The 104,666-nt window shown below is 41.2% G+C and overlaps 4 protein-coding genes across 12 annotated transcripts; 1 reads left to right on the top strand and 3 right to left on the bottom strand.

The window, feature by feature from the left end:
• Positions 1–11,255: 11,255 nt before the first annotated feature.
• Positions 11,256–29,625, bottom strand: LOC132984068 (IgGFc-binding protein). Its single transcript, XM_061050704.1, has 19 exons — positions 29,471–29,625; positions 22,118–22,410; positions 21,355–21,931; positions 20,570–21,153; positions 19,853–20,420; positions 18,844–19,415; positions 18,162–18,723; positions 17,863–18,062; positions 17,551–17,686; positions 17,142–17,473; positions 16,481–17,054; positions 15,808–16,400; positions 15,162–15,729; positions 13,790–14,334; positions 13,149–13,701; positions 12,871–13,070; positions 11,780–12,154; positions 11,409–11,680; positions 11,256–11,330 (listed from the first exon to the last, which is right to left on the bottom strand). The coding sequence occupies exons 1-19, from the start codon at positions 29,511–29,513 to the stop codon at positions 11,315–11,317; spliced, it is 7,563 nt and encodes a 2,520-aa protein (XP_060906687.1). The 5' UTR covers positions 29,514–29,625; the 3' UTR covers positions 11,256–11,314.
• On the top strand, positions 28,681–41,518 carry si:dkey-262k9.2 (uncharacterized). 4 transcript variants are annotated; one of them, XM_061050712.1, is made up of 9 exons: positions 28,730–28,824; positions 30,156–30,201; positions 34,202–34,262; positions 34,655–34,690; positions 35,492–35,524; positions 36,952–37,032; positions 37,147–37,215; positions 37,434–37,476; positions 38,730–41,518. In XM_061050712.1, exons 3-9 carry the CDS (start codon positions 34,211–34,213, stop codon positions 38,788–38,790), a joined length of 375 nt encoding a protein of 124 aa, XP_060906695.1. In that variant the 5' UTR covers positions 28,730–28,824; positions 30,156–30,201; positions 34,202–34,210; the 3' UTR covers positions 38,791–41,518. The 4 variants fall into 4 exon arrangements, with proteins under 4 accessions (XP_060906696.1, XP_060906693.1, XP_060906694.1 ...); XM_061050713.1 differs by lacking the exon at positions 30,156–30,201 and having other exon boundaries at positions 28,681–28,824; positions 36,961–37,032; XM_061050710.1 differs by lacking the exon at positions 30,156–30,201 and having other exon boundaries at positions 28,681–28,824.
• A 538-nt stretch (positions 41,519–42,056) lies between these two features.
• fxyd5 (FXYD domain containing ion transport regulator 5) lies at positions 42,057–50,038 on the bottom strand. 4 transcript variants are annotated; one of them, XM_061050707.1, is made up of 11 exons: positions 49,806–50,038; positions 49,636–49,713; positions 47,999–48,041; positions 46,806–46,895; positions 45,415–45,561; positions 45,279–45,329; positions 44,612–44,659; positions 44,178–44,207; positions 44,021–44,095; positions 42,922–42,967; positions 42,057–42,461 (listed from the first exon to the last, which is right to left on the bottom strand). In XM_061050707.1, the coding sequence occupies exons 1-11, from the start codon at positions 49,881–49,883 to the stop codon at positions 42,437–42,439; spliced, it is 711 nt and encodes a 236-aa protein (XP_060906690.1). In that variant the 5' UTR covers positions 49,884–50,038; the 3' UTR covers positions 42,057–42,436. The 4 variants fall into 4 exon arrangements, with proteins under 4 accessions (XP_060906690.1, XP_060906689.1, XP_060906688.1 ...); XM_061050706.1 differs by having other exon boundaries at positions 45,415–45,558; positions 47,999–48,044; positions 49,806–50,037; XM_061050705.1 differs by having other exon boundaries at positions 47,999–48,044; positions 49,806–50,035.
• Positions 50,039–54,708: 4,670 nt separating this feature from the next.
• nphs1 (NPHS1 adhesion molecule, nephrin) lies at positions 54,709–94,650 on the bottom strand. Of its 3 annotated transcripts, XM_061050703.1 has the most exons (31): positions 94,564–94,650; positions 93,167–93,200; positions 91,064–91,157; positions 87,716–87,910; positions 84,321–84,443; positions 78,828–78,950; positions 78,005–78,086; positions 75,366–75,469; positions 73,491–73,612; positions 73,101–73,272; positions 71,684–71,841; positions 70,585–70,726; positions 70,095–70,219; positions 69,800–69,968; positions 69,480–69,609; positions 69,103–69,275; positions 68,228–68,368; positions 67,533–67,673; positions 65,678–65,799; positions 64,896–65,055; positions 63,582–63,738; positions 63,035–63,186; positions 60,146–60,257; positions 59,875–60,056; positions 59,705–59,755; positions 59,258–59,380; positions 58,680–58,728; positions 57,999–58,131; positions 56,395–56,476; positions 55,828–55,988; positions 54,709–55,063 (listed from the first exon to the last, which is right to left on the bottom strand). In XM_061050703.1, the coding sequence occupies exons 3-31, from the start codon at positions 91,125–91,127 to the stop codon at positions 54,971–54,973; spliced, it is 3,741 nt and encodes a 1,246-aa protein (XP_060906686.1). In that variant the 5' UTR covers positions 91,128–91,157; positions 93,167–93,200; positions 94,564–94,650; the 3' UTR covers positions 54,709–54,970. The 3 variants fall into 3 exon arrangements, with proteins under 3 accessions (XP_060906686.1, XP_060906684.1, XP_060906685.1); XM_061050701.1 differs by lacking the exon at positions 94,564–94,650 and having other exon boundaries at positions 93,167–93,280; XM_061050702.1 differs by lacking the exon at positions 94,564–94,650 and having other exon boundaries at positions 54,709–55,060; positions 93,167–93,280.
• Between the last annotated feature and the right edge of the window lie 10,016 nt (positions 94,651–104,666).

Here is a 104,666-nt window from a genome sequence, read left to right as displayed (position 1 = left end):
GATGCTTTCAGTCAAAGGAGACGGACATTTCTACAGGCCAACGAAATGAAAAAGAAAACTTGCAGTCAAGGGGCACTGGAGCAAAGTGAAGTCAGGTTCCCTCAGGCACCACATAGATTAGAAGCAACAGTGGTGAAAATAGTACTTTAAAGGCGTATGCAAACACTCAGGAACCGCTCTGATTCTTAGGGGTATTTTCTTTTGGGTTCTTGTGATGAGAAAATGGACACAGAAAGAAAAGTGCATTGAATGAACAAAGGAAGTGGGGGATGCACAAAACTCAATTCCCCCGAAGATTGACTTAAGGCTACAACACCGAACTAAAGATGAGGGCTCAAATTAATATGGCACCCAGATGTGTCTTAAGTGTCCTTGGATGACAAGCAGTGATTGGATTGCAAGCTTGGTAGCTTTTGATGGCCATGCCTGTCAGCCTCACCTGCTTTTTAATCAGTAATTACCATAGGGGATTCTCTGGCATTTCTTAATTAAATTGGACCAAATGCAATTAAAAATCACACTCTCATTCCTTTAAAAGGGCTCTGTGGAGTCCTTGTTTAGTTCTTGCTGTTAAGAGAATAAGCGGTTGAATGGTCATAACACTGTCCCATCTCTCGCTGATCTGTACTTGATTATTTTGGTGGTCAAATTAAGTTTGCAGTTTGCATAATAAAGGGCAAGATAGAGTTCAAGATTAACGCCTCAACTCTAACAATAATCAACGGTTACGTTATTGAAACTATTAGAGTTTACATCAGGAGCTGGGGAATAATTGGATGACAACATGTTGTGAACAAGAGTGCTACTATCATAGCACTAAATGTATCTAGACTCATTAATGCTCTACAGACAAGATGTTATAGCACACATTTCAAATTCTCACCATTAAGCAGAGTGACCAACCCTCCGGGAGCCAACAACCCCAAACACATCCATGATTATTTTTCAATCTGTCCTCATATCATCTTTGGAGTTGTCAATTGTATCGCTACAGCCTCAAGCACTTGGTGAGATTTTCACAAATGGTTTCCTCGTCACTTTCCCTGTAAGAGTCACTTTTATGCCCTTAACTTGGCTTACATTAAAATAGGGAAAAAAAGGTACATATAAAAAGGTGAAATATATGAAAGGTTGAACCATAACAGAAATACACAATCTGGTGAGCAACAGGCACAAACCAATGGTAATCCAACCCAGGTCATTAGGTCATGTTCTGATACATGTACACACACATACCCATAATAGACCAGTTATCCAGCCAAGAAACTTCTAGGAAATTTTATATGGCACACACACACACACACACACACACACTTACTGGACACTGGCCTTAGCAGCCCACACACACATCCTCAGGTAGGTACAACACCAATACATTTGCTTGTTTGTCTGCAGCAAGGTAGTCCAATGTAAACACAATCCCTCTTGTTTTGTTTGCCAAGAAGACCATCTTACGTAAAAAGCACAGCCACCTTAACGTTAAAAAAAAGAACCTTGTCCATCAAACTTCTGTCCATGGAAGGAGTTGTAGATTCATACCTGCGTTGTCCCTCATGGGTGGTCCGTTTACCGTGTCAAAACAGCGCAACTCTCTCTGCATAGATGCAAAACTCCACACAAAGAGAATGTGAGTAGTAGAAGAGGTCATCTCTTCTGTAGTAGTGCCCAACATCAGCTCCTCACAGGCACAGAGGTGCATCATACACAATGTCCTTTAGGTAAGGGGCAAGGTCCATACTCCTGTGAAATTCTCTGAAAGGCCCTGCCTTGTCAGCCATAATACCAGACTGGTGTGGTTCCCTTTCCTCTGGAACTCCCCCACAGGCTGGACACCAAGACCCTGGCAGACTGATGAACAGCCTGGTATAAGGGCCACTTGCCAGCCTTTTCCAGCTTGGCTCTGGTCTTGGCGTTCAGTCTGTTCAGCATGGTCACGTCGTCCTCAGCTTTTTCATTGTAGTTACCACTGCACACTCTGGTAGTTGCTGGGCAGAGTAACGCTAACTGTGCTCTGACACCCAAAGGTCAGGGTGATACTAACAACAGTTTCCACCACAGCTGTCCGGCTGCTGAGAAACACCATCAGCTCATTATTGTAATCCACTGGTAACGAAACAAGCTGCCCATTGAGCTGAAGAGCAGAAAACGTGGGAGGAGATTATAGATTTAATAATTCTGCCATCCCTGCTAATCCAATCTAATGTGGAGTTAAATCTTAGTTTAATTAAGTCTGCCTGGATCAAAATTTTAATATGCAATTAAATATATATTCAGAAGAGCATGAGGGATGTCAGAATTAGCACAATGACAGAAGGAGTTATCATCCCCTCATTTGAATGAGGCTCAGAGTATCCATCCTGTTTTTATTTTTAATACTGTGGCTACATACTGTGTCCCATTTCTTTTCTCTTCAAAAATCCATGTGAAAACAAGTGGTGGATTACTTATTTAATCTTCATCACATTCACATCCCCCTCATTCACATCCTCTTTCCGACATACGTACTTACCAGTACCTTGTGGAGGTATTCTCTTCTCATGGTGCAGGAAATGCCACAAATGGAAACGTGTATGTAGGACACGTTCATGCTTCCCCGATTGTCCTCAGTACTCCAGCAGATATAAACTTGTAACCTGGGAGTCATACCTGCAGCCATTTAAGTGCTATGGATTTGGCATGACTGATGTGTTGGCCAGCACACTATCTATCAACTAAACTGCACCTCTACTTGGGAGAGCAGGATGCCTCATGGCTTGCCACTTTGTCCAGACTTGGATGACATCCAGATACAGGTGACCCAAAGCTATATAAGCCAAATGTACAAGTCTGGCTTGTTAGAGGGGCCCTGGTAGGAGGATCCACATGTTGTAGTAGATACACAGACACCAGTGGGGAGGATGCATCCTTGTTCACCAAAAAGGTGTCCACACAGGCACCATTGCAGTTCTGCTTTTGAGCAGGAAATCTGTAGTGACGGGGTTTGTTCCAGGAATGTTCCTATAGGCGGCTAATTTCTTCTTAAGATTTTAAAACTCAGACAAACTGACTAGTTCTTAGCTTCACTCATCACTGTCCTCTTCCTCTTGGTCTCAGCCATCATATCAAACAGTAGATGTGCTAACTGGCTTCTTTTTTATAACTTAAGACTTGCGTGTGAACTAGTTATGTAAAGCTGTATGAACTTCTTGACCTGCTGCCAAAGTTACATACTGCAGTAAACAGGAGATTGGCCCATGCTATCGACATGGGAAAGAAACCATTTTCCCTGTTGAAAGTTATTGTACTGCTTAATTGACCGCTGAAACTACTATTCTAAGGTGGAAAAGTTACATATTGTTGCTTTAACAATGTCCATTTGTTTGCATAGTGCGGCTAACTCTAGCAGTGCCAGCACTACCAGTCTTCTCTCCTCCGTGGAGGTTAACGTCCACATTCCTGTGCTAAATGTGGTTACGCATTGCTCCAGTCGATATGCCAGATTATCTTGACACAGCCTAAAAACATTTTTATCTCAACAGCAATGCTCCTATGAGATGCTATCTGTTCACTGTTCTTGTTTACACCCGGGTTTAGAGCTGGGAAAGTAGGCCCATTAACCAGAGCTACAGCCAGTCTGGCTACAGCCCTGACTAGTAGGTTGCTGCGTTGAACTTCGAGGGCCAACATATACAAATATTAATAATTTGTTTAACCGTCTAGTAATTCTGGTGCTGGCAAGCGAGGTTGAGGACATTTAACCGTTGAGTCGACTACACATTCACATCCCTAGTTTGTATAATGGCCGGGACATTGACAGTTAACTGCTAGAAAGAAATTAAAATCTAAAGAGATTCAGCAAACCTAAAAAAAAAAAGAAATCTGATTGAAATCTTTCATTAAAATGAGCAAATTAGCTCATTGAACAACTCAAGGCAGCAAAACTTCCCCTCCCAGTCATTAATCTTTTTTCCTTCACCACACATCTTACTGTAGGCCATTGTCTGGAACAGAATTTTTGTTTCTGTCATTTAGACACGTATCCTAGTTCTATTGCTTTTAGAGAGTAGCAGACCAAGTATTTTCTCTACAACTGCTGACTTTAACAGCAGAAATACTACAGGTCAAACACATGAGCTTAGAAACTTAAATACCATCACTCAACATATCATGACGCACTTCTCCATGACACTTGGGAATCTTTGAAGGGATCTACATACGGCAAATGGAACAAAAAATAAAACACAGTGTTTACTCTTTAAAAAATGAAGAGTATTTAAAACTGCTTAACACAAATACACAATTTTCTTCCCTACCTAAATAAGTACATGACTTGAGTCTTTTTTTGACCATATATTTACTTCTTAGAAGACAGAAATACTTTTCATGTACGACGCCTGTCTCAGGATTACAGAGGCTCCTTCTGTTAGTCTTCTTCATGCACATCCTCACCAGGCTGTGGACATAAACCAGGCTTATTAATTATTAATAAAAAGGGGGAGAAAGAAAATATTTAGACAATCTACTAATTAAGTCTCAGGAGAAATCCTCAGTGCATATTTTGAAAAAACAAAGGCAACTTTAATGCCATGACATCATAAATACTACTACTAAGGATTTTGAATAGTATCACACTTGTATTTATATGGACATAGCCGCCGCACTCATTCTATTGCTTCTAATATACATCTGCTCATTGAATAATAATCAATCATCACATCCATAATCTTGGGTTTAGCTTGTAAATTCTTCACACAGGTCATAGTGACAGTCAGCTGGGCATTTTTAAAGCTAAAATTAATTGTTAGAGAACTACAAGTAATGAACAACATTTACTTTTAAAGAATGATATAAAAGGAAAAGGTCAATTTCTCTTTATCATTTAGAACAGAATGATGCTGCTCCTCTTTTTTTCCTGCCGTGCAACATTTGAATGCATAGGGGCCTAGCTGTTACACAGCAACTTTCAATCATTGCTGGGAGCCCCCCACATCAAACACACAGTCATCAAAGTACAGCTGTGGGTCCAGTTTAGTATGAAACACTGCAAAAGGACCTTTGGGTGCTTTAAGCATACAGCAGTGAGTGGACAGTCTAGTGAGCTGCATAACATTTACGGCAGTTATACCCTTCACAGCCATTTTCAAATAGCACATTAGAGATGGTGTCCTTCCCTGATTTTTCTAAACATATTCACAATGATGGTGAGCTGAAAGCTGCCCATTAGGATACCTTTAAATTTGGTGCACAGGCAAGGGAAATTACCATGTCGACCACTGGTGCTGTGATTGTCACTTTATAGACTAGTTCATGAGCTACAGCAGAGTTGTTGCAGTAACCTAGAATGCATGCCTCCTCGACAGACCTAAACTGTTCCTTTATAAAGATTCACATGAGGATATTTCAAGATTATTAAAAAGAAAAAGATGCCTGGTGTTTAGGATGTTAAAAACGTTTAACTAAGGTTTTAACCATCAACTGTTGCAGGCTTCAAACTGTAATATTCACTGCATCCAATAATGGATACAAATGGTTCAAATTAACATTATTCACTTACTCTGCAGGACTCTGGTAGGTCTTTATGATGAGAGCCTGCTTTGTGAGAGACATCCCTTTCTTGTTAATAATTGTGTTCAATGGCATGTTCTCAACATGAACAGAAAAGGCTGTCAGGTGGATGCCTTCTAGTCATAATACTGTGGAAAGTGTGCACATGTACGTACCTCAGAATTTGCCCATAAATTGGAGGGATAATGGAAGTAATCAGAGTTGACACATTCCCTTGCCAACAGGCGGATCAGGAAAAAGTACATAATAGACATAAAAGAGGATGTCTTTCTTATTCACTGAAGACCCTTTTATTTCACAGACTTTAAATGCAGGCAATGTAAAATCCCAGAAATTAAAAAAGAAACACACATTGAAACAGAGGATGGACGTACCAGACAGAACAGTTACTTACTGTAAATAATTGCCACTTTTTTATGAAAGATTTAATAAAAAATAAATGCAGCTCTTACCACAGAATTGACTTCTTCTTCACCTGTACAACTTGCCCCAAATAGCCTGGAAGGCAGTAGTGTATGACGCAATAGTTTGCCACAGCAAATCTACTCTAGCCCTATACAGGTAAACATGATTAACAACACAGATTTAAAAAGGCCAGCTTGTTCCTCCTTGCTAAGGCAATCAGAACGGCAGTCTTGGGTTTTTAAATATACTGCAGTTATCTACTTTCTCATTTTCAACCTTCTCGGCATTGTCACAGTCAAGACACACCCTTTACTGCCTTAAAACCAGCCTGGGATCTAAGCCACTTGCCAGCTGGCATCACAATCTGACACTGGTTTGCTACCATTCTTTGGAATCAGGTCACCTGGGGTTTGCTGTCCGGGTTGCCACAGAGGACACAAACAGCTTCCATGTAATTGCTTGAAGGACTTACAAACTCAGTGCTTTTGAAGTTAAGAGACTTTGTGGTTGAAGGTTGTGTCGACCAGCTGCATAACCAGGGTATGTGGGTCTCATTGATGACAATGCTTAAGGTGAACATTTATTTCTCCAACTCAGAATCAGCTGTCTCTGGAATTTCCCCAAAATATTTTTTGAAACCTTTGTCCACTTTGTGAGTTTTTCTGGAAACGTTTTGAAGCTTTGATTTGGAATCTTCTGATTCTTTGTGGAAACTTTTGTTAAAAATTTTTGAGAATTTTCCATGGAATTATCAGGAATTTATCCTAGAAGTTTGGGGGAACTTTCTGTGGAATTCTGGGAGAAGTTTTTTGTGAATTTTAGAAAATGTTCTGGAAAATATTATTTTCCTGTTAGTTTGGGGAATTTTCCAAAAATAGTATATGGGAATCTTCTTCTGGAATATTTGTGCTGAAATTTTCCAACCTTTCACAAGAGAGATTAAAAAAATAATAAGTGGGACATTTCCCAGGAGTTTTCTTTGTCTAGTATTCCCAAAAAAATGCACCTCCTGTAAATTCTCCCACAATCTTTGGAAATCTGTGAAATTGTTAAATTTTAGTTCAGAAAGTTTGAGGAATTTCCATGGGATTTTTTCAAAAACTCTATTTGAATTAAAACAACTTCCCTGAAACTTGAAATGTTTCTTAAGGTTTCCCGCAAATTCTCCAAGAAAATTATTAGGGGAATTTTCAAATTCTGTGTCTGGAATTTCAAAAATTATCCTTGAAGTATTTTACCTGACATTTTACAGAGAACTTTCAAATTATTTGTGATAAATCACTCTTGCTTCCTGAATATGTTTTGGGAATTTTCTCTCATTTCATCAGGATATTTGGGGGAATATTCTAGGGAATCTTCCCAGACATTTGGGTAAATTTCACATGAATGTTTTGGGAACTGTCTAAAAACTGTTGTTACAAATGAATTTTCCCATGAATTTTGGGGAATATTACCAGAATTTTTCATGAATATTCTGGGAACTATAATTGGAATTAGTTTCTTTTGGGAATTGTGGCAGCAATCAAATGTTTTGGGAAATTCCCAAACTTGAGTTTCCCTATGATTGATTTTTTTTTGTATTTCTAGGGAATTCTTCCAGCTAATTCTGTCGGAATTTCCACAGGAATTTTAAGGAATTTCCCTGAATTTTGGGGAAATGTTTCCAGAACATTTTTGAAACAGTTGTACATTTTCGGATGAATTCCTGAAAATTTCAGAATCCATCATTGAAAATATTTGGCAATTTTCCCCAGGATTTTTAAGAAATGTTGCCAGACCACTTTATGTATGCTGATCGGTTCAGGCTGTTCAAGCCTGGGCTGCACCTCACACGTGAAATACTACAGTTCAAAGTTACAGTCATGCTGTGATTTTTTTCTCATTAACATTATAGTCTCCTACCTTAAAACGTTAGGACATTGAATTTTTGTTTTACCCCTTCTCATCTCTTCTTCTTCCTCCACTCCTACCTCTACAGTGGAGCAAACTCTTACAATAAACTGTTGGAACTTGACTACACTTTAAATCAAAAGAATCTGTCTTTCAGTAACAAAAGTAATGTTTGAAGCCAAGACAAAAATATGGCTTGAAATAAAAATTTTAATGGCATATTTAGATTTTGAAAGAGTTATGTTAAATTAAACACTGAAAGCTAAAGAAAATAAGTAATTGTTCAAAATAGTATCCAATAATTAATCAATCATTTCAATAATCATTGACAAGTTGACAATCAAAATAGTAAGTTGCCGTCTTAACTAGTACTAGGTGAACCTGCTAGACGGTGGAAGGGCTTGAATTTAAAAAGACAAGAGCATATCAAAAGGATCTTCTTTTAAAGTTATTTAAAGTGAAGTAGACAGGTACAAAACTGTGCTTCACAAATCAAATGTATGAAAAGAAACTGTCAAAAACTGTGGAAAACAGATTAGACTATTTGTGCCAAGGCAATCAAAGGAATCAAACTATGAAAAAAACTAGGCCTCGACTGAAACAGTTCGAAGAAAGAATATGACGCCACAGATAAATTGCCTGCAAACACCTTTATTTTGAATTTAAAAAGCAGGGATGAATGCTAGCCTTTAATGGATGGATTGCTTTCCCCTTTGATAACCATTGTGAGGGATTTAGACTGAGAAATAGTCACTTGACTGCTTCTCAGCAGCACTCAATAAGTCACTTGCACAGACAATATAATTGCATAATGGAAATATTATCAATATCTGCGCCTTTGCTGTGAAAAGAACATTTTCTGGGCTCAGTCAGGGCCTGCAGGATTTAGATTACTCTCCTGTTTCACCAATTCAGTTTAATGGTTCCAACTCAATAGCAGCTGAAGGTAAATGGTATTCCCAACAAAAGAAAATTTCAATTTAGATGGCTATCCTTTATTTGCTGCACACTCAAATTCTTTCCCCGTTTAACATTCTGCATCATTCACACAAGCAGAAAGGTTTGACCGCACAACAATTCTCTCAACTGATGGGGTTGACACAGAAGGGAATTGCTTCAAATTGAGCGTTCACTTGGCTGCATGTCCTGCTGGGGAAATCTGAGGCAAAATTTGTAAGAATACAGCAGTGATTGACTAATAGAGCTAGGTCACATTTAGTAAGATTCATAATTTGGTCAGCAGGATTAAAAAAAAAAAAAAAAAAAAAAAAGAGTTATAGAAATACTCATCTAAATTTAACAATTTCCATCACTACTACTCCTGATTTTGTTCAGTTTAACACACTGTTTAACACTTAACTTAAAGTATTCTACAAAGAATAGATTGTACTTTAAATAGTAGAATATAAGGGTGTTGTGCTTCAGAGATAAAAATAACGAGTATGCTTAAGCTGAGCAAATCACCCAAATTATTTAAATAAGAGTCCCAATTGCTTAAAGGCACAGATTGTTTTTTAGTGACATTTTCCTGTTTAAGTATTTAACATGTATATCATTGCAATAATATGAATGCACATTTGTTACTAGCCAACATAAAGCATTTCAGGATGACAGGGCTTTACTACTAAGTGCAGTATAAATGTGTGTGTGTTTGTTACACTTCTGTTTGGAACAACTGAAGAAAAAAAAAAACGTCCTCCTAAACAAATGAAGGCAGAAATTTGTAATGGCTTGAAGGTTCACCTCTATTTTTATGTGTACTTTATTTCCAAACCAAAATGTATCACTAACCAACTACGCTTTATGCCGCTTCATTTCCTTATAAAGTGAATCCCTTAAAAAAAAAAATCTACCTGATGACAGATTAATAGTTTGTAAGTAGTTACATATGTATCTATTTGATCCCCTGTCACATATTTTTCAAATAAAAATAAATCCATATTTTAAACTATGAAAAACAATTACATATTCTTTGACTTTCTGAAATTTAGAATGAAACCCTTCATTGCTAAGTCAATTCCACTCAAGTTTAGTCCAAAAATATCATGGTCAGCCCACTTCTTGTAAAGTAGTTACATTTAATAGAGAATATTCTCGTTGTTCCAAATGTCAAATCAGAAATTAGTTGGTTAAAAGTTATGTCTGCAATTCGGCTTTCAAGAAATCAGAGCTTTCATATTAAATTTTGACAGTCAGGGAGCTTTTCAGCTTTAATTACATGCGAGTAAGAATTGAATTCCCCCTATCAAATTAAATACATGTTTAGGAAATGACTCCATATGTTGTCCTTCTCTTAAATTAATCAGTTTACAGTGAAAGTATTATTTGATGTTATTCAAAACGTTACACCTCCATACCTCTGGATTACATAGGATGTTTTCTTACATAATGACATTTCTCGAGATAAAAATAAAATCTTAGTTTTTTTGTAAATATCCCACCAGATCATGAAATAACTCATTTTAAGCTTTAACCCCCTGCTTTCTAAACATTTGTTTTATTGAACTTTCTCTCATGACTTGTTCTACTGCAATAAATATAACAGTGATTCTTATTCATGATGTAATGACATGTTTATTTTTTAATTAATATAGTTTTGTCTTAAGTTAACTAACGTAAGCAGAAATGTGGTGAGCGAAGTCTCAACATATCTTCAAAGATACCAAAGAGACAGACACTTCAGATAAATTTAATGATAGTGGTCGAGATGGGGATGTCTGGAAAATACTGGCATTGAAACATTTGAAAGTATATCAATTTATTTCCCTACTTTTTTGGTCTTTGCTGGCAAAATGCTCTTCTCCTCCTTCGTGTTTGTCATCTACATTTTAAGTTATCAAAAACAAATGTGGCACATAAGCCCTGCTAAACAAACAAACATGATCCGCCCAGGTTTATCTTTCGTCCTTTATGCCAGCTTATGCTTGTAAACAAATGATGTCCATTCTTGCAAAATGTTTGGAACATGGCATGAAACCGAACGATCCCTTACAACCTAATCTTTTCAATTGCTGTATTAGGGCTGCAAAAGAAACGGCTGGTTTTGGGTGACATCCAAGAATCTAGCAGAGGTTGCATCAAAAATTATAAAAAGTAAATATGATCTAGCCCTGAAAAGTTTACATTGGATTTTAATTAAACAAAGCTTTAATAACCCTCAAATGTTTAATTGGGGTTCATCTGGTCAGAACCCTCTGGGCATAGCAATACTACTCCTGTTAGTTCCTGTACACATATGGTGGATTAAGATAACATTTGCCCTCATTATTTTATTAGTTTAAACCTAAACAACAGGGGCTGGAGAGGACCTGATTACAAAAGGTATATGGGCTCACTGATAAGAGCTTCCAGTGTAATGTATAAATGTACAAGAAAGTCAAGATATCCAGAGTTTCAATGAAGCCACTGCAGAGTTGTTTAAATTGTTTTGTATTTAAAATAATATGCATTAATCGAAAATCAAAACAGACAGCTATCATCCGGTGAAGCCACTGTGAGGAGAGGAAACACTCATTATAAAATGTTTAACAGACAGACACAGTTCTGTTGTTGCGGAGAACATTACTCACCAGCCTGCAAAGTCAGAGCGGGCCCATGACCTGACCGAACTGAGAGAGTGGAGGTCGTTCAGGTTTCCACATAGACCACACAATTTTTCAGAGTACCAGAGAGGAGCCTTTATTGTCACCATGGTAACACCAATCTCTACGTCCAGCTCTTTCTCCATCCCAGCATCTCTGCTCAGAATCACAGTGACCTCTGACTTGTCCTGGCTCATTCCTGATTTCAGGGAGAACCCGAATGGCAAAATGTGAGGGAGGGACACCAACTGTCCATTCACCTGTGGGGCACGACAGCAGGATAGTAAATTCACACAAACATACAAGGTTTCAAAATGACTTTCAGTTTGTTACCATCAAAACCTTTAACCGAGTTATACCTTTACTGTACAGTCCTGAATGGTGATTGACGATCCCTGCAGGAGGATTTGAAACACACTGACTGATCTGGAGCTGCCATTACAAGGTCCATAGTAGGACATCACACTGAACCACTGCGCACTGGCTTCATCGCACAGAGACATCAGACTGTAAGCTACGCTGGGCTCCAGGATTAGCTGCTGACTACTGAGGGTGGACACCTGGAGGCTGTTCCTGAGCTCACACACTTCAGGTCTATCCCGACAGCTCCAAGAGCCATTCCTCAGAGTACATTCCTGCTCTGAATCACAGCCTGCATCCTTACAAAGCACCCCACTGAGAGGGTGACACCAACATCTCTGGGTGCAGTCCTCTGTGTAGAGGAGCTCGTCAGCCTGAGGGGTGAAGAGAGAGAGAGAAGATTAGAAAGTTGCTTTGAAAACCATGTGTGAGCTTTGACAGACATTAAGTGCTGCAATAAAAAAATACATGTGCTTGAGTCTCTCCTCTTTTTGTACCTCACTTCATTTATGAGGCTAAGTATTTTACTCTATTACATTAATCTGACAGCTTAAGTTATTTCACAATTTGAGATTTCACAAACACTGTACAAAACTATAGTTTGTAAAAAAATAAACCACCTAACAGCATATTCAAGAAAAACCTTAAATCCTTTCCTGTCAACTTAAACTTATTTTAACCATCTTCACAAATTATGACTTGATGCTCGGAGCAACTGTTTGACATAAGAAACTTGATAAACACAAAATCTTAACCCTGGACTTCTGATTTATGAGCATAGCGTCACTTAAGTGTATGATCAATTGATGTGGATAATTAGCACATGAATTCATAGCAACACAATAGATGCACTCAAATATTGTTAAGATAAGTTAAAGAAACTTCAGAAGTAAATTCAATCTATAACATGAATGCAAAAGTAATATTAAATGACAAAGTGTACTTTTTTGAGCTCCTGCAATAACTTAAAAAAGGTATGTAAAATATTTTAAGTAAAGGATCTAGAAGATCCCCCTCACTGTAGATAATAAATTCCAGGTTTGTCCTCAAGGGAACAGTTTCTTTGTCAGTGGTGAGGTTTAATATTTACCTCTATATATCTATCACCAAGAAGACACCCGCACCGACTGTAAGGCACACACTCTCCCCCATCAAACACTTTATGGTGATGGCACTGGCAGCCTTCTGAACAGCTGGTTGCTGGAAAATCAGCCTGGAGTGAAGCAGGGCATGAACTGGAACTGGCCTCAACACAGACACTTGGGCTACTGCGGTCAGGACACTCAAGAGCTGTGGGCAGAAAACATAAATACTTCAGATTGCATCTCATACTCCTGATTAAACCTGTGATAAAAATGATTCACTTACTACATGGAGTATTCTCTCTCCATGGTCCTACTGGTATTCCTTTAGCTTGACAGGCTGAAAAAAGTGCTTCCAGTGCGAGACATAGGGCCCTGTCTCCTGCCCCAGCACAAACTGCCCTTATGCACATTTGCGTGTAAATCTCCCACTCAACACTGCTGTTCCAGCATTGGCTGAATTCAACACTAATGATCAACAGGACATCGCATACGCTGCTGTCGTGTGGGGACAGGCTGCACTGATTACACTCTCTCCCACAGGTGTCGGCGCAGTGTCCTTCAGGAGCCAACTCTGCCCAACTGTGCAGGAGCTCCGCAAAGCTGCTGGTGAGACTACCATTTCTCAGTTCCATGTCATCATACTCGTCCCCATTGAAGTTCCCACAGAGGCCTGAAGCTGTGCCATCATATACCTGGGGTACAGTTAACCTGAGGTATTGTGTAGCGGACAAGGACATTTCCAACCCGGATCGTGTTTTGATAATCAGTCTGTTGCCATCTTGGTATGTTTGAAGTTCTCCATTGTCAAAAGGGACGCTGCGCTCTTCTTTATTAACCTAAACAGTAAAAGTTAATAGTTAAAGCTGAAAAGATCTGATCAAACTTTTCTCCAACACTTGAATGTGTACAACATGCAGCACTTACCTGTATTTTCCATAGAGTTTCAGGGTCAATAGAGACCTCAAGAGAAAGCATATCAAATACTAGTCTGCTGATTGTGAAGTTTCCACTGCTTTCATTTTTGAAGCTTATTAGAAGAGTGTAGTCTGGAGTAACCTTAGAGGAGACAGCCGACAATAGATATGTGCAAGCTCCATGGTGAGGCAGAATAACACCATCGAATGTAATGTAGCCAAAACCAGCAAACACTTGGCACACACCATACTGCAAGGCAGGGCCCTTCTCTACTAAACAGTCCTCGATGGCAACGCAGGTGACCAGTCCTCTGTCACAGTTACACTTTTGGCAGTTTTCCACGAAGGGACCAGCGGGGTGATGGTGTCCCTCATGCATGCATTCGCAGTCCGAAACCGGCACACACTGACCATCGCTCAAGACGTAGCCGTGGTCACACTGGCATCCTTCCTCACAACCTCCGCTACAGTTTGCTGGAGAGGACAGTCCTTGGCACACATCAGGACATCGAGGTCCACACAGCTCATAGTGGCTGTTTTTGGGGCATGACATACCTAGAGGGAGAGCAAGTAAATAAGTCAACAATTTCACTGAATAACAAGACTTTTTTTTTGAGGATCTAAAATATTAAGCATTCAATTCATACTCAAGCTTCAATAGGAATACTTTCATCCAAAACCCATTCAACATTCTCAACATATTGACCTTCATGGTTAAAATACTGAGTTAATCATCTTGTACTCGAGATTTTTTAAAATAATTAAAAAAAAAAAACTTGGGCAACCTGATTAATTTTTGTAGCTGTGGCCATTTAAGGAGGTTGCAATGTTTGTTCATTTGATACATTTATTCTAAAAAATACATGTGAACAACTGCACAGTACTTCTCTCCTCTTCTAAGCCTCTTTTCATTTACGGTGTGTTGCCATGTTTCAAGTAGGTGGTTTCTTTCTCTGCGTGGCAGGCTACATGAAGCAGACAGTGAGCACCAATCTAGGGAAAGGGTTTAAAATCTAACCAGTGACACTGCAGCTATTATCTTACACCCTGTACTTGCTTCAATTGCCCCTTCCAACTAAACTAGCAGGGTGCCTTCCCATCCTTCTTAAAATGATGAACTATGGTCCATTTGTCGGGATTTTCCCCTTACACAAAGTTTGCATGATTACTGCCTAGTATAAGATGTTCATTAAAGCCTCAGTAAACAAGTGAGCTTTCAAGTAATTGCCAATTTCACAGTGGAACAGTCCTGAACACGGACAGACATTTTAAGTATCACACATCAAATGTCTTAAGTCTGAGGCTGGACACTAATCAGCTGTGAGCAGTTAAAGCTAAATACAATGTCACAGATGAAGACACAGATTAAACCATGTACTCACGACAGAAAGTGTCACTTCTCCAATGCCTCACTGGTAGCCGAGCTGCTTGGCAGGCAGCTGCGTAAGATGCAATGGAGCTGCAGAGTGCAGAGTAGTGTGCACTATAAGAGCAGACATCTACTACACAACTGTGAAAGTAATGCTTGGGACTTAAAACTGAGGAACAGTCTGCAAAGGGCCCAAGCTCATTCAACAACACCCCACAGAAATCGCTGCCTTCAAACAGCTTCAGCGTCTCAGCCGGACAATGCTTCAGTCTGGAGAAACAGTCGTCCTTGCAGGCCTCGGCTCCCCGAGACCTCCAGCTGTGGACAAACTCCAGTATATTTTGGGCTTGCTTTTCATCAGGCATCATCAGGTCATCTTCAGGGTCAGAGTTTGCATTCGCACAAAGACCAGAGACGGATGAGGCATAGCTCCTGGAAAGAATAACCATAATAGTGCCGGCGTTGTAGACGACCACCTGTAGGCCCACATCGGTGTGAATGACAAGGGATGAAGGTGTGCGGTAGGCATTAACATGGCCTGTGGGGTGGGAGTATGGCAAGGGCTCATGAAGTCCATCAACCTGCCAATGAAAAGAACAGAACACATTAAAATGCTTTTATAGTTGTTGACTGAAGTTAAGAGATTAAACAGTACTCACAAAAATCTTTCCTGGGTCATGCTTTCCCACCACAACCTCCAAATCATAGATAGAGAGACTTAAGTTGAGGCTATGAAAAAGCCTTTTGTGACAAATTGCATCAGAGATAGTGATGGTGAACGGTGTAAGTTCTGTTACATTAGACTTGGTTTGAACCAGAGAGTATGAACAACTGTCTCTGTAGTCAAAATGATGCCCATCAAAGCTTGTAAAATGCATCCCTGTAACCATTGTACAGTTCATGGGTTTCTCAGGCTGACACATTTTCTTGCGATGTAGCTGCTTGCAGACCATTCCTCTCGGGCAGTGGGCCGGTTGGCAGTGGACCTCTCCAGTAGCTGGTCCACATGTACAGAGCTGACCACAGTTGTCTGGGGTCCAGTAAGTTGAGTTGAGGCTGTGGTATTTGCCTGTGGAGTCAGTACAACCACACTGATGTGGACGCACGCAGCCAGTCAGACTTGTGATAAATCCAGGGTCACAGAAGCAGCCCATAACACAGGCCATTGTACAGGCGATGGTATTATACTCGCAGGATGGAGGACAGGCTGTGCCACAGGTCTTGTAATGACTGTTTAGTGGACAGTGCACATCTGAAATGACATTGTTTTTGTAATTTAGAGATCTCATAATAATCATAATTTAAAAAAAATCCTTCAACACAACTACTTACCAACTGCATCACTGTGGTAGCCATCACTGGATGCTTCACAAATGATAGAATATGAAGATATTGCCTGGTCAAGAGCAGCTTGCAATGTTCCATTTTGCATGAGGTTGCTTAAGCAGCTTTCATAGAAGGAATCAGGAGCAATCAGACTATGATAGTAGGCCATTGGACCCCTCTTTTCCTTAAGCACTTCACACAGTCTGCTGTTACTAGCAGCAACTTCAGAAACAGGATCTGCAGGGAAGGTGACTCTAGGTTCCCGCTTACAGCCAGTGGAACAGGTGTCGTCTCCATCAGAGAGCCGGTAAGCCTGAGCAAACTCAAACCTCGAGTTAGAAGGAGGGGAACCAGGCATGGTTACAGCCATGTCATCTTGATGATCACCGTTGAAGTTGCCACACAGACCATAGACTTGGCCCTTGTAGCGTGGGCTCAGTGTAACCACAACAGTGGAGTTCCCACCAAAGACAACATGCAAGCCAAAGTCAGTCTTCAGCTGAGCTTTACCTTCTTTGTCAGAGACTTGGATCTTACCCTTCAGCAGGTTAACAGGAACATATTTCACTTGGCCATTTATCTGAGAAAAAAAAATTAATTAGGACAATTGTAAGCGATAAGACCAATACTGAGCAACTTGGTCATTCAGACACCAGCCTTCACTTACATTTACGCTGCCATTTTTGCCACCAAGCTTGATGTTGAACCCATAAGCTTGTACAGTGACCACCTCTGTAGAAGGTGCAGCACTACTGCTGTTGAAGAGATTCTTCTTGGACACACTAAAGGGTGTCTGCCCACTTGGTTCCCCTTTGCTAGCTGCAAGCAGATACGTGCAAGTACCCTCAAAGTTGTAGTCTAGCCGATCAAAGGTATGGTAGTTCTGGCCTCCCCAGGTCCAACACAGACCCCCAAGGCGCTCACAAACAGGAACACCATTGCTCAGGTAACATTTCTCCTTTTCATCACATTTTCCCTTGCATGGATCTGAGGTTTGTTCTGTAAGAGGAAAATACATTCACTTTAGTATGAGCAACACGTCAAGTAATTCATTATTAATACATTTAAATGCTCACCATCTTTGTGGCAACCCATGACTCCATTTGAAACAACACATTTGTGCAGTGGAGGACATAAGTACTGCTCACATACTAGAGGAGGCCCACAGGTGCAGTTAACAGCACAGTTATGTAGCAGTTTGCTCTCAGCAGCCTGGAATTAGAAACAATGACATGAAAGAAGCCAATTAAAAATATTGGATTGCAACTGAAGAGGTAAAACTTCAAGCTCGCCACCAGAAAAAAAGTCATAAGTAAAAGTGCAAAACTTGCTAAATGAACATTTTCTAACTGGCCTGGACACAGAACAGTGTTTGATCATGACCTTACCTTAAACCTCCTCCCGTCCTGTATGCATCCACACTGCTCTGCTGGTACACAGGCATTGCCATCAAAAAGGTGTCCAATATTACACTGGCAACCTTTCTCACAGTCTCCAGGGCACTGAACTCCCTGGCTTATCTCAGGACACAGTGAGGAGCAGACATTGGCACACTGGCTGTAGTGGCTGAATTGAGGACATTGATGAGCTGCAAAATAAAAACACACAAATCTGTCTTACTCACTCTTACAAATAATTTAAAGCACTTCATTGTTTTAAACATTTAACTGAGCGGTTAGAGACTCACCACAGCTTGTTGTGTTTGTCCAGAGGTCAACCATCGCTCCAGCCTCTTTGCAGGCCGCCTCATAGTCCCACAGTGCATCACACAGGGCCCAGTGTTGCCCCTGTGAAATGCAGAGATTTTTCATGCAGAGCGAGTAGAATTTCTGTGGGCCCACTAGATGTTGACAAGAAGAGAAGGGTCCCTTGGGATGAGTCAGAAGACCGCAGTACAGGTCAGAGGTGTACTCTGGCATAGGTGACTGACAGCGCTGACAGGTGCCGTCACATACGTCGCTGCAGGATGTCTTATTATCAAGTAGCTTCCAAGAGGGCCCAAACACCTCAGGTTCAGAGATCACAGAGCCATCGGGCAGCTGCAGGTCATCTGAGGGATTGTCATTATAGTTTCCACAAAGGCCACAGGTTGTCTGGTGGTAAATGTTTGGGATCTTGACCAGAATGTGGTTTTTAAGGTCTGAAATCAGTTCAACTGACTGTGGTGTCTTCATGATTATCCATCCATTTTTTTGGTGCATGGTGAAATTGCTTTGGGAGAACGGCAGGTTCTCATTGACTCCATTTACCTAGATGAAATAAATCATTTTTAAACACAATATACAGTACAGTTTGTGTATACTGTGAAAAATGACTAAACAATGAACAATAAATCATGTTGAAGGTTGTGAAATCATTACATAAATTACCAGAATATTTCCAGGAAAAGCTGCTGATATCTCAAAATACATTTTATTGACTTGCAAGGAGATTTGCCTTCCCTTGTTATGGTTTTGCTTTGCAGCTATGAAAACAGGCTCCACATCCAGCTTCTTGAGAGCACACGTCTGCACCAGGGTGTAGTTACATGAACCATGAAATTCAAATGCCCGTCCATCAAACGTGGTGTATTGGGACCCATCAACAGAGCAGTGTGCCAGTTTGGGTTTGGGGTAGCAACCTTGAACGCCCCTAAGAAGCTTACACTCCTCATTCTTCCCACAAAAAGTATTACGACAAGTCATGCGTCCCCCAGCATTGCATCGACAGAGTTTTTCGCATGTTGACACCTCCTGTCCTGCCTGAAGGTATTCTCCCTGGTGAAAGCAGCCACAGTTTTCTGCAGAGACGCACTGGCTGCCACTGTGAACTAAACCTGCTTCACAGAGGCAATTCTCCCCTGTGTTCAGAGGCATCTCTACCGTGTTATTCTGCAAGCCGAGGCAGAGGTGAACAGAGGCAGAACTCATGTTGTAACTGCTGCTGGAGAGACAGGGAGAGTCTGTAGAGAAACAGAGAGACATCAGTTATTTAGGAAAGGAAGACAGGACAATACTGTAAAGGTTAAGGTTGACCAGTGATGCATTAGTACCATCTAGTGGTCCAATAGCACCTGAAAGGTTGTGGCCTCAATACCAATGAGTCAAAGCATACTGTAGCATTTATACTTAAAATCTTAGCTTGTTGATAAACACAGAAAATAAACTTTACATCAAGCACCTACAGGCATTCATCTGATATATATGCAAATAAACTCTAGCCTCTTTTCCGAATGTAACATGATCGATATCAACAATCTAAACATGAAATAGCATCTGCAAACTCCATATTTCATTTGGTGTGCAATGATGCTGAACTCCAAACAGCACAGTTACAATTGTAGAGGATATTAATTTAATTCACTAGCACAACAGTGGCTGGGAGCACATTAACACTCACCGCAGAACCCAGGACTCCTCCAGGCATAAACTGTAGCTCTGTGCGAGAGGCAGACAGAAGTATACACTGCCAAGGAGTGACACAGTGCAGGCTGGAGACCTCCGTGAAGACACAGGTCACTGACGCAGCGCTTGTGAAAGATGGAGGGGTTCACTTTGCCATGACAATGTCTAAATGGTCCATTAACTTCCAGAATCTTCCCGCAAGCCTCTGGGTCAGAGAAGTGGGCCAGACGCTCAGTTGAACATTTTGGACAACTTCCTCCGAGGCAGTCGTCCACACACCAGGGATTCTGCCCACTCCTCCAAGCTTTTCCAAAATGCTCATGACTGAGATGCTCTTCTGCACCAGTTGCTGTGAGATCATCAACAGGATCAGAGTTGAAGTTACCACACAGGCCACACACAGCATTAGCATATCTACTGGACAGTCGAATGTTAACTACGCCCTCTGTGCTGAGGCTGAATTCGAAGCCCACGTCTGTGTAGATGTAAGTGTGCATCCCCAGAGAGAACGCCAGTGCAGTAGGGCCCAGGTGATAGGGCATGTTCTTTATGACACCATCAACCTGTAGGGGGTGCCAACATTACATTTGAAACACAGCATACAGTAACACATTTTGCATAGTAAACTTTTTGAAGTGTGGTTTAATTATTACAGCATTTATGACCTATAACAGGGTAAAAATGCACTCTTGAAACATTCATAAGCACTTACCTCTAAGCTCTCCATGTTTTTGCTGTTTAGCTCTACAAGTACACCGCTCACATTGACCAGAACATGAAGTGCTGACTCCAGGTGTCCATCTGTCTGCACATGAACCTGAACGGCATGTAGGCCCTGCTTGTTTCCACACATGCCAAGTACCTGGTACTGACAGGTGCCATGCAAATCATAGTCATGCTGGTCAAAGGTCACTATGTGATGACCACTGTAAATGCATGTCTGCTGCGGGTGAGATATGCAGCTTCTGACTCCATTTTCAAGAGTGCAGGATTCATCAGGGCCACAAGAATCCACATGGCATTGTGTCTGGTGGGTGTGGGGGTCACAGACACATTTTTCAGTGCATCTCTCATCAGCCCAAAAGGTCTGGTTTCTGTGGTAATGGTAGCCGTTGTGATTGCAGCCACACTGGGACAACGGGACACAGATGTCACCATCCAGAACGAATCCTGGGTCACACTGGCAGGTCTCCACACAGGCCAGGGTGCAGAGGTTTGAATTTAGACGGGCTTCACAGGTGGCGGGGCAGGCGGTGCCACAGGACTCAAAATGACTATTCAAAGGGCATGATATCGCTGATAGGAGAGAAAAATCAGTAACCATGTTAAGGAAACTTCAAAGATTCTTAACGCAGCAGATATAATCTAGAGGGATTTGGTGTAGTTAGTAACTTTTCATTAAGATTAAGGGAAGTTCTGTTAAAGCATTGTTGTTCTACACATCATGTAAAAATCAAACAAGAAAGCAAGTTATCAGTAAAAGAAAACAAAGCTTACAGCAGTTGGTGCCTTTCCTCCACTCCCCGACCTCGATCCGGGCATTTTGGCAGGCTGCAGCGTATGCCTCCAAGATGTGGCACAGGGTCTTCTGAGGGTCATCACTAGAGCACAGGTCAAATATGCTCACGGCAGTGGAGATCTTGGTGTAGTTAACAATGTCTCTGCACAGGTAGAATGGATTTTGTGGGGACCAAATGTATTCATGCAAAGAGATCCACTGCCTTGCTACATTTTTCTCCTGCAGCTGTTCAGCAGAGCACCGTGGACAAGCATCTCCACAGTCTGCTGTACACCAGGCTTCCTGATCAGGAACTCTCCAGTGCCAGCCAAAGGTGGTAGCATCCACAGCCTTACCCTGAGGGCTCCTGAGATCATCCTCTTCAATGCCATTATTATTCCCACATAAACCATTGACTGCGGTTGTATTAGGGAGGAGGATAGTGGCAAAATGAGAGCAGTCATACTTAACTTGAATGCCCAGACTTGTATCCACAACAACAAAGAAACCACTCTGGGCAACGTTTATGGATCCAAACTGTAGATTCAAGGGTAATAGTTTTTTCTCTCCATTGATCTGTAGAGAGGATGAACACATTATTCTGTGCTTAATTCTTGTTGTTTCACTGTATCTACTGTAGATGGCAAAGCAAAAAAAAAAAAAAAAAAGTATTATCAACTGGCTTCTTTTTTTTCTTTATAAACAATGTTATAGCATAAGTCTGACAGCAAGGTAAGGATAATAAGGATGTGGCACACTTACCCAAACATGGCCTCTTTCCCCTCTGTAGATTGTAACAGTGTGTTTAGCAACTTTGACATGAATAGCTTTAATAGAGGAGGCGTCATTCGGGGTTCTGTCTTTTTGTATCCCGACCCAAAATGTATCATTCATAACTTGCATCAGAGTGTAGGTACAGTTTCCTTGAAATTCAAACATCTTTCCATCAAAAGTGTAATAGTGAGCACCTCCCAGTACCAAACACTGAGTTTGCACAGGTTGTCTCTGGCCTCCACAAGTATCTTCATTTGTACATATTTTATCATCACTTTTAGCTGGAAAAAGAAAAGCACAAGATTAATGGCAATGGAGCTCAAAGCCACAAAAAACATGCAGACACAACACCCTTTATGAAAAGACAGCTGCAAATAAAGTTAGGAACAAAATGAAATAAATCAATATACTGCATAATGAAGTCTGATATGCGTATTTAAGAGGTACATTTCTGTAGTAGTGAATTTGAATTGCATCAAATCTTAAAACAGGTTCAATTATTTGTGACATGTCACATTATATCACAGGCTTATTACTTATGACTGACAAGCAGCTAAAGCCTACTAAACCCCCTAGGCAGAGAGGAGATTTTAAAGTACATAATCAACTATCCAAAACAGGATAAGGATTTAACTGCATTTAAGGTAAAATGACAGGACACTAAAAAAATAAAACCTATGTTTTGCAACCCCATAAATACAAAGTGACACAGACAGTTTGACATGAATTTTCATTTGACATCAACAGATAACCTGTGAAAAAGTGTCACCTAAAGCAGCAGAACCAGCTTAGCCTACCTTTCCCTGCACAGCCCCAAGTATTGTTAAGGGTGCAGCTCTCTCCCTCAGGGCATGAGGCAGGCTCACAGAACATGGTGGCTGTGGCAGAGCAGTGACAGTGCTCAGAGCATCCCTCAGCCCACGATCTCTCGCCAATCTACAGACAAGAGTGAGTCAGTGTTTGTTTGGGAACAGTTGGGCAATGCACACAAACAACCCACAGACACAAAAGGCACAGGATTTTCTTATTAGTCATGCCACAAGTACAGGTGAGGCATATTCAATTTGCCAACACATTAATGACTCATGTTTTGACCAGTGAATGGATTAACTTGGGCATGTCACTCATTTAGCTCGACTGTTGCAACTTGTTTATAACTGAATGTGCAATGGGATCACATGCAGATTTGTCATTAAAAAACACACCCTAACAAACAAAAGTTCACAAAAAGGCAAACAAAGCTGTTTTTTTCTGGTGTGATCACTTACTGAAAGGATAGTTTCACTAGATTGAAAAACAAAAACACATTTGTTGCCATTTTAAAGGAAAAGGTATGAGCAAAACATCTGTTGCAACTCGCCTTATAATATTGCCCATGGAAGAAGCAGCCACATTCCTCAGCTTTAATGCAGCCATTTCCACTCTGCATGTACCCAGAGTCACATTGACATCCTTCATAACAGGCCCAGGGGCAGGGGATATCGGATAAAATAACACAGGACTCAGGGCACGCACTGACACATATATTGTAGTAAGAGTTTTCAGGGCATAAGAGCGCTGCGGGGAGAGACAAAAAAAAAAAAAGATTCATATACTGTACAAGGCCAAAAAAACATTACATCAATCTGGAAACTTCCCCATATAGAGCTTGCCAGAGTTCCAAAAGTTCAACAGTAGCTTCTGTGCAGACTTGCATGTCTATTGTGATGTGCCAGTGCATGAAATCCAAATAAAAACGACACATGTAAATGTTTGAGTGTCAAGATGATTTATACTCACAGCACCTCTCACCCCTCCATGGTTTAACCTCAGCTCCAGCCTCCTGGCATGCAAATGTGTACTCACTCAAACTACGGCAAAAGGTTCCTTCATTCCCATTTGACATACATAAGTCGCTCACACAGTTCTTAAAGAATGGCTTTGGGTCCACAGTGGAGTGACATCCACTAAATGATCCTGCAGAAGCCAGCAGCATGCCGCAGAAGTTATCAGAGGCAAATTCGGTTGCCATGCTAGAGTTGCACACAGAACACAGCTCACACTCTTGAGAGCAGTTTGTTCCAGATGGTGAGAGCATCCAGGATGATGCAAATATGGAAACATCACTGGCTGGGCTTCCATTAGGGCTGTGTTTGTCATGTGTATCAACAGCAGAGATGTTTCCACACAAGCCACACATTTTTCTATTGGAGGCAGGAATCACTACATGTATCAGGTTAGGCCCTCCGTAAGTGATGACAACCCCAGTGTCTACAACAACATGAGTCAGAAGGCCAAACTGCAGTACCGCTATGTGATCAAGCTGGACAGGAAGACCTTTCAAAACACCTCCAACCTGGAAAATAAAAATTACAATGACCCGCAGTGACAAATTGTGTTTTTGTTGTTGTGTGAGTAACTGCTTACCTTAACTTTTCCCAAGTGCTCCATCTCCAAGGAAATGGTCACATTATAGAGCATTAGGTACAGATTTCCACGCTGTAAAATAACATGAAGATCAGACTTTTCCTCATCACAAGCCTGAGACAGAACATAAGCGCAGCGCCCAGGGTTAAAGTAAAAGTCATGGCCATCATAACTCCTGAAGTGTCTGCCACCCATGACCGTACACTGAGGAGGCTGCGATGTATAACATGCCCTTTGGCCATCCCTGACTGTACATTCCGTTCCCTTTGGACATCTGTTGGTGCACTGCACGATGTCGTGGCCGACACAGACACAGTGACTCTGACAGGACTCATCAGGGTAGAAGTCTTCATGGACTTCATAGTAAACACCATCATGAACGCAGCCAGGCCTGTCCATGTGACAGTCCAGGACTCCATTCAGAACTTTGCACATTGTGGCGTCCCGGCACTGAGACTGTGCACACGTCACGGTTTTGGAGTTCGTCTGGCAGACACATTTCTCCTGGCACTGTTCATCTACCCAGAATTTCTCTTTGGGGAGATAGTATGAGCCTTGGTGAAGACAACCACACTTGCCATGTGGTACACACTTTCCACCACTCAGTAGAAACCCTCTGTTGCATTGGCATGATTCCACACAGTGCAGGGTACAGTTACGATGTGTTTCTGGGTCAGCACAGGTAGCAGGACATGCAGAACCACAGACCTCGTAGTGACTGTTCAGGGGACATGCCATGACTATAAAAAAAAAAAAAAAAAACAGTTGTGTCATTCATATCTGCACATATTAAACTAAATGTTTCGCATTTCATTATTTATAGATTTGATTTATTTTGGTCAACAAGATGACCGTTTTTATTTATACACATGTTTAAAAACACTACCACAGATACTCTCATGTAAGTTTAGATACTATGCAATACTACTTTCCAATATTTTAATGTAGTTAATTGCTATAACCATGCATCAATAAATATTTTTGACCTTTTCTTTAAATCCAGCTTAATTTATATCAGAACAGAATTGGTACATTATCATATCATTAAGTGTTTTTTATGACATTTTTCCTCACTCTAACTTGTGAGGTGCTGAAAAAAGTAATTTTTTTCCCCAATGGGAGCTCAATAATACATTCATTTAAAAATAAAAAAAGTCTTGATAAAACTCACAGCACTCTGCGATGATCCTCCAGTTATGGACCCTTGCACCGAGTCTCTGGCACATGGTGGCATAGGCTGTCAAGATCTTGCACACTGAAGTGGCAGCATTAGTGATACACAGGTTGTTCTCACAACTACGAACAAATGGCTCAGGATCAATATAAGAGTGACAATTGGCAAAAGGTCCGTCCATCCACTGCAGCAGTGTGCACCCTGTCATGAACGAGTTGCCTTTAGTGCCAGGAAAAGATTTGGTTCGGCTTTGAGTGCACACTGGACATGAGGCACCTTCACCACCACAATCCTCAATGCACGAGCCAGTGTCACCGTTCACCACCCATGGGAGGGTTAAATCCACAGTTTGGTCCCCATCAGTGTGATTAGCATTTCCACACAAACCACACAGTTTCCCATACAGCTCTGTGCCAACTTCAACCTGGACATGGTGCCTCCAGTCATAATATAAAGTCAGGCCAAAGGTGGTTTCTAACACAACACTGGAACCACTTGGATGAAAATAAAGGGATCCATCTCCCAGGAGAAGGGGCAGGTTCCTCTTCTGTCCGTTAATCTGAGAGTTTAAAAACAAGAACAGCCAATGAAATTCTCCGTCTGCAAAGAGCAATTTGATAGCGACATAACGTGCAAATTTAATCTAAATATTCTCAAAAGAACTGACCCTGACATGATTTTTGTCTCCTTTAACCATGGAGATATTGAAGCCCTGGATTCTTATCTGCACTGAGTGGATGGTGGAATCAGTGGCACTGTTCAAATATGCTCGAGCTATATTAATCTGAAGTGGAATAGAAGCATTTAAGCCTGGACAGGTGGTCTGAACTAAAGTGTAGTTACAGTTTCCCTGTAGGACAAAATCTCTTCCATTAAAGGTGCGATAATAAGAGTCCTCCCATGCTGAGCATATTTTAGTTAGCAAAGAACAGACTGGTTTTCCATCTTCCATTAAGCACTCCTGTTTGGAACCACAGTGCACCTCTGCACAAGGAGCTGCAGCTGAGAGAGAGAGAGAATTAGTACACATTTACATGCAAATGTTTCACAATTTACAGACAATGCTGAAAGATGAATGCACACCCAAACATTCTCTCATGCAGGTTTAGTATGCATACAGATGGAATAAATATGCCTCTCTTCAGGGCTCATTGTACACCTTTGGGCACTGTACAAATATGGTCAAACTACAAGATGATGATAGACTGCAATTCGTTTATAATGATGCTACACAAATATTACTTAAAAGACTTCTATGATGTAGTGAAGGAAAAATCTGTGGTCGAAGGAGTCAATTTGTGAGACATTTAAAGAAAATCTATAAATGACACTCATGGCTTGATGCCTGAGAAGACAGTACCAGGTCTTGAGTTATGGGTACAGTATCTCTAAGACTTTATATGCATTTGTGTTTTTGCAAGTTATTCTAAATGTCAACTTGTCTTTTATCTGGACATTGATTCTCATAAAGTTTGAATTCCACAAATACAAAGACCAAATTATAAATCTCAACATGTAATGTAATCATAAAGCCTGAAAACATACCAGTCTCACACGCAGCTGGGTAAAGTTGTCTGTCCATGATACTTAGATAATGTCCCACATCTGTGTCCGTGTGAAGAGAACTGGACTCTGTATTTTCAGGAAGCTGAGCAAAGTTTGGCCTGTGGGAGACTTTAAAACCAGACTTTAAATCTCCTGTGCGGGAACTGTTATCTTGCTGTTCACTGATATCACCAGAATCAAACATATGCTCAGTCCAGCAGATATCATCAACAGATGGCAGGACTGTTAGAGTTGAAGGACGCTGCTCGATGTAATGTCTGAAGTAAACAAGCTGAAGAGGGCTGTCACTCGTAATCTGGATTTTATCTGATGTATCAACTGGAATGACCGTCATCTCACCACCAACAAGATACATGTTGGTTTGCCTGGTGTTGGTGGTGACGTCAAGTGGTGAGTTGAAAGCTGCCATTGCCAACAGGAGACTGTAGTTCATTCCTGTGTTTACCAAAGGTGGCACAATGTAATCAAAACTCCAGTGAGACACAGGTTTCAGTTCAGCAAAGCCATACAGGCAATGCCCCAATGTGTCTTTAAAGCAGGTAAAACCAACCACAACACCTACAGCTTTCTGGGAGTTTAACTCTGAGCCAGAGAGGCTGGAGTTACTCTGGATGTAAACACTCTGCAGTGCACCTAAATGCAACTTTAGGACACTTCCTCTGGGGTGCACATTGCTTTTAAAGAGCACTTCCCCCGAGAGGAAGATATCAACTGATGTCGCATGGTCTGAGCTTGTGATCACCATTTGGCTAACAGCGTTCTCAGTGGGGAAGTGAGGAGTGATGGGGTAGTAGTGTGTCCCCCAGGAACACACATCATGAAGAAGACTGTGGTCACATCCAGAGGGGGTACAGAATGAGGCAATGACTGTTACAGGCCATACAGACGTCACACTGAGGAGGTGGGAGGAGTGATCGCTGATCATTCCCACAGACGGCAGGAGGTGAATAGTCTTTGATTGTCTTGCAGAGAGCAAAATATGTTGCATGAAGCTGCTTTCCAGAACCTGTACAGTGACTGAGGTCCGAAATCCAGTGGCTGTGATGGTCACTTGATGGGTGAGATTTAATGTTGGGCCATAATGAGGAGGAAACATCATCAGGAACTTCGTACCCGGCGTGGCCCAAGCCAGGCCTACAGAGGAGAATGTAAAGTTGAGTTAAATATTTTATGAGGCTCCCACATGATAACTGCAGAAAAACACATTGGGAGTGAACAATAGCTTGATTTACAAAATACATATCAACTTCTCTGCCAACATGAAAAACAACACACCTGCACTGTTGTGATTACATCTATCTACTGCGAGTACTGGGATAATGCCCCAGTGTGCTCAAGAAGTCCTCTTGTGTAACAGATATGATTGGTGGTGTCATATTTCAACAAGCTCAGCAGCCAATGAAGAACAGAGTTCCTGGTTCCAGTCTGAGTTCACCTGTGTTAACTGTGCACCCTTACACAGTTTCCAAGATAACAAGGATCTCTGGCGTGGGAGCAACGACTTAGCAGCAGTGTACAGAAACAACTCTCAACAACAGCTCTTTGAAATGTAAGTGCAGCTTTCAGACAATTTTCTAAGTGAGTAATGAGCATTTTTTTTCTCATGTAGATCAACTCTGTGGTTGCACCATATGCAGCCTATTTATTTTTGACAGCATAGCAAAAGTTAATATGAAAGAGACCATCTATTTTATTTGATAAACCAAACATGTAGGCCTAACATGGCTGGTGTGTCTGGAGAGGCAAGTCATTTTTTTTTGTTAACTCATGGATAAAGCATTGATGGTTTAAGTAGCATGAACTGCTTATTTTTAAAATACAACAATACCTTCTAAACACACCCTAATGTGGAAAAAAAAACAAAACAGAAAACGTGATTTCTTAACCCCATAATTCTCTTGCACAGATAAGTATCTCATGTTGTTCTAGGGTCTGACACACAGCCACCACACCCCATTCATCACTCAAAAGTAGACAAATAGAACTTCTTAAAGTAGAAAGCAGAACTGTTGAGACTTGAGTGCTGCAGGTGGAGAAGTAATAACCTCATGCTAATCCAAATGTGTTCCAGATTTGAGACTGGCTGTGGTGCTGACACACCAGTAAGGTTTGTGCAAATAATGACCTTTGAATCTAATTTGAACTCGTAAAAAAAAAAAAAAAAAAAAAAGATGTCAAAAGACAATGCCACTTACCAAGAATCAAGAGGCACACCTGGAGCAGCAGTACATACTGCATGACTATACGTTGCAAAAACAAAAGCCTATTTTGAGTCTATTCACCCAACAATTAAAACTTTTTGTATTTGCATGCCTGGGAAAACAGAAACCGTCAAATAGTAACAAATGAACAGCAACGACTGGTAAAGGTGGTCTTTTATTACACCTGTGTCTGATTAAGCGCTAACGACCATGTCAAGCAGCCGGCTACCTTTTGACGTCATCACTTCTCGACTCATTATCTGAAACTGCCTGATGATAGGTATCAGTAATTAATAGGCTATATAACTTCTAGCGGGGCATTTAACTTGTAAAATGTATTATTGAAATACTACACATTAATTGGCAACTTCTGGTCCTTTTCAAATTGAATATTCTCCAATAATTAGGCTCCTATTTTTCTTACGGTAAAGCATTGCCTAGGCTACTGCTTTACATTATTGTTTTTCATTTTCATAGTTGTTCTAAGATGCGCTTGAACCTACTTTTCAGGAAACTGCTGTCACTTCACTTCTTAGCAGACGCACACGGGTATTTTCCGTTGTGTGAGGAAAATACCTGACTGTGAATCCCCTAAGTAGTATTGGTAAGAATAAAATTGCCCTAAATTCAGCCCACACAGCAACAAACTTATTTTCCTGTTAACTTGTCGGCACTGCAGAAGGCTCAACTCGTCGGCTGACATTCACGAAGAAAGACTCTGAAGGGTAGGAAATGGTTCAATTTTCACTCACAGAGTAGCCTAAATGTTGTGACAGTAGTAATGGTCAGTTCAGTGCTACCAATACTTTGCTTTTGTATATTTAGAGACTCAAACTATACCATATGGGCATCAGCATGAAGTGCTTTTTCCTCCATATTTCATTTTCTCAGCCTCTCTGGCTTCCTCACCAAGTTCGAGTTGTTTTTTTTTATTTTTTATCCCTCTTCTAGTGTAACTCATGGAGGAAGTTTTCACCCTTAAACAACCGCAGTGGGGTTTTTTTATACAGTGAGTCAATGTGACAATCACTTGATTTCATCCATTCAAATGTGCAGACTCCTTCCTTCAGGAAGCAGGTTACAGAACGTGTGGGTGTTTAAAAAAAAATATATCATGACTTGGCTTACTGCGGCAGACCTTATCTCACTTCCTGTGTGTGTGTGTGTGTATAAGATTACCATGCTACTCAGTGTGCCTTTTCGACCTACATATTAGGCTGCAAATGAATAACAAAGTGCTGTTTTTAATTCAAACTGCTTGCCCAGGCTATGTCAGAGGTGAAGCGGGGGCACCTTATCTCATCTTAGCTTTTTATTTCATTTTACTTTCTTACTTTCTGCACTTCAGTGTCTCTAGGAGTAATGAGGTTGCATGTCGTACAGATTAAACTGCAAACCCCCTCTGTGTGACTGGGATAGGTCTTGTGATAATGTTGTTAACAAAACAGAGAAGAACAGCTTTGTCTCCATCTGATAAAAAAAAAAAAGGAAACCGCAAGGTGTACGTGCCTGAGTCCTGTTTGTCCTGAGTCTGTTTGTTGCTGTTTAAGTCACCCTTAAACAGCATATTTGGTCATTCTTGTGTGTGTTCACAGACTTTATAACTTTATAACACACACATAGAGAGAGAGAGAGAGAGAGAGAGAGAGAGAGAGGCCGGCAAATACAGGATATGAGTCTCTGAGGCGTCTGTCATATGCAGCCACACTCTCATATCCTCCTTTTATTTATTTTTTACAGTCAGCCTTATTGGCCTGATGATCAACAAGTCATCCACACTACATTTTCATTGGAAATAACTGATCCTCCTCTCAGAATCACTGTATCTTGATGCTGGATCATCACCCTGTTTTGCTTGTCACCAACTAAGGTAGTGTGGGTTTTGTTTTAATTTTCATTTTAACTGTAGTTTCCTTGTTATGTTTATATGCTCGAGTGGCAGAGCAGTGTTATGTTAATGTTAAAGGGAGAGAAACAAATTAAAGACTGCTCCTGGAGAGATAACAGAGTTAAGTAAACATTTCAATAAGAATGTTTTCTCTCCTCACTGAAGCTACCACTTTTGTAAAATTGAATGGCAATGACTAAGAAATGATCTGGGGGAATTTTTGCTCTCTTGCTCAGTATTTTCCCTTGTTGTCGGGCTCATTCTTTATGCAGCAGGTTGGTTTTAACTGTGACACATCTTCACAATAATCAAAGTTTTTACTTGCTGTCATCTCTTCTCTTTCTCTCATTTTTCTTACTCATAAATGTTTTACTCTGAACTCTTCGGGCCAGAGTAATTCTAATATCTTTGCACGTTAGTTGTTGTTATCGCTGGTGTCAAAGTTGTGAACATTGGTTGAGCAGGGGATTGTTATCAGTGCGGGCAGATAAGAAAGAGATATTCTGCATCTCTGCATGTAGTTCTGTTCATGCACATGAAAGGAATATCTCGTGTGTGTGTGTGTGTGTGTGTGTGTGTGTGTGTGTGTGTGTGTGTGTGTGTGTGTGTGTGTGTGTGTGTGTGTGTGTGTGTGTGTGTGTGTGTGTGTGTGTGTGTAGTGTGTGTAGTGTGTTTTTGGTCTAGATTGCATTGGGTGAGTTGCAAGCAGTGGAAATTGTTCATCAATCAAAATTAAGCCTGGTGAACAAGATTTAAGTGTATCTTGGGCTGGCCTGGACAGACAGGTATGAGGTTCAGAGTTAATCCTGTTAGTGGAAAACTACATTTGGGATGATGGAACAAAAACAAGACACGTTCACCCTGCAGCTACAGCACATTGTATGCCTTTATTGCAGCACCACACTCCAGTGTTATGTGATGATTTGTAGATTTTCTACTTATACCCTCCTCTGTGATCTTTGCATCTCATGCCAGAAGGCAGCTAGCACGTCTGCTTTATAAGCAAGCCACTGGTTATTTTTATATGTTGCAAATTGGGTCTGATATTAAAGAGTAAATTCAATTGGCATTCAAATGTACAAGAATATATTACCCAATTTGAAAAATAATACAGGCGTCAGGACTGGTTTTGATATAGAGGCAGCAGACTGGGTTGATAAATATTTCCAAATTGGATCGGCTTATTATTTCACCCAAAGCGACTTTGAAAAGCAAATTGGATACAGAAGGGGATTTTATTTGCAGCTTCTAAGGTTGTTTGTGTTTGGAGATTTACTGCAACTATTCAAGAGGCCAACAGCCCACACTACACTCCCTCTCCAATCAGCCTCAGTTGTGTGATTAACATCTTTTTCCAATATAATCAACAGAAATGGTTCTTAATGCTGTGCTACTAATTTAGCATGAAGATAATCTTGTTGTGGACTGGATTGCACACATTTCAGTGTGGCCCAACAGGGTGGACATTTGTCTTGCAGGAAAGAGTTTTGGGATATTATAGCAGCATTTATGGATGAGATCTTTTGGAGTCATTCTTGATACCAAAGGTCGTTTCTTAAAATGTCAAAAACTTTTTTTTAAAAGAAGAGCTGATGCTTATGATCTTCTGTCTCCTCTCTTTATGCCTATACCTCCCGTTCACCTCTGTTTACCATACTGTAATGGAGCCTACTTGACATTTAGAGAATATTATCCACTTCCTAAAAGTACTTATGAGCAGTAAACCTTCATTTTTTACCTCTGTTTGAGGGTGTACTGTGGGTGTTAAGCACCTTGCTGCTGTTCCTTAGTTTATAATCTGCATCTTAACAATGCAGGTCACCTAGGTTCTTTCTACGTAGTCATTTGTTACAGAGGAAACATGAACACAATAGGCATGGCGAACAATGAAGACGCACTTACGGTATAACTTTTGGCACATGGGGCAATACAGCAACTGGTTCCTGATCCCATGCCTGCCTCAGTAGCTAAATCTGACCAAAGAGGTTTCATCCGGGACCTGGACCGGAGAAGAGGTCATTCCCATGCTTTCCCACTTAAAAATACCACCATTCATACTTTATTGTGTTGGATACAGCTGGCGCTTTGTTTGGCAGGCAAGGGACATCTGTGTTTCACATTAGTTTGGTGGTGATGTGAAGTGCAGAGGTTGGGTTTGTTTGGGCCTTTTGCCACGAGGAAGTAGAATGAGATTACTCCTTTACAACAAGGGCTCACAAAGAATATCAATAAGTTCTTGTGATAAGATCAAAATGAAATATATGTCAGTGTTTAAACGCACCTTTTCTTAAACAGTTCAAGAATAGTTATTTTCTTTAATAGAACAAGAAAAATATGGTTAGGCAGGAAACAATGGACAAAACCAATTGATATGATTAATTTGATCCCTTTTTGTTTTGCCAGTGGAAATCATCAGACACTTTTTGATGCTTCACACCTGGCATAGCAGCAGGGCTTTTGCAAAGGGTAGGGAAACTGTCGAATAGACACTTGCTGCAAGCTGACTGTGACAGACTTCTCAGAACACTAGTTTCTGCTGAGCACTATGGGAAATAAGGTTGTCTTCCACTGACCCTCTTACCAACACCCACCTCAGATTACAATCTACCTTTGCATGCACAGTTTTAAACTTTGTTGGCTTGGAATTCTTAGTTTTCCACTGACTAGCAATATGTGATCCTGAAACTCAAAAAGCGCCAGACAAGCCCCAATAATAGACAGCACCCCTACTTATCATCACACCCTATCTCTGAACCAAAACACCAAGATTTTTCACACATCAATGGCAGAATATTAATAGCAGATATTTTTAACTTGGTTTCCTTCTCCCCCCGCAGCATTTGAAGATGATGCGATTGCTGTTCCTGTGTCTGCTGCTGCTGCTGCCAGCTGCTACTGGTACGTTCACATCATCTGTGACGCTTTCAGGTGATAAACATCTAATCAGGGTCTATGCGTCCCGGAGCCAGCATCTCTTCCCTCACCTACCTACATATCTGCAGATTAATATATGCACCCCCCTTTGAATTATACAGCTACCTAAAAGAGAAGGGGCTTCAGTGAAACAGGAAGTCTCTGCTCATATAAGAATAACATGAAAGGAAAACAGTGAAATTAGCAGCAGTTTTTTTGTTTCCATTCTTTCTTGGTAGAGGATACCAGAAAAAGCAGCAGTAGACTCTACTTGAGCAATACTGAAACCGTTTTTGCACTGCAACTGTGTTGAATATTGACCTTTAAAATCTATGTTGAGTGGTGTGATTGTATTTCAATTCTGTTTTTCCTTGCAGCTGTTTCAGAAGTGACAGAGGGATCAGGCGATTTTGGTATGTAATACAGATACAAGCCTTTTTTAAGCCCTTTAACCATGTTAAGATTCCATTAGTAATTTGTTTTTAAAGGAGTTATCACTCTGATTTATTTCTACAGAGCTTGCTTGTTTAGACTTGTTTCTTGTACTGTTATCAGTTCTAATATTTCCTCCTCGTTTTAACTTTGGGTGAGCTCAGCCTCAGTGGGTTTCTTAAGGCAGTGTATGAAGAAATCATCAGCTGTCAACAGTCATATTTGTGACATGAACAAATGTTTCTCTCCAAACTAAATTCAAAGTCAAATTGAATAACTTCAAAACAAGATGTAGATTAATAATGCAGCCTGCTGGACAAGAAACCAAAATGTTTTTTTGTGTTTTATCTGCTCAATTCGGCTCGTGTTACACAACAACGCTGTTTGGTTTGATATAACCACCCACTCAAAATCTCCTATTTCTCACTTTGTAGGTTTCACATCCTTAGATTTGGTTCAATACGTACTCACAGGTTAGGACACATGTTGAAACCGGTTTTGGTTTCTTGCTTGTTTAATGCCTACAACTTTTGTTTTGTTTTGTGTGTGCAATATTTATTCCTTTTTATAGCTTTATTTTTTAACCCAGACCTTGTGGTCCTAAACCGACTTCACAAACCCCTCAATCAATAGTGCTGCTGAAAGATTAAAGGTGTTTGCTGTAACAAGACTATTGTACACAAGATGAACTCTCTCCCTGTTATCATTTGAAGATGCTCACTCTGAGAAGCATGCATTTCTATATGGTCTTTACAATCATCTTCTTTCTGCTTCTCTCTCAGATGTGGATGATGAGGATCTCGTTGGGAGAAATGGTGAGTTTATTGCCTCTGTTCCCAAGAGTAGATTGGAGGGCAGAAAGGTTTTCTACTTTCTTCAGCCTCACACCCACAAACACTGTAAAGGCAGCCGTGTAGAGGAGAGTATGTGAAGGTTATGGCCTCTTAATTGTTGTCAGTAAGTCAGCATTGTATACAGGGTGCTCTGGTCCTCTGAGATATGTGAAGGCATGTGGCCCCAGTTGGCTCTCCCTCTTTCAACCATTAAGCCCTGAATGGAATCAATTAGCTCCCTGGAGGGGTCCTTTAGAACCTGCTGAAAGGCCAGCGAACATGTCGACATCTCTGCCATCCTGCCGGTCAGCTAATCGACATTGGCATTCTCATTCTCTCTCCTCCCCTCCCCAGTCACTCCTCATCTCCACTTTGATGGACATTTGATAGAATTACAGATCTGTTTAAAACAAAGCTGCAGCTATAGTCAGCGTTTCTCTGCAAATACATACAATTCTTCTGAAGCCTTAACCATCTCCATTTCTTTAGAAACATGCGCCTATTACCTCATTTCATTTTGGAATCATTTTTAATTTAAAGTAAATTCTGAATAATTCAAGCAACACACACGTGGAAACAATAGCCTGCATGACCTCAAGACGTAGGACCACATTTGGACACACATGGTCCCATTCAGGCTTTTGCTTTCCTCTTATTTAAGAGGATGTGTACAACACTCATGTATACAGAGTAAATATGAAGCCACAGCCAGAGGCTAGTTAGCGTTATTTAGCATTGTTTGTTTAATCTATAGTATTTGCAAAGTGTAAAAAGTATTGACATCTGGTTTACATCTGGTGACTTTTGTTTGCGAGGAAAAGTTAGTCATTTGCTCTTTGTTAAAAAAAAAAAAAAAAAGATAAGATACCTCGGCTTTAACATTTTCACAGCAGCCTTGATGCGGTTCTAACTCAGGCCCTTTGCTATGTGTCATCCCCTCTCCTTGCACCTGCCTTTCCTGTGTCTTTTTAGCTTTAACTTTCTCAGGAAGGCATAAATGCCTTGAAAAATCTTAAAATAATAAAAATAATAATAAACTGAGATGTTTGTTGGCAGCTTTTGTAACCTTGGGGCAGAGACAGGCTAGCTGTCACCTTCTGTCTCCACACTTTATGTTAAACTAAGCTACGCTGCTGGCTGTAGCTTCTTATTTACCTTTCAGACATGAGATTACTATCCATTTTTTCCTAACTTATTTTTGGCCATAAAAAGCAATGACTTCAGAAGTTTTATATACTTTTTGTGCTATTTTTTACTTCACTGTAAAGAAGAACTACATAAAAAGTTTGAAATGTACAGTTCCCCTGAAACAAGCATGACTTGTTATAATTGTCTTATAAGAGGAAAAAAAGAAGCCTTTATGAAGTTGGCTGTTTTATTAACTCTTGTATTGTTCTCTGTTTGGTCAGTGATTTCAGATATTTTGAGGGACCATCCCTCTGTCTCAAATGCAGATAAAACTACAGGTGTAGATGAGACATCAGAAGACAGTAAGTACAATTCATGGTAAACAGTGGATGTTTCAATGTCTTACTCCATTTAAAAAATGTATTCATAATTTATCCCTTGTTGTTGAATATACTTTCATTTTGTGTTTCCTTCAGATAAGTTCACCCTGATCATCGTCATCACAGCTGTGACCGTGTTGACTCTTTCAGTCGCAGCAATAGTCAGTAAGTATTCTGCGTTTAGTTGAGACCAAATGTCATCATATGTGAAATGATGCCCGAGTTTCATTCTTACAGTTGACAAATGCACGGCTGTAATGCCTTTCAGTGTTGGCCTGAATCACTGTTTTCCCTGTGTGCCTCTTAAAGCTGTTAATACCTCAGTAAATGGAAATGTTTCTCTTGTGTAGCTCTGTGACCTTTTCCCTTTTCTTTTCTTGCAGCTATAATGTTAGTAAGACGCAAAATGCAATATCGGGAGCAAGGGTAAGTTAATATTTCCTTAGATTTTATGTTTATATTTAAAGATGACCTTTAAAAATCTAGAAATAGCTTTTTGGGCAGTCTTATTTTCACATTAAACAAAACTTACACTTTTATCATCGTCATATGTCCTCTGTACACACTGCATCTATGTCTGACAGATGGCCTGATTTAAGATAAGTCAGCATGCAGGTGACAGAACCAGTCTAATGGGTAACAGCTTTTTCTGCTGCTTTCCCAATTTGTTCTACGTCATCAAACTCCTCAAAAGCAAAACCAGAGAAAAACAACCGGGTGACAGAACGCAACCAGTATCCACCCATTTGAGCCTGTCTGGACTTGTAGAGCAATTAGTATCTCAGCCTGAGGCCCTCCAGCAGCACCTCTGAATACACCCAAACTCTAACCACTCTATCTCCACATCAAACAATAGCCTTAAGACAGTTAGACAGAGCCACTATGTTTGTATGACGGAACGCGACAGGACCCAGCCTGTACCAAAGCTTACCTCATAAACTGAGGCGTGAATACACAACTCTACTCAGAAATAACACTATCCTGTAAACATGATCCTGGCGTCATGACAACTGTCTGCCAGCAGCAATCAGACGGCAGAACAGCCTTAACCAGTTTTACAACCACACTTGGCTTATTAACCTCACGTTGCTGTAGGAAGGCTTTCTACACAGTAATCACTTTCATTTGTTCTGGGGTGCGGTATTACACGACCCGCAGGCTGGGTCAGAGGGGTTACCGAGTTCAAATTAGTCCCCCGAGATCTCTGAGCAGCAGCAGCAGCAGCAGAACTGCCTTTGTGGAGCAGACACCCAAGACAGTCTGCGAGGGTTAAATTCCTCTGCAGGATTACCAGCTGCCTCCTGGGGCTGTAGTCAACTCTGGCAGTGTTTGGTGCTGACTGATCGCTCTGCTGAAAAGAGGCTTAATCACACAGCAACCTCTAGCTTGTTGGATCAACAGTGCCTTGCCATGTTTATAAGTCCCACCTGGGGATGAGCTGTGTTTTGAGGTGATGCAGTCGCCGTGCACCTGTCAGAGCCCCGCAGCATGAGGCAGACATGCTTTTTCCTGGATTCAGACATGTAGGGATGTTTCTATTCTCTTTCTGCGAAACAAACTGAGAAACAACCTAAAAATATCTGGAAGATGACATACTTCTGCTTTTGCCCTGTCTCACCCCCGTACCCCCGTAACCCTCCCCTCTTCTCCTTTTTCCTGTCCTCCCTCTCTCTCTTCAGTATCTACTCCGTGCCTACAGAGCAGGACCAGAAAAGAGCTGTTCCGTTCCTGGTGGAGTAGCAGTCCTATGACTCATGAACAAGAAAAGAGCACAGCACAGGGCTGTGTCACCTCCTACACTTTGACTCAGGACAGTTTGACTTCTATGCACAAATGCCTGCTTACCATTCCAGTTCACTCTTTACTCCTACACAAACTCCTATGAGTACATTTGCAATATGTGTTTCACTCTTACATACTTTACTTCTCTGTCCCTGCCGTTTCTGCTCCACATACAGTTTAGCCCGGGACATTTGGAAAGCATTCAAACCTTCTAATTGGATTCTATTTGAGGAATCCAAATCAAAGCCAGTGAATATGGCTTAAAGCTTCTTTTGTTAAAAGGGATAATTTAGCACAGCCACAGCTCCCCCCTTCTTTTACTACCTGAAACAAGAAATTATTCCCACCAGCTATGCAGTGAATTTGCGTTTGATTTGGTGCGAGTGGAACAGACCTGTGTGTGAAACAGTCGATGAGTGAGACAAATCATACTAATCCACACACTAAGCCAGCCCAGTACTCACTTCATTCTCCTATTCACTCGTCTGACATCTTCTGTTCCTGGCCCATTAGGACTGACAGGAGGCAGTGTTATAAGAAGATAAAAAGCCTGTTCCCCCTCTGCTGAACCTCAGGAAAATAAGAATCGAGTTGAAATAACCAGTTTGAACATATTCTAGGCGAAGCAGCAAATTAATCGACCGCCATGAGTGATGATGTTTTCTCCCCCCCCCCCCTCTCTTTTTCGTTTTGAAAGGCTTTCACTTAAGTCTTGCAGATTGTAAATAGCTTTCTGAATGCTGTAGAGAGTTAGATTAATGCCTCAGACACTCTTTGAAAGAAGCTGGATAAAATCTCCCGAATGGAAATAAGTGTTGTGGATGATTGAGAAAATACATGCCTTTTGTTTAATTTCTAAAAGCATGGTGGCTTCTCTGTTTTTATGTAAATGGAAATCAATCATGTTGTATAGAAGAGAGCTCTCTTTCTAAAAACCAAAGGCACCGGTTGCTTTATTTGTTGCAGAGTGAGGAAGTTTGTGTGGTAATGGGGAAAGGGGAAGAGGACATGCCCCTGTTTGACATGACAGTATTTCATTTGTGGCTCTTTGAGCAGCACTTATAATGGAGTTAGTAGCAAAGGGAATGGTAACATGGGGTTAAACACTGGATTTGTCATAGCACAATCTCACTTTGCTCTTCCACTAAATCTTGCAGCTAATATTGTCACTGGGGGCAGGCTTTGGCTTCCTTCCAGATAGACTTGAGAGCAAAAAGCAGTTGTGAAGTCATGTCTTCATCAGGGTGCACAGTGGTTATATGTCAGTGCTTAAGTCTATAAAAAGATGTATTCCAGTTTATTTAGCACAATTCAGTAGCACATGTCATTGTTTGTGTTTTTTACTGTTCTATTTGAGCACTGTGTGTACAGTTTGTAATCCTTCAGTGTGCGTCAGCATTTCAAAGTGAGGACAATTAAACAAAATTTGCAGTACAAAACATTTCAGGGTTTTTTTTAAGTCTTTCCTGTCTACTATTTTTTGTATTTATCTATATATACTGTTTCTCAAAGGTAAACAAACCACAGTGCATGGTCATTTAAACGCAGCTGAGTATTTTGTTTTAACTCTTTGTCCATGTAGAAAGTTAACAAAGTTGTGCAATCATCCACAGAAAAATCCAAAATGTTTTTAGTTTAGTGTAGCTCCAAGCATAGAGTTAGGGTCAAAATGAGGAACCTAGTGTTAAGGTCATACTTACTGTACAGCCTCAAGTTAAAGAAAAGTATTTCCTCCTGTAACCCCTTTCTGCTTTGTCACTACTAATGTAAATGCAGCAAATTAAACCTTTACCCCCCCCCCCCCCCCTCTCTCTCAAAGTAGGTATTTGCAATGGTTATTTTATTTGTCACTTTAAAATTAGCTGACTCTTTTTTCTGTCCAGGCTAAAGTATGGTGGCCCCAAAAGCTCAACACACTTCAACTTAAGAAAGCACACGGAAAGAGAAAACATCATATTAATCAAACCGCTATTCCAAAAATACTTTTCTGTTGTTGCATCAAAGTTTTTATTTTTGTTAAAGCTGCACAAACTGGTCAAAATATCCTCCATGTTTGTATTTTGTCTGTTTTAGATATATTATTAAGTTACAGTGTGTTGGGCTTTTAGAGACACGGCCCTTAAAACAATACATGACCTTTTCCAATTATCCTCATTTCTTTTGTTATATATAATGTGTTGTTTAAAATGTGTACTGAGCTATCATGTGCCTTGTCACTTGTTATGGTAAAACTAATGCATTTGGCGAGATGTTCTTTTTATATAACTGTTGAATTATAGGGGTGAGGTCTTCTCTCCTCTGCTCAGTTCAAATATGTAGCGGGCTGAAGTCATGTTATTTGCAAAAATTGTATTTTCTATAAGATTTTAGTATTTTTGCATCTAATTGCAGCAAATACAAAACAAAAAAGCTTGGACCTTATGTTAAGTTCTTGTGTTTATGTGCAGTTGTGTATCCAGACTAATTCATACTTTTTTTAATGATGTAATTATTAACAAAGTGTCTAAAACATGAGTGTACTTCTCACAGGAAAAACAATGGCAGAAGGTCATTGTATGTCATGCATTCCATTCTGTCTGCACATTTGCTGTCTCCTGAATTTAAATGTTATAATACTGCTGTTAAGTATGTAGGTGTGCTGAACTCTGAATTGTTATTTGTGTCATTAAATTTGTTGTAAAATTTGCATGTTTTCTCCCGGTCTGCATCATTTAAAAGCCATCTGGATGTAATGATAATGCACCAGTGGATTTTGTTTAATCTCGAGGTTTACTCACTAACAAGCATAAAGTCACAAAGAGGCTTGGGTTTCATTCATACTCCAAGTCATAATGCTAGATTGTGATTTTTGGCTCAGATTTGATTTTTTTGTTTGTTTGGCTGTTCACATTGCTTTTAAATGTGGCCTGTATCAGACTCCGGTGTGAATCCTTGTATGAAAGTGGCCAAAATCTGGTTTGAAAAGATCTGATTGAATGTCACATGTCTTGTTCACACTGTTGTAAAAAAACAAAAAACTGAATCACAAAAAAGTCAAATTCAGGTCACTTCTGTTTGCAGTGTGAATGCAGCCTTAGTTACCACTTACCAAACTTGTTTTTATGTTGATATTGAAAGTGTAAAGAGTGTACAGTATGTATCAGGAAGAGTACGTGACCCAGTTTTACTTTTCAAAACATATCAAAACTCGAGTGTTGTGCCAAACAAGTCAAAATCAGACGATGTTCTTCTTAAACTTTAATAATAAGCTTGGCTGTGGGACACTGTCTCTGTTGAGTAGAAACAAACCTTCCTCTAAGTTGAGGGTGTGATTAAAATATGAATCATCTCTTCATTATTTGCCAAGATAAATAATAACTTGACTTCTTTGGTGCACTTTTGCCAAGTATAGAAATAACATTTGACAAAGATGAAGCAGGTGATGGCTCAACTTTCCTCACTCATCAGCATGATGCATGTATTGAAACTGTATCTAAGCAGCTGACAGTCTTTGAGTCCACACGCACACACAGCCAGGTGTTGCTCCAGTGTTTTTCTCTTGACTCCTGGTTGCTTCCTTGCAGCTCTGTGTTTTTATCAATGTGCACACACTCTCTCTCTCTCTTTATCCCTGTACCACTCGATATGACCTGTAAAATAAACAGAATAAATTAAAGAATAAATCACATTTTTATTTATCAGAAACAAATATAGCACAGCGTTGGTTACAGTCGATCTGTTATGCTTTCGGCCAACAAATTGCGCCATAATAATCTTTTTGATTTATTATTCATCACAGAGGTTTTAGTCAGCATTCTGTTGAGCTATTATATGTCTGAAGTGACTGATTGTTTGCCATACATCATCCAGTAGCCTGTATTCAATGAATTGCTCAACTCACTCAGCTGCAGTTTGTCAACAGCATGAAATAAGCGCAGCTAACCTTCATGAGCATGGACTGTGATTCAGTCAAACACCACTTTGTCAGCTTTCATTGTTTTAAATTAAACAGCAGTGTGCTAATCATGCATTGCGAAAACAATGCATATATGCAAAGAACATTCACTGGAATTAATAAAAAAAATTTTTAAAAAAGCTTTATAAACTTACTTGGATGACTTGGTTTTACACTTGGGTAGCCGACAGACTTTGCCACCTACAAAAGAGCAAAGAGTTTAACTTCTCCTGCTGCAAGTCAGACACAATCAGGAATACATACAGTATCTGACCCTTCTCAACTATTTCATGTTGAGGAATACAGAACCATTACTGCTACTATTCAATCTGTTCTCTTAATATGAGTGCAATGTGCTTTAACTATTCAAGCTAACGTGCAGTTTTTCTTCAGAGCTACATATCTACCACAAATGCACAACCAATAACATAGCACTGTTATATCATTATATGCATTTTTTTTACTTTAAAGCACTTGAGCTAAGTGAAAGCTTTAATTGTGTTTTTACCACAATTTCCCAGTTTGTCTCTGGGTGCAACTGCACTCACATGTAAGACACACAGTGAAGTCACGCCTATGCCTCTCTTAGAGAACATGTATCTGTTGATAAGCAGAAGTTGTCGAAGCCTGCAAAAATCTTCTGAAAAGAAGAACTGACAAGGTACAGTAGGGAAGTGCCTTCAGCCTGAGACAACGATGACACCAATAACGATACAGCCCAACGTTGCGTCACAATCAGTTATGCATAATATCTGCAGGGATGTACACTCTGCTTCTTGCTCTGTCACTCTTCTTATTTTCACACATCAACCTCCTTTTCCTCTTAGCACCAGCCATGATATCAAACAGAACAACGACAGGCTAACATGCTTTTTTGGGCATGCGTATGAACTAGTTCTTTAAAGCTGTACATGAGATGACCTCGGCCCACTGCTAAAGTTACATTACATTACACTGCAGTAAACGGGCGATAGGGCCGCGCTGTCGACATGGGAGAGACACCATACTCCCTGTTGAAAGTTCTTGTACTATTAAATCAACATTTGAAACAACTATTTACAGATGGAAAAGTGACATATTGTTGCTTTAAATTATATGTTGCAACTCTACTTTCCCTGTGAAAACAATAAAGTGCCTCTAAATCTGAGTGAGGAGGCCAGTTAAACATTACAGTGTTGAACAAAGCATTGTACAAAACAAAAGTGTTTAGGGTTACGGTCAAATGTAGGACCCTATTATAAGGGTCATACTTACAGCAGATCACCATGATGCCCATGATAAAAAGCACTGCTGCGATGGACAGTCCAGCAATGCGCAGGGACTTGTAATCTAAACATATAAAACTGAAATCAACTGGAGACACAACAAATTGATGATGGCATACAAAAACACTGTCAATGTAGCTTCTTACCATAGGTGAAATCTTGATCCCACTTTGGATCTGCAAGAAGCAGAAGCAGGAAGAAAATTATTGAATTATGTTTGACTGTTGAGCACAGGAAGCCTCTACAGGAAGAAAAAAGAAGCTGTGATCACGGGGGAACAACAGTCACAGATAGCATGACAGCTCTACGGGCCTTTCTGACATGCTGCTGATCAAAACCATATCTTTGGTGAGCCAGCACAGCATGAGGACAAATGTCTTATCTTCTCGTGCACAAGGTACAATCAAGCATTAATCTGTCGCAAAAGAGGGGAAGCAACATGCTCTGTTCTACCACTCTGCCAAGGGTTTTGTATGGAAGACAGGGGATTGTGATTCTGTCAGTTTGTCTCGAGATAACAATAAACCGGCAGCGCCTGTGGCATTTAAGGTAACTATGGAATAGTACAAATGTTTCTCACTTCGTATGGTTTTCTCAGTTGTGGTTGGGGAGGCTGTCACTCTGGATGCTGAAAAAACAGAGAAAAAAACATTAGTTTCTTTTATTTTCAGGATTTTCTGTCCTTATTCATTCAACCTTTATTTCATCAGGATAAATTCATTCATCAAATGTTTGATACTCATATATGTATAATACAGAGATTTATAATACAAATGCATGACTTAAATATTAGGACCATTTTTTTTCTGGGAAATATTGAGTCCTTATCTTTGCCACATAGGACAATCCATAATTACTTCTCATAAAATTCCAGCTGCATTCCTTTCGTTAACTCTATTTTAATTGAATTTCTGAGTATTTCAGTGGAATGACTCTCAGAGGAAATTTTGGCTGACATTTTTTAAAGCTTATCTGCACTCTCTCTCTTCTCTCTCTCTCTTTCTCCTGTGCTGGAAAGTACAGCAGACACACTCCTCTGTATATCTGCACAATGTCAGGTAGTTTAGCATTTTGTAATTACCTCATAATTAGCTTTAAAGCTTCCTGCATCCTTGGTGAGGACACTAACTGTAAGCCTTTAATATTGGTTTGAGTTATGGCCATATACACAGTCTATCAACCAGCCAGACTCAATGGCTCCACCAACTGGGAGCTAAAAGTAGGGAGGAAGAGGGCGAGACAGTTACCTTTGGTAGGCGTGACCTTAGTTTGTGGTTTTGTTGTTCCCTCTCTTGGAGCTTCAGGAACAGAAACATAAATAAATCACGTGAAGTTCAATTGAAATGATGTTTTGTACTGACAGCATTCACAGAACCAGACTACCTGTTGAAGTCTTGATTCCTGTCATGGTGCTGTTGAGTGTGAGGTTGTTGGCACTAGTAGCATGGTCGCTTGTGGTTTGTTCAGCAGACGAAACTTCCGGGGTTGAGTCAGAGTCTCTGGTAAATCTTCCTATCACTCTTTCTCCTGCTAGAAAGAGAGGCCAACAAACCTGTATCTCTCAGAATATTAAACACAAGAGTTGTTTTTGAAGTTATAAAACAAAATGTTTATACGACTATATAACTACTTATTTTTAGAGTCAGAAAAAGAGAACATATGGTGTACAATTAACACAATGTTAAGATTAAGTGTTAGTCACCGTTAGTCTTTATGCATTTTGAACATGATAACTTTAATTCAGAATTCATTGTTAGCTTGTTGATACTGTATTGTACATTTCATATTCATAGAAGTAATATGGTAAAAGGCATCCTTCAATTGACCTGCAGGGGTGTGTCCAGAGGGGTGGCGAGGGGTGGAATGGGCCCCCCTTGAATTCTGATTGGCCACCCCAGGTGCCATCCCAAAATCTAAATCTATGATTGGCTATTTGCCTAATCATAGGCGGGACTTAAGTACAAATCAACTATTCTGTCTGTTTTGAACATGCGGTAGTTGGCACTTTCAGTTGATAATAAAAACTTAGCTTTTTACATAAAAATGTCAAAGCAAAAACTGCTGCACTATTGTCTTAATTGAAATGGTTTTAATTGCCAATAAATGTATTTTTACAAACTAGACATTAATTCAATAAATTAATTTGTGTGCGTGGACCCACAAACATCATGCCAGCCCTGCTGTCAGTGCCACAGGTCGCCCATTTTATCCGGTTTAAGTGTGAAAATAAACAATACATCAATGCTTAAACTAATAAAAACTGTTTGATGAGCTCTTTAAGAGGAATACATTTTGTTTTCTTGTTTTACATATTCTTATAGTTGTTCAGCTTTACATTAATAACGTGTATGCCCCAACCCTCGATTTTTGAATGTTTTATTTTTTGAAGCGCCAGTTAAACCCAGTTGGTAGACCAGGTGCCTCATGTACAGAGGTTACAGTCATCAATGCATGTCTACCCCCAGTTCATTCCCCGCAAATTTCCTGTCTGTTCAGCAGTTTTATCAATAGAGGCAATACGGCTCAAAAGTCATCTATGAAAGATGTATTTTCAAAAAGTACAGTTGAATTCATATTTCCCTTGTACAACATTTCTGTGAAGCACATGTCTGCAATGTTTTTATACTTAAATATTGTTTAATGAAGTTTGAAATGAAAGTAGTTTACAACTCCTTGCATTCCTGAATATGAATAGTTACTTTTAAAACTGAAACAGTCTAGAGACAGGAGAGATTTCAAAGTGAAATTTCTCAAAATAGCCACATGTACTGTACCAGTGGGAGTGGGCGCAGTGGGCATTGTTGATGTGTTGCTGCTCACAGACCCCATTTGATCTGCCAGTGTGGAAGGCTGAGCCCTCGTCACTGCAAGAGGAAAGAAAAAACACATTTTAATCACTAAGAACCAACTTAGATGGAGCCTCAAAGAGAGGCCTCGATACAGTCCACTTTAGAGGAAGAACAAAGGACAGTGTTGTGTATTCCTGTGAATCGCACAAACAATGCTGTGATGTATTCCTTGAGAAAGTGTTTGGCCTTGCAGGGGAGAGAGGCCTGCAGATGCTTTGAGAGCATGTCACAGTAACGGTCCTGTGAGTGGGGCAGTGCGGCACAGTTACAAAGAAGCGGCTCTTACGAAACCTCTGGCTACAACAGAGCGTGATTGTTGTGCGAGTCTGCGGGACAGTGGGGCCGTTGTCTGTTTACTCACTCAGCACCTTCCAATTAATGCTGCAGCTCTACCAAACCTCCACTTTCTTGGGCTAACACGACTTTAATGAACCCATTGAGGGCTCTTGACAAAGGGTGTGATGATCTACAGCAGATACACTCAATGGTTGAGGTCTAAGGTGTTTTAGTGTGAGCTAATCCCTTATCTGGACTAAGATTGAGTTCACTGGACATTCACTGAAATATGCAGCTGCTGAGTGAGAGGTGTTAACACCTTTTTCTTTATGTACGCGTGGAGATAAAAGTCCCTAAATCACAAAGTACGCTCGGTTGCTTTAATGTGGTACTGATACAAATTCAGCATATTGCTCTTTCTAACTCACGGAAATTCTTCTATTTAAAGGGGAATTCCACATATTTCATAGTTCAAGAATTACTCATACTGAGAAATGAAACACATTAGTGTACGTTTGAAAGAATGAACACATAATTTCTTCAGAAATGAATAGGTGATGAATTCATAAGACATGAAATAGCATAGTATGTCTAAAGTCTGCAGTTTTCAGCTACAGCCTTACTTAGTTCATCACAGTAGCTGAAAGGGGCTAATGCAGGCTAATATAGATTAGCTTTAGCTGTGTAAGTGAGATTGTGAGGCAGTTTCGTGACTTTAGGATTTTATACTCTAAATTACCAATCATTGAGCTACAATTTAACCTTAACATTTTAGGGTTTTCAATTCAAATGTGAGTTCCACGTGAGCCAATTCAGTGCCGGTAGGATTTTATGAAACTTACCTTTTAACATGACAAACAGGAGAATGGTTAAGGAAGCCAAATACTTCTGAGAGAAACAAAAAAACATTTTCAGTTGGAAGGAGACAAAACAATGCAGGTAGTCCAAACCAGAATAGTATTATAACTTTTGCACTTTTAACACAGTCACATAGTGGTTTAGAGGTTAAGATACAGTGCAGACCTTTCCCTTTTGTCTGCAGTTTATACCTTTTTTGTCCTGCACCTATATGCAATTTGCATGGATGTGCACACAATAGTCTTTTTTCAAGACTAGTGTTATGTTTTGTACTGTTAGTTACTTTATCTAAGATATGCAATACATAAATAAATAAATACAGATTTGAAAAGTGATTGAATAAATGAAGCCAGTTCATATAAATGTGCATCTGCTGCACAGAATTTGAACAAAATTGATACAAAACTTCCAGGCAAAATTTCCGCTCATTTGCACACAAACATGTAATATATACCACTATAGCTGCTGTTAAGTTGTTTTTAAATTTGTTTAAAAACTAGGCCATGAACTCAAGGTAAACATACACTTGATGATTATTTAAAGGATTAGCTAAGAGGATTGACACAAAGAACCGTTGACTCTGGAACATTTTGTACAGCCCAAAAACCACCGTAGAGGAAGTTGTAGTTTGATATTTGGCACAATGTGGCTACTTCTCCTTTCTCTAAAGCGCACAGACAACATCACCCACACTCCTCATCCAGCATGACACACAACAGATTCTTACTTTAGATGTCAAACTGTATAATATACACACATCATAACCAACATTTCTTTTATTTTTTATTTTTATACATTTGTCAAAAATGAGTGATCGAGGCCGCATATTGTGTCTGCAATCCTCCCACACGTGTCTGCGTTCAACTTTATGGCACTGTTGATCAAACTTTGTCTTTATTTTTTCGCAAGTTTGCTTCTGTCACCAATTAAAAAACGGCATTGGCGGATGTGTCAAAACAATTCTTTTTCGGCATAATGGAAATGCTGAACTGGTGAGCAGCCTTTTCTGAATCAGTTGAAAAACATGCTCTTTCCTCCCCCTCACAACATATCGCCCCTAGCTTAAAACAAAACATTATAGACAAACAAAAGCAGGCAAAAACATGTCCGCTGTTGTGTATTGTTATTTTATAGCAATACAATCTAGAGAACAACTGGCAGGTAGGTATAGCCGATGCGGGTGGAGTGACAGATGGAAGTCTGGACCAGTGGCTCAGTTTGAATCGTCCCTCAGCACAAAATGATTCTAGATCTTTGACCTATCCTGGTGGCAGCTCGTCCTCCGGGCTGGGAGCAGCGTGACAGGTGAGCGTCTGTGGCCGTCATGAGCTGTGACAGCTCAGATTAGCAGGTCATGCCAATCTTCATTTCACTCCAGAGCATATGTCAAGACGAGGCCTGTTTCCCCTGGGCTGTACAGGCGTCTCTCCCCTTCCTCTAGCCTGACCCGCCTGCCCGTTTGTCACATCTAGCACTCTCACTCACTCTCTGTCTGTCTGTTCATCCGTTTGTCTGTCATCCTCCATCAATCTTTTTTTTTTTTCCATTCCCTTTCACCCAAAACACCCCTCAGCCCCTCTGATATTTAGTCCATCCATCCTTTCTAGGCAATTACACTTACCTTGGTATCCATCCTGTGTGGAGTCCACAGATTCATCCTCATCCTCATCATCCTCGCTGCTTTCCTGTATCTGAAAGGCTGATGGAGTCACGGCTAAACAACCACACCCATGTGCTCACAACCTCTACTTCCTCATTCAGTTGTCTGAACTGTTTCAGTCTCTCACTCACCCACTCTTTCTCATGACATGGCCTCCTCCTTCTTCTTGCTCTTTGGCTTCTGCAGTTCTCAGCATGGTGGCTCGTCATACTGTTTTATGTCTCTATCCCCCGCAGTTTACCGTCTTTTATTGTTCCTGTGTGTTTGCCTGTCTGTCATCCTGCCTAGCTTACTGTCTTTGTCCTCGGATCCATCTTTAATCTTTTTCTATACTGCTGTCTTACACACCAGACATAAGTGACGTGTGTGTTATGAGAAGTCATGGGTATGCAGTGTTTATTGTCACTGCAAAATGCAATACATGCTGGTGGAAGTTTGAATGATATGACTTCCTTCAAAGAGTTTTATTAAATATCCTTTGAAAACAGATATTGATGTAGTTTGAGTATATGTGTGCCAGTAGTGGACACTTCAGATACCAAACCGCTTGGTATTTAAAGCGAAAGAGGCAATACTGTATCCGCAGTGCACTTTCAAACTTTTATGTTTTTGCTTCAAAATTCTTCCTTTTTATAGGATGACAGAAAAACATTTTTGCAGCCAAGCAAACATAGCCAGGCTGCTGAATTGACATTTTTGTTCATCAGATTTTTCAACTTTTGATTCAAGGTTGCAGGATTGATTTGTGTGTGTGTGTGTGTGTGTGTGTGTGTGTGTGTGTGTGTGTGTGTGTGTGTGTGCGTGTGCGCGCGTGTGTGTGTGATTGTGACCCAACAGCATTACACAACCCAGAAACACAAACGCAGACTGTGAAAGCAGACAAAGACGGCAATTCATGCTTACAAGCTGGGTCAAGAGGACAGCCTTTGTCCAGAGTGCTTGGGATGCTTTTGGATCAGCCTGTTGTAACTCACATTTCTATGGTTTCCTTAAAAAAAACCAACTTGGTACTCACGAAAGTAAAATGTTCAGATTTTTACGAGGTTTTAAAATATAAATAATTCTGTCAAGCATCTTATCCTTTTGTTCATCAATATGGAGGTAGTACCTGTTACATTTTGAGTGACTAATAATGATCTACTTGTATCTTAATATAATATCTTTGACCCCAGTAAAAAAAAATGTTTAGATGTAGATGTATAGATGTAGACTCAAAATAAAAAACACACATGTGGAGACTGTTTACCTGTAGGAAAAGATACCAGGAGAGTGATGCTTGCCTGGATTTAAATTGTTTTCCATAACGCCAAAAGCTATCTTGAATTGATATATTTTCATTTCTTTGGTTTTTAAAGCTCCTGTAAGGAACTTTACCTTTGTGTCAGTTTTGGCGCCCCCTGTGGTCAAAGGGGTAGGTCTTATTGCTACCCTGATCTTGTACTTTACTTGTTAGGTAGTGGGTTCCTCGTTCCTGCCTTCTTTTCAACAGTCAAATGTAGTATCACTGTGGTAAACCTTTGCTGTGTTTCATGGTCTAACACTGAACTGGTCTCAGCGGCATTGAAAACAACTTTTTCGTAATAAAAATAATTGTAATTGTAATTGAGCGGCTCGGGTTCAAGTTTAACCTTTTTAAATTTAAAAAGGAGTCTCCCTTGTATACATAGGCATCATGTTCATTTTATTTTGTGTCACATGCTCTTTTTAGTATTCATTGTCTTTCAGCTCTGCCCTCATGAAAATGAACAACTATTAGTGTTTTTACTTCATCATTATCTCTCATGGACTGACTTTTTTGTTTTTGTCATTTCTTTAGTTGTAGTCTTTCATCCACATCGGAGGGCAAACTACTTCCTCATTACAGACAACAGGAGAGCAGAGCATAATAACTGCCAGTATAACAATGTTCTAATTTGCAGAAACTTGTGGTAGCTTTTATTTGATTTCTATTTAGTTCAATCTAAAAAAAAAATCAGAATAATAAGAGCAACGACAGGGCTCGAAGAAGTTTGAATACAAATGTGAGTTAGCTCCCCACAGGTGGCACGACCTGTTAAAAGTGACAAGGGAGTATGATTCACTTTTATATTTGTTTTTCTGTTTTTCAAACAATAAAACAACTAAACTCAACATTCAGGCAGATAATGTGCAAACATTCCTGGAGCTGAGGTAATTAAAGTCTCTTATTTGTTTCTCTTTTGACTTAATTGTGCACTCATGCGGCTTGTATGTTTGAGCTCCCATGAGATTCCTTTCCAACACAACATATCAAAATGTTCACGAGGGGAAGAAAAATAGAAGTTGACACGCAGTATTGAGCTGTCAAGGCTTCAGTTTTGCAGATTACTGTTCCCACCTGAGCCCAAATGATGCTTCATGAACAGGCTTTTGCTATGAACACAGCAGTAAGCCTGACAGGAACTTAAACAATTGTTCAGTAATGAGACAAACATACCTTGACAGCTCATGATGGAGAATAGCGAGCCTAATTGAGGGAACGCCGCTCTGTGAAACACTGAGATTAATCTCCATCCAGGCAGTCAGGCCTTATTGAGGAAACACATTTTGTAGGTTGGAAAAATGTGTTGACAAAAACAAACTAGACAAGATTTAAATATCACCTATCATGATCTGTCTGGGAATATTTCAATAAAGATAATATCATGGAAAAAAAAGAGTGGAGTTATGTTGTACAGCTGGACAACCACTCATGAAGCAGATCAGATTCTATTTATCAAATAAAAGTCTAGAGGAACAATAAATGAAGATTATTCAGTGTTGTCTTGTACAGTATGTGTTGACTGTACTAAGCTATCTGTGTGTATGTGTGTGTGTGTGTGTGTGTGTGTGTGTGTGTGTGTTTGTGCTGATGAGACTGACGTGACGAATTGTGCTAAAGGGGAAAACAGAAGCTGGGAGCAGAAACAATGTGCACGCATGGCGGCTCAGTGTGAGACCAGTTACTGTTTGTGTACACCATGAGGCCACAGGAACATAAAACTATTTTAGTTCGTACAAATTTGAGGAACTGTCTGATCTCTGCACGGTAAAGAACGAAAGACAAAGTTTCACAATTACATAGAGCACACAGCCCGTTAGTATAATACACATCCTAACCATCTATTTCTCATCTGTACTGTATACACTGTAGCTGGCAGATCAATAGGAGAACTTAAAATGAGCCAATGAAAAGATGTTAAATGTTGGTCAGATGACTGAGTCATAGTGGCCTGAGTCAAGAGTTTTAAATATCTCTTCTTGAAATATAGTTTTCCGCTCATTTGCACATAAACTTGTCTTTAATATATATCACTTTATCTGCTGTTTAGTTTCTTTACATTTGTTTAACCAGGCCACAAACACAAGGCTTGAAAAAATGATTTTACCTGTTAGCAATGCAGCTCTATGTATGGCAGTGGCACTACTCTAATCTAGACTGAAATATTTTTGCAGCCATTGCATGGATCCTTATTGAATTTGTGAAATTATTTCAATCCCTCTCAGAGTGAATCTTCCGGACTTTTTTTTTTGCACATCTGACTTTTTTTGTCCAGCGCCACCACCAGGTCGGTTAAAACATGTACTGCATGCTAACAATAAGTTGTCTCTCTGAAGAGGTCAAGCTTTCTGGGGCTCATTCACACTGTACATGTTGCTGAAAGGTGTACTCAGCGTTTTGCTACTGTAAGCACTGAAATAACTCTGATCCATCTTAATGAAAGTGCCTATGGTGAATGTTTAAGCTCATTCATATGTTCGGGAGTTATAAAAAAAATAAAGTCATTGTACACCAGATGTATGTTAGCATTCAGATGTTAGCATTTAGCTTAAAACACTACTGTGCTTCACAGAGCTGCTAGCATGGCTACAGACTTTTAGTCTTCTTTAAACTAAGGTTAGTTTTTTCTCTGTATTCATGAATCACATATTATTAGACTTTTGGTGATCTTTTTTCAAAAAGTGAATCCAGGGGTGATAGCCTGGTGAGCCTGGCGGTTGTTGCGCGCCCTATGTATGGGGGCTGCAGCTGTGGGTTCGAATACGACCTCAACCCTTTTTGGCATGTCATCCCTCTCTCTCTCCTTCCGGCATTTCCTGTCTCTTCAGCAGCTGTCCTATCTAATAAAGGCAAAAAATTACCCAAAAAGTAAACAATCTATTTCATTGCCCTCCCCTCCCCCCTCCCCATTTCATAATCTGTGGATATAAATTTGATGTTTGTGAATAGCAACTTCAGTTTTGAAAAGTCTGGTTTTCCTGCCTCTACAATTTGTTCAAAAGTGAAAACCCAAGAAAATTGAGTCGATTTTTATGTTGCTGTAGCCACAGTTGCAGCTTAGCCTAACCCCTCTCTTCCCTTCTCTATCTTAGTCTGTCCACCCTCAGTGAGACAAATTCCCTCCATGGTTCCTCTCGCTCACTGATGCTGTGAGCTGAACTTCAATCCGAGAGAAAACAGGATTAGAGTCAGGCCCTAGATATGGCTTTACCTCCTGGAGACATAACCGGTGCTAAATACCACTCAGTACAATCCCATTGTAGGGATTCTCACGGACTCACTGTGAGGTCTGAAACTCTTTGTATAACACAGGGGAGGAACAGGACACTGCTGTCAGGTACTCAACTGGTTACATGTTGAAAACACATTGACATTGAAGGGGTCAAAAAGGGATGATATCTACTAGGGTGGCACCACGAGTCTGTGCTTCCTCTGCCCCAGTGCAAACCACAGCGATGTCAGTCCATCTTTGCCTCTAACTGAGTGATTCATGTCTACCTGCAGGACAAAGAAGGAGGGGGCTGTGGGTAGTGACCATGACTTGGCTCCAAGAAGGAGGGTAAAGGTGAAGGAACAAAGCATGGACAAAGGGAGGAGGGGGATGAAGTAAGATCTGAGAGGGAGTAGAAAAACAGCTGGTGGCAGTGGAGAAGGAGCAGCCCGTTTAAACTGAAGTGGCATACCGTAGCGTTCTGTGACAGTCTTTAATGAAAGATATTGAGGCTTTTTTTTTTCAGAATAATCACTTCCACTTTTATTTTGATGTACAAAATCATTCTGCAGGTCAGCTCAGTCCTTTAAGTAACACTGTTTCATGTTTACAATACAGACAGTTAGAGCTCAAAGTGAACGACAGTATTGAGTGATATCAACAACCTCCTTCTTTCCTTCAAGTTAACTAACTGCATTTTCTAAATAACCCCATATTCAGTGTTTGCTTTACGACACTGTCACCAGTGACTAGCGTTGAGTCACTGGTGCTGTCACAGTGCGTTTATTTATGCTGACCTTCTCATTCTAGACAAGTTCACCTCGTAGATCAAAAGGAAGATCAGAGTCTCTCTGCGGCCGCTGAACATCCATGAAGTCTCTCGCTCTCTCGGCACCCTGCTGAGGGACAGATGAATCGTAAGTTGTTTACACATATGCATGCACTCCTGGAAGTATCTAGATCATTTCAGGAGGACTGCTCCTAAAGTTCTCCTGACCCGGCTGTTCACATATGCAGCAAAAAGAACAACGCGAAGGTGTTGGACAAAACAACAGAGTTCGCTATACGATACTATAATGAGAATAATTTCCTTAAAATCAATGCTACGCGAAGTTCAACAGAGTCACAATGTCAACAAAAAAGCGGAAAATAACATCCTGGGAACAGAAAACATAATGCAGACATTTAATTACGTGCACTGAGATCATAGCTGTGATTTCATACAAGTTTTTTTTAAATATCTTTAGATTTAATTGTCACATTTAGTTTGAATAAATTCATCATTCAGTCATTTCTAGTAGACTTCTCTCCTTTTTTTAGGCCCACAATTTTCAGATATTACTCTGGTTAACATGATATTTCTTGGCTGCCTAACAGTTGTTTAATGACCCTGCTGCATTGAAAACCATTATCTTAAAATTGGCACCATGACTCCAACTCAGTTGTTGGTTAACTTGACCCTCTTTTGAGCCAGTTTGTTCCGGACGATCACCGTGTCTGCCCCTGGCACTGCAGCTGAGAATGACAGCTGGGGTCCGTCATGTGTGGGTACAATCACTATACAGATAGGTGGCTCCGTCTATTCATGTGGCATTTTAAAAGTCTAGACCTCACATATTTTCAGATATGTTTTAAGTTAAAAAAACATCTTTGCCTAACAGACCTGAGGGTAGGTGGGGGGTCGCCACTCGTTTCTTTGGTAGGGAAGTCTGTGGTCAAACAAGGATGGATGGGAAGGAGGAGAGGAAGCCAGGACTTCCTGGTACAGACCCGTGTCTCTTACTTCTTCATACAAATGGCTTTGATTGTCAGGGTGGGTAAAATCTTAAAGAGTGAAGGGAAACACAAAAACACAAGTGTAATAAAACGACAAACAAATATGCTGTAATTCATTCAAATGTGCTTGAATATTTACTAATTAAGTCATTAAATAATGAATCATGATTGAAGATGTCAATATCATCTTGCTTTAACTTAATGTTAACTGTACCTTTGTGCTGTACTTTGTCTGTTTACCTATTGTTTGGGTTTCTGTTGTTATATTTGGATTTTCTGTCAAAGCACTTAGTCAACTTTGTAAATAAGAAAATATTCCCGTTGCCCCAAGTTGTTTACCACATGTTCAAACAAGGACAGATAGAGCTCCTGATTGGGCCAAACTGCATCATGTTTTCAGATATGAGCTTGTGCATTATAACCCTGTTTACTCTGAGGTGTATTTGTGTCTTACCAAGCCTACGTGTTTCCTCTGGGTGAGGACTGAGAGGCGGCCTGTAGCCACCAGTGGGGTAATAATAATAATGGCCACTTTCCTGAAATTCAAGAACAAAGGCGACAGTATCTGATCAGTGTCATGAAAATGACTTTATCACATGTCTGACATTCCTGTGCAGGAGGTCGCAGGTAATTCCTAGAAGTTTCACTTTTTTTTAACTTAGTTCGAGGAAAGCCAATCCCAAATCTAAGAATTCTGCAGGCAGATCCTAAAATATTCTGGGGCACATCCAATCCTATAACCACCCAACTCTGATCACCAACTCTGATGAGATGTAGTAGTTCCCAATATACTTTGATGACATTAACAGAAAAGTCTATGTTAAGTGGGCCAAAGGTTACTTTTACATAGTTAACATTTCTAAGCAACAACATGTGTGCAAATAGTAATTTGTTAAAGTTAAAGCTCCTGTGAGGAACTTTTAGTCTGTGTCCATTTTGGGGCGACCCCTACGGAGAAAGCGGTCGTTGCTGAGCTGTACATGTGTAAGAATTTCATTTGTTTTGTTTTGTACAAAAATCTTGTCATGCTTTCTTTTCTGTGGGAGTTGTGTTGAAAAAAGGCTGTTTAGGCGTTAGGCTGACCTGCAGCAGCGATTTCAGACATGAAAACAAGAGATTTACTGTAAAAGATACACATTTGTTGTGAATTGTTTGTAAATGACCTTTCGCGGCCCAATCTAAAGTACCTTTAGGGTCCACCAGGAGGGTGCGATTGACGCTTTAGGAGTCACTTCTCTAGAAAATTCAACCATTTATTTAAGTTTGGCTTGACTTTCTCTGCTTCATAAATCAAATTTGTTAGAGTTTAGAGGGATTCCTGCACCTCTCCAACAGATCATAGGTGAAAGACCTGCTTGTGATAATTTTAAGAAGACATAAAATACAGTCCTTTATTGAAAAGGAAGTCTGTGGAATATTTACAGTAATGGGATACGTTGCTATTTTCAATACTGTTAGGACCACCCTCATTATTTTCCGGCAGAAATCTCAAGGGCAGATATTTGGAGCAAATACAACCAAAAATACTCTCACCACCCAAGGCTAAATATCACCACAGGTAAATGAGAAAGATATTTCTGGGGTAATTTTCCTGAACCAAGCCTTTCAGGTATTTGGTATTTTAAATCAGGGGAGAGATAAAGCCTGCCTCTGTGGGGATTAGAGTTTTCATTATACCACATCCTGACAGCACAGAGCTGTTTCTGTTTCTTTCTGACTCACTCAACAGTTTTCTTTAAGGTCCAATTCCTCGTCGGCCTGTTTTAACAACAAAATTATGATTTCTCTGGGATCGATGTGTACTTCGAATGCTAACAGTGAGGTATTGATTGGTGTTCCATCTCTATGCACAGCTCAAGGTTTCATTAGTTTATCTATCCATTTTCCTTGTTCTAGCTGAATTCTCCACTTCCTTTTCTGTCAGATCCCTTTAGCCCTTGTCTAACCTCCTTTCTCCACTCATCTGTTTACCCTGCCTTCCCGGCTTCTATGCAGATTTCCTCTAATATTGTTTTTTGTCTTTCTAATCCCCAACTTCCTTATGTCTCCTGTACTCACTGCTGCGTAGCTCTCGTACACATTGCTCTCCGTTTCAGATCCAGAGTCGATGAGGAGGGTGCGCTGGGCAGCAGCGTTGATCTTTTCTCTGCTCTCATATTTATTGGAGTTGCTTACAGTTGACTGACTGGACCTGCATGAAGAAATCAGATTATTTTATCTGATTTACACATTTTAGACATTAAATCACAAGAAAAAACTCCAAAGAGTCATGTTTTAAGGTTTTGCTTAAACTCAAACTCAATTAACTTCAAAATAAAGTTTAGAATATCAACCTGTACAATCGAATAAATGTTTTTCCAAACAATTGAGATACCTTTTTGCTCGAGCTTGTTCAATCAACTTTTTTGAGCAACGGCCCGTCATCAAGGAGTCACACCAATGGATTCTTTGTTTTTTTGCAATATAAAAAAATGTAAAAAAAACTAAAATATAAAAAACTTGGCACAAATATGACATTTGCTCTGCAAAAAAAAAGTTCTTCATAATGTATTATATGTTGTATTTCAGGGTTCAGCTGGAAGTTTGATGACACTAATATAAATGGATATTGACTGAGGCTCCTTTTTGCCTGCTTGGCTGTTTTAGTAGCTGGGTCAGCCAATGGATCAGGCCTCAGACTTCTTAGAGTGGATTGGATGTGTGTTCCTTTATTACTTATACTGCAGGGTCTTAACTTACCCCTCTTCTTCATTCTTCTTCACATCTAGCACACTGCCTCCTCCATCCCCTGCAGGGGGGGACAGAAACAGGAGGAAAGAGGCTTACTGTTAAGAAATTAGAACTGAAGAGGGGCGAATCATCTCATGAGGGCCAAAATTGATCAGAGCAGTAAAAGGACCAGAGAGTAAGAATGGAAGCTGTTGAAATCTGTGTAAAGAGGGGAAGGTGAGAAATTAAAAAAAAAAAAAAGAGATAGGCAAAGAAGAACCTGACAGTCAAACTGAAGGGCAAATAGGAAGAGACAGAAGAAGGACATCAAACCTGTAAATGAGACAAAAGATATGGATAAAAGACAGAAGTGACAGCTTTGAAGGATGAATGTGGCAGGAGGTAGAGGCTTAAAGAATGAGCAGTGGAAGAGGAGACAGGATAGAAAAAAGGACATGGAGAGAAGAAAAGAAAAGAGTGTCTGTGCTGACAATTGCATCATGGGTCAGTCATTTTTAGGGTTTAGTTAAAGAATCAGGACATTACGGTGACAAAGTGTGATGGCAGAAATACTTTCACACACATGGATGAGAGATTATTCCGGTTACCTGTCTGTCCTCGCCTCCTTTTCCACCTCAATCCAAAGTAGCAACCCAATGAGTTTAAGACCAGCAGGACTCCAAACACCACTGTGAAAACTACAGTCAAGTAGGCCGGCAGTCCTCGTGCACCTGGTTCACACAGCAGCAGAAACATCAGCTCAATGCATACCAATGAAAGTTAAAGACGAAGTAATATGGAAATTGGGAAAGATAAAAACTGACTGAGACAGACCTAACCGCTCTCTCAATTGTCTTTATTGATTAAAGACTAGCAGAGGGGAAAAAGTAAAGGGTGGCTGCCATGACAACCACTACTCTCGTAGTGCAAACATTAACAGCCTTGGAGGTGCATACATTAACATGATTTAGCCAAATGAAGCTAGCTGCTGTGCAAACAGCAATTTCCAACTGCCCTTAAGAGCTTTTTCGGGGAGTTGTGATAAAATGACTTACTCGGTGAGACTGAGTCATCGTCTGGTGGAAGTTTTTCTTCTTCTGGCCTCTCTGTAGAGAAAAAAAAAAGAGGAAAACGTACTGAGCATAATGTTTAATTTATTCTAGATTATGTGAAGTTTGCACAGTGGATTAATTTCAATGTCAAGCAGGGGTTACTCCAAACTGACCCTTGGTGGTGACGGTCAGAACTGCATTATTGTCGGCATAGCCACTCTCTCCCATTGCATTGAGGGCATTGACAGAGAAGTTATAGGTGGTGACAGGCTGCAGGTTAGTGACAGTGAAGATGGTAGCACTGGGAGGAAAGACGTCCATGTACAGAAAGCTGGCAGACCGATCCCAACAATATCTGTCAGCCAAAACAAATGCTGTCAAGTACAGTGTCTTATTTTTAAAGGCTGTCATTCTTCAACCAGTGTTCTTGTCTTGAAGTCCCACCTTATACGAAATCTCTGCCGCAAGCCGCCGTTGAAGCCGGGGATCCACTCCAGAGTGACTGAGTCGTGGGTGACACTGACTCGGCGAAACAATGAAGGAGGATCTGGGTGATCTGAGGGTGAAAAACAGAATGTGGAAAAAGTAAATGGGCTCGAAAAGAAGGAGGAAATGTGTGTTATTGTAAACTGAAGAAAAAAACAAACTAAGATTCTGCTCCTCATCAGGTGGCTATTTGACAATGCAACGAGGTGCTGGGAAAAGGAGATAGTCGTTTTTTTTTTGTATCTGCAGAGTAAAAAATAACACACGAGGTTCTGTTGTCCTTTAGGATTGTTTCTTCCCTACAGCCTCTTTGCCTTGCTGTGGTTATAAATAGATACAATATGACTAAAAGTAAGTGCGGAGCTGATGTTCTACTCGATAGAAATAGAAATAAAGCAATTGAAGATATTCTTACTTTCCCATTGATCACACAGTTGAGTTGTAAACACAATTATTCTCATAAGGTATATCTGTATCAAAAGGACAAGTATTTACTGTTGAACTTATAGCATTTAGTGGATTTACTCCAACTTAATGACTTCAGGCTGTGGCACTGATCTCATATTTACAAGAACTACAGTATTTCAAGACTGGAAGATATAATGATATTAAAGGATCTTAACTGCTGATGAGAAATAATAAAATAAATAATAAAAACGGGACAAATGTTCAACATGGTCCTAACTTGTCACTGAGCTTGCAGCCTCTTGGTTTTTACACAGTTGATCTATTCTCTCAGTTTTTTTCCACAGACTTCCGCAGAACATCGTTTTGACAGCAAGAGCTTTGCATTTTTTAACAGTGCATCACTCTTGATCTGTGTTTTCTAAAGGTTGAGCTTTGTTGTTTGTATGAATGATCAAAAAAACACGGACGGAGCAGAGCTCCGGTTGATTGTTGCAATTTGTCCAATCTACGCATCCAGAGTCGTGCAATGAAGGAAGAAGCCTTTTGATTACTATCAATATTGTGGACAAAGATCAAAGCAGACTAACCAGGCCTTCAGTCTGACATGAGGCACTTCTTCAGTCAGGGTAGTGGAGGGAAAGTGGATTATTTTGCATTTAGAGCATGGAAAAAAAGGAGAAGGGTGGTTTTGGGGGCAGAGGGAGAGATAGTGAAGGAGAGGAGGAGGAGGAGGAGGAGGAGAGATATTTGAGGAGCAACATGAGAAGGGGATGCTCTTCTCGTCTTTGGCTCCGGGCTGCAGCCCAGTTTGCAGAGTAAATAATTCCCACTATCAGCTCCAGTCATAAGATTCTGGGGCAAAGAGGTCAGCCTTATTTGGATCTAGTCTCCTTCAAATCCAAAAAACACCATGCAGAGAAAAAAAAAAACTCTCTTCCTCTTGGGCTCTCAAATGATAAGGAAGCATATAAAATTTATTATCACTGCGTCAGATTAATTATGAATATTCACAGCGCTGAAAAAAACAACTGAGGAAAAACAGGGCCAATATTGGATTGTATTTTATGCTTTTTACAGTAAACATTTAATGTGCCCAATGATGGCTGTGGGCCTTTGCTGAGAGCTGAACTGTGTTGATAGTGGTGGAAGGATACACTTTGAGGCAGAGAAGTCTAAGCACGCCGGAGAGAGCAAAGCGTATCACTGCAGCATTATCTAAGGGAGAAGTGAAGTAGTGCTAAGGGCTAAATGATAAGGTAGAGATAAAGCGCTGGAATAAGTTCCTTAAAGGGCCGACACTCAGAAGCAACAACTCTCTCCAGTTTCCTGCATGTTCAATGGCACTCCCACACTATTGTTACATTGCTGTAAAAGGCTGATAAAACCTTGGACAAAGCACCACAGACACAATTATTCTGAGATGCTGCCAAATTTAAACCAAAGGAAAATTTTGTGCACCACTGCCAAGTACGTGATACGCATAATCCCGACATGTTGTGTGCCCTAACAACTGACTTTGATCATTTGCCACTGATTTAAAGCTGCATTAGGTTTTTTTTTTACCACTAGAGGGTAGAAAGACTCAAATAGATACTGAGGGAATGAGGGCTTAAAGTAGAAGATTGTACGATTTATTGTGTTGCTTTAGCATGCAATTACTCACACACTTTGCAAAGATGGACACTAAGGCCTAGATACACTTATCAAGTGGTTCTGGTTTAGTTTGCTCATTCTGGGTGATTCATCACTGAAAGGCTTGACTTTGTTTTTTCTTTTTGCAGACCGGGCAAGCAGAGCTTTAGATTTAGATGCTTGGTATTATAAGAGACAAGTTGACATAACAGCCACTTGATCCATTCAGTTTTATTTTAGCCTTGGTAGCTTTGTACTATAAATGTTTTTTGCTCATCTTTGATGTTGTTTTGCTCATAACACTGGACACAAAAACAATGTGTCCATGGGTCATGAACTACTCCGTAACCTCTCCTTCGTGTCAAACTATTCTACAGTGAAGTTTTTTTTAAATGTAAACATCATGGAGGAAGCCGATGGATAAACATCATCTATGACCCTGACCAGACAGACGAGTCCAACCATCTCTCCATCCATCTTATCATCGGGGAAACACAAGGGTAAACTTTTGTGGATTAGACACCGGCCAGGATCCTGGCTGTGTGTATTTTCTCTGCCAGGCATTTTGCTGACCTACAGGCATTGGATGGTGGACAGGCCGGCCTCCATGCCAGTATCTTTGTCAGGAACATATCAGAAGATGTGATATGAATAGTTTAGGTAAGGGGCTTGGTAAAACCCTGAAATACCTATGTTTTTTTGAGTGACATTGAAAAAGCATGTTCTAGATAAATAAAAAATAAAGATCCTCAGCCAGAGAAACATAGCCCTACACACAATAAACAAAATTGTACATAGATACAGTACTTGTGCTGACGAGCTGGATGTCTAGCTTGTCTTCCCCGAGTGAGTTGTGAGCAGTGCAGCTGAAGACTGCATAGTCCAGGGCCGCACTCACATTCACGACTAGAACTGTGCTGGTGTGGAAGAAGCCCTCCCTCACAGTCCGCTCCTCATACCTGCAGCGTACACATAGGCACACAAACACACATTAGCACACGAAAACACACACACACACACACACACACACACACACACACACACACAGAAAGAGAGATAAATCCTGAGCAAGGAGACTGCAAGGATTGTGATGTCCTGCAGATCGCACTAAGTCACCCAATTTCACACATCAAAGAAGCATTAAACAGGTATTTGCATAGTGAGAAGCAGAGAATAAAATGCACTTAATCTGGATTTAATGGTGAAATAGCAGGAAATGGCAATAGAATATATTATATTGGGGTAAACCCTAATTTAATTGTGTGGATTCATCAATCTGTAACCAAATGCTGACAGTAGCACTGAAAGTTATTGTAAAAGGGATGGAACAAAAGGGAATTAATTTTTTTCTGACCTGGGATTAGCAAAATCCATGCGTACACCATTTTTCTCCCAAGAGAATTCAACCCGTGGAATACCTTCTGCCTGACACACTAGTTCAGCTGTGGTTGTGCCGTCACCTCTGCTTGCTACCTTCCTCCACTGGGCTCCTTTCTGCAGCACTGGTTTGACTACACGAGACAAAATGGGCATGGAGGTTAATCATGCAGAAAGTAGACACAACACATCAGTAAAAGTACATGTGTATTTATTGACAAGTACGAAAACAAGTGCATGTGTCCACAGGTAACTCTCCATGCACGTCTAAGCATAAATCAAACAGCAACCTTGAGTTTTGAAGAATGAAGCCAATGAAGAGGTGCTTAAAAAAAGTGCCGTTCCCCCGACTGTCTACTTGAAGCTTACTCCAACTCCTTTGACAGCCGTGTTAGAAAGCCCATTTTTAAGCTGAATTAAACATGTTTATGACCTGGTAAAAAAAACTGTTACAGTCTGATACTGTATCTCACTTCCTTATTTGTACACACTGTACACTGAAAAGACTCAAAACTCATGTTTAAAAATCAAGAGTTTTGCACACATTTGCATAATAAAGGGAACGCCTTATTTGACTCACAGGCAGGTTATTGCTGTTTGACACAAGGCTTAAGGCCCTCCTTGACTCCAACTGTTTGACTGCTACCAGAGGTGGGCAGTTCATTAATAATGTAACTCTGTTTACCTTCAATTCAATTATTTTAACTAAAATATCAGGTACTCAGTTAATTCCATTAATATTTAACAGAAGGTAAAATGAACATCAGCTTTTTAAAATGTCAACAGAGTGTCTGTGTCTTCCGCTGGTTACGCTGCACCACTGCATGCTCTCCGCCCTTTCAGCTGACAACTCATTTTGACCAATCAGGACCTTCCATTCACTCTTCCCAGACTACTATAGCCAATGAGAGCTTGAGAAGAAGCGGGATTTTCTTTCTCTCCCCTCCGTGGCCGGCATTACATGATACAGACGTGTCAGCCCAAATAATTACGTTAACGGAAACAAACTGTTAAATTTTGATAACTGTTCCAAAAATCATTTTTTTAATGTAACGTCCACATTAAAAATTAATTTTAAAAATGTTAATGACATTTAATGGTTAATGGATTAACGGTCGTGTGCCCAGCTCTGCCTGTTACTAGACTGATCCAAAGTTAGGTGGAGATAGCATTTCCATCATGGCAACGGCTATTGTTGGGTTTTATAAAGTCTCTTCAGGTACCAATGTGTGATATCACGGTGACTACGTCCATTTTTATACAGTCTGTGGTATAAATCCAACAAACTCACATTGCACTATCAGCTGCACATCCACAGTAGCAGGGGAGGCTATGTCGTTATTAGCTGTGCACCGGTAAAGACCAGCATGAGCTCGTGTCACATCATGGATGGTCAAAAGGCCAGATTCGTCTTCCTGGGTCTCTTCTCCCGTCTCTTCCTCCCCTTCCCCCTGTGGAAGACAGAGTGAGGGGGGATAAGCGGCAGACAGCAGCTATCCCTCAATTCACAGCCCCCTTCTTTAATGGTAAGGGTTTGAGGAGGGAAAAGGGGGGGGGGCTGTTGGAGAGCAAGACAGGTAGACAGCTAAGCAGGAAACAATCAGGGCTTGAGGTGGGGATCGGGAGGGAGTTGGTGGAACGAGCTCTAAGGACAAACAAAGATAATGCCAATGGGTTGGAGAGCTGGGAGGAAAGGAGGAAAAGGAGGGGGGCAGTGCTGGTTGAAAGTGGGACACACAATACTGCCGGGGGGTGGGTTACACCGGCGAAGGCATCAGTAGATACAGAGACCACGCCACATTGACAAATGTGCCCTTTAGTCACGCAGCAGTAATGAAAGCTATTTTTCTGGATTTGGGCTGAGTGTGGAGCAGGAAGAGGTGGGGTGGAAGGATAGTTAGAGCCAGTGAAATATGGTGCGTCTGTGCATTTAGAAAGGCCAGTGATAAACGGTAAGAACGGGTAAAATAATAGAAAGGAAGAGCCGGATAAAGGAAATATAATTCAGGAGATGGCTGTGTTCCTGTTTGTGTGTGTGTATTTGTGTGTGTGTGTGTATATTTAAGTCCTCACCCTGAATTTCCAAGAGAACATGCCGGAAATAATGGGGTTGGCATCTGCCACACATATCAGGTCTGCTGTTTCCCCAAGGTTCACGATCACAGGGTCTTTCTCTGCTTTAACACTGGGAGCATCTGAGAGCAAGAAAACGGGAAGGGGTTAAGGCAGGACCAAAGGTTACCATGCCAACCTGGGTCAAATCATTTGCCAATCCATTAAACAGCCTTGCTGCATTGCTATATAATTACTTTGAAACTTGTTTGTTTTTGAACTTGTTCATGACCCTTTCTAAATTGGCCTCTGCGTTTCACATTCAAGGCCATTAACTTGTCTATACGTTTGTGGATTACAGATGCTTCTGCAAAACAAGAATTGGTCATATGACCCAAAAGGCCCCCCCATATCCTCAAATGAACTATTATAGGCTGACCAACCCTCCCTCGCTTGATTACATCATCTCTCCTTCCTGACTGCACTGCTCTTTTTTTGTTTTTATCAGCCTCTACCTCACAAGCTTTTTATTCTTCCCGTGGGTGCCATGTACTTGCAACATTAAGGCCATTAGTGCCTACTTGTCTAAACCTATGTTCACACTTGAAGAACAGTGGTGGAAAACACTACAGAGACTCATACCTCTGGTGTTCGCTGGGATCCACCCATGATGGCCTGCTAACCAAGACCGACAGTGTTAAGTGGGCTACACTGCCACCCATAAAAGCTACTACAATACTCCATACATAATGAATATCTACAACTGTCAAGCCCAGTCAGATCAGGACGACAGAATCCATTAGGCATGTACCATGGGCTTTAGAGGAACGGGCAGACCTACATTTTCAACACTTCTATTATTAAATCATCAGTATCGGAGCAGCAGGCCTGGTGCTCCAGGCTGGGCCTGGGGCAGCTGTGGGGGTATTCGGCCTTGTATGGAGGCCTAATGAATGAGGCATGTTTGCTGTGCAGGAGCTGAAAGTCAATGTTGGTGTTTGGGAGTGACAGTGAGTGTGGAAACACTGATGGCTCTGACTTCAAGCCAGATTTATATAAGTACAAAAAAGTGGTATTAGAAGCCTACCGATTTAGATGATGTGGCCTGAGCTGCAGGTATAACTGCAAAAGTGACATGTTTTGACAGTAAATCATAAAGGGGTTGTTAAAATAAACCATCTTATAATTCTTAATTTATGTGTTTATTTGTTGGTTACTCCATTTGTCCTCTGATAGGTGCTCTGGGTTACATGTGTTTAGTCCTATTGTTAATTATCAAAATCCTTTTAAAAGGTAAAAAAAACACAAGCCATGAAAAAATGATCAACTATGAGTCCTTAAAATACATAACATAGTTCTATACACAACATTCTTTTTTGTCAGATACACCAAAAGTGGACAAATTGTGAAATGCAGAGACAAAGGCATTTACATTGTTCTAAACAATGTGTCTTTCAATCTTGTAGAAGATGTAGAAGTATGTTGTTGTTTGAACAAACACAATGTTGCATTTTAAATCATTTTCATTCATTCCCCCCCACCCCAATTAACCAATCTATGAAGTTCAATCGTTTAAATAAAATAGGTTCTTCTACACTAAATGATCAAAGAGCCAGATTGAGATCATTAAAGGGCTGAATTTGTCTCACTGGGCACCAATTAAATTTTGAGTTTAGAGTTTGATCTACAATATTGTTATTCTATTTTTTACTTTTGGTCAAATATATAATTTACTTTGTTTTCATGATTATAGAGAACAAAGCCTTAGCCATGCAACACAAAGATCTTGAGCGGTGTTTCTGATCAATTCTTAACATCAGTGTTGGTTTTAGGTTGTGTATATGTGCTCCTCTGTTCTCTGTTTGCAGGTTCTTACACTGAACATCCAGCGTGATGGAGATTTGGCTGACACCCTCATCATTTGTGCACCTTACAGTGTAAACGCCGGCATTTTTTCTCGTCACATTCTCAATCTCCAGCGAGTTGTCGTCTGACCAGTGGAAGCGCAGGTCCCCCTCTTCACAAAAACATGGAAACACACAAAGAGACACACAAGCATGCAAACTAATGATAAATTAAGTATTCATTACACGCTCATCAACCGCATGTCCTCTGGCCACCGGTCTCCAAGTGACATCTAATCCTGCATTATTGATTGGCCTGGCTGGATTCCCACATCAAGCCAACAATAGGCTGTGTGAGCGACACCTCCTGTACCACAGCACTCAAAATGTAATAGGTGGGTTTCCGCATTAAGTACACAGTGGTTTAATGGTGGGGGATGCGTATGATGGAGCTTAGAGAGAAAGAGAGTGGGTGCAGCAGAACCCTGATGACATGGGCCTGGAGGAGAAGCCAGCTTTAGAAGCGTTGTGTTGTATTCAGAGAGACAGCAATCCTCATTTAGACTGCATACATTAGAGCCATAATGAGAATCACATTTGGCAGGGTCCCATGCTGGCTAACCTGCCATGTTTTATTCAGGCCCTGAATGGCAGAGCTGAGTGCTTACTTGCTGGCTCAGCTCAACTAGGACCTGGTTTATATAGCCATCACATCGCCCCAGATCACCTTTGACCAGCTTCTCCCTGCGATGCAGCCAAATGCAGGAGACCTCCTCGGGGTTAGCTGAGACCAGCAGTGGGATGGTTGCCACGTCGTCCTCCACCACCTGGACCTGCGTTGGCTGCTCCGGGCTGAACTCTGGTGGGTCTAACACACAAACAGCACATGAACACAGCTGCAGTAGGTTGGATGAACACCAGAAAAAGAAACATGAACAGAAGTGCAAACACAAACTCAGGCCCACATAGAATGTCAAGAATCAGTGAGGAAGATCAGAAAGACACAAAACATGTTGAGCATGAAAGCTGTAAGAGACACTTATGAGAGTCAAACCAGTAGAAAGTCAACATCCCACCAATGATTCCAGATCCAACCAACCTCACATACTTCAACAACGGGGGAGTAGTACAGCGCGGGAGGGAGAGGGACAGGCATTAAAACAACGAGTGACAGTGCTGTTGTCCAACTGCAGCTCCATACAAACACACAGTGACATTCCTTCATGCTCGTACACAGCACCAAGCTTTGAAGCATGGGCTGGCTGCTGCCTGTGAAACGGCATCAAAGACAAACATGGCCATGCAGCAAAGCAAATGCACAATTAGGACACAGCGCCGCAGAGCTCAACAGACCCACAAATCACAACAAAGGTTTCCAGTAAACAGAATACACGCACACATTCACATTCAATACTCTGACGTTTCTGTTCAAAAAGTACACCAGTAAAGCAGCTTAAATGTGCCCCATCATTGATCATCGTTATGCATCATTTAAGATTTATGCAAACCACATCGCTTGGTCAGCCGCCAAGAAGAAAGAAGGAAAAAAGAAACCAAGAAAAAAAAAAAAAAACATTTACAAACAATTCCCGCTCTACTTACAAAGCACATTAAGTTTGAAGAATGTGTTAGGGCCCTCCGCTAGCACGGCGCTGTAGGCCTGGCAAATGATCCTCTGGTTGTGGTGCTGTGAAGTCAGATTGAGGGATAGAGAACTGCGCACTGACACACCACCATACTGAGCCTTCTTTGGCGGCTGCTCCTCTCCCTTGAACCTGGGACACATATCAGCAAAATCCAGTAAATAGGGGGAGTTGTAGTTCTAGTTCACAAAGAAATCATGCATATTGCCATATTTAACAGGATAAACTTCAGTAATTCAGACCACAAATCAGCAATAAAAAAGCTTTTAAGGAAACGGGCCCCCTTAAAATGTATGTTTTCCTTCTATGGGTCTTCCATATAACGTGATGCCAAACCTGAGGGCGCCCAAGCTCCAGGAGACGCTAGCCTGTGGGTTACTGCTTCCAGACTGACACTCCAGATTCAGCAATTGACCCCGACGTAGCTCCTTTTGTTTGATGGTGATCGTGACACTTAGCGCTGGAACTGGAGAACAACGGTGTAACAGGAGTCATCATCTTAAACCAACAGACAGTGTAAAGAGGAAGGGTATGATGTGTCTGAGAATCTGTCTGAATGATTAGTTCAGTTAGCTGATATTTTGCATTTTAGTTAACTCCCAGTTAACTGGAATGAAAATCAGACTGTGTTTATGAGTTAGAGGTGTCTAACTCACATCGAACCATGAGCTTAGTGTAGGCAGAGATGGCCTCCTTTGCTTCATTTCTTGCGTCACAGCGGTAGGTAGCCATATTGTCACTGGCCGTCAAGACCAAAACCAGTTCTCGAGCGACACCCCGATCAAAGGACGTCTGACTCAGTGCATCTGATACAACTTTTCCATCCTGAAACATGAAGGACAGAAATTACTCTGAGAATTGTACTTGCTTAGGTATACACACACCTCCACACACACACACACACACACACACCTCCACACACACGCAAAAACATACATAGTACACACTAACCTTGAACCAGGTCAAAGATCCGGTGGGATTCCCTCCAGTCGCGAAGCAGGTGAGACGGACTGTGGTCCCTGAACGAAGAGGGACATCTTGAGGTGGAGCATCTAGCCAAATCTTTTGAGGGGGGTCTGTTGAAAAAGGACCATCAAGGATTTGAAATGTGTTATACACATGTGCATTAAGTTAATGTTGGTGGCTACACAGGTCTCCTGCATGTTAAGTAGACCTGCTGTTTAGTTTGTATTTAATGAATAGTCACTTGCTTAAAAAGGCAAAGCAGACCTGGAAAACATTTTTTTTAAAGATTGTTTTTGTTAAGAGCTATTGCCTTTTTGCATTTCTTAACAGCATTATAATTGCAGCTGACTCCTCCTGAAGAATGATTAATGTGATAAAAGAACTGAATATAATTCTCTATAATTCTATCATAGATGCAGATTGTGTCTATTAAATAATACAAAAGTTTCAAGGAACTAGATTGGAGCTCACTCACAATAGACACTGACTGTGGTGACCTGGGTCTTGGAGAAGTGCGTGCCCTTGTTGAAAGCCTCACAGGTGAGTTTGAGCCCATCCTCCTCCCTGGAGACCTGGTGAGTCATGTTAGACATGGTTGTCATCCCACCATGGTCTCCCTGCAGACAGAAAGCACACATATCAGTCCAGTTCGGGGACAGACGTTTGTGGTCCAAGAAGACAGAGAGAGGGGGAGATAAAAACCCTACGCTGGTTAGTCTCGGTGAATACAGATGGCAAATTAGCTGCTGTAATAACTGATGTCGTGCATGGTCTGTGATAAATCAGCATATTCATCTGACTCTCTGTTATAAATTGAGCAAAGCATCATTTTGCACCTGCCTGATAGTGGTCATGCCTATGCAGCACATCTGGTTATTAAAGCCATTATTGTGGTGATTACTGTAAAAGCCGCAGTCAGAAAGACTAACAAAGACAGTGGACAGGAGCGTCAGTCTTCATTAACCTCACACTGTTTCCGATGCATTAAAGCGCACACACAGCATGGCGAGTGCCTCGTGTAAGATCAAATGAAAACGCTGCTGCCAGATGAATAAAGAGCTTGTTTAATAACGCTCATCTTCTGTGTCAGCTTTTATTCACTTTGATCTTATTAACAAACACAAAAGAGGAGAAGAGCAGCAGAATACTCTTTTTGGAATCAGCTGCTAATTCATTTGCAAAAAAAAAAGCAGCAGCAGGCCTATTCAGAGGCTGCTCATGGTCATGTGTTTTTTTTTTTCTTCTTTCATCTCGAAAGGTTCACATCAGGTCACATTTCATATTGGAGTTTATTTTAATTTGATGGCAGGCATTTTCAAGTTTTTTTGTTGCTTCCCAGAAGACAAGCTTGACTTCAGGGCAAAGCTTTAACACTTGATCTTTTATGCCTTTTTCAGGGTTTCACCAGAAGAGGCAAATATATAACCTTTTTTGCAGACTCTATAAACTGACCAGCATGATCCTGAATTCTAACTTTTTGTGCACTCTGTATCTCTGACAAAGTTTTTATCCACCTGCTTAGATAGATAGATTTAAACTTTATGCCGCAGTAATAATATGCCACGCAGTCTCACCTCCTCAACGGTGACAGAAGTAGTGTTGAGCTCTTTGTAGCCCAGCCACCAGCGGATCTGTACAGGGGGATTACTGGATGATGCGATGCAGCACAGACTCAAGACCTGCCCCTCTATGGCTGTGGAGGAACCCAACAGTGTCACCTCTGTGGGCTCAACTGATGTACACAGACACAGACACATGCGGGGGGGGGGGGGGGGGGGACAAGTAAGTAAAATATATCAACCCAAGAATAGTTCATTCAACAGCTACCTATTCTGATCAGAGTGGCAGCGTAACTATTTCTGGATGTGAAACACAAGAGAGTGTGAAGGAAAATCACTTTGAGTGGCAACTTGTTTTCTCTGGAGGTTTTCAATGTGGTTTCAAAAGTCTGCCTCGTGTTAACCACGGGGGGAGATGGGGTACAATAGCTGCGGGCGAAGTGACGCAGCCGCATAAAGCCTTCAGGGGGATACAAAGACTGGGGATCGAGCTGGCAGACATGTGGAAGGAGGGGTCATGTATGTAAATGTTAGATGTTTTTGTGTCTGTCCCACATGAGACACAGAAGAGGATGCATCCATGCGTGTCACACACAAAGAATGTTGAAATTACACTGGTGCCTTTAGGTAAAAAAAGGCGTATTCGTATTACACCAGTGAGATGTATTCTGTACCCTCAAGCCTCTACCAGACCATAGAGCACCGTCAGACAGTCAGCAGTGCCATTTCAACATCCTTGAACGGATGACTGGAAGGCAAGGCACCGGGGCCTGTTTGGTACTTTGGGCGGAGAAGAGGGGGCACTAGAGCATCTTCAGCCACCTCTATATCAGCGAGACATTTCTGCAAGGACCTGTCCTAATTCAGAGAATATTTGCATAAAATAGGTGTGCCAATCCTGCAGCATTTAAAGCTCCGACTTACATTGTCTGGCTCTGTAGTGGAAATCAGGCTATTGTTAGACTCAACGCTCCACAGCTGCTGAATATTAATTCTGTATTTGTTTTATTGTTGCTGAAACAAACATTTTAAATTCAGAGAGAAGAGTATAATCTATTAACCATGGGCGTTACAGTCGCACAGAGTGAAGGCTTAACCGCCTCAGGATTGTGCATTGAAGCAATTCAGCTGAATAAGTGTAGCAGCTATGAAAGAGCATGCAACGATTTTAATCTGGAGGCGGTTGGGAATATGGGCCGCAGCCATAATAACCATTAGTTTCATTAATGATATTAGCATTGGAAAATATGCTGGGACAGCAAAAGAATTGGTTTTAGAGGTAAGACTCTTATTATATTCCTCTGCCTCATGTCCATATTCTTAATAATCCAGTGCTGCCAGACCTGCCAGGGCTTTGTGTGTGTGTGTGTGTGTGTGTGTGTGTGTGTGTTTTCCAGAGCTGTGCACTGTATTAAGCTTTATTTTCACTCACATAGCACGGTGATTCTACGGCTGACAGACAGGGGCGATAGGGAAACAAGATTGACACTCTCACAGCACAGAACGGCCTGGTTATCCACGGGGCTGATCTTCAGGTTCAGGAAACTGCTGGACTTCTGTGCAACGAAATCCTCCTCCCAAGTCGTGGACAAAACTTCCCCATTCTAACAAACAGATGAACTTTTTTTTTCTTCTTAAAAAAAAAAAAAGCAACGTCAAGAGAATGTCTAAATAGTTGCGCGGTCCCATATGGTGCAGGCAATGAAGTACATAAGCTTAAAACAGTGGGACACTTACACTGCAAGTCCTCAAACTAAAATAGACTTTTCAGTGTGATAGTGTTCTACAAAGCCTCCTTAACAGATGGTGCAGAAGATTTTACCTTGGTCCAGTGGAGATTGGCTAGGGGGTTTCCACCATGAGACACACACTCCAGCATGAGCGTTCTCCCCGCTTTGACTTCCTCTCTCGACAGACCTACAATGGCTGGAGGCTGAGGTGGGACTGCCGGGAAATGGGAGACAAAAATAAAAACGGACTCTTACAAAGGGGAAGAGAAAGAGGTGAGGGAAGAGAAGGGATAGCGGTAAGACAGGGAGACAGAATGACCATCAATTGGATAACATAAAAGAGAAACAGCACTGCAATGAGAACACTCTGGGCAATTGAGTAGGTAGCATCACTATTTGTTCAGATGGAGCCAGTAAATTGGGTACACTCAACACGACTGTGGGATAAGAGGTTCAGATCTGATGAAAGCATTAAGCATTAAAGGAGCACTGAGCTGGGTGCAGTTCATAAAGCAAAATAACAGATGTTCAAACAGTAATAAGGCAATGTGAAATATGAATAAATTTGAGCCTCTTTGCATTAAATACATGCAGTAAATAGAGGAGGAGCAGGCCTTTGTTATTGCTGCAATCAGTTTCAGAGAGCAGGCTGCAGACCCTGGGCCAGTGTGACAAATTGCCACCTTGCTAACAATCTGGCTGGCTGAAAATGGCCACTGCGCTGGCTTTGATAGGCTTGCATGCTGAGTAAGACTGCAGCGGTGGTCCTGAGTTCTGCAACATTAGCACTCAGCACAGAGCCCACGTTGTTTAACACAGAAGACAGAGGTAGAGAGGAAAAGGGATTAGAGCTCACAGTTATTGGTGACTGTTAAAACAGCAGCAGCGGAGGAGTATAGATAGAGGCAACATTTAGGTGTCTAGTCAGCCTGTGGATAATACGGCAGCTGATCTGGAGGGAGCGCTTGCTGCTAAATGTGTCAGCAGCCCTGCTCCACTTTAATCAACAGCATGATTTAAGCCTGGGAGAAGCAGGTGGGAAGACTCTCCGCCTGAAACAATCAATTACTTTTACTGATCAACACTGTAGAAAATACTAAACCGACTGTAGTAAACAGTAGCTGCAGTTTCATACTGTTTGTGCATTAAAAAAAAAGGGACTTTCACTGTTGCTTCGCAAAAAAAGGGGAAAGAAAATGGCAAATGCATCGAGAGTTAGTCAGTGCATCTTTGTATGCCACAGAAACAGTTGTATTATATAAAGTCATGTGGTTTGTGATAATAAGACAAGAAAAAAGCAACAGACACTGCCGTGCCTCCTGCCTCAGTGGATTCTAAGTTTAATTTGAGCTGATGAGCACAAAAGTTGCTGGGTTTAGTTTTGTAGGATTCATCATTATTAACTGAGGTGGCCATAGCTTCTTTTATTAGTTATTATAATATTGCTAAAAAATTTATCAGCACTTGAAGCCTTGCTGAGGATGATAATCCATCTCTGTTGGTCTAATGAAGGGTGTGTTTTCTTTAACATCAGGGAAATAAGACTAAGGGTGCAAATTATTGCAAGATTACTGAATAAAACAATGAATCTGAGTCAAACTATTTTAAAATGAATTGCAAGAGTTTGTGTATGATTCTATTATCCACCCACCACTGCGGACAATGTTATGTAGTTTTACAGTAAGAAAACAGCGTCCTTCTTTAGTCATATCAATCTCAGCCCACCAGGGTCAGCCTTGTGAACTGGAGGCAGCCACACTCGTGTTGTCTACAAGTAGGTGTGAGTTTGCCTTCAGGTTGAATGTTTCTCCTTGGACCGCTAACACAGACTGAGTTCACAAGGCCGGATACCCTTGGGCCTACCCAAGGTTTGGTTCCTGTGTGGTTGAGTGTGTTTGAACACAGAGGTGTTTTTTAAAACAGCCGGTGTGTTGACTGTCAGTTCTGAAACAGGCTGAGACACTCACAGTACACGCTCATGGTCACCGTGGTCTCCACGGGCCGGAAAAGGGCGGGGTTCCCTGCCTGACATGCCAGCTGCCTCCCGTTGTCAGAGCTCAGAGCGGTGACCCTGTGAGAGGAAATGGAAAGACAGAAGAAACAAGAAGGATGAAAGACATGAGCCATATAAAGTACTAAGGCTCAAAACACCACATTATGTCTAGTTAGTGAATTGTTTAGCTCCTTTACTTACTAACATAAAGTAACAGTATGTTATATTAAAGTCCAGCAGGTAAAGTCCTACTTAAAGCTTGTTTGAGGAGTTTATAGCTAGTTATTAATCAGACTGTAATCAAATGTATATACTTCCATCTGACCTACAAATTTAAACAAGAATCAGCAAAATGATTGACTAAATCTCAACAGTTATCTTTGATGCCTGTTACCGATGCAAAGAAGTCAGTGTCAGACAAGGCAATGTACAAATTTCCCCCCACGGGGAATCAATAAAGTTTATCTTTATCTTTATCTTTATCTTTATTACATGAAGGCTGAAAGGGCCTCAGTTTTCATTTTCTTGGAAAAAGCCTCACTAGCCGACTGCCGTTTCAAGGTGTGATATTTATGTCCAAATGATGTTCTGCCTTCAATATAAATGTTGTGGAGTCTTAATGGGGGGACGAAGTGATCCCTCTGTACCGGCTGCAGAGGTAGTCACAGAATCGTCACAGGGGCGAGACGGGATCAGAGGAGCCAGCAGGGGAGTGCAGCGCTGTGTATGTGCATGTCTGACTGTGTGTGTATGTGGAGCTACCTCTGTACCTTTGTGCCGTGCGCTCTTGCACTTTCGCAACGCTTTAAGGCAATATTGCGCTGTTGAGGAATCAAAATGAATGTCTTAAGACGTAATGCCTGTTACATTGGCAAGGAAAAACTTCCTTTAAGTGGTAGAAATTTGGAGGAAAACCAGACTCATGTTGAATGGCCATATGCCGAAACTGTGTTGGGTTTGCAAAGAATCTGTTGAATGTGTCAAAATTGTAATTGCGTAAAGTGCCAAAAGGAGACGTCTGCCTATTTTAAGTTGTGATATACACAAAGAGAGTGACACATGTGACATGCTTCTTTTGCTGTAGCCCACAGACTTCCCTTCTCTTCACTGTTTTAGTACGAGTAGAAAATTCATACTAAAATCTGTCAAGTTGGATTGTCATTATTACACAATAAAATTAAGTCAGAGAGTGGTATTCCCAATTCTTCTGTCACCTCTCAGAGGCTAACCTGTAGCTCCGGCTAAGCTAACTCTAAGCTGCTGCTAGCTAACTCCAGCTACACGCCAACCACTGCTACGATCTAATCATATTGATCTTAACTTCAACTACTTTAAAGACAATTCAGGCTAGCTGCTACTGCACTGCCATAAAGATCAATAGCATATTTTCTGACTTACCCTCTAGTCCTTGAACAGTTTTTTACAATAAACATCAAGAATATTGGAGCGTGTCCTTTGTGGAAGTGCAAACAGCTTAGAGCGATTTGAAATGAGAGCAGGAACACATAATGGACAATTAGTCTTTTTAAAGGGGAACCTTCAAAACCTTAAAACCCAATTTCATTTGAAATAATAGCTAGTGTAGCTGAATGAAAAATGTAATGTAAAAAAATTATGACATGTAGCCTAGTTGAGTCGAAGTACAAAGTACCGGTACTTTCATTTGTGTTGTTTTTATTGGACCCTGTGGTCAAGGTCCTGAATCTTATTTCTTTGTTCATCTAGTCCTGCACATACATTTGTAGAGTTCTCTAAAGAATAACCTTCTAATGCTTTCCTTTATAAAGCTAACCTACCGCTCAATAAAGCAGCACACTGTGAGGCATTAAAAGAATATTGCTATTGTAGGTCGTATAAAGTCACCAGGCTGAGTCTGTTGAGGAAGTTGGTAAGCGTTAAAAAAACTCTTTACAGGGGATGTTAATACAAGAACGTGAATTTCTTGCTTATACAGTACTTGAGCAGATGTATCTGATTGCCCTCCATCACTGTGTCAGGTCACTTGCATGGGCCATTTGACAATAATTCAAGAAAAGCTCTACATAATGATCATAGAAATATCCACTAGTCCCCGCAATGTAGTAAATTTATTCCGAGCCTTTCAGTTTGTCTTCTATATCAAATTACAGCACAATGTCAACCGTTACAATCACACACGGCCCACTGCTGTGTACGCTCAGTGTGAATATGAGGAAGAAGCATCAATATTGCTTAAGACCTTGGCTGCTCTGCAATAGAGCTGAACAATGTTGCAGCTCCTCAGTACCAGTGTTATCTCAGGATATGACAAGGGGTTATTATCTTTGACACAGTGGAGACAAGCAGGATTAAAGTAATCTATGGCCCTGTTTAATATATAGGCACCTGGCAAACCGGCGAGGATCCGATCGGTCTCGCTACTGGAATGTAATTTTGTGCATTTGACAGAAGCTAATTCAATCGCACAGTGCCAAGTAACAGTTCGCTGTGTGCCGAAATTCATTGTGCTCACCAAGACAGAGGGAGAAAATAAGAGTGGGGTGAAAACAAGGGAAACAAGTAACAAAGACAGACTTGGAGAGATTGAGCTGGTTGGGTGAGGAGAATGAGTCTGGCAGGCGGGCGAACACATACGTTACTTCAGCATGCGTGTTCAGGAGCTTATCCTTTGAGCCAGACACAGTGAACGACTCTGCACCTGTCAGCTTGACTCCATCTGAAAGACACAATGGGGGGAAGGCACCAAAAAAAAAATAAAAGGGAGAATACAAAGTGTAAATGTGTCCAGGTGAAACAATAACATCAGCGTTATTCTGACATGGAATGGTAAATAATACAGGAATACGATAAATATGTCTATGTTTGGTTGTGTCCTTCTTCTACAGCTGCTTTTCAAATGATATCAAATCAGTGCTGAGATAACATACCACCACAACAAAATCACGACTTACTCAACAAAATAAAGATGCACATTTGAACAAGCGTATTCTGTATATCGCAAACCTGAAGACAAATTGACACCAGGACAAAGAGTACAACATCTCCTCTTCTCTACTTCACAAACATACAGTATAATAGGTGTGACTGGTCGGCACAAGGCAAAAAAAAAAGGAAAATTAGGAAATTGCAGTTTGTTTTTGTAAACAACTTGGAACTTGTGATGCATTCACAGTACACGCAATTGTAAAGTCGGTGGAAATTGGAAATTCAAATGCTCAGGCTATTTCCTCCCACACAGAGTCTGCTCATTTCAAATCTGCTGCTCAAAGACTATGAAACAAGCAATCTTTACTGAACTTTCATTTCATCCTCGGCAATGTTTTCATGTTTAAATATTCAGGTTTTGACCTATGGAGAGCCCAGGATGTGGGATTTCAGAAAGGTCTGTTGCCCTTTGTATCTATTCTGTCAGGCTGACCATCTCTGTCACATTGTGTACACGTGAAGGGTGACTCACCTTTATAAAGTGTGATTTCAGCTGCAGGCTTTGCGTCAGGCACTATACAGGTGAAAGTGTACTTTTTGCCTGCCACCCAAGGTGTTGCCATGTCTACCTCAAAATATGGCCTGGAAGGAGGAACTGAGGAATAAAAGAAACAGCTCACGTTTCAGATTAATCACCTCTCATATTCATCAAACTAATTTTGGGTTAGTGGAAGCAGTCTCTCTCACAGATGGATATTAGTTTATGCAATGATATGATAATAGGCCCCTGTAAGATTTGGGAGTGACTGGAACGTCATGCTGTCAGCGTTTGAGTGATTTACAACAGTGAGGTTTGATGTTCTGTTGAGTTAGAATACAAATTGTGGACAAGAAGAGAATTCAGGGATGAAATAGTGATGAAACCAATCCAGTGCTAATCTATCATAGCAAACACCAAACACTTTTCTTCTCAGATCAGCCCCAAGCTAAATATGTGCTTTCTGGACTGATCAAAGCCGTCTTCACTTCTCCACTGTTCTACTCCACAATCCTTTTATCTGACCATAAATAGGAATTCCAGAAAAAAAAACCTAGCTTTTAACACAAGGGACTTGAAACTGTTTGGCAGTAACTGGAGAAATCTGTCACCAACTAATCATCAAAGAGATTTCTGAGCCACTCTTTACGTAGACTGTCGGTTCAATCATGTACACACAAACTACAGAAACCTGGTCGTGTATTGTGCCAGCCTTCAGCAAGTGAGTGAGCCCAAAGAATCAGAAACTATGGTTACCGTTCAGGTTGTTTGTCTTTCATCAAAGATCAAGTGCAAAGGCTGCCTGAGCACAGATACAGAACGGGGAGCTGGAAAGAACAGGATGGATACATGTTTGCGAGATGGTTACATGTGGAGAAAGACATGAAAGACTGGCACAGAAGAAAAGAGATCTGGCAAGAATTGAAAGTGAGTGTGAGACAAGCTGCAGAAGGGAGCAGGGGCAGGAAGATAGCTGCTGCTGAATTCTGAGATAAATCCGCTAATGTTTGGGTAAACAGCTGGACCACAAGCAGCCAAAGCAGCCAGCCATACAGCTCCTCTCCATCTCTTTGGCACAAAACAAACAATCCCCGACCACTAGGAGGAGCTATTGCTGTGTGCAGCCATTGGCTCCAGTCTTCTATTGAGACAGATGAGATGTGGCTGCAGCTTCAAACTGATTTAAAAGAAGCAATTGAATCTGTGTGGACTGTGATGGGTTACCCAGAGCACTGCAGAGGCGCGTGCTGCAATAATGAGATGCATTTGTTTGTTTTTTTTCCCCCACTCTTCCCTGAGAAGATGACTGGGCCATGCATCTATTGACAGCCCCGGCACTCTCAATCTACTTGGGCCCGCACGACTCACAGAGACGCACCACTTGTTGTGCTTGGGGAGCGTCTGGCAGCCTAACAAATCCTAAAATAAGAATAATGATATGTTCGCAAATGAGGCAGGCAGGTATCTAATTTTTCCCTCGCTCGCTCATGCTGGCCTGTTCCTTTTATCTCTCGTTCACTCCATCATCCCTCTCTAGCAGCCCTCTCTCCCCACTGCGCCATCCTTCTTGACCACTGCAGTTAAACTGCAGAAGTGCGGGGGAAGGTGTGTTACATCTCAGACTGGGAATTACAACCTGCCATCCATCACATCTGAAAACCATGTGACCCAATCAGCCCGCTCAGGATGAACTTAGACGAACACACACATTTGTACAAATGTGATAGCACAAGCGGACAACAACGAAAACACACATTCTATTCAATTTACTAGACATGCACTCAGAGCAAGGAACAGACAGCAAACAAGCCGTTCCCTTAATTAACTCTTTCTGCCCTCCTTTGTCTACTTGGCTGTCTGCTTTTTTCATTTTGCATTCTATCTCTCTCCGTTTCCCTCTCATTTGTAGCCCTATCTCTCTTATTAGGAACATACTGTATATGAACACAAAACAGACAAGCATGCAAGGACTCGCTCCTGCCGCTCAGACGTGAAACAGTGAGCCGCAAAATTCGATTCATTAGACAAATACAGATGGATGGATGGATAAGACAGATAAGAAGCAGATTAGCAGACACACATCAATATGCATAAGCAGCTCTTTCCACCTATCTCGCTTTCTCTCTCATTCACATACAGATGCACACACTCGCTTTTTCTCCTTTGCTCGCAAACACCCTGAGATAAACTCAAGTCTATACAGTGCGTGCAGATTTGCACGCACAAACACACAGGGCGAGTGAGTGAATGTGCAGACAGGCTACATTCATCTCGCTTCACTCTCAAAAACAAGCGCCAGTGTGTGTGCAGTCCAACATGTGATACCAAGCTGACTCTCTGGAAATGATTGCAAAAGGCCCAGAGGATATGATAGTCTCTAAAAAGCTTATTATGACGAATTAAGAAATTAAACAGACCAGAAGATCAGACTTCTCAACAGCAGACAGACTTATCAGTTTTATCTATGGAAGAAAGAGATAAGCGAGAGTCCAAAATAGGCACATGAGCATGCACAGGGATGTATTTTTACACTCAGATGTGCATAAAAAACTGACACGCTCCCTCACACACACACACACACACACACACACACACACACACACACACACACACAAACACATATTGCAGGTCTCAGGTGTGTGATCTCTGGCGATGAAAGCTTCTAAAAGAGGTTTTTTTTGTCAGCTCTCCCTTCCTCTTTGTCTCCCTCTTCCCGCCTGCGTCTCCTCTGCCCTGGGGGAGAAGTGGCGCAACACCCCCTCCCTCACCCTCACACCCTAACCTGCCAACACACAAATACTCCTCCCTGACCCATTACTACCGTTTCTCCTTTTTTTTTTTTTTGGGTCCATTACATAACAGATACATTCCTATTTATGAAGAGAAAGACTATTTAATGTGTCCCTTTAGTGTCTCCTTTTACTATTTAGCCGAGCCTCCTTTGTTAACTCACTGATACTGTCATACTAGTCTGGCATTGTGTGGCACTGTTATACACACGCTGTCTTACTACTGTATATAACACATTGTCCTCGGATGGGGGTTGTAGCTCGGGCAACTGTCAGAACTTTTGCTGAACGAAGATGAAGAAAGTCGCCGTGTTCTGTGTTGCTTGTGCCCCCATTTATAAGTTGTTCCATTATTCATAACAGGGAATCACAAAATGAAGGCTCATTATATACTCTTCAAGTGCTAAACTCATTAGCTACCGCAAAAAACCTCACCAGAGCTCTGTTTCCTAAAATGTCCTCTAACCTCCAACCAACGCTGGTAATAAGCTTACACACATAGGCACAGGCGCGCACATACCTATCTCTGTAAGACCCGACTGAATGAGTAACGCAGTCTAAAACCAGAACACATCAGATGACTGTTTTGAACATTAGCAGGGGGCATCTGTACGGGCACGCACTGCGGTGAGGGAGAGAGTTGTTCATTAATAGGATTAAATGCTAAGGCTAATGGTATAAACCGAGACACAGGATGTGTCAGGTATGTGACGGGCACAGTGCGGAGTAAGTTTTAGGCAGAGGAGGGGGGCTTCAGCAGAGAGAGTAGAGGTTGTTATTGTCATGGATTACTCACTGCCACTTGATCTGCCTATTGCAGTAATCCCCTATCTAAGCTCCGCAGGAAGGCAAAAACACACAGGAGTTATGTAGCACCAATGGAAATGTCTTGAAAACATCTCTTTGTAAGCCCATGGATGGGGCTTATTGACATTTTGTGCCTCCATCCCTGTTACTCCCTGCCTGTGGTGATCCATCTTGAATTAGCCGGTCATGATAGCACTCCCTCTGACCTGAGAATCCAATTATTTGACCAGCAATCTCTGTTTTGTTTTCACATACCTCCCCTCTCCCCCTGCCGCATCTCCTCATAAAGAGTTTTATGGTGTTTTGATTTGATGCAGGGCTTGATGGGATACATCCATGGTTGAGTGGCCAGGGGGGTGTGGGGCCCTGGGAGCTGTAGTTCAGTGATGGAGAAGTCCGCAGGGAACTCATCAGAGGCAGTACTCTTCAAAAGGATGCACGGTTTCCATTCCCAGATCAGCACTAACAGAAGATTGAATTCATCAGCTCGTTATAAAGCCCGGATTAGTCACATATTTTAAATCAGTTGGGTTGGTGGGCTGGAACAAATGACCCTTTAGGACCAAGGCTGTGGAGTGCTTTTTCAGTCAGCGGCTTCCACTCTTTGTTGCCCTTTGCAACAGTACACCTGCAACTGTCCATTTTCAACAGACAACAGCTGGGAAGTGTTCCCAAGATACTGAACAAACACACCGGCTAAGAGGATTCGGATCTGAGCATGTCAGGAACATGGGGCAGCAGTTGGTTTCAGTCACGGCAAATACAAATACCAGCAACCCCTGATGCAACACGAGCAGAATTCCCACACATTTTGACCTTTTCAACAAAGCCAGAAGCAATTGTGTTGACTTTGTGTATGTGGGCGCACATGCTGTTGGCATTGAAGAGGTAATAAATGTGGGAGTCGAGCCTGCTGTGGCTGCAGGTGTAGGCCTGCTGTAGGACATGAGGCTGCTGCAGCACAGAGGAGAACATAGCCAATAAAAGGGAGACGTCAGTGGTCTGTGCTTCCTCCCATCCCACACTGCCCGCCATCCCTCCCACTGCCTCATTGATGTCAGAAAAACCTGCTCTCTTCCCAGAGGAGTCTGGCCGCAAGGATCGCCACGGCAACCTCCCCTCTCTATGGTCACCAAAGAGAAAGCCTTAAAGCGAGGAATAGAGAGAGAGAGAGACAGGAGGGGGGGGGGGGGTTGTTGAAGTGCGCCTGGGGAAGAAAGGTTCTTTAGAGTCCTTTCCTTGCCACATATGGGCTCGCTCCCACAAGGAAGAGGGACAGGGAGAGAGAGAGATAGCCAGTGCAACAGAGTGACAACAGGTGGTCTAATGTAGTCGCACAATTACATCTATTCCAGCATGTCTGAGTAGGAACTTTTCAATCACTTGTGTTATAATTTATTCCTATGCAAGGGAGAGACATGGATCACCCTGAGGCTGCCAGGGAATCCAGGCTCTGCTTATACTTCATATTGTGCAGCTGCTGGTTAAAGCTACAGACCTATTGGAACATGTAGGGATGACATAAGAAATACATTTTGTTTGAAAAGTTGGAAAAATTGGGACTTTCTTCATGCTTCACACTTGATTCAAATGTGATTTGGGCTTGAAGGAAAGCGCTGAGCTCAACCGTAACAAGGACTCTTTAAATTTAGTTTCGAAATTGAAGTGTTGGCGCTTTCAGATGCAAATGCGTCATCTTAAGCAAATGACAGTTTTTTTATCAATAGAAATGAATATGTAACAGCTCTTTATATGCTGATTACCGGTCAAGAGGTTGTGTATGTTACAGGAGTACTGAGGTTGTTCATTGTACCTTTTTTTTTAAACTTTATTTAACTTTATTGAAAGCTCCTTCATCCCCTCTGTTTGCAAACTGTGGGGTTTTGCTCACTTAACACGTTGACCAAGGCTGTGTTGGAAATGATGGCCAGACTGCTTTCCGATTGTCCTGCTTGACATTCATAGAAGGCTTCATCTTCCAGTTGAGCCTTTTCGATCTGAAGGTGATTCTGCCCTGGAGTAAAGAGAGCAAGAGTTATAATTGTTTTTGAAACACATTATGTCATTATAGTGAGATGTGCTCAGTAAATACTTCTGAGTAATTATCAAGAGGAAGGTTTTAATTTTTCCTTACAGCCCACTTGTTAAAACTCTCTCTGTTCTGAGTTGTTGCATGTGTATCGATAAGTACCTCCTGCAGGCTCTATTTCTTCTTTGTTGATTTTAGAGTGTCTGATTTAGAGGCAATTTTCAACTTGGGAAATAGAAAAATTAACAATAAAAGCAATTTGTACAATGACATTCTGGCATTTCAATTCAACAAGGTAATATTCTCTAGTTCTGGTGTTTGGCTGTTTGATTTGATGATAAATGGACTATTTTTGTATTTGTGTAAAATGAAAACATCTCACTTGCTGAGAACCTCCTGCTGCAGGCATTTTCATTGACATGCAAGTGGTTGTCTATCGCCCTTGCAGAGACATTTTGTTTCAGAATGAATTTCCTGTACGGTAAATGAAATCCAATCCCAGATTCACAACACCGACTGAATAAACTGTCTATTAATTGACGCCAGACACAGTCCTTCCCTCTCTATCTCTCTTCTGATAGTCTGGCATGCCAACAGGGCCGTGATTTGTTTGATGCACTGCCATAACCTGTGGGGATTAGATGATGTTCAGTGTTGGTTCTCGAGCTCCTGATTTTCTGGCTCACAGCCTACTAACATGTGCAAAATAGTATCTTGGTCTGACAAGCACCCAGGCCTAAAAATGCACGTGTCAACTAAGCTGGCAAGATAATTAACACCAACCAGAAGCAATTTTCACATCTAAGTTATCATTGAGTGCAGAGAGAGAGAGAGACATTGAAGTTATTAATCATATTCCTCTTTCCTGAAATTACTCACAAATAGTGCAATCAAGCTTCAGCGAGTGTGTATTTATGGTAGGGGAGATGGTGGATGGCTGCTTCATGATTTGCCTCTTTGTCCATTACTGTGTATTTATTTCAGCAAGGGCCTTCCAAATGTTGAGATATAGACTACATCTATATAGCAATTAGGCACAGTATGTTGTCCTCTCTGTGAATCTGCATTTTTATATTGGTCTAAGTGCTGAAAATGCACATTGTTATTAGGCGAAGGTTGAGACAAAAGGAGAGAATAATAATTGGTGCAGATTCTTGGACAATGTTTTACAATGTTTCCGTTAGCCACTAATATGAACATTAGGTCCTCCTTGTTGATCTAAAATAAAAATGATAATAAAACTGGAGGCATGTTAGAGAAGTTGTTTCCACAGTTTGAGACTGTTGACAAGGTCAAGCACCCATTCAGAAATCCTTAAAGTGTTGTGTATAGAGCTACCTTATTACAGCTGGTACAAACTGATTCAAAGCAGAGGGAATGCTCTACAGGCTTCATATTAAGAATAGTAGAATTATCTTCACAATGTGAAGACAGGTGTCAACCTACTGACAGGTCTTTATCACGTTTCATAGATTCATTCAAATAGATAACTTCATTTGCAAACATATCATAACACGAACAGGAAGCTTTTCTTCAATACTTATGGGCTATTATGGATTACAATTTTTAGAATGTTTTATTAGTCAGTTGATATTCACTTTATTCAACACTTTCAGAGGATGTGTAGTAATGTGACCAAAGTGTTCATTTTACTTGATTAACTGGCTGCATTCCATGATCTAAATTAAACAACACATCGAGGACCAATCACTGAAAATAAATAAACACTGGCTTAATGTTGTGTGCCTTGAACAAAGCCGTTTTATTCAATTGTCTGTGTGTCTTTACAATTCACATTGCCGCACACAATTGCTTGTCACCAACATGTTTTTGTATCGCTCTTTGTCGGGTAAACTGATGAGGCTACTATAAATATCTGCTGGAATCAGCGCCTGACTCCCCTGTGTTTTGTGTGAATGAGTGAAATCGCCCTTTTTTTAAGCATTGCTGATGGTTACAATCAGTGAAAAGTGGTGGAGTATCAAGTGCAGTCAAGAGTCATCTTAAATGATTTTGCTCTTTTTGTGCAGTGTAAAGTGATTGCATACATCAGTGTGCGGTCTGCAATTTCTTCTCCCGGAAAAGTGTACCTGTACTGATGGGTACTTTATTCATGAGTGCATGTTTCAGGGCTTGGCAGCTTGTGTGCGTTTGTTTCCCTTCTGTTCATGCATATGCTGTATATATTTTTATTTTGTTGTTCATGTAAAAAGGTTTTATTAACCTCTGATCTGCTCTCATGCTTCATGAAATTGTATTTGCTCACTGACAACTTATCAGCTGACAAACAACATTTCAGTGTGTTGTTTTCCAAAGTTTTATGTAAACACCGGGCATAAGCTAGCATGCACAATGTGTGGGCATCTTTGCATCTTTGCGGGGTTAATGTGTTGCTGGTGGTCTCCCACACTGCTGAACAGTGAAGAGCGGCTTGTCTCGTAGAAGGCTGATCAGGAACAGATGCTCTTCCCTTACACGGGATTGCCTTCTAATTGGCTATTACTTTTTATAGACTGTGGTGCAGATTCTGCAACACACTTTATTCCCTGCCACATTTCACTGATTTGCTGACACTCTGTTGCTTTAATATCTTTTTTTTTTATCTTCTTAACATGTGAGTGACAGCGGGGGGTGGGGGGGGGGGGGGTTATGTGTGAGGGTGTTGACGATCACATCACCTCGTCTGTCCCAGATGCTCCCTCTATGGAGAGAATGTGTGTGCCATAAGATTCTCAAACTGTCTGTGTTGCTTTATTACAGCACTTTGAAGTCATAGCAACAACATCATCTCATTTACTTTTAGAGTAGCCGACATCATGCTGTATGTTCAACATTTCCTGAAGTGACACCAGCACTCTATAATTACTGTTAACCATGTGGCCTATATGTCTGAGGAAAATAAAGAAATATATAGGAAAAATCTTTTATTAGCAGAATGTAATTATGTCTCATAACATTCTCCTTTGTCCTTTTAAATTCTTTCAGCATGTTTAAGCTCAATTACTGGTTAAACTGTCATTAGACCAGTGTTTTATTATCTACACTCTCACTCTGATCGATCATATTTTAGTGATTTTTTATTCTCTGCTAAACCCATAAAAGCAATTCTAACTCTACTATAGGGCAAGTTATGAAGCAACATTATGAAGGATGTTTTTTTGTGATAATTTAATCAAACGTGTTTATTTATTTTGCTTCAAAAGTTCCATCAAAGCCCAGGTGGCCACAGACCTTATTCCATGAGTGTCACTGTTTACCTCTCTTGGGGTTTCCAATCATGCTGTAGCGTGGAAAGCCTGGCAGGCTTCTCTGGGGTCCCAGGAGGAGGCCATCTTTCACCCACTGCACAGTCCCTGAGGCCCGCAGCACCTCACACCTCAGCACAGCTGTGGCTCCCATCCGCACGGTCAGGTTCCGGGGCTCAGACCTGAAGGCCTGCTGGGCCTGCGTGCCTGGAGATATAACAGGAGAAGAGGAGTGAGAAGGGTGTCAAGGGATTAAATGTAAAGCGTTTTGGGGGGGGGGGGGGGGGGGGGGGGGGGGGGGAGAACAAGAAATGAGTATGTCTGCAGAGGAATTAAAAGGGAGTAGTGGGAGCATGACATAAACATACACCACAGGGAAATAGTCTTGTGGTCTTTGGTCTGAGAGGGCACCCCATGGTGTCTGGCCACATTATTCATCCTGGCATATGTTTTATTGATGGGAAGCTGTAGTGATACGGCCCTGAAAATGAGTCAATAAAGTAATTACTGCGAATTAAATCCCCCCTCTGCCTTGCAGATAGGGTATTGGGAGGAGGAAAAAACACGGGGTATCAGAGACCTCGTTCACCTGCGGTTTTTCTTCAATGTCGATGTCCCACCAGCTAATTCCTCCTGGGAAGAGTAATGATTATCACTTTAATCCCCCTTGTTTGTCATAGGTGGGGTCGGCCATCCTTTAACCAGGCTCTAGGTGACATTCTGTGGTGCAGTGCACTTGACTCAGAAAGGTAACCTTACAGCAGACCACCCCTGAGCCTCTAATATTGGGGCTAGGATTATATGATTATTATACATGGGGGTTTATGAATAAATTCAGTTCAAGGAGCCAAATGCAACCAACTGCATACTCCAATTAAAGCCTAATATCTAAGTGAGGATCTTGTTTAAACAATGCCCCACAGAGAAGCCTGGCTGACTCCACTCGGCTGTTTGAATCTTGACCTTCATTGAAGCAATGACCAAGTTGTTTGTGAAGTGCATGCTCTGTTGCGCCTGACAACATGAGTGAGAGGCAGAGCTCTCAGATCAAGGCTGAACCAGTCACCTCACGTCAAAAATGAAGGGCAAGATTGGCCATTACAGTGGATGCATACAAACAACCAAACACAGGAGCACATTTGCATACAGTTTACATAAATGAATACCCAACAGTGATCTACGGGGGGGCTGCTGAAATGTAGGATTGTGAGATAAGAAAATAAAAAAGAACACCATATAAATATCCAGTGATAGGGTTTAGTCTCCTAAAAAAGAGAGTATGTAACCTTTAAATGAATAACACACACTTCCTACTACAACATGCTTATACAAGAAAGAATCAAACCCTCACATTTTTTTTACATCTAGGGGTTTTATGTTAAAAGCTAACAGGGTTTGCTAATGTTTGCAAAATTATATATTAATGTATAGCTGTTAATGAGTCTGTTTATTGACTTAATTACAACTATTTGTGCTTCTATAGGCCTTCATTTTAGCATGACAGAGAGAACATATTTCTTTTTAAAGATTCATGCTTTTATTGTCGAGATAGGATAGTGGATAAAGTCGGATATCAGGGACAGAGAGAGTAGGGAATGACATGCGGGAAAGGATCCACAGGCTGGACTCTAACCTGTACCGCCCACCTCAAGGACTACAGCCTCTGTACATGGGCGAGCAAACTAACCGTTAGTCCACCAGCACCCCAGAGAGAGTACTTTTTTTTTTTTAAATCTCAGGTTTTTGTTGCTTCCTGCTTGTGCTCCCTTTTCACCACCCTCCTCTCTCAGTGAGGCTGCTAAATGATGATGTCAATGCCTCATACTGCTGAATCATCCTTCCTTTTGCCACTCATAACTCGTATTTATTCCTGGTTTTTGGCCAGTAAAAGTCAGATAGTTTCTGGAGACAGGTGGTTGTTTCCTGTGAGTTTATCACTTGGATCATATCCTTTCACATTACAATCATTTCACCAACAGATGAAATGAAAATATACATTTCTACTGCTTTGAGGAAAGGCAGTCAGCATGAATATTTGAACAAACTGACTGATTTCAGTTCAGACTTTTTATTGCACAAGTTTAAGTAAGAACACCAATGACTGCTACGTTCCATTTCCAGTGCCCCAGTTAGCCAGTAAGGTAAGAAAGCATACACAATATCAAGGTGCAAGTCTGCAACACCGAAATGGAACACAGCCATCATTAATTAATGTCGTTAATCACACCTGCATGCCTCTCTGCTACGACCTGTCACAGTGATTTCCATTCTTTTTTCAAGAGTGGACGTCTACATAACATTCGTATGCAATGATTGTGAAGCCTCACTCTTACATTCATTATTAACTGTAGCATTAGCAGGCACCTTATGAACCTGGGTTATTTAAAGGCACTGGTTCATGTCAGCTTGTTTAAAGAAACATCTTCTTCGGTCATTAAGAAGAAACACAAATCATTAAATGTCGACTAATTTTGTCCACTATATTCCTCTAATTTCATTCTAGGATTAAAGCCAGTGAATTATTCAGGAGCAGAACTGAAAAGGTCTCGGTGTTGTTCATTTTTTTTAAAATCTGATGCCAGAGGTAAAAAAAATAGGAGGGAAATATGCTGTCAAGGATAACGCACAGCATCATACCGCTTACACTGGAAAGATTTACCTTGAAGTAAACAGCCAAACAACAACCTGGTGGTAAAAAGACACCATGGTCACGAGCAGTAACCCTATTGGCCTTAAAACATTTGAGGCAGTGTTTGGATTAAATTATTTACATCAAACACTTATACCCTGGGACTGTACTCCCCTGGTAGCATGAATAAATGGTTTAAGAAAATATTTCTTTGCAGCTTAGGTTGTGTTCACGGGTACACATTAAACGACATAAAACAGTGAAGAGATGTAGCTGTTTTTCCCCCTATCATAAACACTGTTCATATTTGGTTCTGTTAACAGCTTTGATTTGCTATTTAACATCTGATATACCCAGACGCTGACAGATTGAAAGGGGGGGGGGGGGGGGGGGGGTTGGTAGATTAAGATAAGTAGATGCAACAGTTAGCTCACTGATGCTGCAGTACACCCACTTAAACAAGATCTCCTCGTATAAGATTTAAAGGTTGTAATGAGATTAACCAGGTTATTTTAACTGACTCACATTAACATTGCATGTTACCTTGTTAACCTTTGGGACTTGAGAAAGAGCCAGGTACAGGAGAATGGTGCAGGTACACAAAAGCAGCCGTTAGGTCACAGTAAACATTTAAATAAAGCTTCAATAAACTCAAGGTTCCACACAGATGGGCCTTGAACGGGGCACAGTTACTGGAAAGATAGCTTCATTGTGACATTTGATTCTCTTACTCCAGATGAGGCACAGAAAGGGTAGAGTTGAAGGAGACATAATCCATGCTGACAAGAAGTCCATTTCACCGCTGACACCCGACCTTCCACAATCCTGGAACAAGCAAAGAACAAAAAAAAAGGAAACCCCGGTGAAAGAAACACAAAGAATAAACCTAATGTCACCTAAATGATGACTACAGAGGGCATGTGCTTTTATAGACATTTGACTTAATGCTGGAGTATAGAAGAAGTATCAAATTAAAATAAGTCTTATATGCTTGTATTTCTTGTTTTAAATTATATTTACCATGAATTTAAGAATTCAATCTCAAAGGCTCAGTAGCTTCTTAAAAGCAGATGATTACCTCCATTGAAGCAGAATTTTCCAATCAATAAATCTACCAATATAGATTATACTGTATGTAGATTAAGCAGTCCATCATTATTGTATTAGCATGCAATGAAAACCCAAGAGAGGTCACTTTAAAATGCATATTAAATGTTTTTTTTTTACTAAATCAATGTTACAAAGCAGGCCGAGTGCCTTTGTGACACATATGCTACATTTTCGGGATACTTTTTGTCTTTCATGTTGTAATGAATACACTATTGCTTTCTTCTGTCTTTTCTTAACTACAATCATTCAGGAGTAGCTGAAGGAGAATGATCTCCTGTCAACCCTGAGAAACTACAAATCGAGAGTTACGTATGTAACTCCGGTTCTATGAATTGTGGATGACCGCCAGCGTTCTCTGTCACTCAGAGTCTTTGGCGAGAAGATTCTGTAGGAACGTCTCTCATCCCGGGTCACATGTGACTTTGTTGATATTAAATACTCTACCTGTGCGGCCACGAGACAGATATTATACAGTGTTAAGAACTGCCTCTAGCAGTCAGAAAGCATGAAATAGAAATATATTTTCCTCAACGAAAGAGAGCCACGTCTCAATGAGTCCATTCCCGAAATCCAATTGAATTGATGGAAACCAGTGGCTTCATGGAAAACTGTAAACTATTACGTGGTAAAGACAACAAAACAGCAGACATTTATTCAAAATATTTTAAAAACAATTGACATGCAGAGAGGTGTCTTGACAGCGTCTCATTCTGTACTTTAGATACTGTAATGTTGGTGCCTTATGCACATTTGACAATATAGTGGGCTCCCCTGAGATTTGTGCAAGTTTGAAAAGTTCCTGAAAGTCGCATATTCTATTTGGGATAACAATTCTGCGAGTTATTCCTGAACATTAGAGTCAGTAGAGTAGAAGACCTCATATTTGGGTGTAAAAGCCTTAAGACTTGTTGAGGTGTTAAAATACAGAACAGTACAGACATGGTCTTATAAGAATGTCACAATAAATGAATCTCAATAACCAAAGTGAATTTGTTTGTTCAGATAAGTTACAGTGGAGTATAAACGTGTAATCCTCCATAGAGATAGTGCTATACTCTTGTTTTAAGTCGATCTCAGGGACAGTCTGGGATTCAGTCTGTAGGCCGTGCTGTGACTCTGTGCCCCATTGCGTCCAATACTCTCTTTTATTTGACCTGGAAGAGCCCTCTGTGGATTTTCAAGTCAGTCTGTAATCACATCAATTTATCTGCTGCAGGAGTGGAACAAATAATAGTGATTTACTTAATTGAAAACTAAATATTTTCTCATCTGAATAGACAAAATGAACTGAATGCAACAGCTCTTTGACGCATCTCCCCTCAGTCGATTAGTTGCACTCCAACAGGCTTTGATAAGAATTAACTCACACGCAATTATTTTTTTTCCCACTCTCAAAACATTTGTGTATTTCAAAGCACCACCCCCCCTCACAACTATACTCTTTGAACACACAAGGGCAATTACTCCCCTCTTCAATAAATAGAAATTCTTGAGTTAGGTTAAAAGTGATCTCCTTCTCTTCATCTCTGTCTCCTTTAAAGCCTCACATTGGTTACACAAAGACTGACATTGAAGCCCGCCTGCCCTATGCAGACATTTTTTTCTTCATATGCATTAAAGAAGTCACAGTAAGTCTTTTGGATTCCTTTCATTTATCTACACTACATCAACAAAAAATAAAAAAAAATAAAAATAAAAAAAAATGGAAAAGAATATCATCTCACCTTTGGGATTTTGAGCCCAAACAGCAGGTGTTCCCTGAAGAGGAAGAGAAGTGTTTGGTCAACACACAAGAGGTTGTGTCTGGATTCATGAGTCACCATTTTCATCTGTGCCCTTAATGAAGGCAGACACCGCCTGTCTGACCTCCCACATTCCCATTAGCTAGTCAAACAACAGCCTTAATTGCTTTACACCAACAGCCAATCACATGGATGTTGATTTACCAATAATGTTTGTTTTCTTTGTGTGAAAAATCTGGGATAATGTAGCGCTTTTACAGATCACACAGATCCGTCATTTAACAGTCTGATAGAATGTGACATTAAATAAATGGGGAGGCTGAATAGAGATTTAATTTGTCTTCAAATGTACAAAAGACCCATATCTTACTACACCAGCACTCATGGCCACAGGTTTTTTTTGTGACCTTGTTCTTTACAAGCTCCTTACAAATGCAAATGGGAAAGTTTGATTTGAAATTTGATTCGCTTTCACAGACAAGGCTGCCACTCTCCCCGCAAGGGCATTTGAGGTAGCTGAACCATTCAGCGTGACCCCAACAGGTAGATTTTTTAATGTCGTCTTTCATAACATCATCAAACGACTCAATACGCTCAATCCAGGGCCAATTTAACGTGAAACCCCGTGAAATCAGCCAATGTGCAGAAAATGAAGTTTCAACTGCCGTGCAGCCATCCAATTCAGATGTGGTCCTACATCTTAATACCAAGCTTACTTCTTTCCATTCTCACCAGTTGCCTGTGGGTCCAATTACTGGATCTTATAGAAGCTGCGTTTTGAGCCATTACAGCTTTAACACTGAAATGCTGATAAAGAGGCTTTCTAAGAGACGGAGATTAGATTATCAACAGGATCTAATCACCACCCAATCATTGATTGAGCATTAAAACATCATATTCTTTAAGCATTTTGATTAAACCCAGGCTGGACAGAACAGCCCTCAGCCTGGAGGAGAGACTTAATCATACAGTCTAAGCTTGGTCGAGCAGTTCAGCAGTTTGACAGTGACATGTCCGGTTCAAATATAAGGCACTCGGAGAAACTCAGCGTGGGTGTTTGTGTGCTTTGTCTCCTCTCTTCTGCAGCTCCAAAGTGTTCCAAGTTTACTGGATTACTCTGACTTCGCTGCACACACTCGCACTCCTGCTCTCCTCAGGATAAAGTTGAGAGACATCGAGGCAAAAAACCTCCTTTCAACCTCCACCGACTCAAGCACATCTGCCTGCCTAGGGTGCGCACACAGAGAAAGAGAGTGAGGCAGACAGACACAGAGAGAGAGAGGGGGGGGTATCTCCTTTTCAAAAAAAAAAAGAGAAAAAGCCAGGAATCTTTGAATAGGTGTGTGGATTTGCATGAGAGGAAAGAGAGCTGTGCTTACCTGTTGAGTGACGCCGAGGCACAGGAGCGTCTTTTTGTCTTCCTGATCTACAGATGGCTCTCTGAACACAAGTGCAGCAACGGAGATGTTAAAGAATGCCAATGGGACTCCCCCTTTCTCTCACTCCTTCAGAGTCTGAGACAGAGACAAACATAAAGAGAGGGAGAGAGAAAGAAGCAAAGACGGAAGAATGAGGGAAGGTGAGAATATGAAAAGTGTTGGTGGCAGCTGTTACAAGGGGGTCACCTGAGAAAAAAACAACAACAAAACAACAACAAAACAGTCATGGCTGACTTAGATTATAAGAATTTCGAATAAAGCGACACTGCAAAAGAAGTGGCCGTTTAAAAACTTTGTTTCAGCAGATTTGAATTAAATAACAATAAAAGCTTAATAAAGTTGCAGTGAGGCGCCTCGAAGAGCAGAGGAACATGCCTGCAGTTTCTTTCCGTCTATTCTGCCTTTCTGGGGAGTATTCATGGATCCCATTATTTAGCATTTCACTGTGCTGGGTTGGAAGGAGCAGTGCAGCCCTCAAAGACACAGATGCAACATGGACGTCTTCACAGACGCTAGTTTGTAACATTTATGCTCATACATTATGAATGGAGTAAAGAGTATCCCCATAACTGTATTTCCTATACTGAATACTCCTGGGGTGATCTGCTCGGCTGCAGAGATAGAGACAGAGACAGGCCGAAAGAATTCACTTTCACGCTGGAATATTAGATTTTTTTCCCCCTGAATATTGCATCTCTCCTCTCTGTCCCTCTTTGTCAATTATATACTTCCAACTGAATGGTGGCTGGAGAATACGACAATTTGCTCAGTGGAACATATTGAAAGCTTCTCTACCAAGCAGACTTAAAGGTCACGTTTATTTTCACTGTGCATGTATTTTTCATTTGATCTGCTGATAGTCCGGCACACATAGTGCTGTGGCTCGCCGTGGACCATAGGTGCAGGCTATTTGCTCAGTATAAACACAAATGCAGTTATACAGCTGCATCTTTTGTCCCACTATGGGTCACCAATGCAATTATATGACTGAAGTAATGGACAGAATCTCGTACATTTGTGCAGCAGGCAATAAAGAATGAAAATAAAGATGACTGAGGAATGAAAACGATACACTCATAGTGACACGAATTCAAGGACATTTTGTGTGTAGAACTGTTCTGCTAGCAGCATTTGTGTGTCTTTGTGTGCTTGTACAGGTAGTGCAAGTGTGTGTGGCCCAGATGTTAGCAGCTGGGTTGTGTAGTCGGGGCTGGCCCCACAGACAGTCATTAAGCCCAGCAGCCCAGGGCTGGAAGGTTAATTCCCCCGCCTGGAGGGGTATGTAGGTGGGAGGTGGGAGGAAAGGAAGGAGGGAGGTGGAGGTAGAGAGGGAGAGGCTGTGAGGGAAGAGGGGAGAGGAGGAGGGGGGCAATGGGAGGCGAGGGGGCTGTGAAGCTCAGCACTCAGTTCACACAAATAGCACTGTCAGCAAGAGTGGAGCCGCTCCGCTGCCAGACGAAGGAAGAGGAGGGAGAGGGATGGGGCCTGACAGAGAGGAGGTGAGGGAGGGAGGGAGATGGACAGAGGACCTGAAGATGAATGGCGAGGGGAGGAATGCAGGAAAGAGGAGGGAAATACGGAAAGAGGGTGAAAAGAATTCATGTCAGGAAGGCTGGACAGGCAGAGGGTGAGATGAAGGGGACACGAACGGGTAAGGTAATGGAGCGAGAGAAACGGATGGAGGAAGGAGACAGAGAGATACTGTAAAATGGGCTGCAGAGTGATGAATAGAATAAGAGGGAGGATCAGGGGAAGGTGGGCAGATGGGAGGGAGGGAGGAAGGAAGGCTGACATGAAGAGTTGTTTTGAAAACCAACAGGAAGTCTACTGACTCAGACCAGTGCGGAATGGAAAGCAAGGAGGAAGATTAATCAAAGAAAGCAATAAGCAACACAGTGGAAAGCAACACAATATGTGGAAGAGGGAAAGATGGGGTCATGTCCAGGAGATTGATTTTGGAAAAACAGGAATGGATTGAGACTGCACGCTACATTTTTGAATGTATGTGCATGTGTTTTGATGTGTACAGTATTTATTCTGAAGGTGCATGAGGTAGGTGACTTGTTAGCATTTGTATCGCTGCTGTCACTCATGTTCTATAAGAGAATGGATATGAAGGCTTGGAGTCAGTAACTAAATATGTTGGCCAACACGGGCAAAACATGCTGCAACAGCCTATGACAGATTCATTTTGAAAGATAAGAAATGCTGCCAATTCAAAAAACACACACAAACATCAAAAAATGCATCCGATAAAAGCAAAAAATGCTGCAGAAAGCTGAAACAAATGCATCCACAGTAAAAGCGCTACCAACACAAACAATTCAAAGCAAAATTATCCCAGAATACAAATCAACAGAAAATCCCTTTCGATCCAGTTAAGGTTTCCAGGCCTAAGTCTTTATTTGCAGCATGTTTTTGGGTTTGTCCTGAATTGGATTTGAGTATTTTTGTATTTCTTGTACTCCTTAAGGAAATCTTTCAGGCTACTCCAAAGTGTTTGCCCATGGCAGTCACCATACATAAGATTCTATAGGCTGGTCAATACTTTCAATGATATTCAGTGTCTCTTTGTCATCAGTATAAAAGTACATCATGTATCATGTCCGAGTTAGCAAGAATGCTAATTTAAATTCATGTTTATACGCACTTCTATAGGTCCTATCTCTGCTTTCGGGTGTATATGTGTATGAAGCATGTCTCACAACAACAGAGTGTAAAGTGCAATTTCCCTTGGGATTAACAACATGTAATAAAAATAAATAAATAAAATCTGTAACCCCTATGCAAACCCACCAAAAGAGAAGGATCTAATTTGCTCAGCGCCCACATCTTTTATGAAGCGGTTAGTTAAATGGAAAAAATGGCCTATAAACCTTTCAAGACTTCTCAAGGCCCCAATGAAGACCTGCAAAATTGTCTCTGTGGCTGGAGCTGGAGAGTAAAGCATCCACACTCTGAGCATTAACTACAGCCGTCTGACCTGATGATCTGATTGAAACCCTGGCTTCTGTTGCCTGCCACTGTTCAGCTGCCATATCAGTGATGCTTCTGTGTTCTAAATCTGTAGACAAGGTCAACATGGTTTTTTTTTTGTTTTTTTTTTACTCCGGCCAATCTGGCTCCCAAGTCCACCACCAACACCATCACAGCAGATTTAACAGGCAGCAGCAGCAGCAGCAGATTGGGAGAATGCATCACCACGAACCAGAAAGGACAATTACGAGCATTGCTAAAATAATGGGAGCAAACAGAGATAAGAGGACTTCCTACAGTCTGACAGCAAAGATAGTTGTTTAATCCCCTTCAACAGGGCTTTCGTCACAAGTCCGTTGAAGTCTGAACAGTGACATGAAACGTGTCTCACAGAGGGCAGGTTTGCACAAAAATATACTAAAGTTTCTTTGCTTTGAGTGACCTGCACACCGAGTGATACGGGAGCATGTGGAGGGACATGTTTCAGGGTAAAGACGGATTTGGAAAAACCCAATTAAACACACGAACACACTCTTTCCAATTCCCTTTCACTCCCCAACCCTGTGTCCCAGTACATTTTGGCAGCAACATAGACTTCCGAGCTGCTTTTGTGTGTTTGTGTGTATATGTGTGCAAATGTGAATGTGTGTGTGTGTGTGTGTGTGTGTGTGTGTGTGTGTGTGTGTGTGTGTGTGTGTTGGGATGGATGGAGGGGCTTGAGACAACCAGCTGTGTTGTCCAGATTGGGGAGGGATTATTTCCCAAATCTCCCCCATTTACCTCAGCTGCCTAACAAGCTCCAACATAACCATGTTAATTCACTGATATTGCAACGTTGATTCCACTGTTAACAGCATACAAACACTGTCAGCCAATCAAGCGAGGGCTTGTTGATGAGGTTTTAAACTGATCTTTGTCTTGGTAAAGAACCACATGAGGAGATTTACTGAGATAACATCTTCATCGGACTAATAAAAGCATTACATCTCACTGATGGCTGTATTGGATTGCAGTAACATTTAGATGGAAGGAAAAATGAAATGTGTTAAAGTTGCTGTACGTGCATGTGATCGCATCAGGGCAAAAGAAGCCAAAAGCTAAGTATCAGGCTTCTGAGAGAAAGTGGAACTCTTTATCAAAACAGACTCTTGTGTGAAGTCATGAGGTCAGAGGCTGGACAGGATCGCTGAGACAATATTATTAGGTCACTGAGGGAAGAGAGGCTGGGTCACATAATAAGACTCAATCCGGATGAGTGAAAATGCATGGGAGGGAAAGTGCTGACGCCTCCCTCGCTCATCCAATTCCCAGCGCTTACTCTGCACCGCTGATATTCATGCCGAACTGTCTGTCCACGGCCCACAAACTTTAACGCTCATCGTCTCTGCCGCCCCATCTATCACCCCCGGCTGTGGTGATGGACGAATGGCGAGTGAAAGCAGAGAACACGGTGGCTGGTGGGGAGGAGGAAACTGCAGAGACGTGAAGGGACAATATTGAAATTTGAGGTCAGAAAAGACAATTGTGGTAGTCACTCTTGTGTGTCCCATTCACTAATTCAGAGCCACCTCATCTACCATGTGTTATAAATACACGCACAAACATATGTACATGGAGGCACATACACATTTATGCGCACAGCACCAGAGCCTCCTATCACAAGCAATTCAATATAAAGATACACAGAGCTCAGGCAATAACCTGATCCTGGCGAGAGATGTTATAGGCTTTGACAGGCAGGCTGAGCCACGCAGCCCAGGCTGTTCTCCCAGTGTCACTAACAAAACAGACGGATTAGAGGATGAAACTGAGCTAAATCTGGGCGAGCTTAAAATGAGGGCAAAAAACAAGGCATGGAAAGAAACAATATTGAATAGATCCAAAGCAAGCCGTTAACAAAAAGCTATTAGGCAATGAAAGGGCACTTTCATAATAAAACCTTTGTGCTATACTATATCTTCTGCTGTCCACAAATAAACTGGACACAAACACACACACAAATAAGTTAAACTCCCACACACATCTTTGTTCTTGTACAGTGACTGGGTTCTGTCTTCTACCAACAATTACCATAACTCACACCACTCCTGCTTTTAAATTCTGGTCCTCCTCACCTCACTTTCACTGCACTGTATTTATTTTTACCTCAGGAGAGAGGGGTTTTTTATTACCAAAGGTCAGGTCAGGCAGTGACTCAATGATTCAAATATAGTTTACATTATTTGTGATTATTTCCAAGTGAGGTTCCTCCTGGAGGAGTCTCCTCACCTCGCCCTGACACCCAAGACAAAGCTACGGTGTAGTCCACTTCTATATTCAGTGCACATAATGCATTGAATAGACAATATTTCTTGAACTGAGCTTAAATTCAGCATCATTGTCCAGGGCATAGCCATAGTCTACTTGTCAACCTGTTATTTTATTCAAAGTGCAGTGCTGTGGTTGTTGACGTGAGATGTACTCTGCTTTTTTAATCACAAAGTGTGGCTGTGCCTTCACTGCAGCAAAAAGAAAGAATTTGGTATGATTTAAAATAATTTATTGATTTAGTGGCTGAATTTAACCAAAACAGTTATCAAGAATAATAATAATAATAATAATAAACTTTATTTGTATAGCACCTTTCATACAAGTATTGCAGCTCAAAATGCTTTACAGCAGAACAAGACATAAAAAGAGCATCACATAATAAAATAACATGAAATGAAATGAATAAAAAATGGCATTAAATATTTGAAATGTGCATTAAAAAGCCATAAAATAGTATAAAATAGCAGTGAAACATAACCCTATAGATGCCTGTTCAAAATGCTATGGTGAAGAAGTACATTTTAAAAATATTTAGTGAGAATGAGTTGCAGACAGTGGGGCGGCAGTAGCTCAGTCTGTAGGGATTTGGGTTGGGAACCAGAGGGTCACCGGCTCAAGTCCCAGTGCGGACCAAATATGGAAGTTGGTCTGGTAGCTGGAGAGGTGCCTGAGCGCCGCCGAGGCGTCCCCGAGCAAGGCACCAAACCCCCTCCCCACCATCAGCTCAGGAGCGCCCGCTGTGGGCCGCTCCATCACCCTGGCTTCTCTCCATTAGTGTATGTCCATAGGATCCTGTTTCTGCATGTGTGTGTATATTTCAGCCTACTTACAGAGTGTAAAAACTGAAATCAATAAAAGTTAATCTTAAGTAAGACCCAATGTTCTTTGAGAGATGTGATATATTCTGTTGATCAGCTAGCCCCACTTTGCCTATGCTACATGCTATTACTGTAGCTACAACTAAAATGTAAATTCTTACTCTTCACATAAAGTAACAGTCGAGATTCATAGTCTCTTTTAAATCTCAGTAAACTATAAATAAAAAAACTCAGTAAGCTATAAATACCACAACATATCTCAGAAACTGTCCATCCATAGATCCCTGTACCTGCAAGAGGAGACTTTTGTCTCCTGCTAGTGTGCTTCATATTTTATCGTCTGCCATCTCACAAAACTGACCGACTTTTATTTCAGCTCCGCTGGCTTTGAGCTACAAGGGAAAAACGTCAATAGGCCACTGCAGATTGACGTATACACATTTCCTGCTGCAGGCCAAAGTTGACCATAAGCACAACGGACTGCAGTGCAGATGGCTAGATGTGTGAAAAGATTTCAGAAATGATGTTGAATGATGTGAGATGCATATAAAATATGTTTATGACACATTTTTAAACTACATATAAAAATCTATGATGCAGAGAAAAAGGGCATTCTGTAGATCCTTGTTGTTTGTACACTATCTTCTTATAAAAAAACCTGATCACCAGCCAAAATGATCAAAAAACACGCTCTAACATGGTTCCCACAGGGATAGAAATACAAGCGCACACAAACATTAAAAACACACAATCAGGCCCAGATACACCTCTGCCGACAGATGGGCTTCTGGCGTTTGGTAAGGTGGAGTTTTCCATGCTGCCTGTTCCATTCTGAGAAAATCCATTTTAATTAACATATCAGAGCTCCAAACGAGGCTAAACCCTCTTCTCTGCAAACTGTAATCTGCCCAGTTTGAACTGACCAACCGTGGAACCTACATGATAAGGCTTGCCAACCGAAACACGAGTATAATCCAGTTATACCTGCTTATACAGCGGACAGCCAAAAGCACTGATCTGACAGCTTGCTCTAAAGGGCCGGAGCTTGCATTTTGATCAAACAAAAGTGTTTTGATTTACTTTCTGTATATCATGTGGCTCAATCTGATAGGATTCTCTAAGCCATTTTAGCTACATTACCTGGCATGTGCTCCATAAAAAGATTAAATATATGGAGTGGTAGGGGTTGTCAGAGAATATGCTTTCATTTTATTCTTCCCTGTGGCCTTTCATCACTTTTTTTTAACCACCCATACAACTTTCTCCCACCCTGTCATTCTGCCCTAATCATCTAACCCTACCTCTTTGACACTTCATCCCTCATATGTCTATTTTTTTCCTTCTTTCAAGTGTTCTCCCACAAATTCTGACCTTATTCTGCCCTCCTTCTGAGTATCTTTTTTTGATTTTTAGGTGACACAGGAGCAATGGCAGGGCGACTGAGGTTCCCTCCACCTGCAGGCGGGATCACAAACCCCAGAGGATTGTCAGGGAAAGTTGAACGGGCCAACAGATGGAGGCCATTGTGTGAGGGAGGGCACGGGGTGTAGAGTGTGGCAGGCAAAGACGCAGGGATTGGTGAGAGTGTGTGTGTGTCTGTGCGTGTGTGTAAGGAGTCTACACTTGTTTTTGTGTGTGTGCAAGCCATGTTTTGTGCCTTTGTGTTTGTGGGGGGTCAGGGATATGGCGGTTTAACACAAGATGTTTAAAAGCTGTTGGCCTGACAGTGTTACACTGCACAGCTTGGTTAATAGAGTCTCCTGGAATGTCCTCTCCTGCAGTTTTAATGAACCCCAAGCCAAAAGGCCTAATGAAGCGTGCTCCGTTTGCCAAAACAGTCCCTCGGTTTGACCTCTCCTGACCCGCACCACTCCCACACCACTTGAGTGGTGGATCTCCATGGTGACCAGCCCTAAAGAGTCTACCAGGCCAGAGTTGTCAAAGGGACAAAGGAGGGAGCTAAGTTAGAGAAAAGCGAGCAGTTTAGACAATGGATGACAGCACATGTGCCTGCATATGTTTAAAGATGGAGGAAGTTTCCCCAGTTTAAGATATTAAATGTTGCATTTTTCAGCTTTTCTTTGTTATCTCCACAAAAAAAAGACCAGTTAGCAAAAAGCTGCTGTTTTGCAGCCAAGAAAACATTTTTCCTAACAAGCTCTTCCCCCTTGTCAGCATCCAAAAAGATACACCAACCCAAGTGCATGCACACACAAAAGTCGGCCCTCATTGCAGTTTAACTATTCTTTATTCAAGCCAAGCAAGAGCCTCATTATTCAAGACTGTAATACAGGCAGTGTTGTGTGTGTATACGAGAGGGATGCTGGTGTGTGTGTTTGTGTATGCATGCATGTGTGTTAAGTATGAGTTAAGGACTAATAAAGTGCAAGGCACCTAATTAAACAGTCTTTGTTTATGCTCTATAGCAGTAGTATAAACTCAGCATGAACAATGCAGGGTGGTATGCCAGGTCGCTGTGCTCTCATTTGAATAACTACAGACAAAAGCTATGAGAGGGAAGGGGGCAATCAACTTCAAAAGAAATTCTTGCTTAATTGCAAAAGTGTGAGAAAACCAGCAAAGACAAAGGAGAGTGAGCTGATTAAAGCTGCAATCCTAAACAACATCTGAGTGATCTCTTTTCAAAGGTACACTGCATATCCAAAGGGGATTTAAATGTGAATTATAACGTATAGTTTGATTAAAAGTCTGTATTTGCTGACCCCAGGAAGAATATCTTCTCACTATGCTAAAGCTAATGGAGATCCAAATATACAAACAAACAGAACCTCTGATTGCATCTTGGTCCTGCAGAGGGGAGTGTGAATTCTTTCAAACTGGACCACAAATAAACTGTTTTTTTGACTGAAAACTTTTGATTAATGTTTTGTTGTTTCGATTTTTACTTTGCTGCTGTGAACTGTTGAAGCACAGCACTATGAAGTTAGAATAACAAGCACGGACACGCAATGGTTCCCTTCCAATGCTGAACAGATAAAGAAACAAACCGCACATGGATGGTTGGACATTTTTTTAATTATAATGAGAATCAGTCCTGAGAACCTTCCATAACTCCCCAACAGCCCCCCCTTTAAGAAAACAGGGTGGGAAACCTGAATGGGCAATCATTGCTGTTCCGCCTGTGCACATTCCTCAATTCAGCACTTGAACAGTGCCATTCATTATAAGCCTTATCATAACAAACACAGACTTTATGATATAATAACAAATAAGGCAGGCTGCACACCCTGTCATAATCGACAAAAACATTTATAAGTGCCTGGTAACACCATATTACCACTGTAACCTGCCTCTTTCACTCTCTCTCTCTCTACTCTCCCACACAAGAAAAAATACACCTACTTACACAGACAAATACACACACACACACACACACGGTGAAATAAAGTAATCAAGGTTATTTAAATGAGTGTGCAGGCTGCATTAACTGAGCAAACGGTAAAGAACATTACAGGCTTTTCATGCCTGAGCTCTAAGGTAGAGAATAGGGGATGTGCTGGGTGGGTGGCTAGGGTCTATTTGCAGACAATTCTAGCCTCAAGTGTTGGTTTATGTTAACAGGCCACATATGGCAAGGAAAGTGCAGATTTCTGTCCACTCTCTCAATAAACAATATCAGCTACCCATTTTAAGTTTACACTTATTAATCTGTGCATTATTGTGATTTCATTTTTGGCCCCAGAGTCGGGACTTCGCAGACAGTATCCAGACGAAGGATCTTCCTGTGTGTGTAAGTGAGAAACTGAAAGGGGGTGGGGGGGGTGGGGGGGGGGAAACTGAGTGCTACCAGCTGACATACTCATGCAATCCATAGTCTAATTGATTAAAGGGTTAAGAACATGAATGAAAATGTTATTGAGAGTACATGTCTGCATGGCAAATCTATGCCATATGGAGCAGGGATTGAACCTCAATTAC

The sequence above is a fragment of the Labrus mixtus genome, chromosome 11 (genome assembly GCF_963584025.1).
Source record: "Labrus mixtus chromosome 11, fLabMix1.1, whole genome shotgun sequence".
NCBI classification, from domain to species: Eukaryota; Metazoa; Chordata; class Actinopteri; order Labriformes; family Labridae; genus Labrus; species Labrus mixtus.
This window is presented reverse-complemented; position numbering and strand designations above follow the sequence as displayed.

Coding starts and splice junctions, on each gene's coding strand:
- LOC132984068 (XM_061050704.1), bottom strand. CDS start 29,513: ATGCAGTATGTACTGCTGCTCCAGGTGTGCCTCTTGATTCTTG. Junction 22,411..29,470: donor GGTGTGCCTCTTGATTCTTG/GTAAGTGGCATT, acceptor TTCTTTTTCCAG/CTAAAAGTGATGATAAAATA. Junction 19,416..19,852: donor GAGGAGTCCTGGGTTCTGCG/GTGAGTGTTAAT, acceptor GTTTCTCTACAG/ACTCTCCCTGTCTCTCCAGC.
- si:dkey-262k9.2 (XM_061050710.1), top strand. CDS start 34,211: ATGATGCGATTGCTGTTCCTGTGTCTGCTGCTGCTGCTGCCAGCTGCT. Junction 34,263..34,654: donor GCTGCTGCCAGCTGCTACTG/GTACGTTCACAT, acceptor TTTTCCTTGCAG/CTGTTTCAGAAGTGACAGAG. Junction 37,033..37,146: donor AGATGAGACATCAGAAGACA/GTAAGTACAATT, acceptor TGTTTCCTTCAG/ATAAGTTCACCCTGATCATC.
- fxyd5 (XM_061050705.1), bottom strand. CDS start 49,883: ATGACGAGCCACCATGCTGAGAACTGCAGAAGCCAAAGAGCAAGAAGA. Junction 46,896..47,998: donor CCTGTTTGTCATGTTAAAAG/GTAAGTTTCATA, acceptor TTCCTCTTGCAG/TGACGAGGGCTCAGCCTTCC. Junction 44,660..45,278: donor TAAGGTCACGCCTACCAAAG/GTAACTGTCTCG, acceptor CTGTTTTTTCAG/CATCCAGAGTGACAGCCTCC.
- nphs1 (XM_061050701.1), bottom strand. CDS start 93,271: ATGAAAATGGTGACTCATGAATCCAGACACAACCTCTTGTGTGTTGAC. Junction 78,951..84,320: donor AGCCTTGGTCAACGTGTTAA/GTGAGCAAAACC, acceptor TTTATTCCTCAG/TTCCTCCTTCCAGGCCATAT. Junction 70,727..71,683: donor CTTCTGTCACCGTTGAGGAG/GTGAGACTGCGT, acceptor TTCTGTCTGCAG/GGAGACCATGGTGGGATGAC.